Source organism: Callospermophilus lateralis, chromosome 7 (assembly GCF_048772815.1).
Source record: "Callospermophilus lateralis isolate mCalLat2 chromosome 7, mCalLat2.hap1, whole genome shotgun sequence".
In the NCBI taxonomy this organism is placed as follows: domain Eukaryota; kingdom Metazoa; phylum Chordata; class Mammalia; order Rodentia; family Sciuridae; genus Callospermophilus; species Callospermophilus lateralis.
In genome coordinates, this window is record NC_135311.1 from 86,966,455 (window position 1) to 87,094,074 (window position 127,620).

Here is a 127,620-nt window from a genome sequence, read left to right on the forward strand (position 1 = left end):
AGTGACTCCTCATTCTGAGTTTGTCATTTTTGTGATTAGACTAGGATTGTGAGCTTTTCAAAAGACTGCTGCTAAAGTGAAGTCCCTTTTCACTAGCCTACATCAGGGGTGCATGCATAATATCTGTGATCCATTTAGTGTATAGTAAGGTTTATGTTCATTTATGTTTCCTTACAGATGACCTAATTTATCCAAGACATTTTTACAATGCCTTTCACAAAAAATCAATTGAATTTAAATGATATATGTATACACATATTTATCTACATTATGAATATATATAAAATACTTTTTTTATTATTTAAGACATTTCCTGATCTGTTTTGGTTTAGTCCATTTTGTGCAGCTGCAACAATAACTTAGGCTGGGTCCCAGCATCTGATGCTTAGTAGCATCTTCACATAGTGGAAGGTGGAAAGGCTATTTTCAAAAAAAAAAAAAAAAAAAAGGCGGGGGTGAGGGGGGCAGGCAGCAAATAAGGGGAACTAATTCCACTTGGAGAGAAAGCCCCTCATGGCTTCAACACTCATATATTCCATCACATTAGCCATTATATTATCTCTTTTTTAAAAAAAAATTCTAGTAAATAACTGAAAAGGATTGAAAGGGGATCTTTAGTTGTGGATGGACACAATACCTGTATTTTAATTTATCCAATTTTATGCGGTGCTGAGGATCATACCCAGGGCCTTATAGGTACTAGCCAAGAGCTCTACCGCTGAGCCACAACCTCAGCCCCAAAGGGAATTAATCTCAAAGCAAATAAAGCCCTGCATCTGAATGGAGGTTTTAACAGGGTGCTGCCCTACTTTTGGAAAAAGATCAGAGCCTCCTGGCAAAGGGGGCCAGAGATTTAAGAGTTATAAAGCCACTGCAAATATAAGTAGAAGATCTGGCAATGAGAACCTCTAAAGAAATAAGGTAGAACTGCCCAGAACCATGTCTAGCAGTAAAACTATGAAGGAGATCCATAAAGCCAAAGGAAGACTACATACCTGTGAAAGTATATAATTATAGTTTTGCCTTTAAAGACTGAGTTTGCACGCACAACAATAGAATTCTTCGTAAGGAGTACCTTCTCCACTGTGAGTGCCTTGAGCTAGAAAAGCAGAAAATTTTCAAGCTTAAAATGTAGGATATAACACTAATCCTGCGGATGAATCTGAAAAGAGGATCCCTAGAATCAAACCACAGGATGGTGCTCATCACTGACTAATGAGTCATTAGAGGAATAGGGAATATCCATCCACAGGGAACCAGGCTAAAAGCAGTCGTGGAAAACAACAGGTACCAATAGCTAGCTGCAAAGTATTGGCAGTTTGAATCCAGACAAACTGTCAAGTAGAGCAGTAATCCTCAGAACAATGGAATGTAGCATCACACTAATGTAACTATGGTGCTGAGTTTCCAGTAAGAAATTATTGGACATGTAAATAAGGCAATTATAGTACAGGATTCTTAAAGTGCAAGCAGCTGTTTGATTTAGCAAAGACTTCAGCATTACACCTTTATTTTGTTGAGGTGGTAATTGTGTTGGTTGATGATTGAAAGATCTACTTTGCATTTCTGAGATAAATTTCACTCAATCATGAAAACCGTACATAATTGTTTCATGTGAAGAGATTCATATAAGATCTTGCCTCCGTGGCAGATAATTCTGAGAAAATAAGACTGATACCAGTGTTCTTTGTGTATAAATGAAGAGATTCACACTAAACTGTTGATGTAGAGACTTTTTTTTATGTGATTTCTTGTATCCCTAATAACAGACTAGGTCTGACAGACTAGTTGCTCAATGAGTGTTCCTAGAATGAATGAGAAAAATATATTTAAACAGTTGACTTCATGGAAACAATTTCAAATACTTCCCATCATAATGAAGGACCTGATTACGCGGAACTAATTATTAATCTTGTGGGGTTTGTTTGGGTATTGAAGATCAAAACAGGATATACATATGCTAAGCAAGCACTACCACTAAGCTACACCCTCAGTCCCATTATTTTTTATTTGTATCCCTATTTGAAGTTCAGCAGAAGTGAACATCACTAAATATTGATATAAATACATATAAAAACTAGTAAGATACAGGGGTACAATTTGTCTATTAAAATATTTCTAGGGCAGAATTTAGAATGTGAGTTTTGCTTTAAAACTTAAAAATATTTGAATACGTGGTCTTTATTTAATCCTCCACAAGTTTATTGATTTATCAAAGTTGCAAATTTGTAATCTTAATGGGAAACAAAGCAACTACAGTTACGTAATAAATAGATATCTAGGAAAGAAATCAGGTTTCCTAAGAAAGCATGCAGTAGTTACCCAGAAATTATCAAGATAGCATACTGCTTGTTATTAACTTTTAGATCACTAGGGGGTGATGTTGTTTCAGACCAAGGCCTGGAAATTATTTCTGTAATAACTTGAGCTAAAAGTGCCAACAAGAATTCAACTACAGTTTCCTTTGTATGACTCCTCAAAGTCTCTAGTTTACAGGGTGAATAGCAGCAAATCAAATAACAGACTGTGATGAAACAAAATGGTGAATTAAAGAGGTGTTACACAAAATGAAACAACACATTTAATGTATTGGTGTCAAGGTGACTAAAAAGGTTAATTTTAATATTTGTTAATATATCACCTGATGCTTGTTATTCTTAAGAAGTCCAACTTATTACTGCATACAGTGTAATAGAAGATCATTTTAAATAATTATTCATAAATTAAAAAGTAACCTAATGTAATGACATTAGGCTTACTTTCTTTGCTATGTAATTAATATTTCTTAATTATAACATTATACTAGAATTTTATTGCTGAAAAATTACTGTTCCTTCCTAGTAGTTTTCATTGTAAGCATGACATTAAAAGTGCAGGAACTTTTTTTTTTTAGAGATACAAATTTAATATTTATTTTTTATTTATTGGCAGACACAACATCTTTGTTTGTATGTGGTACTGAGGATCAAACCGGGGCCACACGCATGCCAGGCAAGCGCGCTACCGCTTGAGCCACATCCCCAGCCCAATGCAGGAACTTTTAAGATGATAGAAAAACAAAATTAGTATTGTGATTTATGCAGATAGATCAAATGTACTTTAAATTACATTCTGGCCTTTTTTTCTTTAAACATCATACAACACTATAATGATTTTTTTCCCCAAGCACTTACAGAATCAAAACATCAGAAAGAAAGACATATTTTCAACTCTGTACCCACTTGCACCCAACAGAACATCATCTAAACTAGGGCCAAGAAATTTGACCTCGCTTTGAAATTGACTGGGTTCTGAAAAAATTTTGATTCACTCTGAATATGATTAAGTATTATTTTTTTAAGTATGAGGAAAACTGAAATTTGTAAATTGTTTTTAAAAAATCTTCATTTTCTGCACAATGTGAAGAGGTGGAGAAGCCACACCTCCAGAGATTTGTGAAAAACTGGTTTTCATTAATTTTCATCTGCTGAGAGCAGTTATGGTATCAGTAAAGAGACTGCTCTCAGGAGAATGGACCGGAAATAGCTGAGTAATTTGGGGCACATACTTTTAATAACTTCATGGAGCTTCAGTTACCTCACCTAAAAAGAAGAGTAATAATAGTAGCAATAGTGCTTTGGAAGATCTAAGATAAAAGTGGTTTTGAAACATTGTGAAAAAAAATTAATACTGGCCTACGAAAATGTTAGTAGGCAATTATCCTATTTTCACAGGAAAAGTTTCTATGTGGATTAAGGCGTTTATCAGCTAAATGCAGTTTCTAGTGCTATTAGAGAAATAGCAAGGGGTGGAGAAGGATTGTTGAACGCTTTGTAAGGAAATGCTGCTTCCTTGCCCACCTCCTTGCTTCCTCCAGCTGGCGGAGTTTATTTCACTCTTTCAGATATGTAAGTGGCCATCATTTGCTTCTAGCAACTTTTGCCTTAGCTGACTTCCTTTTAGGGGAGGGGAAGAAGGGACAGAATAGTAGTTAGGATTTCTTCGTCTTTAAATGGGATTGAGTGTTTCCCGGTGTCTAGTCCCTTGACTCTCCAGACATTGTATTAACTTTGCAGTTTAAGTGGCGCCCCAGGAGCAGGACAGCATGGCCTTTTCATGACCATTCTAGGCTCCCGAGTAAGAAAACATTGGGCAAGCAAAGCTATATGAAGGATTGTGGTTGCGTACATTGCTTAAGGATGAGTGATTTACACTTGGAGGGTTTATAAAAGTGCTTCGGGAGAAGGTCCCAGTTTGAGCGTCTGTGCCTAGAGAAGGACGACAGGTGCTCACGTTGGTTTTCAGCGGCTCTCCTGAGAAGCCCAGTGAGACATATAAACAGCTCTCCACCCTCAGACACTCCCCAGCGGGAGAACTGGAGGAAGCGCTGTGGCCGGCAAAACGGCAAGTGGTCCTGCCAGAAGCTGGGAGGTCAGGAGAGAAGTCCGCCTGGAAGTTTTCCCAGCGCAGCGGGCCGGAAAAGCCAGCCGACTACGGAGAGAAGCGCTCAGTTGCCTCTCCGCCCTCCTCCCACCTTGTTTCAACCTTACACCCACGGCGCCCCGCCCCCTCGGACTTAAAAGAGGGGCTGGGCACCCGGCCTCGCCTGGGAGCCTGAGGCTTTCCCGAGCGTACCACGCGCTTTCCTAGCCTGAAAGATCCGGCGGCGCTACTGCAGCGGCGGGAGTAGCGGAGCGAGGCGGAGGCTGCGCCCCGCACCATGGAGGGCAGTCCAGTCCCACTTTGGGTCGCCACTGGCCTTGGTCACTGCCCGAGACCCCTCTGCCAGCTCTCTCTGCTGCTTTCCGGGCGCCATCCACTCCTTACCTCAAAGCCAACATGAAGGAACCCCGGGGCGACGGCGGGGGTGCCCCCTTCTGCACCCGCCTCAACAATTCCTACCCCGGTATGTGGGCGCACGAGCGCTCGGCGGAGGCGCGGGGCAACCTCACCCGGCCCCCAGGGTCCAGCGAGGACTGCGGATCAGTGTCCGTGGCCTTCCCAATTACGATGCTGATTACCGGCTTCGTGGGCAACGCGCTAGCCATGCTGCTTGTGTCTCGCAGCTACCGGCGCCGGGAGAGCAAACGCAAGAAGTCCTTCCTGTTGTGCATCGGCTGGCTAGCGCTCACCGACCTGGTCGGGCAGCTGCTAACCAGCCCGGTGGTCATTGTCGTGTACCTCTCCAAGCAGCGTTGGGAGCAGCATGACCCGTCGGGGCGGCTGTGTACCTTCTTCGGTCTGACTATGACTGTTTTTGGGCTGTCCTCGCTCTTCATTGCCAGCGCCATGGCCGTCGAGCGGGCACTGGCCATTCGGGCGCCACACTGGTATGCGAGCCACATGAAGACACGCGCTACCCGTGCGGTGCTGTTCTGTGTGTGGTTGTCAGTGCTGGCCTTTGCCCTGTTGCCTGTGTTGGGTGTAGGCCAGTACACTGTCCAGTGGCCCGGGACGTGGTGTTTCATCAGCACCGGGCGAGGGGGCAACGGGACTAACTCTTCGAACAACTGGGGCAACGTTTTCTTCGCCTCCACGTTCGCCTTCCTGGGGCTCTTAGCTCTGGCGGTCACCTTCGCCTGTAACCTGGCCACCATTAAGGCCCTGGTGTCCCGCTGCCGGGCCAAAGCCGCGGCATCGCAGTCCAGTGCCCAGTGGGGCCGGATCACAACTGAGACGGCCATCCAACTTATGGGGATCATGTGCGTGCTGTCAGTCTGCTGGTCGCCGCTTTTGGTAGGTAGTTCCAGGGTGTGGGACGGTCAGGTCGGGCTGGAAATGGAGACTTCTAAAAGTGACAGCACCTGTAGGTTGTGTTTGTAACCCCAGAGCATTGAGAATGCCTCTTCTCCTGAGCTATCCTGGTTTCTACTTCACAGTTGAGCTTTCTCACTTGTTGAGCGCCTTCCTAGCGCCAGGCGTCTCCTTAGGCACTGGTTAGGCACAGTGGCAGATCGCTGCTTGTGTTCTAACCCGGAGAGTGTACTGGATACTCAGGTATCATTTCAATGCATGTACACAGGTAGAAGTTTGTGCATTAGGACAATGGTAATGAAAACCGTAGCCCGATATCGTGTGCTTTCTATTTCAAATACCTCTTGTACTTACGGTGATTTTCAGCCTGCAAAAGTACCCTACTTGCCACCCCAGACAGGCACCGCCCTCTTGCAGCTTCTGAGCTGATGCACACCCTCGCTGCACAGCCTATGCTGACTTTACTTTTAGATTGATTCTGACTGGAGGCAGGAGAGTAAAGGATACATCTTTTTTTGTTTTTTTTTTTTAATCCCTGACCTCTCTTTAAAAAAGTTTTTTTTTTTTTTTTTTTTTTTTTTTTAGTTGTTGGTGGACCTTTATTTCATTTCTTTATATGTGGTGCTGAGAGTCAAACCCAGTGCTTCACACATGTTAGGTAAGCATTCTACCACTGATTCACAACGTCAGCCCCTAAGGGACGCATCTTGATGCAGCGATTTGCCCTCTAGGAAGAGCTTGAGCCAGTCATTCTTGGGACCCAGCAGCCCAATAACTCCCCCTGGCTAGCGTTTGCTAGTTCTTCTAACAAGCTGTGGAACAGGAGGAATCCTGGGAATAGGAGATAAAGTTTTCTCCACTCCCCAGCTCCTCACATCAGCAAATCTTCCAACTACTTAGGAGCAAGCAATGCTTCCCCATGCTCCCTACCTCCCACTCTTACACCTTGTTGTTGAGGCTTTCAAAAAAAAAAAAAAAAAAAAAAAAATCTGCAACACATTTAGCTAAAACTTCAACCGAGTGCTGTTTACTAATGGATGAAGAATGGATGCTTAGGATTCAAGCAGATGTTGAAGAAAGAGCAATCTGAGTATGATCACAGAGTTATAACTGATCATATAATGGACCTGTAAATTTATATACAACTTAGAAAAACCTCTAAGGCATATGGATGTGGATTTCAGATCTATCTCATAGTTTTTTTTAACTATGGTAAAATGATATTTTAATGCATAATGTAAAATTAACTGTTTTTAAGTGTAGAGTTGGATAATATTAAAGACATTGATGTTGTGCATCATATATAATTTTAAACTTCTTGTCTTTTAAAATAGAAAAGCAGTTCTTCCTTCTACTCTCTCCCACATTGACAAAGCAGACATTGGAGAATTCCTGTGTGTAACTGGTGTGGGACATCTGAACACAAGCCTTGGCTTCAAATAGTGACATAGTGACAAGAAGAGTTATGTTGGGATTTAACTTCCCACGAGTCACTCTATGGTACACTTCTGCATTCCAGCAGCTAGAACTCAGGCTGATGTCATCACCCTGACTTATCAAAACCAGCACCAATTTTAGACATTATTTGCTTCTATGGTTGAGGAATGGAGTATGTAGGTGACCAAACAAGAGGGAAAAAGAGTTATACCAAAGGAAAAAAAAAAAAAAAAGAAAAGAACAACAACAAAAAAAAACTTTACTGTTTATAAGATAACTGTCAAGGCAAACAGAATGTCTGAATTTTTCACAGCTCTCATTTGAGTACTAGTCTATGAGTTTTCTGTATTGCACAATTTATAACCTAGAAAAAATGCAGTTAAATCACATAAATAAAATGTATGCCATGCAGTTAATCAAATTTGTAAATTTTTTTTTAAAGAGAGAGAATTTTGTAATATTTATTTTTTAGTTTTCAGTGGACAAAACATCTTTATTTTATTTTTATGTGGTGCTGAAGATCGAACCCAGCGCCCCAAGCATGCCAGGCAAGCGCACAACCGCTTGAGCCACATCCCCAGCCCTTGTTTACTTTTAAGAGGAAGAAAAACTAGTGTTTTTTATTTGGAGACTTTGGTTTGAACAGAATGAATATGGTAGCCTCAGGAAGAATAAAACAATTTTGAAAACTGTAACAGCATAATCAAACTCACCCTCTGGAGAAAGACTATATTTAAAACTAGTTTTATTTAACTTCAATTAATATCTCCATTCAGCTAATATTTATTGAGTTGTGGCATTTTATCAAACACTTTATTTTTCATAAAAAATTAAACTTGAACTTAATGTGATCATACCAAAGAAGAGAAATTCAGTTTCAAAATAGGTACTTTCTAAAAGAAATGGTTCCATCTTCTGTTTTGTGTACCACTGAAAATAAATCTCTACATATCTGCAGAAAGATCTACAATACAAAGTTGGAATTGTTTCAAAGAAAGAAATTGGCATAACTGCTTTCTTAATAGGTTTGGGAATTACAAGAATGAAAATACTAGAACCCAGTGAATAGAATTTTCAGTATGTTAGTGTTAAAGTGAGAAATCATTTTTAGATTTTTTCCAACTATGGGTAAAATATAAATTTCTAAGTAGCTTTTATTGGATTGGCCATAGGACATATAATCTAGCTATCCAGACTCCTTACTTGTTAAGACCTTGAATATATCTTACATTGGAAGACTACCACGTCTGTAATAATACTCAACTATCACTGCTGCAAAACTTAGTAGAGCAGTGATGCCATAGTAAGAAAATGTTCCAACTGCTACAAGCACCTACTACATAAATATTCATTCTTTTTCCTAGAAACTTTGCAAAATGCAATGTGAGATGTGAATCAGCCCATGAACTCAGAAATGCAATCTATTTGACTTATTGTTTTATTTTTCACGAGCCATGCCCACCAAATTGTCCAGTTATTTGACATAATAACCAAGATTCCAAGAGCAGGAAACAGAATGTTGTTCAAAGGAAGCCATGAGTACATTTTGTCTTTTATATCCTGGCACCTCCAAACAGGTAGAATGTGGCTAATACTGTACCTGTCTTATAAATATAAAGCTAGCTATTAGCCAATCCAAGAAGAAAAGGTAATAGAAAATATAAAACTATCAACTGTAAACAGGAAGATGGGAAGAAAAAAAAATTCCTCATCTTCACCTTTGTTCTTTTTTTTTTTTTGAGAGAGAGAGAGAAAGAGAACTTTTTTAATACTTATTTTTTAGTTTTTGGCAGACACAACATCTTTGTTTGTATGTGGTGCTGAAGATAGAACCTGGGCCGCACGCATGGCAGGCGAGCGCGCTACCGCTTGAGCTACATCCCCAGCCCTTTCCTTTAATCTTGAACCATCAAATTCCCCGCTCACTATCCACAAATTCGATCAGGATACTTCAATTGGAGAAGATATATTACAATGTGGTTGTGATATTTTTTAAATTAAGGAATGACTGATATATTTTAAGTGACATTTTCCTTTAATCTGCTGTATGTGGTAGATAGATATGCTAGATTATTTTACAAAACGAATGCATTTTATGGCATATAAAATATTTCTCAATTTCTAATCATCTTTGCCTAAAAATTTCTACCATAGTTAGGATGTTGCTTCAGGAAAAATGATTATGCATATTAATCTGCTCTATAGGAATAGTTCTCTATAGTTTGTTTTTATGAAAATTAAGATTTTTCATTATTATTTACATTTTTGAGTTCACAACAATATACTGTGGAGGGGCTACTGAATATCCTTTTTTTTTTTCCTTACTTTTTGGGGATTGAACCAGCAATGATAGGGTACCATGCATGATAGACAAGCATTCTATCACTGAACTGCACCTCTGGCCCTGAGTAGACTTCCTAAAAACTGCTCAAAGAGTTATAATTTGTTCAGAGGAGTAGAATTTCCATATTTATGAATGAAACAATTAAGAACAATGATGCAAGATAGGGTATGATTCATGCTTTTCACTTTAAGAAAAAAAGTCTATCTAAATTGGTCAGAGTAGGCATTCTGGAAGAAGTGGATGGTATAACACGACTTCATGGCTGACCCAAGGGTGCTCAGGTACCCAGCCAATGAGAACAGAGTGTTCACACTGAAAATGCTATTAGATGCTATTAGAAATATTTGAAAAGGGGCTGGGACTGTAGATCAATGGCAGAACGCTTCCATAGCATGTGTGAGGCACTGGGATCGATCCTTAGCACCATAAGAAAATAAATAATTATTAAAAAAATAAAGAACTAGATCTTATTAAAGAAAATAAATACTAGAAAAGGTCAATTGATTTTAGGAGTGAATTTATTCAATTGACATCTGCTGAGGCATCTACTAAATCCTCTGAGCTGTGCTAAAAGTCCTCATATACGTTACCTCATTTAATTAAATCCTGTAAGATTGTCACTATCATGTACATCATTCAGATGAAGAGCTTAAGCATAGGATATTAGAGAAAGATTTATAATTCGAGTCATCTGACTCTGAATCTCAGGTTTTGTTGTTGTTTGTTTAACTTAAAGTCCATGGATTCAAGTCTTAAACACAGCACAGAGCAACTTATGTATCCTTTTATCTGGAAAGCACAGAGGTAGTGCTATTAGAGGTTTGAGGTCTTTTTCTATGTAAGATATACTGAAGTTCTTTTATTTTGGATAATTATGGTTCAGTGAACCAAAATGGGCAATTCAGAAGGGAGACTGTTTTGTTGTTATTGTGTAAGAAAGGGGGCCCCTAAATAACAGCAGCTTTTGGACACATAGGATGATGGTGGATTATCTAAATGATATATCCAGAATCAATCCAATATAACTTGAAGATTAGTGAGATAAATCAGGGCTATAAAAATGCAAATTTTTAATTTTGGGTTTATCAAAGAGAGCCAAGAATTAAACTTTCATCTTAAGCTTTCATCTTTGAAGAAATTCAGATGCTCTTGAGTTGTAGCATAATCATGACTCATTGGCCTGTAATTTTGAAAAAGCTGTAAAGGTCAATAACTCAATTATAAGTTTCTGTAAGTTCAGTTTTCTGGGAATGACACCCAGGAATATACACTACAAGCATTTGTAACAGACTATGATCATTCTGGGGCACAAAGGGGTAATAGGTGAAGGAGGCCAAGTGCTTTACTTCAGTTTTTGGTTTTGGTTCTGTGTTGTTGGGAAGCAGTATGGGGAAGTCCTCCCCAAACGCTTTACATTTGTGTAGCACTTTTATAATCCACCCCTATTCCACATTATCTCCCAACTCTGAGATCTGCAGAGATGTAACACCAACTTCTGCCTCCCCTATTTTCTGCAATGCCTCATCATGGAGATAAGTAGTAAATTTGTACTTTGATTCCCACCAGCTATGCTTCTTAAGGATTATTAGATGTCCCCTGAGTCCCCCTTTTCTCCAGAAAATTCCTACTTTTGTACATTAAAGGTGATGACCAAATAAATCTTTCTTGGGGGTTTTCCTTGTCCCCTAAGTATGTGAGGATATATTATATTAAACATAATAATTCATTTGTATAAAGACATGACAGATGGACAGATGGACAATGTGTGACTTTGTCCATGACAGGGACACACACACACAGAAGTAACACTGCAGAGTGGAAATTCTCTGTGGCTTCATGTAGACCCCTATCAGGCCCCTATTTTACTTAGAATAATTTTTTCTATTTTTCCACTAGTCACTTTACCTCTCAACTGTGCAGCAATAGCTGCCATGCAACCACCCCTCTTGGATTGGCCCACATCTCCAGTTAAAAGACACTTTTTAAAAGAAATCTTTCTTGACCTCTTTGAGCTTGGTTGCACGTCCCAGCCTCTGATCCCATAGTATCTTGCTTTTTGCTGACACAGTCTGAGTCACACTCCGTTGGACATGTTGGTCAATTGACTTTCTGTTCTCTTAGATCTCTTGAGGGTAGGTACAGTGTCTGTCTTGCATATTGCTCCTTTCCTAGGAACTATCATAATTGCCTGCCATGTAAGGTATGCCCTATTTGTGCTTATTGACTGAATACCTGAGCACTGGAATCATAAGACAGATTATAGTCCCAATTAAAACAGCAATTAGGTATGTGATCTTACACAATCTTCTGGTGAAGTATTTTCTTTTTCCTGTAAAATAAGAATAAAAACACCTATCATCCCATTTCACAGGACTGTAATGAAAAACAACATAAATATATGTGAAAATAATTGGGAGATGTCGCATGCTATGAAGATGTCTAATTGCTAAGACCTTTTAGCAAGCTGGGAATATTCTTCCATATTAGGAATACCACTATGATGTTTTACTGGATAACTGCATTGACATTCAGTGCTCAGATTATCTTTCCTCAAAAACACCAGAGAAAAGAGACGAGTAGTTATATTTCAGAGACAAAGAAAATGTGGTGGAGAATGTAACTTTTCAAAAAGAAAAAGTAAGAAATGATAAATCACATGTACATAAACTTTATAAGGTATAACTCCTTCTCCCCACTCTCTGCCATCATGTCTCATGTGCATTCTCCCAGTCCTGGAAGCCGTTCCTCTTTTCAGCTGCCAGTTAACTTCCTAAATCTAAAACAGGCTGGATCCCAGCTCCCTTACCATGAAACCTGCAGAACAGCCACTGTCTTGTGCTCTGAGGACCTCCATCAGGTGTGGAATTCTCTCCTGCTCCGAGCTGTCAGAGGGGGAGACTCTGTCTTCTGCAGCAAGTTGTCCCCTTCCCCTGAACAATCATTCCCCTGTGTTGGGAGGAACTGGCCTCACCTGCTCCCACGTCCAGTTGCAGTAGCTTTTTCTAGTCATGTTCTCTTCCTGTGGCTCTTTCGGAGCACAGACCTGTCCTCAATTAACTGTGCAAGTTGAACTTATTGTGCACTAGCTGTTGTTGTAGGTGGAGTCATTCAGCAGACTTCTTAATGGTGGAGGCTGGGCCTCAGTTATCTTCATCTCTTCACCAGTAATCAGAAATGTTGGGCTGAGGGGAACCTCTGCCAACTACTCACAGCCCAGAATTGAATTTCCATGAGCCTTAAAGCAGACCAAAGTATGAGAATCAAAGAGCCTCACACAGGTTGACTAAATCCTAACAACACATTACTATTATTTGCAGCCTACAAATACACAAAGGCTATTTTCCCATTCAGCCACCAGCCCAGATATTCACATGGAGGATGTTTCAATGGTTCACAACTTAATTCTATTCGAAAAAAAGAAAATTAGCTACCAGTTTAGGTAAAAGTCATGTAACAAAAATACAAGATAAATCTTATGTCAGATAGTATTATGATTGTTTTGAGTCTTGGTAATTGCAAAATAAAAGGTTATGTTGGAGCTGGAAGCTTTTATTTTAAGCAATATTGATAAATTAAATAAAGTGTAATTATTCAGATATACCTTTCACCAAGTCTTTGAGAACTCTAGAAAGATTTGATTTGTTTATCTTTTTGTCCCTCTTTCTGAATAATTAATAAATGTCATTCTCTATGGTTGAGAATATGCTTCTGTTGGTGTGACTCATGAAAATTTGGAAAAAAGTATGTTGTTAATGTTGAAAATAATGAAAGAGGGCTTGTGAAAGATAAGCCAGCTGCATTTTGGTAAATTCTCAAGACAGTAAAGTGGAGTTTTAATTTCTATCTTGATATATGAAATTTCCCTAATAACTTCCTGCTGCCAAACTCCTTATCTGGTTCAAAGCTTCTTGCAGACGACACATATCCCACTTCCCCAAGTAGAAGATGCTTCCACGGCCAGCTCCCAAGCCAGAGCACAGATCAGTGGCCCTAACTTTTGACCCTCCTCTGTTTCCTGAGAGGTTACTGAAGAGTCAGGTGAGGACCACATTCTCTTAGAGAGAATAAGACACTAGATGGCAAGGGACTGTGTCTGGCCTTGCCTACATCACATGTGGAAGCCACTTTATCTTGCTAGTGTTCCTTTTTCTCATCAGTAAGATGAAACGATTACTGACTCTAACCTTCCCTTCAGTTCTGACTTCCTATGGCTCTAAATAGTTAAAATGGCCCCCTATTATAGATAATGCATTAGATGCATGGGAGGAAACACCTCTCTTTTATACAGTTATTCTATAAATATTTATTGAGTATTTGTTATGTTCGATCACCCTGATGATACAGTAGTGATCAGGGTCTTAGGACTTCTTGTGGTTATAAGGATTAAGCAGTTGCATAGCTAGAGGGATGCTATTTATAGTTTATTCTATGTGAATGACACTCCTTGGAGTTGAGCAGTGTGTGTCTATGCAGCTATCTCTGTCCCCTTGATGGTAAACCATACATAATATCTTCCTTCGTTAAGCTTTTAATCTACTAAGGTAGATAGATAGAATCACTTAATAAGCAAATATAACTAATCTCATGGGTCTTATTTTGGTTGCTCTTACTGCTAACTGGTGTCACTGCTGCTAATGAATCTATTATGGGCTAAAGACTGTGTTGGTCTTCAACTGCCTCAATGACCTGGTAACACATGGGCCTGCCCAAGCTGAAGCCAGTGTGTGCTTGAACATCATCATTAGAGAGCTCACTAGTTCTCACCCACAATGCCAGCCATAATGCTCAGCTATAATTCTAGAGCACAGACCTTGTGCTAGAGAACCCAGAAGGCTACAGGACAGGGCTCAGGCCACATGCTAGTTCACACCTGGCCCTCCATCTTGGTCCCTGAGACTCTTGGTTGGATTCACATCGAACCTTGACAAGTTTGCCTTTCCCATTCGATGAATTTTTTTTAAAGGTTGTCCATGTGTTTTTCTTCTAGTGAATGTGGACAAAGTCACCCTGCTCCAACTTTTTTGCCTTCACACCTTGGGAGAACAGGTTAAGTTCCTTGTTATTTTCTTTTGCAGAAAGAGTGCCCTAAACACCATCTCCCACTTCCCAAGTGACAGAAGGTTCTGCCCAGGTGTGTTGGGTGGGTTTTCCTTTTATTACACCATGTAGATTTCCACTATTTAAATCTGATCACTCTTCATTTACCAAAGTAAGTGGTTCTTCCTTCTGTAACATCTGCTCCCATGTGATTTGCTTTGCTCACTTAGAAAAGTGTACATAGCTTCTGTCTTGCATGTGTATATCCAAGGAGCATGTTAAAAAGGCAAGAAGAAAGTGCATTTTAGGTGTGGGGGCTTAGGAGGCATCCTGAGAAAATGTCATGTACTGATGAATCTTAAAAGGTGAAATTTCAAGGAAGGAAGCAGTATGTGAAACCCTCAATGTAGGAAAGAACTGGAGGGAGGCTTTGGAGGAACTGAAAGAAAGCCAGACGGATGGATTTGAGTAAATCAAGGAAGAATACCTCCAATGTAAGGCTGGGGAGATAGGCAGGGCCGGATAATGCAGAACCTTTTCATTTGAGTTGGGAAGTCTGGATTTTTATGTCAAGTACCATTGAAAGCAACCAAAAGTTTTGAGTTAGGTAGTGATTTCACCTGCTTTAAATGTTAAAAAGAGCCCTCAGTTTGCTTTATGAGTTAGAGAAATAGGATATTCAGAGCCCTTGAGTCTGAAGACAGAGGTAAAGAAATGTCAATCAGAGGAAAAACTTTTTCCTAAAAGTGTTGCTTTAAAAGAGAGGAGGGAAGTAGCTTGGCATAGAACTGGTGGGGGAGGGCAGCAGTGGGTCTGTATGGAGCGCAGAGCAAAATCAGACCAAGTGGTTGTGGGAATGGTAAACCAGTCTGTTGTGGTTGAAGTGCTTTTGGGAATGTCGAGAAATACCAGGACTCCAGTGGGGATGGAAGGGTGAAGGAGGGAGGAGCCCATTGGTAGATTGCCTTGAAGATTAGGAAGAAGAATTTATCTTTCATCTTGAGCCAGTTGTATTGCTTTTCTGTACTTAAGTTACATATTTGTTAAATAAGAGAGTTCACATTATAAAGTTTCTGAATTCATAAAGTCACTTAGTAATCCATTTTTTTTTAATCTCTTTCTAGAGTGTTCTTAGTAAAAGTCAAACTTGGTTTGAACACCTTTACTTACAGGAAATTTGTTGCTTTTCATGGGATCTTATGAAACTTGCTAAAGTCAAGTATTGTGCCAGATTATTTCCTCAGATTCGATCTTCCTAATTTCCTACAGTAATCCTACATAGTAGGCATTATTATCTCCAATTGATATACAATAAAAAAAATCAAAGCTGAAAGAGGCTGAGTGATTTATTCAAGGTAATAAAGCTAGTTAGTGATCAAGCTGGGATGTAGAGGCTGGCTCTTTCCTCAGGATAGCCCAATTCTTCTTGATTTGTTCTTTGCACTAGAAAAAAAATCATCTCCCTTATGGATCGAGCCAGAATCTGTCTTCCCTTTTGTTACCACCCTTCAGTGCTAACACTGTTCCTTGGCTTTATAGAACAATACTAATGGATTTTTATTTATTTTATTGTTTTTTATTACAAAGAGGCCACATTTTTTAAATCCACAATTCAACCTCTGTGTGCATCCAGCATTGTACACATCACCAATGGATTGATTAGCAATTATATTAACAATGCAAATTTGTGGGTATTTACATAAAACTACTGCTCTGGGTTTTAATGCATTTTGAGCCAGGCGCTCTAATAAATACAGCTAATACCAGGGAGCTCAGATACTGTCATTCATGAGAACCAGCTTTCAGAAGAAAGCCTATATATCATCTCATAAAATTATTAATATGTCAAGCCCAAGAAAATAACTGAATGACAAAAGAAACATTTCAAAAGAAAATTTGATGATAAAAATGTTAGATATTAGGTTTAAAAATGTTAACAACTGGACTTCGGGACTTGAAAGTATATCCATATTAGGAATCTTAAGAAAAGATGCCTATATTCTGCTTCATTATTACTACTGCATTCCAAAAAAAGATTTTGGTTTGTAAAAATGCCTTCCATGCTAGTAAGAATCATTGTTTCATAGTTCTAAAACAACAAGATGGCAATTCACATAAGTTGGCTTTAAGATCAGAATCTTTCCCACTCAAAATAAGATAAAACTAATATGATCTGCATTGAATTATAAAGTAATATCTTTCAAAATGTTGACCATATCAAGAAGCCAGGCCACTGTATACCTTTGCTGACGGCCTGGGAGTGCCAAGCATACCTGTCATCCTGAAGGAAGGGAGGTGAGAGTGGAGTCAGGCTCTCCCGGAGCTTACAGGAGATGACAAAAGCCTTCAGGCTTCCTCAGAGTTTTGCTTCCTCAGGTGTAGAATTGAGGGGGTGGGTTAGTTGGCTTTTAAGAAACTTTCTCTCTGATATTGAGTATCAGTGAAGTGTTTTTTATCCTCCTATCACTTACCTCCAGTTATTCCACTCCTTGGTCTACAACCAAAGAACTTAAAAACAGTATACTATAGTGACACAGCCATAGCCATGTTTACAGCAGCTCAACTCACAATAGCTAAGATATGGAAACAACCATGGTGGTCCTTCGATGGATGAATGGATAAAGAAAATGTGGTATATATACACAATGGAATATTACTCAGCCATAAAGAAGAGTGCAATTACGGTATTTGCTGGCAAATGAATGGAAATGGAGACTATCATGCTAAGTTAAATAAGCCCATCTCCCCAAACCAAAGGCCGAATGTTCTCTCTGATTTCTGCATGCCAACCCAAAACAAGGGAGTTTGGGGAGGGGAATCATAGAAATAGACTGGACTAGACAGTAGAATTAATTGGTCATAACTTTCCTAGCCTTGTATTTGTATACACGACCAGGGTAGCTCCACATCTTGTAGGACAACAAGAGATAATAGAATAAGTTATATTTTATGTATGTATATTCTGCCAAAATACATTCTACTGTCATTATAACTAAGAATTTTAAAAAGGAAGAAAAAAAAAGACACTTTCAACTAAAAGAATTCACATCAGCTTGAGAGCCTGGTTTTGAGAAGACTTTTAGGGTGGTGAGACAAATGGGTTTTTTTAAAAAAAAAGGTGGGTGAAGAATTTCTCTCCTTTAGATACCATCCTGAGAATTATTTTGCACTGAAGTTCAAGGAAATCTTTGCCTGGGTCTTTCGCTTATGGCTGGCACTGTAAAAGGGTAAGCAAATGAGGCATTCAACAGTGAACTTTTGAATAAAAATGTAAAAAGACCGTGACAATTTTCTGCATAAAAGCAATGCACTCCCATGTTATTCCCAGCAGTCAGGAATCTGCGCCTCTGGATTTCAAGAGCTATGAATCTAGTTGTAAAAAATGAGATGGGGATCCACACGTGAGGCCTTCGATTGATTTCTCCTGAGGGCATACCTGTTCATCTGTTTTCTGAAGGTGACTTTAATGGCACTAGTTCTAAGAGAAAGTATGCAAGAGAGTTAATAAGGATCCTCCCTTTCCAAAATAGAAAAGTGATTCAAAGAAAGTAAAGGCTTCTCATGTTCTGTCCTCTACAAAGAATATTAAAATTCATTCTTCTACAATCTAACATACTGGCTTTTTTCAAAATGCATCACTTTCTTTTCCTACCAAGGTTACACCTTAAGCACATGACAGGCATGTGATTTCTTCATTAAACCCTCTGGCCCCACCACTTTTCTGGAGCTCGTATCCAGAAGAGTCCTGGAGTTTTAGCAATGTACCTTTCTCTACAGACACAAGTTCCTTTGATGTTTGGTTTTGGCCTTCAACATTTCTGTATCTAAAATTGTTAGCTATGATTTCTTTCTGATGAACACCCTCTCTCCATCTTGGAAAAACTTCATTGGAATCTCCTTTTGTCTTTGCATATTCTAGAGTATGAGAAAGGCCATCACCACCCAGTGTCCTGGTGGAGACAGCAACTCTCTTACGTTATGCTTTGCGCTTATCTTTAGGAAGTTGTTTTATCCTGTTAAATGCTGAAGGTGGCAGGGTAAGGGCAGTCCAGATGGACTGTGGCTTTCTCTTGCTCACAGCCCAGACTAATAGAGCCGACATCTTTACTGCCCCCATGCCCTGGTGCTGAGACGAAGCTCAGCCTCAGCATCAGTGAGTCCAGCAGAACTAAATTTATTTGGAGACATCTTTTTACTCTTTGAATTGTATGATACTATTGTTTTGTATTTACTGTTGAGGAATTCTGCCAAGTTTATGAGCCAGAAAATAACTTGAAATTACCTTGATCATGGCAGAAGCAGAAAGCATGTTCTGTTGTTTCATTGACCAGACATTTATCGACACAGAGCAATTGTGTATCCCTTATCCTCAAGGAAAGTGTTTTCTATATGGTGACTCCCTGGAGAAACATGAGGTTGTGACTCTAAAGAGTAATGGTATTTTCCATGGTCACTTTTCAATAAAGGAACAAAGCTGAGAACCATTTGGAATTCATTTGTCTGTTCAGGCATTCAAAGATTGTTTATTGAATAGATCGTATGTGCCAGGAACATTTCTAGGCACCAGAAATACATTAGTGAATTAGACTATTTCTATGTTCTTGGGAAATTTGCATTCTAGTACAATAAACAAATAAATAAACATGAAGTCAGATTTTGGTAAATGCTGTTAAGGAAACAGAGCAGCCTGATATGATAGATAAAGGCTGGGGAACTTTATAGATTGAATTGTCAGGAGAACTTTGAGAGGTCACATTTAAGCTGAGAACTGAATGAAAGACATAGGTATGCTCCATTTAGAAGCATCTAGGAGGGAACAAAGCAGAGGGAACACATTGCCTCTTGGTGTGTTCAAGAGATAGAGAGAAGGTCAGTGTGATGAAAGTGTGTGTATGTGGCGGTGGGGGGGGGGGTGCTGTACGTTGATGTCAGAGACAATGTTGGGACCCAGTGGTATAAGGCCATCCTGAGGAGTTCTGGTATTATGTAGTGAGAGCCATTGGTTGGTTCAAACCAGTGGAATGACATTATTAGATTTATATTTTTAAAAGACCCTTCTGGTAGCTGTGTAGATACTGAATTACAGCAAGTCAGGTGTGTGGGCGCAGGGAGACCAGTTAGAAGGCTGTTGAAGGTGAGAGACCATGGCAGCTGGGATTGGCATGGAGGAGTGGACTTCTTCACAATTTTGCAGATAGAGTTTACCAAACATTCTGTAGTTTCTCTAATCCACATTCCATGACTTTGAAATAGGAAGAGACCCGTCTTCCTCCCTGAGCCTCTGGTGGTGGATGACCAGCAGTCCACAAATGGCTCTACATTTGGCTCCTGGGAAGGAAGTGACAATTCATAGCAGAGTCAGGATGTAAGTTTCATCACATAGCTGCTGTTTTTCTCTGAGACATGGATCAGGACAGTCACGCTGAGACATAAAAGTTAGCCAGTTTTGCTTATAAAGTAATAAAATGTCATAAGAAGCATGATCCTCTGAAAAAGAGGCAGACTTCACTAACTTACAGTCCCAGTCTCAGAAGAAACTGTTTATCCTGGTTGTTATTAAACCAGCTCTTATTGTGGTTGACCTTTTCTTCTGAACTGGTTGCAATTCCCAAATTAATATTCCCTACATTTAAAATTAATATTATTTGACTGTAAACACAGAAACCTAATGCAAACTAGCTGAAAGCAAAAAAGAAAAAAAAATGAGAGAGGAGCAGTTGCTTGATTCATGTAAATTACATGAGGGGGAGTGGCTTATGGAAGGCTGAAGCCAGGAGTTCCTTGGCCTCTAAGCTTGGCTCCTTGCCATGTGTCAGAATCCCCAATCCAGGCCGTGGCTTCTAGAGAACCAGTTTAAGAAAACTTTTCATCTTCTTGGCTAAGTCCTGTGTTCTTTTTCCAAAACTTTAAAATTGACAGGTTTATATTTACAGTTTGCATGTGGGATTTTAATTTTTCTTTATAGCAATATAATATTTCAGTGTATATATCAAATTGAATAACTGTTTAAACACTAGAGATATTTCTTTTCTATTCTTGTTTTGTTAACAGAAGAAACAGCTATAGATGACAAAAAGTTTCAGTACCCTGCTTCATCTTCAAAAAGTACTCTGAGTTTTCCTAAGCTACAATTAGAGATTCAGGCTCAGAGAATTTTCCAGAAATGAGTTGAGATTGCAATGAGAGGTTTGTAGTGGATCAGAGGTGGCTGTAAAAGGCTGTAAAGGCTCACAAACACTCCATGAGCACCACAGTAAGGTGACTAGAGAAGAAAAAGCAAGTTCTTTCTGGATTTTTCCATAAAGGGTGAGTTGTAGTCTGGGTTTGATGTTAATCTGGCAACTGACTTTCTCTTTATAAATTAGTGGCTGTGCTAACAGCCAACGTGCTGGGTGGTAGATTTTTAAATTTATTTAATGGTAGTAATTTCCTCCAAGAATAGAATAAGGATCTACCTGGGTCCCAAAGAAGATTAATATTAGCTTTTATTCCTTAAAAGACATTAGGAAACAAATTGAAATTCTTTCCTCCAGCATACATTTTTAAGTTATACATCAGCATCAGGAAGTTTGGAAATATCTTCCCACTGCAGAGCTCTAGTCTCCTCCATAGACTGGTTCTGGGTAGCAAACAGCAGAATCTGTTATGGTTTAAATGTGGTGTCCCCCAAAAGCTCATGTGTGAGAATGCCAGAGGGTTCACAGGGGGAGTGATTAGGTTGTGAGAGCCTTAAACTAATCAGTGAATTGATTCCTGATGGGATTAATTGACTAGCAACTGGAGGCAGGTGGGGTGTGGTTACAGGAGGTGGGCATTGGGGGGCGTGGCTTTGGGGTATATATTTGTATCTGGCAAGTGGAGACCTCTCTCTCTCTGCTTTCTGATGATCACATGAGCTGTTTTCCTCTGCCACACTCTCCCGCCTTGATGTCCTGCCTCACCTCAAGCCCTCAGGAATGGAGATGTCCTACTATGGACTAAGACCTCTGAAACCGTGAGCCCTCAAATGAATCTCTTCTCCTCTACAGTTGTACTGGTCAGTCAGTCACAGCAGCAAAAGAGCTGATTAAAATACTGACTCCAAGCACAAGCAAAGGGCATGTGCTGGGAGGATATTAGGGACTCACAGAATCAACAGAAAGTTGGTAGCAGGGTTTGGAAGACAGGCAATGCCTGGATGTTCTGGTTGCTGAGCTTCAGGTCACACAGCTGAGGTCCTGCTTCAGAAGGCTTGCTGCATGCTGCTGTGATGGGTCCAGTGTCTGAAGCTCCTTTCTTCTTTGTGTTAGTCTCTTAAGATTAAAACCTTGGTGCAAAGCTGGCTCTCTAGTCAGGGCTCTTTGCCCCCTAGCTATATCAGCAGAAGGACCAGGTACCTCCAGCTTCTGGGTTTGGAAAAGGAAGGTAATAGCGGGAAGTATGAGCTGTGATTTCTCTCCCACCCAGAATACAGAGAAAAAGGACTCTTCGCAATTGGAATATCAATGATAGAAGGCAGGGGTTAATTTTTACCTTCTAATTCATTCTCAGAAGCATTAGGATGGTAATGTGGTTTTGTAACTCTGTGTGTGTGTGTGTGTGAGTGAGCATGTGTGTATGTATATATGTGTGCAGGCGCACATTGCACAACTTCCTGCTACATATCTATTGGGGAGATGGAGTGATAGAATGGCAGTGAGACTGTTAGAGAGGAAACAGAACAGAGCCACATAGAATAAAAAGATTTTATTTACTGAGTGCCTACTATGTGCAGGTATTTAAGAATCATCTTTTAATATATTATCTAATCTACAAAAATTTATAAGATTGGTATTTTTCATTCCCAATTTTTTCCAGCTGTGCACATAAAGATTTAGATCATTCAACTTTTCTTGATCAGACTCCTTATTATTGGTAGACCCTAGGCTTCTGTACACTTTAGTGCTACATTTCCATTGCTTCCTTCTTCTTTACTAACTTCCTGAAGCATTTTTTTATAATTACTTCATTGTGAATGTTTTACAGGGAAGAACAGGTTGATTGAGAATTGTAAAAGAGAATTCAAACAAAAAATGTACAAGGCAGCTAATCACAGTGATTAAAGATTTCCTATAGAATATCCATTGATTCATTACTTGGTTTGGGGAGCCTGACTTGCTAATGAACATGTTCTGAAAATCCCTACAGAAAGCTACAAGAAATGCATTTGTCCAATAGTAACCTGTTAAAGGATCCCATTGAACCATGAGACCTGCAGTGTCGAGGGTGCTTTTTGTAAGGGAATAGCATTGATTTCATCCAATTCTGTGTGTCTTTCAGGCTTGAAACACTCACATAGCAATGAAGTTTTAGTAGGCAAACATTTTTTAGCTGGTAAAAGTCGCAAATATTATTCTTTTCACTAAACTATTTATAAAACAAAACTGTTTATTGAGTTCTCTTTGCTTAGTGGGAAAGTGTTTGACTACGGTCAAAATTAGAAAATTTGTTTTGACAGCCCTTAAACTTGCAGCATGATACGGTGCAATTGGGATTCTTGCAGACCTGCTTTTATCTTTTTCTTATAGTTATGGAGAAGACAGAGCCTGAGAGGACCTCAGTGTGACCACGGTGCCTCTAACATGCACTCTAGGCATGATAACATCTAGCACATGCTTACCCCACATTAAAATGGTTTGGATTCCCTAGTTTAATCCTCAAAATCTTGGATTTGGCCACACTCACCAGTCTAGCTTCATTTCCCATTCCTCTCCGAGTACTCTTGCCTTCAGTCATAAAACTCAATTCTCAGTTCCTAGAATGGTTCACACAATTTCACAGTTTAAAGTATAAACTCATTACCTTTCAAAATTCTCCAAAGTGTCCACTGTTATGGGAGGAGGCAGTGAGGTAGTGGTTTACGTTTTTTTGTTTGTTTGTTTTTGGGCGGGGGTACTGGGGATGGAACCTAGGGGTGCTATGCCACTGAGCACAACTCTAACCTTTTTTTTTTCTTTTAACTTTTATTTTGAGACAGGATCTTGTGATTGTTGAGGTTGGCCTCACACTTGTGATTCTCCTGACTCAGCTTCCTGAGTCTCTGGGATTGCAGGTATGCCCATGTATGCCTGGCTTTGGAGACTGATTTCAATGGCCCTCTTCTTTACTCCACAGTACCTGCACATACCTTTTTCACTTAGATGTACACAGTTATGTTTACATTTATGACCTTGATGATTGCCCATGGTTAGCAAAGGCTTACTTTATAAGGCACAGGCAGATGCAGTTCACAGACACAATCCCACTTGTTTTGTCAATGAGACTTGAGGAGACACTATGACTTCGTTGGTTTTGTCATGTTAAGTAACTTTCCCAGGTCAACAACACCAACACAAAGCAGAGTCAGCCTTCAAATCCAGATTTGTTTGATCCAATTGCCTATGCAGTTATCTACTTAGCTATAGCCTGTCTCTTATTAATATCCTTCTGTTTATTCGATTCATTGTAAATTATAAAATGCTTAAGACAGAAATCTTGCTTTATTTGTCAGCAAGTCTGTGTGGCCCATAGCAGCCAGTCAACAGATGATTGTGGGATGAAGGAAGAAAGGAAGTTGGAATATAGTTAAGAGGAGACCAGATTTAGAATCAGAAATTGTATAAATCCTAACTTCAACATTTTACATTCATTATGTTATTAACCTTCACATCAGTCTTGGCAACATAGGCGGTATTAGTCCTTTTTAATTTAATTTTATTTTTATATTTGGTGAGTAAACTACATATTTTAAGACCCACAGCTAATAGATGGTATTACAAACCAAGCCCCAACTTTTTTTTCACCCTCAAACCCCTATTCCAAGTTGTATCAAATAAATAATGGATCCTATTAATACAGCAAAATTTGTGAACATTTTAAAGACTATTTCACTTTTTTCTTTATTCATCAACTTTATTATTCCCACTTCGTTATTAGTAATAAAAATCTTAGGAAGATCAAAAATACTTTTAGGACAGACAAAGATGGGAGAAACAACATTGTTTTTGTAACAGAAGAGAAACGTTCATTAGAAGCAATGAATGGGAGCAATAGAAAACAGCTGTTTTGAGGCCTGGTGTCCAAAGAAAACAAAAATGAATAGGAGGTTTGGAGAGTCACCCCAGGGGAAGAACAATTAAACAAGGAGGGATTTTAGCAACAATAGGGAAACGGGGTAAAAATAACAAAGGGGAAAACAATGCTTCAAAAGATGCGGGAGAGTTTAACAACACTCATGTTGTCTCCAGAGTTAGAGATGGTATAATGCAGTAGTTTGAGAATAAAAGCCTAACATCCACAGCCAGTCTTCACAGTTAGTTCAAAACTTGAGCATTGACTTGAAGGAGCAAGGTTGGCCCCATCCTCTCTTTTGAAGTTCGGTACTGGCCTCCATCCTGTGGCTGTTCCCTAAGGTGGCTGGAGAGTTGCTAGTACAGGCTTCCTACGTAACCTCTAGCAGGAGAGAAAAGCTGTGATTTTCTATGTCTGTCTGCTATAAAAAGAGGAAACTTTTCCCCAGATCTCCCCTTTGGATCTCATTGTTTAATATGGAACACATGATTATCCCTGACCCAGGCCCATTACAGAAACACACAGGCTCTGATGAAAATAGATGTGCTGATGAGAAGGGGAATGGGATGTTGGGTAGGCAACCAATAGGGATACCACAGGATACCACAGTGATGATATCTATGTTGTTTAATTGAGATAATATATGTGGGAAGTCTCAAAAAATAAAAAGCATTAAACGTGCACGGTCTGATATAGCAGCCATATGTGGGTGATAGACAACTGAAAAAGGATTGTTCCAAAATGATATCTACAGTCAGTGTAAAATACACACCAGAGTTTGAAGACGAAATACGAATATGTGGAATGGAAAATCTGACTGGTACTTTTCATATTGATTACATGTTGCAGTTAATATTTCATAAATACTAGATAAACTAAAGTACATTATTAAGGTCAATTATACATGTTTCTTTTTACCTTTTGAAAAATGCTGCTACTAGATAACTCAGAGTATACATGTGGCTCACACTTGGGTCTCAAATATATTTCTCAAATCTATTTCTATTATCACTACATTAAACCACTGATTAAAACAAAAACCACCAATTTTCCACTTTTGTTTTTAGCTGAGTGATTTATTTTAATAAATAACTTAAGAAAAACAGATTAAAACAGAGCTATTCTGGTCAAATGGGGTGAGGTGCTAGATATTTCCTGGTCCCATCCATCAGCCCCCAATCTCTCAAAACCATTGTTGGAAATTTCTACATGGAATTGTGTATTAAAATGAATTCACCCAAAGCATTTTCTCTATGATAATGGCATGAATAATTTTATGATTACCTATTTAAGATCTTCCCTAGGAGGGGTGTGGTGGTGCATGTCTGTGATCCCAGTGGCGTGGGAGACTGAGACAAGGGGGATCACAAACACGGCCAGCCTCAGCAACTTGGCAGGGCCTTAAGAAACTTAGTGAGAAAAAAGAAAAGGGAGCAAAATATAGATATAACAAATGAAAAAAAAAAAAGAAAAAGAAACTTAGTGAGACCCTTGTCTCAAAATAAAAAAAATAAAAAGGGATAGGTATATAGCTCAGTGGTAAATTCCCAGTGGGTTAAATTCCCAGGACTCCCTCTCCCACCAAAAAAACCTTCCCTAGGAAGCTAAATGGTGCAATAAAAATTGCTTTCATGGAGCTCATACATTAAAGAGGGAGAGAACAAATGGAGTCAGGTGATATGATTTGCTTAGCTTGAACACAAGCTCTGATTCTCAGAGGATTTAGGACTTTGTATTACAGGGAAAATAATTTTCTTCCTCATGTTTGTTCCTTCTTCTTGCTATTATTTACTTTGTTGCTGGACCAAATGGTATCAATCCAAATAAATCAATGGATGAAACAAAAGCAGCCTAAGGGGGTAAATATAGAAGATGAACAGTTTAAAAATTTTCATTTTCCTGCATTAACTATAATGAGAATTTAATCTTCTTCAAACTCCCCTCAAACCTGATATAAAATTGAGGTGCTGACCATAATTTAAGTGATAGTTTAAAATCTGACTTCCTGAAAAAGTAGGATATTTCCACAAAAGTAGTTTGAAAAATGAAGAATGTAATAATCACGTGACACTGGATGGTGGTCACCCACCAACTCTGAGGTCAATAAAAGGATTTTGAAGATGTATTACAGTGCTGCTACATACATCTTCCTGGGTGGCAGGGTGAAAAGGAGACACTTTCCACTGTCGTGGACATAGCAAGTTATCATACTGTTATGTCATATCTACCCTCTTCCTAATTTGAATTCAAAGACTTAAGAGGTGACACTGAAGAGATTCTGCAGAAACACATTCTTGGAAATTTCTATATGGAATAAATGAATTCTCTCAAAGCATTTTCCCTATGATAATGGCATGACTTTCATTATACTCAATATCTGAATAAGTGAAATAGTTTGGCACTGTGGCACATACCTCTAATCCCAACATCTTGGGAGGATGAAGCAGGAGAATTGTGAGTTCAAAGCCAGCCTCAGCAACTTAACGGGGCTTTAAGCAACTCAGCAAGACCCTGCCTGAACACAATTTAAAAAGGGGGGCTAAGGATCTGGCTCAGTGGTTAAGCACCCCTGGCACCAAAAACCAAACAACAACAAAAAACACTGAATAAAACATTAGGTAATAACCTGCATAGTTCTTGCTATAAGTCAGGGACTGTTATTGACAATTTTCATTATGGCTTGGACCTGTGAAGTGAGGGGGTTGCAAAATCAATGTCTTTAGCACTGCTACCTAGTGTCCTCTAAAGGAGAGAGAAATCACAGAATATTTCTAACATCAAAGAAAAAGTTGCAGTGGTGCATGCCTGTTATCTCAAATACTTGGGAGGTCAAAGGCAGGAGGATGACGAGTTTAAGGACAGCCTCAAAATTTAGCAAGACCTTGTCTCAAAATTAAGTAAGAAAGGCTGGGGATGTAGTTCAGTGTACAGCACCCCTGAGTTTAATCCCAGGTACCCCCGCACACACACAAAAAAAGGAAAGAAAGAAAAAGGAAAAGTGCTGTTATATATTGTGACACTTTTATACTTTTTTTCTGCTCTAGTTGTGGATCTGGCATTGCATGATTACTCAGCCCATATTTACAATCAACAGAGAGTTGACTATAAAGAAAGCTGGGGAATTTCATGAAGATATTGCAGTGAAAACAAGAGAATAATTTAATACAATGTTAGGAGTTCCAGATGCCAGTAATACTTGGAAGCCTAACAATGGCAGAAATTTTGCAAGTAAATTGAACTGTTATTGATGTGTACTGTGGTTTGAATGATGCTTCCAAAAGACATATTGAAATTTAGTTTGCCACTGTAGCAGTACTAAAAGGAAAGAACTCATGAACGGGTAGTGCTGTTAAATTGGCATTCATTATTATGGGGAAATTCCTGATAAAATAGGTGAGTTTGGCCCAGTTTCCTCTCTGTCCCACATGTGCTCACTTGCCTTTCTGCCATGTTTTGACACAGTGTGAAAGCTCCCAGAAGTGCTAGTACAAGGTTCTTGAACTTGCCAGCCTCCAAAACCAAAAGCCAATAAACTTCTATTGTTTATAGATTACCCAGTCTGTGGTATTTTGTTATAGCTGCAGAAAAGAGACTCAAACATATGTTATCCCTTAGACTCTGATGAGTACTTTAAATATTTATTATAAGATATGAACTCATTTATGGACAAGAATTCTGTAAGCAAGGGGTACTAAAATCATGTTTGACACTGTTATAGCAATAAAAGGACTTTGACACTATGTATTCAAAATTTGAGACCAAGTATCCTTATTAAAGACTATGCTGATACACATAATATGTTTTCTTCCTTGGGCTATATTTTTGAAAAAAAAATTTATTAAATACGCAATAGGAATCTTCCTTTCTTTTTTTAAAAAAATTTTAATATTTATTATTTTTTAGTTGTAGTTGAACACATTATCTTTATTTCATTCTTATGTGGTGCTGAGGATCAAACCCAGGGCCTCAAACGTGCTAGGTGAGTGCTCTGCCGCTGAGCTACAACCCCTGCCCCTCTTCCTTTCTTATAGATTTTATATGTTTCATTTTAAACAGCAGCTTTGAAAGAACAAACAAGGCTTGTTGGAGCAAAGCCCGGTTATTGAGGAACAGCTCTGCATATTTATAGAGCCAAGGGTGGTTTGACAGTTGGCATAGGGTGCTCTTTGATTGGAGGGTAAGAATCAGGTGAGCCAGCATGGCTAGTCTGATTGGTGGGTAAGGATCAGGTGAGCCAGCAGGGCTCACCATTGGACAGCTCTTCTTGGGGGATGGGGAAGTTAGTCTTTGGAGCCGGTGGACTCCCAACAAACTTGTCCTTTGGATTCTTTAGCACAATTTATCAGCTTCAGGGTTACTACTATAGCTATTATCTGAACACTCGAACATTTCACTTAAAATTATGATTGACAAGAAGATGTGTCTGAGTCCATCAGTACCTAGATTGAAGTTGTCATCCTGAAGGGAAAGAGGGGAGAAAGGAGGCAGGGATGAAGGGAGGGAGGGAAGAAGGAAGGAAGGAAGGCAAATAGGCAGGCAGGCAGGCCTGGAGTCTTGATTAGGGATGAATGTTGGGGGATTTTTTCTGTGAAATTCTGGAATCTGTTGTTCCCAAATATGTAGGATATACTGTACCCTTACTATCATCCATTCACTTGCTCATGAAAATATATTGATTAGTCTACAATGTATTATGTTCTAGGTTAGGTCCTTGCCATGATGTACCAAAATGAAAGAAATGGGTCCCTACTATGATAGAAATATTCATGTAATGAGAGTGACAATTAAATCAAACAATAATTTAAAAAAACCTTCAAAGGGAAATTAAAGAATTAAGATTTGCTTTTGGTAAGGAACCTACTACACACCTGCTTATTCAAGTCCACACAAAACATAAGTCAGAATTAGTCAAGAGAAGAAGGGGGAATGAGAGTTTTAAGATCCCAGGATCAATAGTTCTAAAGTTTCAAGAAAGAACTGGCACTTTTGAAGAACTGAATGAAGTCTGGATGTGCAGGTGAGGGATGGTGAGAATTAGGACAGGAGCCTTGGCGTTAAGGGTTTGGGCTAGTATTATACTGGAGGACCAAAAAGGGGTGACTCATGTCCCATCCTAGAGGGCTATGACTGACACCCCTGTACTAAAAGACATTTTAACCAGAGAAAAATATGTTTGATCATTGTTTTACCTAACATCAGAGCCTTCAAATTGAACACCCAAAGATCTGGGGTGAACCATCTGTTTTTATGTTTAGGTCTGGTGGAGTAGGTAGGGGTAGTGTGTAGAAATGTGAATGGACAAAAAGGGTGTGAAACATTTGTTTCTCCTTTTCTTTTTGATTAACTTTCATTTTTTTAGTTGTCAATGGACCTTTATTTTATTTATTTGCGGTACTGAGGATCGAACCCAGTGCCACACACGTGCTAGGCAAGTGCTCTACCACTGAGCCATCACTCAGCCTCTTGTTTCTCCTTTTAATCCTGAACATATCCTGGCTACTAGTCTTCAAAATACAATTTTTACATGGCAGCATTGAATGCGGATACAAAATGCATACAGTGAATTTCTACAATTCTAATAGGTCCCATTATTTACCATTTAGGCTTTTTTTCTTATTTTTATGCTGAGGTGAATATCCCTCAATACAAAACTAATTAACATCTCTGATTCTTCCTTTAAGCGTTCAACTGCTTTCATTATCACTAATACTGTAGTTCTCTGGGAGGATAACAGAATTGAATATTTTGGGTTTAAATGAAACTGTTTTGGGGGAGAAAAAAATTATTTTCAATTTTAACATTTTCAAAGATTAATTATTGTTAAACCTTGATAGTAAAATATATATAAAATATTAGACTTTCTTTTGACACCTACCGTATAAGGATTAGAAACATAATAGATATAGATTTTCCTACTCATGCATCACAAAGCTAATCTACCATCTATACTCCAAAGAATGAATATTTTTATGGTGTAGATTTTGCCTTCCCCTTTTTGACCAGAATTTTAATACTTGTTTACTGACATTTTTTGGTTGTTCTAATAAGAAGATAAACATTTATCTGGATATAACATATATGTAAGCTATACTGAGCCAAATCACCCAGAATTTATGGTTCATACTAATTGAGAGGCATATTATGTTACAAATAATGCTGCATCCAGCTGCTGGGTTCTTTACAATTTTGAGGTCCTCTGTGTGTTGATGGAATAAATATTCTGCATTACAAAGATTTTTAAAGTGTGAATTTAAGATGTGTTTTCTTTCCTTTCTTTCTTTTTTTTTTGGCAAAACTTCATATCAGGTTGAAAAGTTAGGAGAGCACACATACAAATAACACATCCATTTTCTTCTATACTCCCCTGAGCATCCAGTGTTCTTCTTTGTCAAAGCACTTTCTTGTAGAAGCATATGCAATAATGCAATAGTGCCCTGGGGGGTGGGAAGAGGTATGCTATGTACATTGAAGGTGCTCATTATTCTTATCTTACTTTAATTTTTGCAACTGCACTACCAGATGGAGAAGATATGCAGTAAGCAGGTATTAATCATGCTGGAGAGGAGGGAAAAAATTAAGATCAAAAGTTAGGCAAATGGCCTCTGAACCAGAAGCAGAACAGAGTCAGATTTCTGAAAGACCTTTGACTCTTGCTTAGTGTGTTCTCCTAAGTCTGCCACTTCTAAGGAATCTCCCCCAAAGCTTCATGAATTTGATCCCTTGTTCTCATACATGATCTACTTTCTAACTTTCTAATTTTCCTCTCTCCTCTATGTATTCCTAACCAAAAGTCACATTTGGAGGTTTCCTGAAGAGGAATTTTCTCTTTCATAAAAAGGGACACCTGTTTTCTTTTAGGTTTCTTTATTTTTTCCTAATTAAATTCTTACTTATTCTCAAGCCTTGCTTCAGAATTCATTAGAAAAAAAAAAATTTAACCATATGAGTCCTTGCAGAGGCCATCCAGTCTGCCCTCACTAGTGAATTTAATAAGCCTGGAGAGTAAATGACTTTCCTGAATTCATAAATGGTGGCAGAGCCAGCAATAGAATTCAGCTGTTCTGATTTCTAATCCATTGTTGTCTTAAAAACCTTTAGAAAATTATATATAGTAAAGATGAAATGACACAACGGACTAGTAGTTTTTAAAATGTTTATGAGTTGTTTGTTTGCAAATTGCTCAGATTAGATAAGGCAAGGAAAGCTTCTGAGAGGACAGAGTCTGGGAGGCAGAGAGGACAACTGGAGAAACAGGGTTGCAACTGGAAAGACTGCAATGGTTTATTAATCCATGGTGAAGTTTCTTCCCAGGAAAATCCTTCAAAAGATGCAATTAAGTGGTATGAAGGGCCCAGACTGGTTTCTGTGTATTATAATGCAACACATTTATCAAACGATAGGGGGGAATTTCCAGTAGAGCAGGTTATTCTCTGAAGGCCTAACAACAGAGAATTATGGAAAACAAAACATCATAGATAAAAAATGGGCTGTTAGGAAATTTCTCTTAAAGACTTACGTGAGGAATAAACTGGAAATGTGTAAACATCCCATAATAGAGCCTGAGGGAAGGTAACCAATTTCATTTCCTCCCCCACAAATTAGTTGTTATGGATTTACTCATTTATCATCTTCACTAACAATGCATGGCCCACAACCCAAGGCTCTACTGAAGTACCAAAGATTTTTAAATGTGTCATTATAAATCCCACTTCAATCAAATCAAATCAAATCCAAATGTGGAAAATTAAAAAAAAACTCTCCCCAGTTAATTGCTTCACACATTTAAGAGAATTTTGTCCTGGGAAGGGACAACTAACTCACTTTTTTTTCCTTTAGGATGGAGCAATATTATTGCACTTGACAGTAGGTAGGGGTGGAAAATTGGGAGCTCAGAATTGTGTTTCTGAATGCCTCCAGTATGTAAAGAGCTCTCATTCCAACTGAGAACAGGAAGGGAAGAGGCTAGAGAACTTGGGAAGTCCGGTGGAGACTGGAGAGGATGCTGGCAGAACATTGGCACCTCTGTTCAGACAGGACTGGTCTCACTGCTCCTCCAAGGGATCGCTTGTTAGACGAGGCTGTTCTGAAGGAGCCTCTGAGATGAGATTGTTGAATATTTAGTTTTTTCTTTGTATCTTCTCCCTGTGGAAGGAGAATTACACTCATAAGAAGTAATATTATTATTTTAATTCCACCAGAAATCTACATATTCATATCAACAGTTTTTCTCTCAAAGTCTGAACAGTCTAAAAAATATTTGCAAACACATATAACACATTAAGTTATCTCATTAAGTATAGGGAGGTCAGCAGATAGATGACAATTTGCACTTACGTTCAAAATTAGATGAGAATTTGGAGCCCTAGTTGCATCTCTGCTGCCATTTGGAAATGGCCGTATCATGCTCACTGCTTCTAATTCCAATTATCTTCATATTGCACGTCTCATGATTTCTGGGAAAAGCTAGAGTGTCTCTACTCATGTGCCAGCTCTTGCTTACAGAACTTGGTTTCCTAATTTCATAATCATTGCATTGTCGATAATAAATTACAGGAAATTACAGTGTACTAAACGATGTAAGGCAGATGAAACCTATGTTAGCCTTCGAAAAATAATTTTAAATTATTAGCCTCATAAAAAAATTAATTTTAAAATACTAAAGAAGGGCTGTGTAAGATGACTGAAATCACATTGTAATAAGTAATTTTGTGAATTTTTTCCTGATCATAAAATGTTAAAGAAATTTAATACTTTATTTCATAGAAGAAAAATTTAAAAACTCACAATTTAAGTGAGTTTTTATATAATTTTAGATGAGGCCTAGAATGCTTCCTGGAAGATGGTAAGTGGTCAGATATATTTGACTATTGGATGAAGTAAGGCAAAAGCTAGGCAAAACTTTTGAAATTGTTATGAAACAAAGAAAAAAAGATTAATGAATGAATGCTTTTTGCAATAAAGACAACTGAGTTGAAAAGTAGTAACTTTGTACTTTTTAGTTAAATGCAGTGAAATCTCACTAAATGACACTGGAATAAGAAGCATTGATTTTTGCATCTTGCAAATTGAGAAATTAAGATAATGAAGATGGGTGTTGGATGAGAAATTTGCTTTTAATTTTTTTTTATATATTTTTAAATAAAGTTTCCTAAGAAAGTGAAGAATGTAAACAGAATTGTTAGGATGTTTTATTTGGGAGAGAGAACAAATCATTTGCAAGATTATTCCCTCTCATTCCCCTTGATATTTATTGAAGCACAGCACATGGGTGTATCAGTTTTCTACTGCTACTGCTAAAATTGTTACTGTTTTGGTAGCTTAGAATCCCCAGTAGTTTCTCTTACAGTTCTATAGGTCAGAAGTCTGGCATGGTGTTGGGCTCACACGCCTGAATTACATTCCAGAGACTTTAACGGAACACTTTCCTTGCTTTTTCCAGTTTCTAGAGGAGTTCACTTGTACGCCTTCACTCCTGGCTCCCCATCTTCATCTTCAAAACTAGCAGCATTGCATCCCTCTGACTATTCTGTGGTCATATCTCCTTCTGACCACAGCTGGCAAAAATTCTTCCATTTTAACGACCCATGTGATTACATGGAGCCAACTCAGAAAACCCAGGATAATGTCTCATCTCATGGTCTTTATCCTTCTTCATACCTGCAGAGTCTTTTCTACCATGTGCAGTACTATCTTCTAGGTTCCAGAAACTGAAAAATGAATATCTCTGGAGGAGAAGGTACATTACTTTGCTTGCTTTTCCAACTACAGTAAGTAGTAGTACTCAGTCCACAGGAGTATGAGTCAACATCAGAAGATATTAATGGAAATATATTTAAGTAAATACAATATACAGTAGTGAATATTAATTAACAGAAGGAATAATTATTCACCTTCTTTAAGGAAAAGATTTCCTTAGATCACATAAAATGTTTTCATGTATATGAAATTTTAAGTTAACCTATTGACTTTTGTTTAGTAATAAATTATTCTTCAATAATTCCATTCCTTTCCAAAATCTATTTGACACAATGTAATTGTAATAACAATAAAAATTTTCATACATCATACTATGGTATAAACTGTTCTTTCACCTAAATTCTTATGTAAACTCTTACATGAATCAGTTGTCCTTTATTAAGCTTTACGTTTATGTTAGAGATATATGTGTTTACAGTTTCTTACAAATATAGCCAATGCTTCTTTAAACATTAATTTTTTTATATTTATTCTTAAGTTTTAGGTGGACACAATATCTTCATTTTACGTTTATGTGGTGCTGAGGATCGAACCCAGTGCCTTGTGCATACTAGGCAAGCACTCTACACTGAGCCACAATCCAAGCCCCAGACATTTTTTTAGCTGTGTAACTAATTTTTGCTTGGAAAAACTCCCATAAGTGAAATCACAGTGTCAAAATATATGGTTGCCCACTGGTTGCCCACTGGGTTCCCCTCTTGTTTTTAGAACGATAATTTTGTCAGGTATTGTGGTAATCTGGCTATCTGAAAAGATAGGTTGAATTAGTAGCTTCAACATCTTTAAATACCAGAGTTAAATTTCTGTTTTGTGGACATTGGGAGGATATTGACATTTTTATAGTTGGAGAGGATTTGGTCAGAGCTAGGGTTAAGAAGCTGAATCTGATGGGTTGATATCTATATGCACTGTCTTTCTGCTTAGACTGCTATAAAAGAACACCATAGACTGGATGGCTTAAACAACACTTATTCCTCCTAGTACTGAGTCTGGAAAGTTCGCCATCAAGGGGCTGGTTGATTTGATTTCAGCCCTTTTTATGGCTTGCAGAGAGCTATCTTCTGACTGTCCTCACATGGCAGAGGGAGAGTGATCTGATCTCTCTCCATCTTCTTCTGAGGACCCTGATTCCATCATGGGGGCTGCACCTTCAAGACCTCATCTGAACCTGGTTATCTCCTCACAGCCCCACCTGCTAACACCATCACACTGGGGATAAGACTCCAACGTGTGGATTCTGGTGGAACAAGCACTCCTTCCATCGCATGCACCATCTAGGTGTCTGTCACTGCTCTAATTCAAATGAGAGGAGTCCTAACTAAGATAAGAATATCACAAAAGGCATCACAGAAGATGAGACATTGAAAAATTCAATGATGATTCTGAAGTGTGGAGCCTGGGATGAAAGAAAGGAAGTGCCATTGTTGGGAGTGTAGGGTTGGGGGTGTTTTAATGCTCAGGAATCCATTTGGGATATGCAGGCAAAACATCTACAGAACTGTGAGGCTTAGGAGAGAAATTGGGTCTCCTACGAAAACACTATAAGCTACAAATGCAAGCCATGTATTTAATTTTAAGCTTTCTATAGAGACATTTAAAAAGTAAACAAATTACGTTAATTTCAATAATATATATTTTATTTAACATAATAAGTACAAAGTTGTATCATTTACCAAATCATCAATGTTGCTAGTTCCAACTTCTTACTGTGCTCTAGCCATATTGTAAGTGCTCCGTAACTGAGTAGGTGTAGAAAGATAAATTTAGGAAATAGTTATAAAAAAGACAGCTCCTTTCCATGCTTGTGAACATGGATGCATGTTGGGGCTGTGCCTGCCCTGAGACTATCATGAGCAGCGCTGTTAGGAACAGTCCTATACACAACTTCTGGAGCAGAGAGGTGGGACAGTACAGGCGGAGGAGTGGCATTGCTGACAGGTCTCCAGCTTGTTTTCTAAGTGGCTGCTCCAGTTTACATGCCTACTATTAGTGTGTCAGGGTGCTCCTTGCTCCACACCCTCACTAACATTTAATATGGTAGCCTTTCTTCTTCATTGAGGTCAATTGAGTGGGTATAGAATGACTTATTTTCTCAAAATTTGCATTTTTCTGAAGATTAATGAGTTTGAACATATTATATACATTTTTTTCTCTTGTGAAAATGAAAAATATTCATTCATAAGTATTATTGTAAATATAATTTATATTTAAATAAATAAATTTGTCATGTAATGTTATATTCACACATGTATCACATAATATATTCCTTCAAGTATAAACATTTATTCATTCACAGATATTTATTGAGCACCTACTGTGCATTGAATATTGGTCTAAGCACTAGGAATATACTAGTGCGGGAAAAACTAGTCCTAAATCCCTGCCATGAGTTTAGTCTCATATGTGGAGGGAGACCAAAAACAAAATTGTAAAATACCACATGTCATATGTACTAGTGAACTTATATTTGAGTTTGGCTCAGCCTTTCACATCATTGAATCTTGGCTTCTACAATTATAAGAAAGTAGGACTAGCACCTATTTTATAGTATTAATTAAATGCATATGAAAAAAAAATTTTTTTTTTTTGGTACTGGGGATTGTACTCAACCACTGAACCACATCTCCAGCCCTATTTCTTGTATTTTATTTAGAGACAGGGTCTCACTGAGTTGCTTAGTGCCTTGCAGTTGCTGAGGCTGGCTTTGAACTTGTGATTCTCCTGTCTCAGCCTCCCAAGCCACTGGGATTACTGACCTGTGCCACCATGCCCGGCTAACATACAAAGAATTTGACATGGTCCCTGGCAAATTAGATGTAGAAAATGTTAATTAATAATATTGATAACATGATTATTATTTTCCCTTTCCTTCTGCTTTTTGTCAGTGACTTGTTTTTAGTTAAAACTACTGACATTTAAGTCAAAATGCATTTTGATTATTATGGAAACATTGGCTCCCATTTGGGTGTCAGTCAAGAAAAAAACAACCAGTAGGTGTTTCCTGCAGCAAGACAGATGAATTTGGTTAATTCCAAGATGTGTTATTTCCAAGCTTCTTAATTCTAAGGACCGAGCATAAGAACATATTTAAACATATTAAAATATATTTTCCATTTTAAAAAGCTGCATTGTGTCAAATATCAAAAAAATGTGGGAAAATCCTTAGGAGCGTCTTGTATAACTCAGGGCTGTATCCTGAGATTGGAAATGTTCCCTGGTTTAATCATTTCCATTTACCAACCAACTTATTGAAAACCCAATATGTGAAAACAATAGCACTTTGAGTTACAAGGGAGGTGCAAACTTGGAGAGAGTATTAGTAGTTTACATAAGAAAACCTGATTAATAGTTAGGTTAAAGTTTACAAGCCTCCTTCTCATCCCAACCCCAAATCAAGATGACCTGAAGGGTGATATCCAGCCAAGTTGACTTTTAAGCATCAGAGATGCTAAATATCTAGGTCTGTTAGGAAAGTTTTGTTTCTGAAGATAATTTCATTGTTATGCAGATGTTTCAGGGGCAGAAAAATATCACATTGTTTTACTGCTTATCTAGTAGTATCAACTTGTAAAATCAAACATCTTAGGGCTAATTTTCATACCAAGAAAGTATTTTGAATGATTTTGTTGTTGTTGTTGTTGTTGTAGTTTTTTGGCAGTGCTAAGGATGAACCAACTAAGATTTTTGTACAATTTTCTATCTCAAAATTATCTCTTACTCATTTCAAACACTTAAATATTTTAATCCACATTTATTTTGCTTAGTATGTATTGTTTTACTTCAAATAACAACAAGCCGAAAACTGAACGTCTCAAGCCAAAAAAAAAAAAGAAATTTATTGTCAGGAAAATTGTTCTAGATATGTAAATAAGTAAGAGAGATTTCTGGGTGTTCTAGTTGTGAAATGTTGGGTTTTGTTTCCTGTAGAGTTTCATAAGCTTTTTCTGTAAAGGAACAGATAATAAATATTATGTGCCTAGAAAAAATAGAAAGCCCAATATGTGCTGCGTACTGTGTAGAGGAGATGGGTATGACCTTACTAATCTTTGGAACAATTATCTGTTCTTTTTTCTTAGATAATGATGTTGAATATGATCTTCAGTGAGACATCTGTTGAGCACTGCAAAACGCAGACAGAAAAGCAGAAAGAATGCAACTTCTTCTTAATAGCTGTTCGCCTGGCTTCACTGAACCAGATCTTGGATCCCTGGGTTTATCTGCTGCTAAGAAAGATCCTTCTTCGAAAGTTTTGCCAGGTAGCAAATGCTGTCTCCAGCTGCTCTAGTGATGGACAGAAAGGGCAACCCATCTCATTATCTAACGAAATAATTCAGACAGGAGCATGAAAGAGAACACTTAACCAACTTGCATGTTCACAGCTTTTGACAACAAGTAGCCCTAAACTTTGTGAATTAGGCATCTCTGGCATGCCACTGTTTATGCATTGAAGTGGAATTTTCATATAAAGCTAAATGGTCTGAGAAGCATAGATAATTCCTTGTGTGCCAAAAGCACTGAAGCATAAACAAAGGAAAATATATTAATAACAGTCTAGTGTGTTTTTTGGATCTCTGCCATTTGTAGCTGAATATGTGATTATTTATGTGATGAAAACACTTATTATAAATTATCTTGGTCTATTGGAGGGGCTAAGAATGGTTAATATCCAGTATACTGAGCACATGGAGGACAGAAACCCATATATCACTGAAAACAAGGAGTAGCAACTTGTTCTTTTTTCAAGTACATTTGGTCTTCTGTGTTCTCTTTCATTGTCTCTGTCACTTTTCCTCTGTCACTTTTTCCTTATGTTAAAAAATTTAAGTTGAAAAAAAATGTATGATGTATCTAATATTCATTAGTATTGATGTTATTTAAATATTGTTCAATATATCAAATTAGGTCCTAACCTTACAAAGTTTAAGTGTTGGTAGGTTGATATATAATTTTACTTCTTATCTGAATAAGAGCCAAACCTTCTTATTTCAAGTATCGTAGAGTTTGCGGCTACCCCAAATTGCTAAAGGTTCTTTCTTTTGAAAACATTTTACATTCCTACAACTCTGGAGATGATTCATGAAAGTGATCCATGAGAGTCAGTGAAGTGATTTTTCAAAATGCTATTTATATAGGACTGATTTGAACACTACATATTAGTACATTTCCCTTGACTTTTCCACCAGAAGAATTCTCAAGTCTTTTGGATCTTTAAATACCAAGTTGGATTGTAAAACAAGCAAATATTTAGAAAGCTCAAAAAAGACTTTCCATAGTTTGGCTATTTGAATGAGAAAACTGATATTGACTTCTCACAACAAACTCTCTGTCCCCTGTCTTCAAAGTAGCTCTATCTAAATATGCATTAATATTTGTTACTTTTCTCTACAGTCCTCTCACATACAAACTATGAAAGCTAGGCTTAACATCTTTGTGGCATAAATAAATTACTAAATTAAGTTTGGGGAATTGCACTTTAAAAAAAATTTCCTCGATAGCAACAATCCTGTAATTTAAGACTTCACAAGATACTTTTCACATTCTTTGATATTTTCATTTTATAAACTCATTAACATTTTCTTGTAAGATTTTAATTTCTAGTTCATTGCTTTCTAGTTCTTCAATGTTTGAGATTTATTTATATTTCTTAAAGAAATGGCATTTTTCTTTGTGTTTAAGTAGGCATTTGGGAAATTATTAATTTTAACATGTATGATGTATACCAGCTTAGGTCAATCAAGAACAATCACTTTAAGTCACCATGTCAAATTGAGTCAGAAGACAAAAATCTGCTGAAAGTGCTCATATAATTCAGGATGGTTTCAGTAATCAAGATTTTCTTAAAAAGATGGGGAAAACCTATTCTATACCCCGTTATAAAAATTTTTATATGTCACAGAATTACATTATTCCATTGGTTACTACACAAGGTATAGGACAAAACCACCTACTTTTTTCTCTGGGTGGGGGGGAATCCAAGGAACTTAATGGACTGTACAATAAAAAAAACTTTTCCTGGTGGGTGGTCCTCTGACCCTCAGTGATAATCAGATAGTAGATTTGAATGGCATGAGCCTGTTTTGATTATAGCATCTGGAAAATCAAAGTTGTCAAATAAATGCTTGTTCAGTGAATGAATGAAAGTCTCCCCAAACTGCATGCTCCTTGGTGAGGCACATGCCATAATGTTGACATGCTTCATACCATTGCAGTCCAGAAAGCTGATAAATTGGAAGATTCCTGCTAATTTAATTACGGGGATACAAATTTATCTTCCAAAGTGTAGTACCCTGTTGTTTTACAACAAAGTGCTTTATTTGTATTAATAATTTAGGAGTCATATTTCCAAATGATAATGGAGATTACTGTCAAAAAAATATCAATTTTCATTAAACCACAAAACACAGAAAGAAAAAAGAGCCTGAAACTTATTTTCAACACTAAATAAATTTCTGCCCAGGAGATACATGGTAGAAATGGATAAATGGCCATTTATAAACAAGCTTGAAAAGGAATAAATTATATGAATAGCATGTGAGTTTTGTTATGTAGACAGCCATTTGTTAGTCCAGGGAAACCTAAACAGAAATAAAAATCCCAAATGATTTCAGTCTTTGAGGATTGATTTCAGAATGTTGTACAAAGGTTCTAGGGTCGTTAGAAAGTGGACATCTATGGTTACTGCAGAGAGTCATATCTGTTTCTAAGTGCAAGTTGATTATCCTTTAAGTTTATTCTCAGATACTTTGTTTATCTGTGCATATATTGAAGTAGGACAGAAGAGGCTGGATACCTGAAGAATTTTTAGGAAGCAGGTTTCTTGACTGCAGGATTCAGATTTGTGGCTCTAGAGTTTTTCCTTTGAACAAAGATTTCAGAAAATTTCTTTGAACTTTATACCCATGGGGGTGGGGGCACAGGTTTCACAAGATTTTACCAAGAAAACAGAGATAATATCTTTTTGTAGGACAAGCTTGCAGACTAACTCTGTCACACCTTTTGTGTGTAAACCTGGTATTTACAAGAAAGAGGAAACTACGGACCACAGTAACCTCTACGGACATCCTGCTGATCTGACAGGAGGAAAAGCTTAATTGTGGCAAGGGTCTTTTGGGTTTGTGGGGGGTGGGGGTACCCAATCTGCTAAAATATCTGAACAGGAAAAAAATGCATAAATTATGACAATTTCTAAACTTCAGAGTGTTGGTTAAAAAAAGCAATTAGAGACACAGAAAACCACAAGGAAAGAAGCAAGTGAATGGAATGTAAAAATATATGTAATGTCCACAGTGTATACAATTTTTTCAAATAGTAAATAGGTACACTGTGCTCTGTCATAGAAAAGAATGAAGGCATTTTTTTTCAAATAAGAACAGTTAATTTTTAAACAAAAAAAAAAACAAAGGCAAAAGTCTTAAAAATAGTGTTCAGTTGAAGAAACAAAATGTATTATTTTAATATATACCGAATTTACCTAATGCTGTATACCAAGATATTCTAAGTAAATGCAAGTGTTTAGTCAGACCAGATTTAAACTACACTGAGATGAAAGGTACACATATATGTCTCCTTAATGCAACTTTTTTTTCCATAAAAGATTACTTGACAGAAACCAATTGTGCAACCTCATGTAAGTTAACTATGAAAGATCCTCTGGCCATGCTGACATTGAATAACAAAAAGTATGACAGGCAGTATTCTGAGAACTGTGGTCACTTCTTGTCGCTATTCCAATGTTAGAAATTTCAAGTAGATTAGGTCTTTTATTTATTTAATGTTTTTCATACATTTTGTTGGTGCTTGACTCCAAATTAGTGATCCACTTTTGATCTTCAGCATGTCACAATCATTTTATACTTCTTTTGGATTAAGATCAAATTAGAGACAGAAAAAAAATTTGTTCTTTGAAACTTTTGGCTTGTATGTTGCCTACTTATTTTCACAAGTCAGTCCCAAAAGCTTCTTGAAATATACAAGATGCTGAGATAAGTGACATAATGAGACTGCAGATGATTTATTAATATAAAGACATTAAAATCTTAATTAGAATAACTTCAAAAATTCTGTTTTAATTAAATAAAAACTTTATGCCGTAGGCCATGACATATTTTTTCACAGATTCTTATTTATTGCTTGTTTGGTGTTTTTATATGTTTCAAAATCTATTAAAATTGAGGTGTAAATAAATATACAAAATATTGCAGTTGTGGCCAAGTCCATACGAATGTTTTTTCTTCTTGCAATAATATGCTGAGAAGAGGTAAAATACGTCTGTGATGTTTCATGATGTGGTAGACATGGAAGAGTGATTTATGAAAGTTAAGTCAGTCTAAATTCATATAACACATTTGGTAAGTAGTTGAGATCAGTTTAGCATTACAAGGAAACTAACAGATGGAGACTACAGATGAAACATGAATCAGAGAATTAGGGAAATATTTTATTTGATGTATTCTGTCTTATAATTCCTATGATGAAGAGTCCATTACACACCATGACATTATGATAACACAAGCAGAGTAACTTATGAGCCTCTAGAAATACAATTCCATCAGATATGCAACATATTCATTTATAAGTCACACGGTTATTTTATTGGGGATGAAAATTATTTCCAGAAGCTTTGCATCAGTGAGTTTCACATAATAAGCAATCCAAATACCTATTGGATTACATATTTCTTCTTTAGGAGCTGGTCTGTTTCTCCCTACTCCTCTTTCCTCTAACCTGTCTACCTATTTTCTTGTAGAGAGAAAGTAACAGATAGGTTTACAACTGGAGAAGCCAGGATTGTATTCAGGGGAGAGAGAGTGGCTTCACATTTCTAATGTGCCAGTGCCCTAGAATGTGAAAAGATCTGAGTCTGATGTGATGGGGAAACTTTATTATGGGAACAAAGAGAGGAAGGGAAGAAAGATCACCAGGAACAAATTATTCTTTCCCTTTTTTTGAGGGCACTTTGGAGTTGACCTCCTATATAAAGTAATTTTCAAATGTGCAAGTCTAAATTTTATTGTCACCATCTCTAGAATTGGAATATTTTGACATTGGTATAAATCAGTTATTAATTATTTGATATTAGTATCAAACAGTATAACTAATACTAATTAATTAGTATCAATTAGTATAAATCAGGTACCCAGCTGAAGTCTAGCCAATCATCCACTAATAGTCATTTGAAAATAGTTTCCTTATATAATTTTTAGTTTCTGGAGAAAGCAAAGCTGTATTAGTAAACAAAGAAAAATGCATATAACTTTCTGATACTCTTCAATATTCTACTTTTGGAAGGATATATATATATATATATAGGTAAGCAAAGGAGATGGGATAGAGAACTTAAGGATAAGGGAGAAAACCTGTTCACTTCCAGCCCGTTAAAATATTTTGTCCTTTTAGGCCAGCCTACAGAAGCAAAGAGAGGAATGGAATTCATTTATCTTTGCACCTTTGCTCACTGATAGGACAAAGCTAGGAAGGGCCACGGCTCTTTTCTGTAAAAGAAAATGACAAGTTCACTCGGGTAGTCTTGAATAAAGGGAGGAAATTATTTACCTACTCTCTCTTATCAAATGTTTCTGTACAAATGGCATGAGACTGTCTAAGATGACTAAAAATAGGCTTTGATTATATTGATCTGTTCACAACAAACAGATATAGTTCCATTTACATAGTGCACCTAGGGAAGTTCCATCACGGGAACTTGAACCCCTACTTGAAGATCAGTATAGAAGAATGTGGATCTCCACGCCCCCTCCTCAGCATCCCATCCCTACATAACTTGGCTAAGTGGGAAGGTATGTTCTGTCACCTCTATGTAAAGACTTTGTGCAGTTATCTTCAGTACATTTAAAAATATATTCCAGTGTGTTTTAATGGCTGATCTTTAATATTGTGTAGATGAAGAATAAAAGAGACTATGAAAAGTACATTAGAATTTTATGGCATTTAAGTCATAGATAGACTGTGTATTTAATAAATGTATGTTATTTATGTTGTGTTTGTCAATGGAAAATAAAGTTGAATGTTCTAAAATGTCCCTGTCTTTTTTTCCTGATGCCAACCCATGTCAGGAATATTTAACTTACAATTGTATTAAGTATTTTGTCAAAAATCCTGTTTGGCATGTTTTGTCAAATAAAAACACAATATAATGCAACAGCCCAATGCTGTATGGCACAATTAGATCATTTTGTTTTATTTTCCATAATCATGCACAGAAAAAAAGTATCATTAATTTGTTAGAATCAAAGAGGGATTCTTTTCCCATTTTCAACATGATACTTCTTCAGGTTATAATTCCAAGATTATTATCTTTGACACAAAAGCATATCACAAATTATTCTGAATTAGTTATTTCTCTTTCTTCTGGATTCTGATGTAGTCTACAGGCAGCCAAGTTAAGAATTGTGCCTATTCATAATCAGATCCTTCAACCAACAATACCTAGGTACTGGTAAGAGCTGAGTCCTTGTAGAGAGGAGTGCTGGGCTGTCCCACTACCCTGCTCTGCATGTTATTCAGGCCACTCTTCCTTCAGTGAAGGGAAAAAAAAAATCTCTGTTGTATGTAGACTGCACAGTCAAGTTCATTAGAAGTGGCACATTGAGCTTGCTGTCCTTCCCATTAAGAAAAGTCATCTGGGAATGTTGGTGCCTGATTCCTCTCTCAGGAGGCTTCTAAGACCTGGGACTGGATCTCTACCATCTTTGTTGTATAGCATTTCAGGTAGAAATCATTACAGCTGCTGTTGGTATGGCTGCCCAGAAATGTGCACTTCTGTGATAGAGTGCCAACACTGCCACGGGGTGAGACTTTCCCCACTTTCATGTCCTCAAAGGACATGGGGTCAAAGATCCTTCATGTCCTTGTGCTTTGATTATAGTCTTGAATAAATCCTGTCTGGATGTTGGATACAGAGAATCCAAGCCATTTCCCAGGCTTGTTCTTCCCTTCAACATATGCTGTCGTGTACTTATAATTCTGTTCTGTTATAATTCTGTTATAATTCAAGTTCTGGAAGGTGCTAAGACAGAAGGATTAATGAAAACCCCCAACTTTCAACACCTTTATAATCTACTTGGGGAATAGGAAATAAGCATATGGCACCATGAGAGCCCTTGGGGCACATGATGCTGAAATGAGAAAGAGTCTCCTGGAGAAGATGACATGTAATTGACGTTTCAGAGAAAGAAGAAGCTGTTAACCCAGGAGGAAGGAACTTTTCAGGATATTTTTACTTTACTCTGTTCAAAGCTTTACAATTGACATAGGCTTCAAGTGGGCTGAGTTCTAGTGCCACTGGAGAATGTGGGTAGATCCTACACATCCTCGGTTGTTTAATGACAGTCTTGGTCTCTACCCTCTAGGTTCTAGTAATGTGTCCCTCGTTGTTCCATTAAAAATAGCCCCAGACATTGCCAAAGTTGCCATGGGAAGCATGGGACCCCAGATGGAACCTCTGCTTTGGCAACGGCCGTGGCCACTAAATTGACACTATGTAGTAGTTGCAGGACAAGGCCTTGGTCCTGACAGGCGGCGTTGTGCTTCCTGGAGTAGATGCTCTAGAATACACATTTATGTCTGACTGCACAAAAATGTGGTGCGACCACTACAACAATGCCTGGATCACCACAGGCCCTGATCAGCTTCCATAATCACATAAACCCGTTCACAGATGAGGAGGTACAATTTCTCAGAAAGTATCATCTTTCTATTGATGCCTCCAATCCCTTTTCTGTTTTCGATAAGAGGCCCTAGGGTTATGTGTCTCTCAGAGGGAAATCTGAAAGGAGTCCTTTTCTCCCGGAACTTTCAAACACTCTTGTTATAATTCTCTGTGACTCGGGACACATTTCCAGACAGGTGGCTTCGTAGGAGAGAACGGGCTCTGCACATCAGTCTGTGTGGCAGAGCTGTAGAAGCCTCACTTCCTCTGAAAGACGATTTTTATAAAAGGGCTGTGAAATCTTGGGCAAATGTCTCTTGGTAAGGTCGGACCTCTCTCGCCTTCGTCTGTGATTCCTCAGATACAGAGTCACTAGCATGCATTTTGATAACAGAGTTCAAGTCATGATCTCTATAACTGACACTACTTAAACCTCTTATTTATATAAAATGGGAAGATGGACTTGCTTACCAAATCTGACCAAAAATAATTAAATTAGAATAAGATTACTCATTAATTAACTATAATTTTTTGAGGCTGACAAAGACTGTGAATAATCTGTGTTAATAGACTGATGTGATTTTTAAAAGAAGACTGAATATGATATACAAGATCATTTGAATCTGACTTTGAAAAGGACAATGGAAAAAAATTCATTCTGAAATCATAACCTGCTGAGGCCTTTTAAAGTTTAATTTAATTAGAAAGTACTCAAGTGTGCTATAGCTCATGGTTTCCTTATCACTTGGGAATCAGAGGCCCCTCTAAGACCCAGAGGAAAGATCTGGCTCCCCTCCCCATCAAAAGCACAGAGGATTCTGTAAAATGTCAGAAGTCATGCAACTCCCTCCCCAAAAGTCTGTTAATAGACCTCTTAGGAATTTATGGACACATATTAAGAAATCTTGCTGTGACAGAGACTTTATGATTAAGGACCCAAGTGAGTTTCCAGGTTTGTTTAGAAAACCTAAAACTATAACTCAAACCAATATAATTAGTTCTGTGTGAATACCCGAATTCCCTGATATCTCACTATACAACCATAATGTAAAGCAGTATAATTGAGATAGAGTTATTATTAGACACTGCAATTATTTTAAAAATTATCATATGAGGATAAGAAACAATAAAATCCAAAAGAGGAGAAATATGTGACTCTCATCATAAAATAAGTTAAAAAGTGAAAGAACAATTTTTTAAAAAATAAATTACAAATTATTCAATGACATTTGCCTTCAGCTAAGAGGTTGTTTTAGTATTTTCTCATGCTGGTTCAGCAGGAATGATTTAAAATGTCATTTTTCAAAATTCAATTAAAATATCACCCCCCACCAAAAAACACAATCTATACACAAACAAGATATTTGGTTAGAATATAACTTCATTTTTCTATGGTCTGTATGTAGACTTATTTATTTATACATTCAAACTGTGCATTTCTATTTAGAATGAAAACAGCAAGAATTACCTTATTGACTGAATATTTGTGTAAAAATGCAAGGCATGCACTCACTAGACCTTCTTACAAATGTAAAATTAATAATGCTTTAAGGAAATCCTTAAAGCTATTAGTAGAATGCCGAACTGTTGTTTACAGTTTGTACATCTCTGGAGGGAAAAGTATGGAGCAATTAATGACATTTATCTTTGTATTTCTATTGCTTTATTGAGGAAGATTGGAAATGAGATTTTAGAGCATCAAAGTATTTGTCAATTAGAAAGAGCTCTCTAATACCAGAATATCTTGCATTCTGGATGTGTGTCCATGAACTGGTCAGCTGTGGAAGTATCTGCATAACATAGCAAGTTGATTTTTATGGGTCAGTGGTTTAGAGTTTTCTTAGAAGATCCATGAAAGGCCATTATTAGAGAAAAGTAATGGCTCTTGGTTGTCCTGTTTTCAGTAATTCTTGTTCATTTAATTTTTTTTTCTTTAACATCTTTACTAAGCATTTGGGTACACAATTAACTTTTACTTAAAAATATTTGGAGAAATAATCTTGATATATATATGCCAAGGGAAATCAGGGCCTTAAATGTTGTACAGACCTAATTAAATATGAACAACCCTTATTATCCTAAATTTTCTCATACCATGGACATTTTGAATATACCTGCTATAATCCATTCAGAAAATTAATAATTCAAAGCTAAAATGATTTACTTATTTTATCACTACTAAAAAAACTGTGAACTCAAAGTATTTTTCAAATAAAGTCATTTCACAAAAATGCTATTTTTGTGTCATAATTAAAAACAAAAGCTTCCCCACTAAAAAAAAGTGCCTAGGTACAACTCTGATTTTTTACTCACAGGTTATTTTCCCTTGACAATTCAGTAAGCTTCTTCAAACTGGAATTTTCTCATCAGCACAATTTAGTCTTCATATGTTGATTTTCTGTTTTGCTAGGTTTAGCTCTGTGTCCATCTTCTCATTACATTAAGAACACAATTTTTCTTCATTCTTTTACCTCTCTTTTAGCTGGTACCCTGTTGCCTAGATTCCATCTCTTTGTATTTGGTAAATTATTCACTCATTTTTGCAACATTTGTTTTGAAAATGGGCTTCTTATTAGGAAAATGTAAGGAGCCAAATCTTGGGAATGGAAGGAGAATGATTTCAAGCAAGCATGAACAGTAATAAGACCAGTTTTAAAAACAGAGTTAGACATCATTTTATGGGGCACCTTTATTCATGTATGTTACCAAATTCTTATGCCAATGCCACAAGGTAGATCCTGTTATCAGTACTTTCCAGGTGAACAGACTAAGGTTCATAGACTGATTCCTCACCAAGTCCACAGAGTTACTGAGAAGTGAAGTGGGGGTTCATGCCTTATTTTCAGTTAAATATCATCATGTAATCACTGAGCAAATAATTATTCTGTGATTATTTTTTTGAAGCTTCAAGTTTATCTCTGACAGCTACTCTAAAACCCACTAAAGGAAAGGCTTTCACTCTATTATTGCTATCTGGTCAGTTTCAAAAGTCATTCACTCTATTATTGATGCCTTGGGCAGTCATGAAGAGTCAGCTTTTCCAGCAGTACTGATTAGATTCAGCAAACAAGATTCTCAGCAAAAATTTGAATGTCCATATGCTCAATCTGGGCACATGTGCACTCCTGCAAACATTCAGACCCTTCCATTTAGATACAAGACCACTTTTGCAATGGGGCAAATGAATAATGGCTTCCTGGCAGCAGATGTCTGAACAGAGAAGCTGCATTTCCACTTCCTGCCTGGCCTGCGGGTTTTGTGGAAGCTAAAAGCTTATTATGATTCAGTTTATTAAAGATGGCATCTCTTCTAGCCCTTTTTTGTTTGTTTTCATTTTTTTTGTTCACCTTGCCTCTCCTGATGGTAACTTGGGAGCAGGCTTGCTGAGAGGCTGAAAAGCATTTACTTCTGCTTTCTAATTACAAAGGGACTCTGAGGAGAATTTGTAAAACTTAGCACAGAAGAAAGGACAGCAGGCCCTTTGTCAGCAGCGGAATCATCTTGTTTATGGTCTCCCTCGGCTTAATTTTGAAATTTGCTCTAGCTTCTTCCTGCAAAATGCAATTTCAGAGTGGAGCATATTTTGTCTTTGAGAAAGGACTCCTGCCCCCTGTTTTAAGTCTTCCTTATTGCTAACGGGTAAAATAGATTTGATTCATTTAGTGTTTTTTCTCTTCAATGGACTGCTCTCTGGTTTCCACAGTCAGACAGATTAGAACAGTGTAGAACATTTTGCTCAAAGCAATGCAATCTTTAGATCTTTAAAACTCAAATTCTATTGTCATTGCTAAATGAATTCCAAGGGCAACCCATGCAAGCTTTGTTCACTTGAAAAATCAGTGCATATGGGCGTTTATCTTTGTTTTGTTTTTCTTTTGAACATTACCTTTTGACAATTTTAATATAAATATTCAACAGTCTCAGACAGCTCAGGACTCAGTTGCCATTTATTCAGAATGGATTCAACCCAATTACCTAAAAATCTTTATTTAAAAAGTTTTTATTAGCCTAGAATTAATTAAAATACATTAAATGAGCCATTGCTTAGGGCAAATGATTGAGTGATATTCCCTGCTGGCTGCCAACTTCTATATAATTTGCATTAAATGTGGAGCCTGGAAATTTTTTCATAATGGTTCATTATTAATAATAACATTTTAAATAAATAACAGTAACTTTTGAGTACCATTTCATAAGAGCAGGTTTTAATATGACAAGGGGTTCAGAAAAAAATTAAAATAACAATCAATTGATTACATTGCTTGAGTTTTTTTAATGGGAAATACTGTCCATTTCACTGAATGAAGAGTGGTCCACTCAACCTTAGGAATTATTCTCATTTGCCAAACACAGCCATTTGGAAGCAGAGGAGGAATGTCCTTGTAGAGACGTAAGAGTCAATGAGAATGCCAATGAAATTACTAGAATTTGGTTTTGGATGTAAAGTCTCATGGTCAGATCACCTTAGGGGTGTGAGAGTATGTGTTATGGAGTCATATCTGGGACTTGGGGTTAATAGCTGTAGAACTATTCATTAAGATTTTTTGTGTCTTTATATAAAGGATTGGAAATTTTGCGTTTACCTTACAGGGTATCTCTGAGGAATAAATATGTAATATATGTAAATCTTTCAGAAGAGTTGTGGGTATAATAAATATGGAGGGGACATTGTTGTTGTTGCATTAGCAGTGGTAATTAGTAGCTATAAAAGCAGTAGTAATTAATCAATGAATCCATAAACCATATTGGTAATGTAGAAAAAGACATCCTGAAACCCTTGCTCATTCCTTAGTGTTATTTTGGGATACCTAAACATACGGTATTGTGTTTGAGAGTATGGAATCTAAAATCAGACTAATTTTTGGTGGCACATCCTAGTTAACTTATTAATCAGCTGACCTTAATCAAGTTAACTTAATCTTTTCCAAACTTTGGTTTATTTAGCTACCAATGAAGATAATAATCATTTCATCAAAGAACACATTTATTTTAAGCATTAGATGAAATAATTTTTGCAAATACTTACCCAGTTCCTGGCACATATTAAACATTCGATAAATGGTAATTATTATGTTACCACAAATTATTAATATTGATTTCAAGCTCAGCATTCTTAAGTTGGCTCAGTTTCCAACTAAGGTTGAATATATGCATAAGCTTAGAAATTTTATCCAACCTTCTCAAGGCTTAGGATAAGATAAGGATATAGAGCAACTCCATAGAAAGCAGAAGAAATAATAGGAGATACCAACATAAATAAATTTATTGAAGTTTTTTAACCTTTGTGTTATGGTTTAGATATGAGATATCTCCCAAAAGCTCATATGTGAGAAATGCAAAATTATTTAGAGGTAAAATGATTGGGTTATGAGAGCCTAACTTAATCAGTGCCTTAATCCACTTGAATGGATTAAGTGAGTAGTAACTGTAACCAGATAGGGTGTGGCTGGAAGAGATAAGTGACTGAGGGCATGTCTTTGGGATTAATATTTTGTTTCTGGTAAGTGGAGCTGTCTCTTTGCTTCTTAGTGCCATCTCTTCAGCCTCTTTCCTCCTCCATTCCCTTCCCTGAGGTGGAACCATGATGTTCTGCCTCACCTTGGGCCCAGAGCAACAGAGTTGGCTGTCTGTGAACTGAGACCTTTGAAACTGAGAACCCTGAATAAACTTTTCCTCCTCTAAAGTTGTTCTTGTCAGGTCTTTTGGTCACAGCACTGAAATAGCTGAAAGAAACACTTTGTGAGATAAGGAAATGTTTCCAGTAGCACAAAGGGTATTTGAAAAATCCCTGTACTAATTTCCTTCAGTCGAACTCAGACCAAAAAAACAAATAATGGAGAAAGAGGTGAATCTCAGGATGATACTTCTCTTCTACAAAGAAACAAATATGAACTGGTCAAATTGACTTATGTATTCTTTATCAAATATAAACTAGTAAAACATGTCTACAGCATTAAATCCACCTCAGTTTCCTAATCTGTAAAGGACTATTGGATCAATAATTTCTAGTTGATAAGGTTACTGTAAACATTTGAATAGTTAATTTATATAAACCATTTAATATACATGCCAGGTTCTTCATGCAGTACTTAGCCATCAAGATCACGATTGTCATCATCATCATGTCATGTTCAAAATGTCATAGAATTACCAAAATCCAGGCAGAACAATAATTTATTTCAAGGTACACAAAGTCATTTATTTATTCCTAGCTGTGAATTCATTAGTAAACAGAATAGTAGAGAATTTTTGAATTTATGAGCCCCTAACATGTGGGTATAGATTCTAAGAAGACAAAAGTTTATCATTTACAGATTTCAGATTTCAGACTCTCTGATTCTTCAAAGTAAAATCTCAGTTTCCATTAATGACTTGTATGATTTAAATGTTTTTCACAAAATGAATGGGTTTACATTGTCTCTTCATTGTAGTTAAAATACTTGTTTATGTGTAAAAGTCAAAAAATGGAAAAAAAGCACAAAGACCAGAGAAAACTTCCCTGTATGACATTACTCAAAGTTAACCATTGTTATTGATTTGATTAATATCCTTTCAAATATTTGTCTCTGCAAGTTTCTCCTCAAACCTTACTACACCTAAAAGCTCTGGTGAATTCTTTAACATGTTTGAAGGAGTGTCACATAGAATAGGGTCTTATTCTATTTTCCTGAAGGTTAGAGTAAAACTTATGGGAAGAAGCTACAGAGAGAAAGAGTTTGACTTTATTTTAAGAAGAGCTGAAGCAATGTGGCCCAAGATGGAAGGAGCTGTCTTAGGGAGTAATGGGTTTCCTGTCATGGCAAATGTTCAGGCAACTGCTGGGAAACTGCTACAGAGTTTACAGAAGAAAGTGGGAATACACAGCTACTTTAAGGCTTTTTCCAATTTGGGAATTCTATGCATCAAACTTGTCATTATATGGTCACAAAGTCTGAAGTGGTGTCAGAGAAAAAGATTTTGTTGGAATTTAGCTGTTGAGCTTAGTGCCCTGTCTCAAACCTCTTTTTATTATGTTGTACGTGATGTAAATGAATTCTGGATGGGCATAGCCTCAAAGCTAGTCTTCTAATGTTTCCATGTTTATCTTACTGACTTGAAATTTGTTTGAAAACTTTACTCATAAAAACAACAAAGACGTTATTTAGAAAAATATTCACAACAATAATTTTCCAGTAGTTAAGTCAAAACACCTGACAATCACTAATATCTGTTACAACTGGACTATCTGATCATCTTCACTGAATGTGAAAGGTTGCCAAAAATGAATTTGGCCAAACTCAGCTTATCTACTCTGATCCGGTTTTTTTTTTTTTTTTAACAATGTAAAACACACATTTTAAAATAATAAGCCCATGTCATTACCATTCACTAAATTTTTGTATAATACTACCAAGTCTATTTAGTGTTTTTTTTTTGTAAGTTTCATAAATAAGAGGAAAAAGAAATAAATTTCCAAATTAGAAACAAATGATTCAGTAGATCTTCAGGGAAGCTTTAAAGTTTGAAATAACCGTAAGGAATCAATACCTTTACATATACATAGAGGGATTTTGGACTTTTTCAAAAAATCAATACTTGTGTGATTTGTAAAACCATTCCATTCCAGAGGATGGGAGAAAATAGGTTAAGTCAAGCCCCAAGGAAATATACCACTTGTCTATTCAACACAACTCTCAACAGGCTCAGAAACAGCTGTGTTCTTACACAAAGCCAGGTGCTGACATCCTTGTTGAGGTTTCTGGCATCGCTATTGCTCCCCGAACACATCATCTTAAAGTGTCACTGCTGCCTAAGAGCTCAGAACAGCATCCATAACAAGGCAGTGGGGAGCTGCATGGGGAGGGTTTGGATTTAAAGACATAAATTTGAAGCTTGGTTCTTAATTTACAAGCTACATGGATGGACAGATTTTAAACTGTTTCAGCCTGTGTTTACTTTTCTATGAGTTGGAAATAATACTTCACAACTTGGTGAAAGGAAATGGGACAAAATATAGGCAAAGCAGAGTAGTTAGCCATTCAGAGCCAGAGGTAACGCTAAGCAACACTAATCCTCTTCGCAGAAATACATTTATGTAACTTCAGGAGTAATATCAGTTGTAATTGTGATATAAAAATCCGGCTATTCTAATAATGGAAGCAGTAGGGACAGCGTGGCCTTTGGCTGCACAATCTAAATTCACTAAGCCTGATCCCACATCCATGCACCCTGACCACTCAGAAACAGAGCAGTGAAGACAGATGCTGACAAGGATGAAACCCACTTCCCTTCCAAGAACCCAGAGCCCTTTTAATAGAAACTAACTCTGACCACCTCCTTTTGACATGAAAGGCTGAAAACAGCAGTATGGCTCCAAAGTTTTCATCATTTACTACTTGAAAACTCCTCTGCTTCTTGTCTTGAGCAGTATCACTAGTCTGCAGTTTCCCTAACAAATCCAGCTACCATTCTCTCAGTCTTTCATTCATTCACCCACCCAGTTTGTACTCAGCTTCTACCAGATGCCTATTACTACGCTGGGCCTCAGCACAGTTACACATTGCCCTTGAGGTGCAAAGCATGCAAGTACCACATTCAAAGACTGGAAAGCCCCAAAACACACTTAAGCAGCATAAAAGCCTCTCCTGGAGCCCTTCAGAAGCTACTGAGCTTTCTTCTACTCTTGCTCCTTAGCTACTCCTCAAGTTTATGAATGGGCAACAGCAAAAGGAGTCATGGCCAGATAACTGCCCAAAATGTGGATTTCTGCCCAAGGCCAGTTCACTTTCAAGTACTTCATGGATTTCTCAGAAAATGAGTATAGGATGGAAGTCTCTTAGCTCTTTAATATCCTCCATCTTCATTGCAAAGACATACTCAGAGCCCTGTGCGCACAGACATTTTATATCCTAACAGGAGGCCCAGCAGTCTTTCTTATTCTCTCTGAGGGCTTTCCCTTTACCAGGGATGTCATCTGTGATGCATTTTGATATTTTCTTTTGGAGGGGGAGGGTGAATAACAAAGGTGGAACAATGATGCTAAAGAACAAATTAATTAAAGATGAGAATGTCCCACTACACAGGACAGATTCTTAAGGGAGTATTTACCCTTGGAGAAAAGTATCTTCAAGATCTAATATTCGTGTTCTGGATTAGAGGAGGGAGAAATTTAACATTGAGTGATCTAAGGTGTACTTTTTTAAAGGTAAGAAGAAAAATAAGGTTAATGGACTTTATTTTCAAGAATCTGATGGAATTAAATTCAAAGAGTTCTGGTCAGGTTCGTGTCATGGTCACTTCCACTGCAGGTTTCAGACGTGTTTTTGCTATAGTAATCAAGCCAGCGTTGATGGTCATTCATCAGGTGATATAGTCATGCTGCTGTGTGAGAGGGTCTTAGCATAGGATGAGCCTTTAAATTATTCTTTCCTTGCTTGTTTGAGTCCTAAAGGAAATGAAATGAGATGATAAGACACGTTTCCTTGCTCACTCAGGAGCTGCCTGTTTTCCTACTAGCACTGGGTTGTTTCCACAAAAAGAAGGGTGTACCTCTTCTCTTAAAAAAGACTCTCCAGAAATCTCATTACTTCTGTTGATACTGTGACCATAATTTTGTCATGATGTCCACATTTAACTGGGAGAAATTTGGAAAAGCAGTTTTAGTTGGTACCTAGCTAATAATCGGGGCTCTGTTAATTCCTTACTTATTGTACATATACTGAATTATTTTTTAAAATGTGTTTCCTCTTTATGAGTTATTTTATGGCAGAGAACCTATCAAGGTACTGCCTGAGGTTCCTACTTATTACATTATTATGAACAAGAAACGCTAAATACTAGACAGTTTGCTGTATTGTTTTGTATTTAAAATTAAGCAACGGGCTTTTTAACTTCTTTTAGGCAAGATCCAGTTTCCAAATGGCCATATATTAACTAATGGAACTTTAGTCACTTTTATTTTGATGTTCTCGCCACTAGAGAAATGGGAATGCATTGAGAATTTAGACTCATCATAACCAGTAAAATACACATAACTTAATCTATATAGTGAGTACTTTGTAATCAGATATAGTTTATAACATTTTTATTGGTCTGAGTTGAGATTTTTTAATTTCTAGGACGTTGTCTTTTTAAAAAATTATTTATTTATTCTAATTTGTTATACACCATGGCAGAATGCAATTCATTTCATATTACACACATACAGCACCATTTTTCAAGTCACTGATTGTACACAAAGTATTTTCACACCATTCGTGTCTTCATACATGTACTTAGGGTAATGTTGTCTAACTCATTCCACCATCATTCCTACCCCCAAGCCACCTCCCTTCCCCTCCCTCCTCTTTGACCTATCTAAAGTTCCTCCATTCCTCCCATGCTCCCCCACCCATAGCCATTATGAGTCAGCATCCTCATATCAAAGAAAACATTTGGTGTTTTGGGATTGGCTTACTTCACTTAGCATTATATTCTCCAACTCCATCCATTTACCTGCAAATGCCATGATTTTATTCTCTTTTATTGCTGAGTAATATTCCATTGTGTATATATGCCACTTTTTTTAAATCCATTTATCTATTGAAGGGCATCTAGTTTGATTCCATAGTTTAGCTATTGTGAATTGTGCTGCTATAAATATTGATGTGCCTGTGTTCCTGTAGTGTGCTGTTTTTAAGTTCTTAGGGTATAGGCTGAGGAGAGGGATAGCTGGGTCAAACGGTGGTTCCATTCCCAATTTTCCAAGAAATCTCCATACTGCTTTCCATATTGGCTGCACCAATTTGCAGTCCCACCAGCAATGTATGAGTGTGCCTTTTTCTCCACATCCTCATCAACACTTCTATTGTTGTTTGTATTCCTGACAGCTGCCATTCTGACTGGAGTGAGATGAAATCTTAGAGTAATAATTTCTCTAATTGCTAGAGATGTTGAACATTTTTTCATATGTTTGTTGATTATATCATCTTCTGAGAAGTGTCTGTTCAGTTCCTTAGCCCATTTATTGGTTGGGTTATTTGTTTGCTTGGTGTTAAGGTTTTTAAGTGCTTTATGTATCCTAGAGATTTGTGTTCTATCTGGTGTACTTGTTGTAAAGATTTGCTCCCATTCTGTAGGCACTCTATTCATCCCACTGATTGTTTCTTTTGCTGAGAAGAAGCTTTTTAGTTTGAGTCCATCCCATTTATTGATTCTTAATTTTAATTCTTGTGCTATACGAGTCTTATTAAGGAAGTTGGGGCCTAATTCGATATGATGGAGATTTGGGCCTATTTTTTCTTCATTAGGAGCAAAGTCTCTAGTTTAATTCCTAGTAGGATGTTGTCTTATACATAAAAGATAAGTAATCATGGGTTGCGGTTGTGGCTCAGTGCTAGGCTAGAGCACTCGCTTAGCATGTGTGAGATGCTGGGTTCCATCCTCAGCACCACATAAAAATAAATAAAATAAAGGTATTGTGTCCAACTACAACTATAAAAATATTTTTTTTAAAAAAAAAAGACAAGTAATCAATGACTACTAAATTGAATTGACCTCTACTACTAAGGTAAGTTGAATTTAATTGCCTGATATTTGGAAGAACTTTGGTAGCCTCTGCTAGTATCCAATTAACATTCTCATGACAGGGTTATACTGGCTCTGATTTAATTTGATTCTATTGGATGCTTGTGTGTTGTTGCTATGCATGGCAGGGACCACAGGGAATCACCTCTTAGCGAAGTGTTTTGCCACAGACACTGATCACACCTGCAGCTTCAGGGACCAGGACATTCTCCAGAGTACTCAGATGCACAGAGATTAATCAAATCAGCTCTGACCTAGAGAATAAGGATGCATGTATCATGGAATCCATTACTCAGTGCAATTACCATATTGATGATGGTTTTTAATCGCATTTAATCCTTCTCAACTATTGATGTGGTAATATACTATAAGAGTGCATTTGATTATTCTCTTTTTATCTGGGCTATGAAAACTATGTATACAATTGCAATGAGACCTTCGATTGGCTTTCTTCGATTACAAGTTTTACAGCAGAACATATCTTCTACCTTTTGTCAGACCTAAATTTGCCTTTTGACCTATAGCCCCAGTTTGTTTGGAACTAGGATGGCCTTTTTATTAGTTCTCTTGGGCAGTATTTTGGTTTCCTTCCTGATGATCTTTATATAATGCATCAAATAGGACAAGAAAAGGCTCTTATTCACTGGTTTACAAAAGTGGATCATGTATTATAATATTTAGCTTCACTGACTGCTGTTTAGCTCTGAGAGTCTATATCTTTGTTAATAGCTAGGATGAAATTGCATAGACTAAAACCCAGGCTGTAGTAGAAGTACAATAAATACTAATTGGAAAATGAATACAATTTTATGTATTCAAAATTTTTCTATAGAGAACCAAACATCTTCATAAATCCCTGTTGTCAGCTGCCAGGGCCCAGGAGGGAGGAGAATAGCAGGGTGGGTTCTTAGATTTTTTCAGTTTGGGTTAACTCAGAGTCTTTGAGGTAAGTGACCTTATTCTTGGTGGTTTCTCCAGCTCTCTAATCCCTACCAAGATGCATCTGTGTGAGGGAGAAGCTTTCATACCCTCCTGACGATGGCAGTGGAGGGAGGCAACTTGGCTCCTCTGTGGCTTCCCAAGGTTGGCTTTGTCTTGTCTGGTTGCTGGACAGCTGCTGGTGAAAGCAGTGGACTGCTTCCTTACGTGGTTTGAGCCCTGCGGCCTTGCCTTACAGCCTTGGCCCCGCTATCTTCTCTTGGTCATAGAAGACGCCCAGGCTCAGCCACTTCCTTCTAGATACTCTGGGCTCTTCCCACCACAAGCACTGCTCTCTCTGCCAGAGCGGCACACTGGCCCTGACCACAGTAGCTTTGCAGCAGTCTCTCTGGTGTTCGGCTTTCCAGTCCCTTCTTTGAGCCCCAGGGAGAGTCCAGCGACACTGGGGGAGATGCAGGCAATCATCACTGGCCTTCCCACTCATGTCCATGCAGGGGTGCCAGGGCTCCCGGTGAGGCTTGTCCTCAGTGGCCCATGGCCATTCCTTCTTTTGAGAGCTTAAGAGGGCTTCCTCTTCTTCCCCTGACTCCTGGGGTTTGATGCTGAGGCAGTTGTGATGGAGAACTAGGGACATCATCTCCCACTTCCCTTCTGATATTGTGGCCTCCTCCTAGCATTAGAAGGACTTTTGTCTGCAAATCACTTTCCAGCAATGGTCTTCTCTTTCTGTACCAGTGGGAGTTCACGTTCCCATTTTCTGGGCACTGCAACATAGGAGGGCTTCTAGGAAGGAGAGGAAAGGTGAGAGACAGTATTGATACCAGTACCAGAAAAGATATTAGGAGGAATTCAGAGATTTGGAGAATATTGTTATTCACCGAAATATCTTTATGATTTTTCTGAACTGTACAACTTCCTTCTTAGCCATCTTTTAAAAAATACACACACACACACACACACAAAAAAAAAAAAAAAATGGAGGGCTTGGGATATAGCTCAGTGGTGGAGTGCTTGCCAAGCATGCATGAGGCCCTGGGTTTAATCCCCAGCCCTGCAAGACAGACAGACAAACAAACAAACAAACAAAAACCCATATTTTTATTTTTTTTCCTTCCTTTAAGCTGATAATTTGCTGAGTTCCCAGGCTATGGTTATTGTTTTATTGGTCCAGTATTTCGAACAGTTAAAGTAATTTTGTTATTTAAATCAATAGCTTTGTTATAGTTTCTAATTTAAATCAATTAACATCATAGCAGACAACTATCATAGCTAAGCCACACAGTACTGCATATGTAGTAAGAACAATTTCCAGTACTCAACCCAATGATTACGTGCACTAATAAGCCTCTGCCCAGCTTAGTTTTTCACAAGACAATAATAAATCCAAGGGTCTAGGATCTTTCAGGAACCAGCCACAGGTGACAGTCTCCCTCCTGGGTTATGGTTGCATCTTCTTGGTTTGGAGCCCAGAAGGTCCAACAGAGAAACAAATCAACCAAATTCAATGAATGGAGGAGTAGCAAATATGGAGCTGGTCTCTAGAGTATTGTACTGCTAGTATCAACAATTTTTCTTCCTTTTGCCTGGTTCACCTTTACAGAGCTGGAGAGCACATAAAAGATAAGGCAGGATGTGAATGTCACCAGGTGTGCATGGTTATCACCTGAGCTTAAAGAAAAAAATTTTCCTTTCTGCTTATAAAGTACATTCTAAATCCAGCCAGCAAATAGTAACTCATGCCACTCTGTGTCAAATCATGATGGGTTCCTTGGATTTATGGATTTATTTCTTTTGGATTTATTCCTTTTCAATTTATTCTGATTTGAAAGAGCTAGAAGAAAAGATCAGACATTCTTTTATTCACCAAATACTTACCAAGTTCATACTTTGTGCCAGGCACTGTGATGTGTGGACACAGAGCAGAAACAGGATAGAAATGAAGGCTGCCTCCAAGGAACCTACAATTAAGTGATACTGATATTCAGTAAGTGACTCTGGTTGGATCCACATATGCCCCAATTCTAGCCGTATGAAGTTCTATTTCTGTAAGACCAAATCAAAGCACATTCTGGCTGACTCCAGGAGATGCAGTCCCCACTGAATCCTCATGATTCCTGGAAGTTCTTGATGTCCACCTGTCACTTGGTGGGTTTCTCTTCGGCCCACCGCTCTGCACTGCCACAGGTCCTGCAGCCTCTCTATGGTCTGTTTTTCTAGGTATTGTCCTCTCTCCAGGGCGTCACCCCCAGCCTGCCTGTCTCTTCTTTCTGCAAGTCTCTGGAGACTCACTGAAGTGCACCAACTATTTATTTATTTATATATATTATTTATTTATTGTCTACTTTAAAAAATATTTTACTTTCAGTTGACAAATAACAATTGTATACATCATGTATTTATGAGGTACAATATGATATTTCCGTACATGCTTAATTGGTGGAATGGTTAAATCAAGCTGAGTAACAAATCCACCACCTCTTGTCAGATTCTTTACTGAAAATTCCACTCAGGCAAGTGTGAATGGGGAGAGAGGAAGTGGGAAAAAAAAGACTGAGTGGACTTTAAAACCAGAGATAACTGTTCCTTATGTTTATTGACTTTTCCCTTTCATGGATGTCCACAAATGGAAAATATCTTACCTCTGCTAATATGGAGAGGGAGGGAGGCGAAATTAACTTGGAGAAGTGAAGAGGAGGTTTTTGTGCCATGGGATTTTGATCTTTGTTTGAAGGATATTATAGGAAAACAACAAGCAATTTTGTGGAAGATTTGTGAGGGAATGTTTATATATGTGTGTGTGTGTGTGTGTAATAATCAGATTTTCTTTAAAAAAAAAAGCTATGTTGAGAATGGCTTAGTTGACAACATCAGGAGCATATGCTGAATGAACTGGAGCAATGGTATGTACTGATGTTTTCCCAACCAAAAGTAGATATGTCAAATATCAGAAATTCCTTCCCTAGGCGCTGGGATAAAGGAATACTACAGTTCAATTTACAAATAATGCTCCCAAAGTGGGAGGTGGTAGAGGCAAGATTGAGGTAATTCTTCCAACAGGCATGTGTGATTATACTCACTGTTGTAAATATACCTGGTAAAATATTTTTATGGGAGAAAAGTTCCAGGCAGTACACAGAAACCTAATGAAGCTCAAGCTTCAAAGCCTTTTGCTTGCACAAAACTTTCCTAGGTCCTGGACTAAGTTTATATTCATTTTATTAAAGAGAGTTACATATTTTTCAGGTCCCACAAAATTTGGAGCCATCTCTATCTTGCATGGATGAAAGTGGGATTTGAATTAACCCTTGCAAGAAAAATTTAGCCTGTGCATATGCCAAAAGGGATAGGATCTGGTTGTGAATGAGGATAACTGTGGGGATAGTGTGTGGGTGCATTGCAGGGCAGTAGGCTGAGTCACTGGTGAGAACCAGGATTACTGAAGTAAGGATTATCTAAGATGCTTGCATTGTTTAGTTATTTAGTTTCTTTGGGATATAAGAAAAAGACCAGCACTTAAGTTAGCTGAAGTAGGATTTTAATGTAATGGAACATTATAGCTTTGGGTATGTAAGCTGGAGTTAGAGGGCCAAACAGAAACCCATGAATCAATAACTGTTAAACTGATTTTCATGTCCACCCTCCACAATTATTATACTTATTTTCTCCCTGTTCAATTGTGTTTCCATTACCAATTGCCTATTCTTTCTCTCTACTGTCAATATAATTTCCTAACTTCATAATCGGTTCCATCATGGCTCTAGTCCTGATGCTATCTTCCTCATTTTTCTGACATTTCCAAATTCAGATCTCAAGAGAGGAAATCTCTGCCTTGTCAACTCATTATTCCTTGACTGGCAAGGTCATGAGTCAGTGGCTAACCTCTATCTTGTGTTTCCATACCTTGTCCAGTCAGGTAAGAATTCCCTATACAGAATCTTTGTAGAAAATCTGGAAACCTGTGATTCTCCCTTCAGCAAAGGTTGCAGACTGGGGAATTTTCCTTTGCAATACCTGTAGGGGGCTAGCATACTAAATATCATATCCAATGTAGTGGAAATGATATTTAGTATGCTAGTGTAGTCCCTCAGTGCATCTATAGACAAAGCAGATGAAAATCTCTGCCATTGTAGGGCTTAGTGATGAGCATTATTATTTTTTCTTTGTCCAAGTTGCATGTTTATTTATACCAATAGGTTACATTAAGTCATTAGTACCATAACTACTTTGTTGTTTAGAATATCAGTAAAGTTCCTTATGTTGCAGTTACATTTTACAGTTACAATATGCAATGTTAGGAGCTTTGTTCAGTTCTTAAGACAGTATTTATAGCAAATACTTTCTGAGCACTCACTTTGTGATTCTGTTCTCACCACTTCACATACATTAACCCTCTTAGATTCTACCAACAATCTTAAGGAGAATTTGCTACTGTTATCCCTATTTTACTGAGGAGGAAACTAAAGCCCAGCAAATTCAAGTAGCTTGCTGAATGTCTCACAGCTAATCACTAGAGGAGCCAGGATTCTATGTAGACGTATGTTCTAAAGTCTATTGTCTTCCATACCATGTGGCCAAACACAGGATTTTATGAAGGATGGGTAACACCAGAGGCTAGATGTGAAAAGTCACTTTCTAATAGAAGTTGTGTCCAGGCAGAAGGTAAAAAATAAAGGAGATAAATTGGAAATTGGTGATAAATTAGAAAATGAATATTAAAACTAATATCCAAATGAAATATTACATGTACCCTTCTGATGAAGATTAACTAGTTGAAAAGGAAATGAAAACATTTTTAGCAGTAGAAACATGATGAACTATCTGGAAGTATAGTATCTAAAGATTTTGTCGGATGCTGTGGAGAAACTGATATATTCTTCTTTACAGAGAAGCAACATACAGTCCAAATTTCCCACAAAAGACTGGTTAGACTATAAGGATATTTAAAAACTCTTACCTTTCATTTACAAAGTATGGGTCAGAATTTAAAAGGGAAAATTTCATACCTCTTCCTTTGTAGCATGAAATCAGATTATATCTGGGACGAGATCCATCTTCAGTGTTGACATTTAGGTTTATTGGAGTCTTGTGAGGAGCCCAGAATGAGAGCAGATGTACCAGGCAATGTCACAGAGAGAGGTGTAGTCAGTATTCCTCACGATACTGAGGCTTGAGCTTTGGAAGTCCAGGAAGCCACTCATACAAGGGGGTTGTTTAATCTTTGACACTTCTCCATGAATTAGGATTTTGACAACCAACCACCATTTGTAATCCTCAAAAATTGTAATCCTCAAAGTCTTGGTTTGGATAGTAGTCCTGCTTCTCCAGTTGCTATACCACCCTACCCAATCTTAGTCCAAAAGTGAAACGTCTGTTGTCGCCATCTGTGTTTGCCCACTCGTCTTGACTCTTCCTCATTCAAAACTCTTTCTTCAGCCTTCCATCTCCTTCTCCCAATTATTATTTTTTATATCCTATACCCTCTTATGAAACCTCCAATCTGCTAAATTTCTTTCCCTTTTCTCTGAATTTTTAAAACATCTTCAATCTGTATTATTATGAGGAAACTAATATAACTGTACTTCAGGTCTATTCTGTTTAGAATAAATATATCTTAGTGTTTTGGAAGGGAAAAGAGACAGAATCCCCTTTAAGGGATTAAGATTCAAACAGAAGTCCTGGATGTCATAGTCTACTAACTATAAAGTCCTTTTGGAGGTGAGGTGAAGCTCTGAGCCCCACAGTAAATGGAGTCAGTTGAGGAGAAGGCTGTCAAATGAGAGAAATTTTTGTAGTTGGAGCTTCTCTGAGTCTGCTCAGAGCCATGAGGAGGATCATGAGAAGGAGAGGCTCTGCCCTCCACTCTGTCTCCCTAGGCATTGTGAATTCCGAGAAGAGTGATAAGAAAGGAAGGAAACTTTGGAGAATAACGAGGGGAAACCGTTTCTTCTTGTTAGTGTGATATAGTAGGACCCGGAGTAGAAATGAAACCTCACTCCAGAGAGACCAGAAGTCAATACTGGCAGTAGATAACATAACAGCTGTACCCATTTCCTTAGAATGTTGATGTGGTTACACATCTATCTTTGTACCCTCTAGTGGATAATTAGTTAACTCATATTTTGTAAAGAAACCAATATTTTTACTCAAACCTAGATCTAGATTTGAGCAAGTTGCTAAACTACACTGAGTTTTAATTTTTTCATTGATTAAATGGAAATAATGTCTACCCACTTGTAGGAAAGGTATGTAAAAACATTTAAACATTGTTCACTCAAACACCCCATAGTAATTATGTTGCCCTGTGACAGCCCTCTTGTAATCCCTCAGTGCATCAATAGATAAAGCAGATGAAAATCTCTGCCATTGTAGGGCTTAGTGATGAGCATTACTGACCAAGTCACACATTACAGTTTCACTCTGAGGAATTATCCCTTTCTCTCTCTCCATTTCTCCCCCTGCCCCGGCCCCCTACCAAAAAGCATTTGATGAAAACTTAAACTCTAGGGTGTTTTCAAATGGACCAAATCTGCAAACATTTTCTTGGAACAGAAATGCGGAGGCTTGCTATCAGACACAATTTTGCTGCAAACTAGTTCTGTAACTATAAAACAGATTTGGCCTTATAGCCTCATCTGTAAATGAGAGAGCTGGATGGCATCATCTCCAAGGCTCCTTTTAGCTTTAAAGTGTGCAGTTTTGTTTACTCCCACAAGGGTTCCCACCCTCTTGGTGGTAGCTGGCCCAGTGCCTAAGAAGGGCTTAGCAGCTCTCAGGATATGCCCTGCAAATTCCAACAAATTAGATGAAGACAATCTTCACCACACTGTTCTTTAGAGTGTGATTATATGCCATTTTCTATCATTTCTTATTATTTCAATTGTTTCCCTACTAGAGTAGACATTTTTCAAAGCACAAATCCTGAATTACATATTGTTAACTGAGATTGGGAGAACTCACTTGTTATTAGAAACCTGGATTTGCATTTCAACATTCTCCAATTATCAGAATTATTCCTCCTTGAATAGATCGAATTTTGTCCCTATTGCTTTACATGTTTTACTTATTAACTGACCAGTTAATTTCTGTTTTTATCTCATCAAAATATAAAAATTAGTTCACCCCTCATTAGAATGATTTGCTCATTCCAGATTAATGGGGTCTCATTATGGTAATGTAAAAAGGGGGACAAGTCTGCAAATAAGAGGGCTTAATTTATTGTACAAATCTATCCTGCCTGAGTACAATACCAGGGATGATGGCAAATACCAAGTGACTTGTTTGTGCCTCTGTTGCCTTGTATGTCCAATACCGACGATAATTATTAAATGAGTTAATATTGGTGAAGTGTTTAGAGCTTCCTGACAAGGGGAAAGCACTGTATACTTCTGGTTGATTGTTTAGGATGGAGTTGAGAGGAGAAAACAGAAGCATCGGATACATTGCTTAGAGAAACTGGTGGTCAAGGGAAGTGAGAAAGTGGGCTGCACTGACGGGAAGGGGGAGAGGCAAGCAGTCAAGCACAGGTGTCTGTGTGTATTTTGTTTCCCAAGATAAGAGAAGCCTTTCCATGTTTGAAAGTGGATGGAAAGGAGCCAGGGGACAGGAAGTCAGAAGAGGAAGGGGATAGCTACCGGAGCAGGATGATCTGTAACAAGAACATAGGTAATTGAAGCTATAAGAGGGAATTCTAGAGTAGTTTTCTCTGTGTTCTTCAAAACATCAAGCTCATCTTTACAACATGTCATGCGTGGACATTCACCAGCATAGACTGCCATAGCCCCAGTCACTTACAATCAGGCAGTGAATGGGAATAAATTAGTGAGCTGAAGCGAGTGGGCAGAGGGAACTCTCTAGTGACATGCTGTAAAGGAGCTACAGCCTGTGGTGCAGATAGATCATTCTGGAAAGAATCTTGCAGACAGACTAGCACAATGCTGAGCACATAGAGACAGTGTCTCTGTGAACCCAGGCACCAGGCCTCCTCAGCCAAACCACCAACAGCCACAAGGTACACAATCCATTCACAGAAGACGACCAAAAACTGGACTGTGTTTGGGTGTCTGCGAATAACCACTCACATCAATCCTTTTTCCATAAATGCCACAGGAAAATAACTTGGTCTAAGAAACTTTCTACACACACACACACACACACACACACACACACACACACACTTTCAGTGTCTTACTGAATTCTTTAAAAATATTCTGTAATGTGCCTTAAAAAATAACACTGTTTTAACTGAAATCCTTAGGCTTTAATATCCAGAGAGAGGACCAGCTTTGCTAGCAACTTGAATACCATACACATTTGGCAATTTGCAAGAATTCAGCAAAACTACAAGCTTACCTGAAACATGAGCAAAAGGACTTATTTCAGGCAGGAAGACCTAGTGCAGCATAAGGTCAATCCTCATATTGACAAGACCTAAGGTGTCTGAGAAAGACCCATCAGTAGATGAGTCTACATTTCCAGAAAAGGCCCATATTTTGCTGGGGATGAAAGTCAGTGTGTTAAATGGAGTTGAGCATTAAATGGAATTAAAAGCAAAAGAGTTCAGTATCACCTAACATATGGAAGTTTTCAAATAAATGTTTCTACTTTTCTCCCTTCCACACAAAGATTCACTTTTTAAATATTGCTTCTCCACCTAGATTAAAAGCTTTGCCTCTAGTGAAGGAACTTACAGCAATCCCTAGTGTGAGAGAGAAGATTATTTTCAGCAGGTCATACTTTCCAGAGTTCCCCAATCCATGCACATTGTCAGCTCCCTCCAGTACCAGTTTAGCATAACTGCCAAACACTGCATCCCACACAACTGGATTCCCTCCTGTACCCCTTAGGCTCCATAGGCAGCTGAATGCCCAACCTAGTCTCTGCCTGCTTCACTGCTAGCTGCTTACTCGGTGACCTTCAGAGGCTGACCCTGGCCACAGCAGGTTTTATTTCCCCCTCTAAATCAGCAGTGACTGATAGATGTGGGAGCAGAAACTACTGACCCCTTATCAAGAGATGGGACAAATCTTTCATGCTCTGGAGCTCCCCTTAGGATCAATTTGAGACTAGATTCACCTGAAATTTCAAAGCTTCTTGGCTTCTTCTTTCTTTTTTCCTTTCTTCTTTATCCTACTTTTTTGCTCCCTTATTGGTTTCTCCTGAGGGTAAATCCTTAATAATTAACTTACATAGAAGTCCCTGATGCAGGGTCTGCTTCTAGGAGCACTCAACACAAAACAGCCCTTCCTAATGACTCATTCATTCATGCAGAAATGTTCCCTGTCTAGGCTTTCCTCGGTGCAGTGAAGAAGAGTAACACATAGGTAGATGAAATATAACCATAAATGTTCTCAAGGTATTATGTGGGACATAAGTGACTACATATTTTAGAGTAGAGGAAAACAAAGTTATGAGCGCATGCCATCTCCCCTGTCAAAGTGGCTTATACCTAGTAGATCCTCATGAGTGCTAAAATATTTGGTCAGTCCTTGACCGCATGCTGTTAGCCCTTGAGGAAGAGTCAATCGTATGCCTACAGTTTTATTTTATTCGATACTTACTGGACTTCATGAACCAGAGTATGAGAAACAAATGTATAGGCTAACAAGTACAATATGATACGTACACCTTGAGTAATGTACAAAATGCTGTGAAATATGAAAGAAGGAAGAATACCTTTTTAAGAAAATTGAAGGATATGCCTTATAAGTAGAATTAATTCTGGAGAGAGGTGGAGAGAAGCATTTTAGAAAGAGGGAATAGTACACTCCACAGCAGTTAGGGATGAAAAAACACTGGCTGGTCTTTGGAAGAGAGAACAATGGTTTAGGAATTGAAGCACAGTTTGCATGCAAATTAGAGGCAGAAGATCAATCTGGATAATCTGGAAGTGGAGGCTGGAGCCACTAGGTGGTGGACCTGAGGTAATTCAGGGCTTTATCCTACAGCAATGTATTTGAAGTTGACTGATATTTGTCTTAGGGACGATAGGAAGACATGTTAAAGACATGTTAAAGAGAAGAAAAACTGGGGTTGGAAAGAGTAACTAGAAGTATATCATTAGGTTAAATCAGATATAAAATTCTCAATATAGAAACATTTTTTAAAAATAAGGCTTTATTTTTTAGAGCAGTTCACAGCAGAATTGAACAGAAGGTACAGACATTTCCCATATACACCCTGCCCTCATACACACATAGCCTCCCCCATTATGGACATCACCCCCCAGAGTGGTGCATTCTTTAAAATCAATCAACCTGCATTGACACAGCATCATACACAGCTCATAGTTCACACTAGGTACACTTTTGGTGCTGTGTAATGCTATGGGCTTGGACAAATATCTAAGACACATATTCACCCTTAGAGTATCCGACATAATTGTTTCACCCTGTAGAGCATAGGTCTTTTAGGGGCAGTTATTTGACCTATCGAAAATGATAATTTCATATGGTTCAAACTGATAGTCTAGCCAGGAATGAGGGCGAGAATCTAAACACCAGAAAAAAGGAGTGAAATAAAGAAGCTCTATAAGAAAGAAAATCGACAGCCTGAAATGAGTGATCCCCAAGTGGCAGAGGCAGAGGAAGCTGAGGAAGGCACAGGTGACAGCAAAGCAAAGGTCTCTATTGAGAACGACTGGGTGAAGAGAGGCCCTGAGGGGAAGTGAGAACCCATAGGAGGAGCACCTCGAACAGTTGCAATAGGGACCGTGCCTGCTTCAGAACCGGTGGTACTTTACCAATTACCTGGCCGCCCTCATCCTTTATGCTTTCTCTGCTATTTGACACGAGACAGGCCATGATATACAAATTCCTAAGGTTGTAGCTAGTACTGAAGTCTAGCTAACAAGTAATGTGAGTTCAAGAGTTTACTTAGTTAACACAGGTCTCTAAACAAGAACCCAGGAGCAAGACAGCTGGAGAAAACTGGTGGTCCTTGAAGGCAGGAACCTGTCCTAACAGGTTGTTTTTTAGCATATGTTTTTTTTTGTTTTTTGTTTTCCCCATCAGAGTGCAAAAGGGGCTTTGATGGTCTTACAGAATAACTAGGAAAACCTGATATTTTTCTTCCCCCAAGTCTGACTATTCTTCCAGAGTCATAATAGTTCAGTGAAAATTGCTGAACTTTTTCTATTGGACAAAATGTGAATTTGGGGGGGGCTGCAAAAAAGACATGTCATTTCAGGATGTTTTAAGCACGGCCTTCCTAAAGTAGAAATCATCCGTTTGTTGAACACAGTCAAGAATTGGAAAACTACATGTTCAAGTGGAGAACTTATACAATGTTATGCCAGCTAGAGTAAGTATGCAAAGGCGAGCTTTAACACATGTTTGAAAGAAAAAATCCTCTAGCAAAAAAAAAAAAAAAAAAAAAGACTGATCTAGAAAACATTGAGTTTCATTTCTTTCTGGTTTTGCTCGTAACAGTTTCTTGTAAGAATTTCATTTCATTCTGCTTTTTCTTGTAAGAGTATTACTGGAAAATGTTTAAAAATAGTTTTCAACTATGACAAAATATTTTCTTAGAATTTTTCCATTACATTCAAGGAATTTAGACTATAACTAGGAGAATGCCACTGAGGGATGGGCTTCAGGACCCGTTTTGCAGCATTATTCATTCATGCCACAAATATTTACTGACTCTGACCTATGTGCTAGGTGAGTGGTAGCTGTTGGAGATACAATGGTGCACAAAATCAGACAGACTTCCTGCCTTCATGAAGCTTATAGCCTAGATATACTGACAAATATTAAACAATCAATCACAAAATAGCTATTTGTTTCAAACTACACAGAGTTCCTAAAAAGGAACATAGGGATGGTTACATGGGGGGGTGGCGGGCAGACCTAGTCAACAGGATGTCCTCTGAGGAGGTGATTTTTCAAGTTGAGACCTGTGAGATGAGTAGGAGTCAGTCAGATGATGAAGGAATAAAAGATCACTCCAGGCAGGAGAAATTGCCAGTGCAAAGGAGTATAGACCTGTGCATAATGTTCAAAGATGGCTGGTGTGGCTTGATTGCCCAAGAACAAAAGGGCAAAAAGTTTTGAAACAAGGATACAGTTTCAGCCAAACAGATCAAACAGGGCCTGTGAGTTAAGGTTCTGGTCTTTACCCCAAGAGCAGTAGGAAGTCATAAAAAATAATAAGCTGGAGAGTGCTGGAATTAGATTTGCCTTCATCAAATCATTTCAAGTCAAAGACTTTTTAGTCGGCATTTAATGAACACTGAGATAGCAGATCTTGAGGTTTAGATTTAGAAGTTTATGTCATAGGATAGGAAGAATGAAAAGCGTCCATCAAAGCACAGAGTTGAGAATGAGATGGTCTTGGGGAGATAACAGTGAAGACATCTTTATTTACTAGATCATAACCAATGTGAGTTGATATGTGGGTTTTGGTTTTCTTTAGAATGTTCAAGGAAGTATCATCTGACAAAAGGAGTCATGATCAATAATTCTGTCCCTGAAACCTTCTGTCTGTTCACAGATAAGGTATCACACAAACAACTACGCATCCAGCTCCACCTCCTTACCCCACCAGTGCTCCTCAACCTTGATGTGGAGCGACCACTTGGAAAGGTGAGAGTTAGAAGCTGCCTAGGTTTACACTGTAGCCGTCTGTCATCTTTCTGCTCTGCTTTGAGTTCATGCTTTGAAGGCAGAGTATCTCTAAGAATCAAAGTACAAATGTAAGCATACATATGTGATTAAAGAGTACCAGATTCCTTAGAAGAGCTATTGTTGCTTTTACCTCTACTTAAATTTCCTCCAAGACCTTTATGTGATGGGCTCCAGTCTGTCTTATAACAAACCAATTCCACCATGAAAAAGCCTGCATGTCACTAATTTTCCATAATAAGGACACTCTCCGGGAGTATTTTAAGGTTAAGCTACTCTTTTAATTAGACATCAGAATCCAGCGTGTTCACCATATGGCTAGCACACTCTCTGTCACCCTTCTGATTAGATTTATTTTGTATGAAATGTGCATGTCAGTGGATGTACACTCCAGAGAGCAGAACACAATGCCAACTGGGATACATGATTAGCTATATTAAAATTTGATTATTAGTTTTCTCCCTTGAACACCTTTTTTTCTATATTTCTGTTAGGGACTACAGGAGCCATAGGATTAACTGAAAAAGTCCTTTGGCTATTACAGCATTATGTGATCTATTTTTTTTTTAAGAAATAATGTAAATGAAAATGTTAAATTATTTTTTTTCAAAGACCGCATACTTGACTTATCAAATAATTTGACCTTTTTGTTTTAATGGAAAGAAAATATGCTCACATTATTTCATTTTTTGGTTATTGTCAGGTATGCTAACTCCTTTACTCGTACAGTGGTTATTATGAGTGTGGACACTTTAGCAGCTTAATTGCCTTGCCTGTTTGTCCTCCCATGATCAGAGCAAGAGAGAGATAGTCACTTCTGTTTTTCAGGGGAAGAATTGAATGTGTTTTTCCATGGAGATAGGTAGCTAGGCCTACATGGTGAGAATAAGCTGGCTGATTCTGGGAAACAGGTTGAAAATCACGAGGCCAATACAAATTTTCGCTCAACTGACCTTTAGAATCCTGCACCCTTTTTTTTTTTTTAAATATCTGTGAGATATGAACACATGTACCTAGCACTGTTTTTGCTATCAAGGCAGATTCCCCTGGGGTGGGGAGTGCAGGGAAAAGAAGGAAGCCTGGTTCCCATCTCGTTCTTCTTTTTTTTTTTTTTTGCGGGGAGGTAGGTTCACTTTAATGCTGCCTTTAATTTTCCAAAGTCAACCTTATTGTACTTTCCCTGCATTATGAAAAATAAGCCAGGTTCTATTATGGAAACTTTGGAAAATGAAAATAATTAGAAAGAAAGGATGCTTACTAAATGCTATTTCCACTACTCAAGCAAAATCTATCTATATTAGTATATTTTTTGTGTTCTTTTTTTCCCCTGTACTTTTCTTGATTTGTTCTATATGATTATGACATTATATATGCACTTTTGAATCTTGTTCTTATTTCGTTTAATATAAATATTTCTTTGACTATTTGCGAATTCTTTGTAAAGCTACTTTAAAATTTATTTGGGTCTATCAAGAGTGTACTATAGTTTCCTTAACCATAATCTGTGGTCACATTTGGCACCATCAAAATAGTACTGCATTGGCAGAGGTCAAATGCAGAGGTGTAGTTAGTATTTCCGATTTTTGTTTTTGCCATAAGAAGACTTTAAAGAATAAAATGTAATTAGAAAGAAAGGAAGCTTTACTAAGTGCTATTTCCACTACTCAGATACATGTTATCAGACTGCTTTCCAAAATAATTATCAGAGGTTTAAAATTTCATAAGCAATGTATCAGAGTTTCTGCTTTGCTTCACTCTAACCAGCACTTTATATTATCTTAAAATATAAATATCAAGCCAGGCACGGTGGCACATGCCTGTAATCCTAGCAGCTTGGGAAGTTGAGACAGGAAGTTGGTGAGTTCAAAGCCAGCCTCAACCAGGGCGAGGCACTAAGCAACTCAGTGAGACCTTGTCTCTAAATGAAATACAAAATGGGGGTGGGCATGTGGCTCAGTGATGGAATGCCCCTGAGTTCAATCCCCAATAAAATAAATAAATAAATAAACAAAAAACAAACAAACAAATAACACACTTTGTGGGATTAATGAGAGAAACATCATATTTACTTTGCCCTCTTCCTTATTTCTTTTTAGATGATAGTTTTATACTTGTTGGGGCTTGTTTTATGACAAGTTTATTTGTCATTTGATATACTCATATAATTGCTTTTGTTTATAAAATGCACATAATTATTTCAAATAAGAATGTTTTAGCTGCATAAGGCATATGTATTACTTACTCATATCTTGCTCCTTATACCATATACAAAATTTTAAATATTATCCTTATCAGAGTTTATTGCATCTTTCTCTCTATATTCTAACAGATAATGAAAGAACAGAGCTGGACTTCTAGCACAATTCCTGCTTCCCTGAGTCTGTGCATTTCTTTCCACCCATGAAGAATATTATGGTTTTTGGACTGTATCTTTATTTTTTCTCATTTTTATATTTCAGTGTTTTTTTTTCTTATCAGTAATACACATGGAGAGCAGTTTTATTGTTATAACCAATGCCTCCAAATGTTAAATTTATTTCTTGGAAGATTCTGAGCAAGCTTGAAGAAACTGAGTAGGATTCTACAGAGGACGATTTATGGAAAAGATAAGCAAAAGAATGACTCACATTTCAGGAGCTTCCTCCAACTTCAAACATTTATCTGAATTTTAACTAAGGTGGACAGCTGTTCATTTTATAATGATTTTGATTTTGCAATATGAATTTGAAAAATCAGTGTATATTTTGACAGTGAAAAGTCAACACATGGAGAGCAAGAATTCTATTAAGAGGACATGAACTTAATGAGACAGAAAACAAGCCTAGTGAGGGCAGGAGGGTCTCTGTGGAGATGTAGTATCCCTCTGGGCTTAGTTTAGAAATAAACATTCTTCAGTTTAAATTCTGGTTATAGGTCATTAAGTAATTCAGGATTGCTTAATTGCTATTTCTTTGCTTTTAAAGACAAAGGATTGATGCAGCTAAGGACATCCTTGATGTGTCATAAACAATTAGGAGGCTATCAGGTTATTCAGTTAGAGCAATAAAAAATAAATTCATTCATAGCCTTCTAGTTAGATCTTCATTTTTATCTTACTTTTGAATCAAACTATCAATTTGAGATTTCTTATAGTTTCTTCTCAGGCAGCCTACAAAGAGGCAAAATTAATAAATGACAGTTATTCTGCATCAAGTTTTGTTACTTTTTTGTGAAATAAAAGGATCTTCTTTGTATTGCAATAAAAAATTCCGTGGACTTTTAAAAAATATGTTGAGTCATTTAATAGCTTTCAACTGACATGCCTTCACCTGCTTTTAAATCCAATCAATGTGTCTTCCTTGCTGTCCCCCCATTTCTGCCTCTGCTCCCCCGACCCTGTTCACTGAGTGCATCACAGGTTTACCATGTTTTCACCTCTGAGGACATCAGAGTAATTTTTCTCAAAAAGCTGAACCAGTTATGAATTAGCTATAAACTACATATTTTCTTTCAAGCCTACATTTGAAATCGTTTTAACTAGCACCAATCTTACGCTGTACATAATTCTTTAGGTTTAAGTTCAATGGATTTTATGAAACACATAGATTTTGCCTCCAATTATCTGTGTTCCTTGTGTTAGACATCTGTCACTGTGACAAAATACCTCAGAAAACTTGCTAAAAGGAAATAAAATTTAATTTTGTCTTATGGTTTCAGTCTATGGTCACTTGTACCCATACTTTCATCTGTGCCATGGCAGAACATCATGGTGGGGAGCAGGTGATATAGCGAAGCTGGTCATCTTATGATATCCAGGAAGCAAAGAGAAAGAGACAGAGAGGAAGAGACCAGAATCCTAATATGCATTTCAAGGGCATGCCCCTATGACCTAACTTCCTCCCATTTGTTTCCATTCCCTAAAGATTCCACCACCTTTCAAAAGTACACAGGCTGGTGACACACCTTTAGCCTATGGTACTTTGGGGATGTGTGTAAGATCCAAACTATAACACTACTGTTTACTTATATTTCCCCATGGATCATCTGTGTCATTATCTTGCTGTCATGTATTTATTACTTTATTATTACAAAAGATGACCATTTATAGAGGGTTTGCCTATGTCTCATTGTTCATATAATAAGAAATTAGATTCAAGCTCCAGTTTTATTGATTCCAGGGGTATTGCTCTTCCTGCAGCACAGTGGGATATAATATTTGCTAAGTGCTATTCTTCTTAAGAATCACATAAAGTAGCAGCAGCAGCTGCAGCAGCTGCTAAATCAGATAAAAAATATCAGAAGAGGGCTGAGCAGGCAAAAAACCTGTGATAAAGAATCAGGGAAAGAAGGCTGTTGGTGTTAAGCAGAAGAAGCCTGTGGGGGAAAAGGCTGCACCTGCCAAGAAACCAACAGCTGAAAAGAAACCTGTTGCAGAAGAGAAAAAAATAAGTCTGCTGCAAAAACTCTTAAAAATCTGTTTGATTACATAAGTTCAAGTAATTTTGGACAGTTTATTTTGAATAAAGAGCTGACTAAAGATGCAGTGAATAAAAAAAGACAAAGTGATGCAGCAGTAAAAGGATGGGTTTTGGAATCAAACTTGGATTTAAATATGGCTATGTCACTCATAAACTCTATGACCCTGAGAAAGTTAATCTCATTGAGTTTCAATCAACTAATCTATAAAAGGAAGATGATGCTACTTACCTGTAGGGTTATTGTGATAATGTATATAAGGTACATGTAACACACGTACTTACTCAGTTAAATATTTGCAAGAATGAATTTTTAATTCAGACTTATCTCCAACTATTTAATGAGCTCACAGTTTCAACAATGGACTGGCTTCATGACTGGTGGATGTAAATGTCATGGACAGAATCCACCTCAAAATCCTGTGTACTATTCCTATTTATAATGTCCCATAATTATTTTGGCTAGTGCAAAACCTACCTACCTTCCACATGTTCAAATCTTACCTTGCTCTTAGGCCTTGGGTAATTTAAGTACTTCGTTCTCTGTCACCTCTATCCCCAACTCTACATGGTACTAATTTGATGATATTGCATTTTTCTTTAAATATTCCATTTCCCTTGACAAAATTCTAGTTCATGGTGGATTAGAGACCCTTTTCTTATATTTTCTTCATAAATATCTTAGCACTAGTATAGTGTCTGACTCCTAGAAAGATGCTATTTCCTTAGTAAATTATTAGCAAAGGTAATATTTATATACAAGATAAACAACCTAAAATTCAAACGAATATGATAGAAAGCACTTTGTTTCCATAATATTGCTGAAATTGGGAAATTTTTGATTTAGAAATGTCACATCATAGGGGCTGGGGATGTGGCTCAAGTGGTAGCACGTTCGCCTGGCATGTGTGAGGCAATGGGTTCGATCCTCAGCACCACATAAAAATAAAGATATTGTGTCCACCTAAAAAAATCAAAAAATAAATATTAAAATATTTTTTAAAATTTTTAAAAAGTCACATCATGGTAATGATGAATAATTACATTCAGTTTAATATAATAGTGTTTATTAAAGCTATTTGTGTAAAGAAGTACGTAATGAAATAATTGGAAAACAATGATTGGCAAAGATAGTTCAAAATCTGATGTACAGAAAAATATATGTCAGTATAAAATACTTCTGGTACATTTTTAAGTTGATTTTAGTTTTTAGAGCAGTTTATGTTCAAAGAAGAATTAAATTTAAATTAAAAGGATATTTTTATTTGTAATGCATAGAAACATATCCACTGCACAGTAAGTTCACCTAAAATAAAAGATTCTGTCATATATGTACTCCAATATTCTGGATCATGTTTTAGCAGCACACTTACTAAAAAGTGCCTTCACCTTCATTTCCATTCTTTAGTAAACACAGAATCTCATCATTATATAATGAGATTATAATGAGGCTAGAACTAATAGTCTATAAGATGAGTTCCATAGGAACTCTACCCCAAAATGTCACATATAGAGAAAGGTGGCTGACACCCAGTTTTAATGTTATTACAGTAATTAGTGTAACACTCCATGGAATATACATACGAAACCTGGAACACTGTTATGCTTGTAAGTGGGCTATGGAGACATGGTTCCCGACTGTACACATATAATACCTTCTGTGTATGTTTAGACCTAAGACTTGGCACTGGAAGAAATGAGCTCCAGACTCCAACCTCTATCCTACAACAACTCTGGTGCTTTCATTCAGCACTAATGCAAACCAATGTGGAAGAAAACAAAGAGCCCAGTTGTGCTGCTCCCAAGTGAGATGGGGCAGGCTAATGTGCAAGATAGGCCAAGTCCTGCCCAGATCTCAGAACTGGGCCAGGTAAGAAAACAGGCAGTGTTAGGGTCAGGAGCTCAGGCTCTTACCAGAAGCTATCATTATCCAAATTCTCACAAAACGGAGGAAAGTAGAGTGATTTGTCTTTTTGTTTTGTTTTGTTTATTCTAATTTGTTATATATGACAGCAGAATGTATTACAATTCATATTACACATATATAGCACAATGTTTCATGTCTCTGGTTGTACATAAAGTAGAGTTACACCATTTGTGTCTTCATACATATACTTAGGGTAATGATGTCCATCTGGTTCCACCATCTTTCCTACCCCAATGCTCCCTCCCTCCCCTCCCACACCTTTGCCCTATCTAGTGTTTGTCTAATCTTCCAATGCTCACCCCCAACCCCATCATGAATCAATATACTTATATCAAAGAAGACATTTGGTATTTGTTTTTTTGGCCCAAATCTCTATCATGTCAGATTAGACCCCGACTTCCTTAATAAGACTCCTATAGCACAAGAAATAAAATTAAGACTCAATAAATGGGATGGATTCAAACGAAAAAGCCTCTTCTTAGCAAAAGAAACAGTGAGGTGAATAGAGAGCAAATTTTTACCACATACACATCAGATAGAGCACTAATCTCTAGGATATATAAAGAACTCATAAATCTTAACACCAAAAAAATAAAACAAAACAAACAAATAACCCAATCAATAAATGGGCCAACAAACTGAACAGAGAGATTTGTCTTTTTTTATTGATTTTATTTTTTTAATACACGATAGTGGAATGCATTACAATTCTTATTACATATATAGAGTACAATTTTTCATATCTTTGCATATAGAGTATGTTCACACCAATTCATGCCTTTATACATGTGCTTTGGGTTTTTTTTTTTTGCATTACAGTTCTTATTACACATATATACCACAATTTTTCATATATCTGTTTATATATAAAGTATGTTGACACCCAATTCGAGTCTTCATACATGTACTTTGGATAATGATGTCCATGACATTCCACTGCCCTTTCTAATCCCCTGCCCCCTCCCTTTCCTTCCCACCCCTCTTCTAATCCTCCCATGCTCCCCCTCCCTACCTCACTATGAGGTGATTTGTCTTTTATATGTACATGCAGGTATGTGTCTTATAGTTATTTATCATGGTCTGCAAAACATATGAAAATTCAGATTTGAATTGATCTACCTTTTTATTATCTACAAGGAAAACTTTTTAAAAATCAAGTAAATGATGAGAAAAAGTTATTAAAAGTTAATATAAATTACTTAACAGAACAAAAATTTTTCAACAACCTCAGTAGTTAGAAATATATTTAAAAAACCTGTGCTAGGATAATTGCCATTTGTAGTATCTTAAGAGTCTGTATATATTTTATACTTGTTCATTATACTTTTACTTAACAATGATTAAAATGTTTAATTGCTGTTTTAAAAATCTGTGCTTCTACTTTTCATTAATCCAGGTTTTACTGGATTAAAACTAACTTCAAAGTATCTCTAGGCTCATGCTATAAGTAACAGTGTTTCTCTGTTTCATTCATGTTTTAAGGCTTTATCTTCATTTTCTGAATTTTTTTTATTCCAAAATAACTTATATGATATATATGTAAATATATACATATGTTAACATCATAAAATTGTCTCTACACACATATATTTAATTGTTTTTGTATTGTTTAAAAAATAGTAATTTTTTGCTTCTTGTGGGCAGGATCTGTTCCTTAAACATCTACCTATAAGGTGTAGCACAGTCAGGTCTAAGCACACAGAAATTGCTCAGTGAGGAATGATGGGTAGTCTACATGGCATGACTGAAACACATTCGAGCTATGCTTAAGACAACTAGATGATGAGTTAAGACAACTAGATGAGAATGACATTTATTTGACAGTTGATTTCTGTTTGCTTTTCCTCTTTGACATTGTGGTATTTGGTCAGTCTTCAAAATTTAGAAAGCACAATGAAGCCATTTTTAGACTTCTTGAATGAAAACACACAAACTCATATACACACATATACGTGGAATTGCTGTTAGGAAAATGAGATTTAAATCTGTATCTTGGTGCAGAGGCTTGCACCTGTAGTCCCATCTACTTTGGAAGCTGAGGCAGGAGGATTGCTTGAGTCTGGGAGTTCAAGGACAGCCAGGACAACATGGTAGGACCCAGTTCTGAAATAAATACATAAACAAATAAGCTTACATATCAATTAACTTTTCTTTTAGGCAGCTGTGCTATTTCTTACGTTGGCATAGAAGCTAATTTTAACTCTATACCTATAGGCAAATGAAGGTATTGCAGAAGATATATAGCCTATGGAATAAAATGACATTATTTATATATACAACTTTTTGCTTCCTTGAAAAAAGTATAGTGTTCTCTTTTCAATCAGAAATAAGTATACCAGAACCTTAGTAAATAAATAATTATAGTCTTTGTTGATTCCTGATTATAGTTGTAGTCAAACATTTTTATTGATTTGATTTATAACTTAAACGCTAAATCCCTTTAAATGCCTTAGAGTTATAAAAGAAATGAGAACTAAGTAGTATGCACTAAAATGCTATGGCCAAAGAATGGCAGAAGAAAATATTTGCTGAAAATTCCAATATACCAGATAAAACTAAACAAAGATTTTTAATGAAAATTAAAGGCTAAAACATCAAGAGATGATAAAATTTGTTGTGTGATTGGATAAAGTATGGTTTGATAATATGTGCTCCATAAATACTTGCTCAGTTTTTTTTTCTTTTGGTTTTTGTTTTGTTTTGTGTGTGTGTGTGTGTGTGTGTGTGTGGTACCAGGGATTGAACCCAGAGGTGCTTAACTACTGAGCCACCTCCCTAGCCCTCTTAATTTTTTATTATTTTTTATTCTAAGACAGGGTCTTGCCAAGTTGCTTAAGGCCTTGCAAAGTTGCTGAAGCTGGCTATAAACTTGCCGTCCTCCCGCCACTGGCTCCCAAGCTGCTGGGATTATGGGCGAGCACCTGGTCTGACTGTTATTTTTGGTAGCAGCTACTGCTGCTCTAATAGTAAAGGCTAAGAAATAGGTTTTCAGACAAAATTAGGTAAATGTCATACTAAGAAGATATGAAGGGAATGGGGGAAAAGCATTCTTTAAAAGACTGAAAAAAAAGAGGAAAAAATGGAGTTAAACTTGTTTCTATATATCTGCATATATTTAGTACTAAAAGTTTCTCTCAATCCTGGCTTTCCTTCTTTTCTGTCATGGTCTAAACCTCAGCTTCCATCATTTCCCATCTGAATTACTTCAATAATGGGCATCCTGCTTTTGATTTTGGGATCTCAGATCATTTTCCGCAACTGCTGCTAGAGTAAAATTATGTTAATAAAATGAAAATCTTTGTTATTCCCTTAGCACCTTTCATATTTTTCCATGACCTTTAGGAACAAAATTAAAACAACTTAACCCATCCACTGAGCTTTCTACATTCGTGTCTTGGCCTTGCCTCTGATCTTCTTTCCCACTGTCATCTTGTTTTCTAGCAATGCTGAATTGCAGTCTCCTGCTGCTGTGCTCTGCTCCATACTCCTCACTGCATGACTAACCCTGACCTGGCTCTAGCTCAAGGACCATTTCCTCCAAGAAACCTTCTCTTTTGCTAAAGCATTGTTGAGTTTATAACTTGTTGGTGGAGACTACATTTGTATTTTTCTTCTCTGTATCTGATGTGAATCTAGTTCATTATGTTACATATGGAACACCAATTTTCCTAGCACCTGTTATTAAATAGGCTGTTTTCTCCAAGTTATGTTTTTGGCACCTTGTCAAGAATCAAGTCACTGTAGGTATGCGGGTTTGTCTCTGTGTTTTATTCTACTCCACTGACCTATATTTCTGTTTTAATATAAATATAATGCTGTTTTGTCACAATGATTTTGTAGTATATTTTGAAATCAGATATTGTGATGCCTCTTTCTCTTTTTGTTTGGAATTGCTTTGGCTATTCTGGGCCTTTTGATCTTCCATATGAATTTTAGGATTGTTTTTTCCAGTTATGTGAAAAATGTCTTTGACATTTTGAAGCGTATTGTATTGAGTCTGTAGACCACTTCTGGTAATTTGGCCATTTTAGCAATGTTGATTATGTCTATAAATGAATTTGGGAAGTATCCATCTTTCACTGTCTTCTTCAGTTTCTTTATTCATAAATTTAATTGTAGAGGTCTTTCACCTCTTTGGTTAGGTTTATTCCTAGGCAAATTTTTAAGCTATTCTGAGTACAATTGTTTTCCTGATTTCCTTCTTAGCAGAGTCATTATTGGTGTATAGGAAAGCTTTTGATTTTTGTACATTGATTTTTGTGTCCTCCTACTTTGCTGAATTTATTATCTCTAGAAGTCTTCTTGTAGAACCTTTAGGGTTTTATAAATGTAGAATCACATCATCTGCAAATAGTGATAATTTGACTTTTCTTTCCTATTTGTATCCATTTTTTTTCTTTCTCTTGCATAATAGCTCTGGCTAGAATTTCAAGTACTGTATTGAATAGGAGTGGTGACAGTGGAAATCCTTGTCTTGTTTCTGATTTTAGAGAAAATGCTTTCAATTTTTCCCTATTCAGTATGATGTTAACTTTATATTTGCTGTAGACAGTCTTTATCCTGTTGAGATAAGTTTCTCCTATTCCTAGTTTTTCTTTAGGGTCTGTTGTTATTATAAGGGGGTGTAGAATTTGTCAAAGGTTCTTTTTGCAACTTTTGAGATTATTGTTTGATTTTTTATCCTTGGTTTTATTTTTGTGGTGTACCACAATTACTGATTTGGGTATGTTAAACCATCCTTGCATGACTGGAATGTCAAATCTTTTTAATGTGTTGTTAGATTTGGTTTACTAGTGCTTTACTAAGGATTTTTCTAAATTATACTCATCAAGGATATTGGTCTGTAATTTTTGTTCCTACATGTGTTCTTATCAGGTTGGGTATCAGGGAAATACTGACTTCATAGAATAAGTTTGGAAGCATTTCCTTTCTTTATATTTAATATATTTATTTCCTCTCTTTATATTTAATTTGGGGAGCGTTGGCATAAGTTCTTCAAGATCTGGCAAAATTATTCTTAAGATAAACTTTCAAAAAAGCATAATGATCAGTTAACTATTTCATTCTCTAGTGAAGATCTCATCCTGAGTTCTGAATCAAAGACATATTCCTTTGGTTTCAAATTTCAACTATTGGCACGAATTCATCTTGGTGTCTGAGAGGTCTCTTGGCAATCACACAGAAGATTGTTCAATGTTTGTTTCTAATCCGTATATTGCTAATCTGATCCTGACATTTATGTTGTGCCAGTAAAAATCCACTAACTATAAATTATGTACCCTACCCCCACTTTTTCAAAGGAAAAATAGTGGTTGGAAAGAAATGTACTAATGTTCTAGGAAGTGATGCAACTGTTTTTGGAAAAATAATGAAACATTAAGCATATTTCTGAAGTTCTTTTTGTACCAACACTCCTTGCTATGTTTTGCAAGTCACAGTGTCTTTGCCCAACACCCAGCTGATGTTAATCTAGTACAAAGCTGAACAAATAGTTTTCTTGAAATAGTTCTCTAAGGTGGCCTAATCATAAATGCGTACAATTACTTAGAATATTTCTCTATATACTGACAATTGTAGGAAACAGGGGATATGTGGATATGATCCATTCACCAACATTCACCCTGTCCTATAAAAAATTTAAACTTTATTAATTATTCAAGACTATGTAAGAAACTAACCCTCACCCTTAGTGGAGGTAGCTGCCCAAGCCTCTTTTCTCCAAACCTCTTCTCTCCAGTGAATGTGGAAGTAAGTACTTAAGATACCATAAAGAGCAAAAGTCTAATGAAGACCCAACGGCTAGATGGGGTGTTGGGAATTCTTTTTGTCTCTGGTTTACATTAAATGTCTGGTCAATTGTCTGAAAAACAAATGTATAATTGTGCATAATGATGAGAAGAGTATCCCAAAATATATTTCTGTAAAAAAAAACCCCACCCTTGAATAAAGGATAAAAACAAAGAGAACAGAAAATATTTCAACCAAGAAGTTCTTCTTTGGGAACTAATCATCAATTTGTAGTTATATGTTCAGAAATGTTAGTGAAATTATATTTATTATATCTCTACTTGGTAAAAGACAAGGATGAATATCTCCAAATGCTTTCCATCTCTGCTAACAGAAGAACATCAGGTCATTCAGAGAAAATAACATGTGTCCATCTGATTTTAGTATTGTTTTCCTTGGTAAGGATTTTTATCCCTTCCTCCCTCCTTCTCTGTCTCTTTCTCTCTCTCCTCTTCTTTTTTTTAAAAAATATTTACTTTTTTTGCTGTAGATGGACACAACACAATGCATTTTATTTTTATGTGGTGCTGAGGATCGAACCCGGGTCCCGCCCATGCTAGGCAAGTGCTCTACCGCTGAGCCACAATCCCAGCCCCTCTCCACTTCTTTCTTCAATCCTCCTTTCCTATCTTCTTCATCTTCTTCCTTCTTCCTTTTCCTTTCCTCTTTCTTTCTTTCTCCCTCTTTCTCTCTCTCTGTCTCTTTCTTCAAGTACTTATTAAGTTAATGAAGTCCGCTTGATTATATATTACTTAGAAATAGGAATCAGCTCTAAGAGAACCTATATGAAGCAAAGGGAAAAAAAGAAAAAAAAAACACTTTTTTTTACATTTACAATGGATAGATGCTTTATATTCACTATTTCATATGAATTGCCAATTTTCTGTGAGATTGTTACTATAAACTTCTATTTCAGAGATGAGGAAGTTGAAGCAAATATCTAAAGTGGACCTCATTTAACTGACATTTCCAATGTTATAGATTTATACGGTGGAGTTAGAACTCAAATACAGTTTTGCTTGACTACAAATCCTGTGTTTTCACTGTAATTTTCAAGATATTTCCAAAGTTTAAAGCTTGCTGAATTTTAATAGTCTTAATGCTATCTGTTGTATCCTATCTTAATCTTATCTATGGTACCATGTTAGAAAATGTTTCATGCCAGGCATGGTGGTGCATGCCTGTAACCAGCTCAGGAGCATCACAAGTTCAAAGCCAGCCTCAGCAAAAGCCAGATGCTTAGCAACTCAGTGAGACCCTGACTCTTAAATGAAATACAAAATAGGGCTGGGGATGTGGCTCAGTGGCCTAGTGTTAAATCCTTGCTCACCACCCCTAAAAAAAGAAAACATTTCTTTAAAAATGATGAGATTTTTTTAAAAAAATAGCACCTTTCTTTATTTACTTTTCCTCTATGTAGGAAAGCATGAAATTTCTCTGAAACTGTGCTATTCTTGGCCAGAATATACAACTATACAAGACAACTCATCTTAATATCATTTTAAAGAGCATATTTGTAGTACCTTCTTTTACCCTTGTTTTAGTCAGCTTTTTTACTGCTGTGACTAAAAGACTTAACCAGAACAATTGCAGAGGAGGAAAAGTTTATTTGGGGGCACATGATTTCAGAGGTCTCAATCCATAGATAGCAGGCTCCATTCCTTGGGGCTCAAGGTAAGGCAGAACATCGTGGCAGAAGAGTGTGGCAGAGGGAAGCAGCTCACATGATGATTAGGAAGCAGAGAGAGGGGCTCCACTTGCCACATACAAAATATATACTACAGAGGCACATCCCCAATGCCCTACCTCCTCCAGCCACACTCTACCAGCCTTCAATTACCACTCAGTTAATCCCCATCAGGGATTAATTCACGGATTGGATTAAAGCCCTTCTGATCCAATCATTTCTTTTGTTGTCTCACACATGAGCTTTTGGGAGACACCTCACATCCAAACCATAGCAATCCTCAACTATGTTTATTCTTTTTCTTTGTTTTAGTTATTTGATAATAATAGAATTTCATATTCCCAACTATATAACTAAAAATAAATATAGGTATTGTTTAACAGCACTCTACTGTAAAAAGAAAAGTCTAAAGTGCTTTTCTAGACACAGAGAAAACCATGATAGTGAAAGGAAGAAAAGATATCAGACTGGAAATCAGAAGTACTGGTTTTGTACATAAACTCCACTTACTACCTATGTGAATTTGGGTGAGTGATTTAAAAGCTTTAAGATTCAGTTCCAACTTCTGCAACTAAGGTCTTGCTGTCCTTTTGCAGTATTGCTGGGGGGAGTGGTGTGAGGATACAAGTTAAAACCCTCTGACAGTTTTGTTCAAGAGTGAGGCCACCACACCCAGTTCTGGAAAACCCTGCCAAACTATCACAGTACTCTTTGCAGCAGACTTGGGCAGCCTAACAAAGGAAACCTTATAAAATCTTTTCTGAAAGAAAAGCAGGTCTACCCAGCTTAAGGGTTCTATAATCTTTGTGGATGAGAAAATGATGGCTCAGAGGGCCAGTGAGGTACAAAGACAGTGTTAAAACCAGGTCCCATTGAATGATAATCTCCTCATTTTCTACCAGCTGTATCATCTTTCCTATTTTCTTGATTTGGAAATAAATTTGAAATTTTTCTTAGCTTATAAAGAAATGGGGTTTATTTAGGCTCATGGTTCTGCTGGGGGCCACATCTGATGATGGCCTCCTTGCTGGCAGAGTCCCAAAGTAGCCGAGACATCACATGGCAGGGGACAGGACAAAGATTCTTTTGCACTTATGGATCTGTTGGGGCTCAGGCAGGGAGAAATCAGCTGCATATCATTCTTATCCAAAAGTCAAACTAAAAGTAACTTTGATCATCACTAGAATCTGCAGCAGGGAAAGGAATCACACAGCAACTCAAATACTTCCAGAGCAAGTATGCCACGCTGACTTGAAGTACATTGTAAAGATGTTCAAACCTATCATGCATGGAAAAAGAAGAGAAATGGGTGTGGGTCAGAAGTAAAGATAGAATACAAATGAAGAAAATAACAGCAGAAATGCTGAATTTAAAAAGATCAGGTTTCTGAGCCTGGGATTGTAGCTCAGTGGTAGAGCACTCGCCTAGTACCTGGGAAGCACTGGGTTCCATCCTCAGCACCACATAAAAATAAATAAACAAAATAAAGGTATTGTGTCCAACTACAACTAAAAAAAATAATAATAATAATTAAGAAAAAAAGAGCAGAGTTTCTTCTAGTTCAGCTTGGGTCTCCAAGTCCTGCTTATCTTAACTCTTTTCCCACAGGTTGACTGACTTGGCAGGGTAGGAGTTTATCAGCAACCAGGCTATTTTAAATATGAGAAGATATGGGCACATTTTTTGCAAAGCTGAAAAAACAGGCTGGTCACTTGAACTACCCCACTTAACTTAAGGTCGGTGCAGCACATGACTGAGAATTGCCAACACTCCTGCTCTAATCAATAGAAAATTTTCCACATGCAAGGCCAATAATAGAGCACATTTCTGGAAGGAATACAAGAGGATTTTGTCATTTGTGCAGAAGAAATGTACCTTGAGTGTTTGTCAAATATGGTACCGTTTTCAGTGAAATAATGTTATGGATTTGTGAACTGAAAATCTGTAAGTTGTTCAAGATAATATAGCATATTCTAATTCAAAATCATTAGATGGGCAAAAACTTCCACTTTCAGGATTAGTTTGGGGGGTATGTACAGGGGATTGAACTCTGGGGCACTCAATCACTAAGCTGCATTCCCAACCTTGTATTTTATTAGAGGCAGGGTCTCACTGAGTTTCTTAGCACCTCAGTTTTGCTGAGGCTGGCTTTGAATTCACGATTCTCCTGCCTCAGCCTCTTGAGCTGCTGGGACTGCAGGCATGATTCACTGTAACCGGACACTTTTAGGACTTTATAAGACCTATGTTGACCCTAATTAATAAAGATAGGTATTATGTTGCAGTAGAAAAAGGCTTGAGGAAGGTAGGTGTCATAACTGCCTCCTGAAGTTAGTGTAAGAGCTTTAGTTCATATCCTAATCTTTCAGGCAATTTTTCATTTGTTATATGAAGATGTTGTTAAGTAAATGTGACAAGTACTATTGACTGCACTTCCAAAAAGTATCTTAGTACTGTTTATTTCTCTTCATCTCTAATACTCATAAGTCATGCAAAACACATATTTCAGTTAGCTCACTATTAATATTCTAATAGTACTAGTTCTTAGAAATATGTCTGTTGATTACTCAGCAGACATAGGGATCTTTTCCATCCCAGGCCCTTTGCATGTGCTATCCAACTCTTTTCCTTACATGCTACAACTCTGTTTCTGTCTTTGCTTAATAACTTAAAAGCTTTCTCAAAACAGTCTTTCCTGATCATCCCATTTGTGGAATGTTCCTCCTGTTATTTACTATCTCAGGTCATTCATTTCCTTCATCAGGCCTATTCTAATATGTGATTTGTTCTTGTTTATATGTTTGCCTTGTTGTTTTCTGTACTAGAATATGGGTTTTGCAAAGTCAGAGACTTGATTTGTCTTGTCTACCTTAGTATCTACCAGTCATAGTTCCTGGAACATTGAAGGTATTGAAGAAATATCTGTGTAATGAGTAATGGAGTTGCTGTCAAAAGTGAGTCATTTAAATGCATCTTTATGTATACAAATGGTGCTCAGTAAATTTTAATATTCTTTCCCAGTGCTGCACAATCAATCTCCACCTCTTCTAGTTCATACATTCCCCTGCTGAAGGTTAGATTCGCAGGTTTACATCTCAAGAAAACATCCTAGAAATCTAAACCAAAAGGCAAAAGTAATGAAGTTAAGGAACAGAAGTGATTGCTTCTGATGTTGACATATTTATCTTTTAATACATCTATCAGTTTGTGAATTACATATTTATATCCTTACGTGACCTTCCTATATCAAATTTGGATATCTAAAATCAGCTAGCAAGTATTTGTTTCTCATTATCTCTTTCCATAGTTTATTCTATATAAGTTTGTCTTTAACAATCTTGTTGCAAAATTATTTGAATATTTTACTGCGATTTTCCCTTACAATTTAAAAATGACTAGAAAATGAAGACATAAAAAAGCAGAAACTAGAGATAAAAAGTCAGGGAAAGAAAAACTACATTTAAGACAAAGGTAAAAATAATTGGCTAACAGTTCAAAATTAAACTGATTAGTAATGTCTTCATTTAGAAAAGAAACTTACACATTTAAAAAATTGCATGAGATGCTAGAATTTACTATCAAATGTTATGTCTAAAAGGTAAGACATAATTATAGAATTTAAGTCAGTTTTAACTCTCCATGGAACAACATACCACTCTAAAATATCTTCTCTCTTCTTCATTTGGCTTCCTTATGTTTTTAGTTTAATTTTGATTGAAAGTAGAGGATTGTAAGTAGAGCAATGGAAAAACCTACTTCATCACCCTAATTATGAACAACTTTGACCCAGAGAAGTGAAGGAATTAGTCCTACAGTTCTAATCCATTCTTTCTGATGGGTTGCTTAAATCACTTGTCTGCAGATAGAGGAACAAATGTTGATTTCAAAGAAATCTCTCATAGATCTGAACAAAATTTCATTCATAAATAAAGTCCACCTTAGAGTAGGAAATATAAATTAATGGACAGCCAACAAGTATAGATATATAAAAAAAAGACCTTCATAGAATTTTCTACTTTGTGTTCCTCTTTGTTAGTTAACCCTTCCATAGGCAATAAACGGGCTTTGTACTTCAATCTGTTTCTCTTTTAAGATCAAAGAAGTCTATCCTTGGGGACCTACACCCTGTAACTTTTACAACACTATGAATCAGGGCCAGAAAAATTTTGGACTCTTCTGCATGCCTGCCCTTGTTTCTTAACTCTGCCAGTCTGTGCTTGAATTTGCCTCTGGACTTTGGCACATTAACTCTTTAGATTTGGAGTGACCTACAGTTGCTGGAGTTGGCCACATTTTTATGGTTGCTCTAGATATATAGTAGGAACTTTGGAATTGTGACCATGTTCTCAGTATCTAATCACTAGCACTTTTACCTGTTTGCCTTCACTATCCACCATCCTAAATGCATTATTACCCTTGTTGAACTTGCCAGATTTCAAGATCTCACCAGCCACATGTGACTAGTACTCGCAATACCAGACAACATAGGAAGTTGTGATGAACGGTGTTACTCTGAAGTATCCAGACTATGTCAACAGTGTCTCTCTCTACAGATGTCAACCTGTCCAAATTTCAAGCTGCCCAGATTGAAATGTCAATGTCTACAACACTCTTTAGAGCAAGTTGTTATGGTTTGGATATCAGGTATCCCACAGAAGCTCCTATTAATGTAGAAAGCCAGAGTAAAATGATTAGATTATGGGAGCTACAACCTGATCAGTCCATCCTAGTTTGAATGGACCTACGACATGGGAACTGTAAGCAGATGGGGCATGGCTAAAGGAGATGGGTCAATGGGGGTGTGCCTTTTGGGTGTGTCTTCTCTGTGGCTCTTCCCTTACCCTACTTGGCTTCCTGACCCCTTCATGAGTTGAGCACCTTTCCTCTGCTGGGCCTTTGGTGGAAAGGCCCATGTGCTGCCTCATCTTGGGCACCAAATCAATGGAGCCAGTCATCTATGCACTGAGATCTCTGATACCATGAGCCAAAACAAACTCCCCCCACCCCCAAGTTGTTCTTGTCAGGTATTTTGGTTACAGTGACGAAAAGCTGACTGAACACAAGTCTTGGGATGAATGTCCTTGACATTTTTTTTTTCAGTTAATGATGCATATCATTGGTTTCCAAACTCTTTCACAGGGCTTACAAAATACATCGTGACCTTTATCATTTGCCCAACTTCAGTTTTCCTTTTTCCCTGGAGCTGTCTTTTCTGACTACATGTCTGGACTCTGATTGTAAGCTTGCTATTCTTTTTGTCTGAAATCACCTTCCATCTCCTCCTAATGTCTCAAGTGTTCTCTGGTGTCTTGGGATATAATAAGAGACTGTGCTTAATCCCTTTAGACTCAACTTACAGATGTGTGGCTTACTAAATGCTCCTTAACTATTTATATCATTCAACATCCTAAAGTAATTTAGGGCATTGGAACATGACAAACTGTATTTTTACACAGAAAAATTATGAAATACCAATCTTCTTAAGGAAAGAGACCTTAAATCTCAGGACTTAGACTTTTCCAAGTGTTTTGTAAGAAATAAATATTTTGTATTTCTATCTATAGATGTGTGTGTGGTTGTGTGCTCACGCGCATGTGTAATTCTCCCACACTAAAACCTGTCCTCTAAACTATTTGAACCTCTTCCAACATTAAATTCTAAAGCCGTATTTTAGTTCTAGACAGTGCCTTTGAGAAACATTCTGTAGTTCAACCTCTCTTTTTCTTTATTTTATGTAACTAGAGGGAACATTTGAGGAGGAAACCCACCCACAGCCAGAGTAGGATTTTCAGGAGCCGCGCAGGTCACTGGTCCTTCCTTGAACGTGGCGCCATCCCTGACTCCTCTAGGTTAATAGCATTTTACAAAAACTAGATTTGGTTTTAGCAGAGAGTGCCAAAGAGTTGGGGCACCCTCTGTTAAGGAGAGATAGAAGAAACTAAAATGATAACTTAGGTGGATGTATCTGAAGGGATTTCAACACCTCTCCTGGACACAGTGTTCACTAGGTTTATGGATCTCCAGATGTGAGAAGGAGACACTTAGAAAATTGTGCAGAAAGTATACTTATTTTTTAACCAAACAAAATACAAAAGGCTCTTTCTGAGATTTTTTTTACTCAAGACTTGAAACTTGAACCTAAGACATATGCTATCAATTGATAGGAAATAAAAAGAAAATTGACATTTTGTAATATATCAATAGTTGCGATCTCATCCTGAAAATGCAGTTGCTATGACAATGATCTCACCAGTTCTGTTTAACATATCCCAATTTGACCAAGATCAGAAAAATCACCTTAATTTTTAGGCAATTATACCAAAAAGTCATAATCATTAAGCCAAGGATATAGGCCCAACTGAGAAATTATTACAATCCAGAGTAAATGCCACTTACCATGTTTCTTTCTCAGTTCTGACAAAGTCTGCTTCAGTGAGATATACTTATCTGTTTTTCTATAATTAAAAAATCTTGTACAAAGAATGAAATACATGAAATGATAATCAAATATACTTGGTAAACTAATGCCATGTGAATTTACACAGTCTCGGTGATTAGATTATGCCTCTCTACTTTAAACATCACAAAAATGACTTCAAATTGGTATGCAGTCTTTATCAAGTTACTGGCAACATGTAAAGCTTAAAGTTTCATGTTAAATTTTCCGGAGTGTGTTGGTTTTGTATGGCAGCAGTTATTGGATGCCCCAGGCACTAGAGTGTGGTTCATTCTCCTTTTAAGGCATTATGGGAAAACTCTTCTTTTCCTTTGCACTCACTGAGCCTCCAGTCATGATGAAATCCTTGATAGTGCTCTTGGGCACTTATACTATGTTTTGATTATGAAGGGCAATTTTTTTAAACATTTTGTTTTTCAGATTCCCAAGCACAATCATGCATGTCATCAAAACAAAACACACTCGACCACTGAGCCACATCTGGGGTTGTGGCTCAGTGGTAGAGTGCTCACCCTGGGTTTGATACTGAGCATCACATAAAAATAAAATAAATAAAATAAAGGTATTATGTCCAGCTACAACTAAAAAAATATTAAAAACAAAACAAACCATAGCATGTATAATTTTAAATGTTTTAGAGTATGTATACCAAGACAACCAAGTACATGAAGTGCAATGGTTTTTCTAAAATATATTATGCTGCTTATTTTAGTTGCAAGTATTCAACATTATGCTTTAGCCAATTTATAATCCACCAACTTTGTGGAATCTTAGCAAAGTAACCTGAAGCTCAACAAATTCTATAACAAAACGAGAGTCAGAGTTTGTTCATTGTTTGATGCAAAGATTAGCATAAAGAGTTTTTCTAGATATATGGATCTCTCTTTTTCTTTCAAAAGCAGAAAGGGTATTTGTTGAATAGATAATTCAGTTTAAACATGGCACTGTACATATCCACATATGTATCACGTTCAATTCAAACAATGACTCTGTGAATAAGAATGTGATCCCCCTTTTACCAATGAAGAAACTAAGCTACTGAGAAAATACTGACTTTCCTAAGAAATGATCACTGCGGTTGAGATTGAAACCAAGGCCTAGGATCCCGGTGTTTGTCCTTTTTCTAATTTACATTCTCCTTTAGGTCACTGAAACCTTCTTTAATAGTTATACTGGAAATTATATAAATCAGCTTGCTCAAGGACATGCCGGGGCAAACAACCAGTGAAAATAAAGGGGAAATAAGACCTGTGACCACACATACCTGATTCCTGGAGCAAAACAGTCAGGACCCCAGCCAAATGATTTGGAAGTGACATCTGAGTCACAGTCACATTGGAAATGAGAATGCCAAGTGAAAAAGAAAGATGGCAGAAATCTAGGTGTGCAAACAATGCCAATCAGGTGGACTGTTGGAAATCATTTTGCTCTGGTGGAATTACAAAATATACCTGATTTACAATCACAAATTAATTCCAGCCTTCACAGACTGGCTCACTCTCTAACTATTAATATGTAAGATGTTCTGTGTGGATTATCTGAAATAAGCCTCTCCACATTCAAGCAGAAATCCTAATGATTATTTGCCATAATTTAGCACTGCAGTTTAAGTAATGGTAAGCAATATGCACTTTGTATGTAGGTAGCCAAACTGCCTGGATCTGACTTCTGACTCTTACTGCTTCTGTTACCTTCTATCTATACTTAACTCTGTCTGTGAGCCATTTGCTTATTTGTAAACTGGGAGTGATAATAGTGCTCATTTCTCAAGTTGAGCAATTAAAGAATTTCAAACAGTGCTTGGCTCAGGAAAATTGCTAGGCAAGTGTGTATTAATAAAGAAAAAAACTGAGCACCTATACATTCATAAAGGAAACAAATGGTAGAATCTGGGACTTAAATCCAGAGGGCATGAGACCAGAGCCAATGCTCCTAGCCCAGATTATACAGAGTGTGAATTTCCAATGGGTACATATCCGGCTTTGCAGATGAGAGGGCTTTGCAGATGAGAGAACTCCGGCATTTCATCTGCTAAAGATCAGGCACTTCATCGGCTAAGGGACCAGAAAAAGTAGATGACAACATTATCCAGAGATTCTTCTCCCAGATTGGCCACCATCACTATGGAAATCATGACATAACAGAAATTTATGTCAGAATCTGCTTTTCATAAGACCCTTTCCAGTGTTTGCTGCACAGTTGAACTCTTTAACTTTGCATTACTGAATCTACCTGCATCTTAATTGAATAATAGCTAGCGTTTTCTAGCTTTTGATGAATTAACAATTATGAACTAGTATGAGGTTTTTAGGTCGAAATTTTAATGCATCCTATTAAGTTGGTCTATACTTCTGCACAACAAGGAGAATGTTTTACACATGGATCATAAAGTGGGATTTTCAAAGAGCCAGTACACGTTTTCTTGGTGTACTTCCACAAACTAAGTATTTCAAATGATAAAGAGAGCTTTTGTGCTGTTGTTCAGAATTGCTATTTTATGAATTTTTTTTTAATTTGATATAAAGCAAACTTAGCCCTTCATATATTTGCTCAGTATTGCCAGTATGTGATAATGCACATTTTTGTTAAGAAACAGTTTTACAATGCTAAATCAAGTCATATTGGGTAGTACAAAACCTGTGATCTGGTTCTTTGGTATGCATCCCAATTCAGTCTATTAGCGTCACTTTCTTTGGATTTCATATGCATAGACACACTCCTGGTTGGCAAAGACATAATCTGAATTTAGGAGCAGGTATTTTGCAGTAAAGGCAAAATCCCACAGTTCTAAAGGACAGCAAACATCTATCATGTGTTGCTTTTTGCAAAACTGCTAAGGTTCAAGGACAATACCACATTTGAAGGACTTCAAAGAATATTGTGGTGCATTATCTTGAATCAGCTTTTTTAGTTACTGTCACCAGTTTCTCTAAGTTAGAAGGGGCCGTATTTGGTTTGTTTATCAGCTCAGAAAATGTAACAATTACTTCATGGTGTGATGCAATAGATATAATAGCATGGAAACTAGACAAAAATTTTGAAATCAAGCCCTTGTGAACATTACCAGTCACTAGCTAATTAAGGGACTTCATTCAAGTTATTTAAGGTCTTTTACTTATGGGTTCTTGATTGGCAAAAAATTGAGTTAAATGTGAAAATTTAATTAGATAAAGTTAGTAAAGCACTTTATCCCGATAATAAAGTATACTTGTAAGTATTGTTAAGTACTAAAACCAAAAGCAACTGGTTTTAAAGTTAATATTTCTATGCTATCTTCATTATTATGAAGATTTTAATATTTATCATTATGTTATGCACAGAGTTAGTTGTTTTATATACGTTATCTCCAGGAAATGATGATTAGATACATATCTCTCACAGTACTGCTCTAAATTGATGGATAAGAGAGTCAGGAGATAGGAAGACCTATTGGAGGCTGTTGTGCTAGTTTAGATGGGAAGTTCTCATTACAATGGAAATAATAAAATTGAGAAGGAAAAATTTCTGAGGATTTAGTATTTGGGTTGAAAATGTTGTAACTTGTTTACTAGTTTTCAAAATTTATTTATTTGTTTCCACATTCTATAAATCTTTAATGGGAGTGACAATCTATTCGTCTGCTTCCTGAATCCCTGATGATATGTTTGCAAATTTGTAAGAAATGGATAAGTGTTCTTTAATTTTTTCTCCACAACTTGCAGAATACCAGTGAGTAAAAATTTTTCCTTTTGGCAAAGAATACCCAGAACTCAAAAATCCCTTACATCTACTCTCTCTGTCCAAAAAAAAAAAAATCCAAAAATGGCACAAGAGTCATTTGTACTTTCTATTCACTATCAGCATATATTCCTTCAGCATTTACTATATTTCAGATATATTGCTAGGCATTGTATTTAGTGCTAAGTGTGCATAATTCAACTTTGCCAATTCAAAGACATTCAAAGAAATGCTATGCATGTTTACTTGAACTTTTGGGTTGCAAATAACAACAAAACAGTAATTCAATAATTCAAATGAGTTTTAAAAATAAAATTTATTTTTAATTTAAATCAAACTGATCTGTTAGCTGACACATAAAACATAAAAATTTACATATCAACAGGGTACCACTTGTTGTGTTAATAGGTGTCTACATTGTGCAATGTTTAAATGAGGTTAAAACATCTATTATGATATACAATGTTTAAATGAGGTTAAAACATCTATTATGAAATAACCTAAACATTCAGGACTTCGGGAGTGGACAAAGCTTAATACTCAAAGGATGCATGAAGAATCTAGGTGCTTCTGTCCTTTGCTTTGCCTTCTTCTGAATTGGTTTCATTCTTATGAAGATACTCTTTTGGTAGCAAGGTAGGGAACAATGGCTTCGGTGCATCTTTGCTATTGAAGCAATTTCATCGGGAAAAAAATAAAAAGTTCAAATCCTTACAATCTCTCAGTCGTTCCAGGAAATACTGCTGATGTAGGTGTTGTTTCAGTTTGGCACATAAATCCCTTCCTGAACTAATTGCTGTGCCCTGGTGTTGGTCTTAATGAATCTCATGGACTAAAGTGCATTCAAAAAAGATGATGAAGTGTTATTACCAGAATCAAAGGAGAATGAATTTAGTGATCAAAAATGCAGACGTCAACTATACATACCCAATTGATTCAAGCTAGGTCTCTTTTTTATTGTAATTACCAGGAATCATTTTAAACTAGCTTAAACTGAACTGAGGTTTGTTATGAGAATCTCATGGAACCCATGAGCAGAGATTCAATAGGATTCAAAGGAACTGAAATGAGGAAATAAAAATTAATCGATGTTATAGTTTCCTCTCTTTCTCTCTCTCTCTCATCACATATCAACATTGGTTTTTGTTTTCATTGCACTTCTTCAGTATTTGGATATGTCTCTTTCTTTAGTCAAATACCTTTGCTTCTCATTGCATTAAAATTTCCCACAATTCCTGAGTTTATATTGCCTCTGTTTCAAACATTCAAAAAAGATTGAAATGAGCTTCTCTTACTCTCTATTTAGGATCTGTGGAATTAATCCTTATTATTCAAACTTGGATCTAATGCCCACTCTCATTCAACAAAGTGTGTGATAGAGACTGGTATAAATCACCCCTAGTATGGAGGGGAGTCTGAACCAGCATACTGCGCACATCATTCCTACTGTTCTTGGAAAACACAGGCTGTTGTAACAGACAAAATACCAGAAACTGTCCCCTGTATCCACCCAACCCACTCTACTGAAAGATCTTTCTCTTGCTATAAAGCTCATATTTATCATGGAAAATTTAATAAATATGCAAAAGAAAAGAAGCTACAACTTTAAGTGTTTTTCACAAGATATAAAAAATGTCAAGGCTGAGACTCTAAAAATAAAATTCTGCATCAAAATTAGGGCTGCATGTTTGACACCCAGGCCAGATATGTGAGAAATGTAGGCAAAAAGAGGAAACAACAACCAGTCATTTACTTGCTAATAAGCCATAAGTTGTGGAGAAGAAACTAATCCATTCTAAAGAACATTTATTGATTTTTTTTTTTTTTACAAATTTGCAAACATATTATCAGGAGTTAAAGAAGTAGATGAATAGACAGACTCCCTTCTCTCAAAGATTCACAGATTAACTGGGGAGACAAACAAGTAAATCAATGATTGAAAAATAGCTATGATAAATGAGAAGTCGGACATGTTCAGGATATTGCTGAATTTCAGATTAGAAACGATCCTGCCTCAAGGGGCATTTTAATTTAATAGGGTTGCTTTAATAAAATATCACAGACTAGGTGGCTTCATAGAAATGTGTGTTCTCACAGTTGTGGAGCCTAAAAGTCTAATGTTGAAATGTCAGCAGTTTGGGGTTCTGTGGCCTTTTTTCTTGGCTTGCTAATGGACAGCTTCTCACTGTGTCCTGTGCTTGTGCATCCTGGGTGCATGTCTCTGTGTGCCCCATTTTTCTTTCCTTATAAGAACAGCAGTCAAATTAGATTAAGTCCTACCCTAAAACATTCATTTAAGCTCAATTACTTCTTTTAAGACCCCATTTCCAACTACAATCACATTCCAAGGTAGCACACTATTTGTGGCAGGGCTCGGCCGGTGGGGGGGGGGGCACTATTCAGCCTATAACAGGGGTTGGAAGAAACTTTCCAGAACAGTGATCTTGAAGGGTCAGGCAGGAGAGGGCATTACCCTGCAGATACAACAGACAAGAAGGTATAAAAGCAATAATGAGCATGACTGAACTACAGAAATAGTGAACATGACTAAATCACTATGGAATTTTATGTAGCTCAGCGTGGTGGAACTTAGGATACATATGAGCATTAGAAATTGGTAAAAGACGGAGTTAGAAATGTAATTAAAGATTAAATTATAAATGGTTTTGTGTTAGGGTGGGCTAAACTATGGCAAAAATATGCCATAATATGTAATGTAATAGCTTAGATACAACAAAAGTTTATTTCTCTCTCAAAGAACAGTGAGGGTGGGTTACAGGTCCAATAGAAGCTCTTCCACAGAGTGATTCAGGGATCACACTCCTTTTCTCTTAAGGCTCTCATCTTTGTGGTCAGGGCTGCGTTACCATGTCTTGTACTTTCATTTTAAGGTCTGAACAGCAAGCCACAAAGCTGACTCCTGCTGCTCTGCCACTGGTGAGAACTAGTCATCTGACCTCCTGGTTGTGAGTCATAGGGATCATATAGTATCATAAGGGAGGTAGGTTGGGTGGCGCCTTCCTGGCTACAGTTACATTTTTACAGAAATATAGAAGAGTACTACATACACAGAAAAGTTTTCATCACAGTCTTATAAGTCATACTAAGGAATTTGGGTTTTTATACTGAAGATGAAAGCATGACTTTGTCCTTTAAGTGGGAATAGCAAGATTAAATTTTAATTTCAGAATGTATTTTTGGTAACATCATATGGAAAGGAATTATGGGACAAAATTAGAATCTAAGATGTAATATTGAGGTTGTCTTGATAATTCCAGCAAGTGGTTCTGAATGAAGGTAACACTAGCAAGAAAACAGAAGAAGGACCAGATTCCAGTGATATTTTGGAAATAGACTCTTCATGACTCCTGACTGATTTCTTGTGAGGAAGAGGAAAATTCTAGTAACTCACTATTTCTTTCTTGAAAGGATGATGAGAGTTTGGTAACATTGAAGAGGAGATTGTTGTAGGCGAAAAGGCTCAGTTTGAAACAGTGAGTCTGAGACATCTGTGGGATCCAAATGACCGTTTTCAGTGAGTTGTTGTATATATGAATCACATTTTCAGGGGAGAATATGTGGCTGAAAAACAGAAAAAATTTTATGGTTATTTACAATAGTGGTAAAAGGTAATTGAAATAACATGTAGATGAGGTCCTCCATAGTCATCATATACTTATGTAATAGAATAAAAATGTTGATTTGCAAATTCCATTCTAAGTGTAAACAAAAGGGTCTTAGCAAAAAAAGAAGAGTTTAAATAACATCAAATTATGAAATCAAATGTTTTATCTATTTTACAAGTATGTAATAGCAAAAGAAAACTCTCTTCAAAGATAAGAGATTCAAATTCTATTAAGATGAATCATTATCAGTAAGGAGGGTTTTCTGAACTTGACAAGTATCTGTGTGCGGGTTCTGTGGTTATCCATGTAGAGTCATTGAAGCACATGCTTAAGCACTAACCCTGGGCTCTCACAAGTGGCTATCATGTATGTTGCTTGATCACACGAGGGGACCCGTAATTCCTCCATCCATCTTCCTGGAAAATAGCCAACTTTCTCTCTGGAATCCCAACATCACTTACATTTACATTTTCATCAACCCCACACATGGAAGGACAGGCTCAAGTTAAGTACTACTAAAGATAACCACATGATTACTGAGTGGAAACGAGAATGAAAGACCCCAGTGAAAAATCCTAAAAAAGTGTTGAGAAAAATGCCAAACAACTAAGTAATATCCAGATGTTAGAAAATGTTTGAAGCTTTTTTTTAGATAATGTTACTAAATTCAGGAAATGAAAATGTAGACTGTTTTTAAAATAACCTTACTATGGAGTACTTCTCCAAGTACTTGCTCAATGAGGACTATTGTGGTAATTTTTAAAAATCATCATAATTTTAGTAAGAATCACTTATGAAATGCATTTGAGTTAATTGTGCTGGAAAACCCTATAGTGATGTGATTTTTGCTCTGTCTAGTATGGTGCTAAAGCTCAAGTGTAATATTTGAGTACTGATTCTTGGGTACTGATTTGATTTATTAACTTTTTCATCTTCTTCTGAGCTCTGGTTTCTTTTTTTTTTTTAGTATCATAAAGGGTTTTAAATAAGATTTTTGTTAATATGCACTACGATCTCCCCCGCTCACACTCTTTATCTTCTTTTTAGACAAGAAGGGTATAAACAGCATTTCAAAATAGACATTTAAACTCTAGACTATAGAGTCTTTCATTTACAGAATTTGTGCTTGGCTCCAAAATGCCATATTTCAATTTGGGATGGATGATTTCTAAAAGGCAGTCTCAGCTATATCCACATGATTAGGATCCTCCTCTTACTGCTTTGATATTCCCCAGGAATTTAACTTGATCCCCTTTCCATAGAATGCTGTTTGTGGGTTTCGTGGCTTAAATTCACATCTGCATAGTGATGATTACCAAGTCTCTCCTGTTCAGACTTCCCATCTGCATATCCAATAGTTGGCTAGTTAACACATTCAACTTAATCCCAATCAATCTGCTTCCCCAAATCTGCTCCCTCCAGAGGGCTCTAATGCCCTGGCTACCTTCTTGGGTAGCATCCCAGATGAATTCCCATCTTTCCTGTCACTATACCTGCACATGTTCCAATTTTGCCCTTTTATATTCTTAACTGTGTCCCATTGCAGCTCAATTAGTTCAAACTGCCTTTTCTAATGGCCTCCTCTAGTGCTTTCTTGTTACCCAGTCTTGCTTCCTATATTCCCCTCACTGATTTAGATACCTCCACTAATAGACATTCACTCTGCAGCCAAAGCAACCTCTCCGCCACATCAATTCTTTACCCTACAACCAGAAAGATTTTCAAAGTATAAATATAGTCTTGATATTTTATTGATTAAAAGGTGTTAAGTTCCTCACTTCTCCTGTAATAAATTCTAAAGTTATTAGCACCACATATATGATCCTGAATTATCAAGCCCCTTCATAAATCTGATGTACCAGGACCTTTTCTGTAGCTTTTAGGGCTTGTTTAAAGTTGTTCTGCCTCCATGACTGCCCCCAACTCCCATTACTTTATCTAATGCTGTCTTGCAGGTCTTAGCTTTGAATTCATTTTCTGGTGAATCTTTTCCTAATCAATTGATCTTGGATTTTGTATTTTTCCTTGTATTTGTTTAGCACTTTGAAGCCTCAATATTCCACACAACATACCAGTTTATTAATCTCTCACTCTTCAGGGAGTTCTTACAGTTCTCCTTACATGTGGGAGTATCTCATTTTTCAGCCATGACTATTGTATCTAGCCAAGACTCTGAGATAAAGTAGGCACTCAGTTATTACTGACTGATTGAATGAATGAATGCTAATTAGATCCTCCATACACAGAGTTGACAGGTATTTAAGACTGATCATTGGCCACAAATGTCATCTTAACCAGAAGGGATTCTTGTATCATCTTGTAATTCATAACTAAAATTTTATGATTATAAAATTATTCATTTTGCTGAAAAACAAAAGAATATGCACATACATTGAGAAACACACACACACACACACACACCTCTGGAAGGAGGGGATAAAACTGGTTAAATTCTTTAAATTATTTGTTTAAAATTGATATGAAAGAATAAATATCTGGATTTCTTTAAAAAATGGGTTTCTTCTGATACCACTTTTTTCCTACGAATATCATCACTTTTAAATGTATTGGGAAATGATGGATTTTAAATAGAGTTCAGGGACAGGTGACAGAGGTATCAATGTATTACTATTTCATTGCTGCATAACAAACTCCCATAAATTCGGCCTCGTAAAACGACACCCATCTATCATTTCACATGTTTGTTGTTTCAAGTCCAGACTGATGTCACTGGCTCTTTGCTCAGGGCCTCACAAAACTGACCTCAAGGTGTCAAATGGTTACATTTCATCTGGAGTTCAAGGTCTTTTCACAACTCATTTCTGTTACTGGCAGAATTCAGTTCCTCGTGATTACAGGATGAAGCATCATTTCTTTGCAGGCTGTTAGGTGCGGCCTCCATCTCCTCCTTAAGGCTACCTGCACTCCTTCTCACATGATCCCCTGCACCTTCAAGCCAACTGTACTGCATTGCCTTTATCCAACTTCAAATTTCTCTGACTTCTCTTATCAAACATAAAAAATTCTCTGCTTTTAAGACTAATATTAGATGAAGCCATGTGGATAATTATCTTAAGACCCAATATACTAATGTGATCTAATCAGATTCATGGAGAATTGTGGCAAGAAATATTGAAGGTGTTTTAGAAATTCTGCCCACCACATTCCATGTCTTGGAATTGTGATATAAATACTATGTCAATCAAATTTAAGAGACAAATGAAAGGACAGACAGAAAAAAAAAAAAAATCCTCACCATGCACCTTTTGGACAAAGATATGGTAGTCTTTTGGGGGGGGTTGTGAATGAAAATTATATTCCTTTTGTTTTATAGCAGAATGCCAACTCCCAAAGGTCTATCTGACATCTAAATGTTTTAACAAATCTCCTCTTAATCAACCCAACTAAAAGCTCATATTTCAGGCAGTCTCCACAGACCTCAATGATGGCCCGACTGATGCTTCCCAATTGTTATAAGAATGCTATTGATGAATAATAACTAAAAAAGACAGGGTAAACATGTTATGACCAATAACATTTCCAAACTAAGGCTACATTCTAAAATGAACTTCAACCATTGCCTCATCTGTCAAAGAGGGTGGCCAGGAAATCTTGATTAGTAAGAGATATAAGTGATGCTCATGAACCTATGTGAAAGAAATACTGTTTTGCAAACTAGTAATGTCATTCACAACATAATAGAGTGTTTACCAATATGGATGAGTGGTAGAAAGGAGGAATGGGGGAGTTCTTGTTGGGAGAAGTGTCACCAATGTGCAGGGTGTCTAGAAACTATTCCATAGAAGTATTTCCTAAGGGGGTTCTCTTCTTAAAAAAAAATAGGTTTGCTTTTTATCAAATATAGGTATATCATTCATTTTCTATTTTGCCTTAGCTATCAACATTTCAAAATTTACAGAAGTACTATAAATTCTTCACTGTAAGATTTTTATCCTTTTTTCTTCTATCTAGTCATTGATATCTTTTATTATTTCCATTGTATGTCTGTTTGCATGAAATACATGTATTCCTTTAAACAATTAGAAATTCTTTGTGGAATTAGAAAGGCATAGCGTGCTAGGGTATGTAGCTGAAATATGCAAAGTGAGGAATTTAGTATGCTAACTGCAGCCAACAGATGAATTAAAAATTAAAGCCAGCAAAAGGTAATAAAAACATCTGGGAAGCCCATGAGTGAAATAGACTTGAGGAAGAGAAACCTATGTTCAGAGAAGGAAATACTTTGACTTAGTGTGTTTGGGATGCTATAAAAGTATACCATAAGTGGATGGTTTTGCCACCCTAAGATACCATCTCACTCCAGTAAGATTGGCAGCCATTAGGAAGTCAAATAACAACAAGTGCTGGCGAGGATGTGGGGAAAAGGGTACACTTGTACATTGCTGGTGGGACTGCAAATTGGTGCGGCCAATTTGGAAAGCAGTATGGAGATTCCTGGGAAAGCTGGGAATGGAACCACCATTTGACCCAGCCATTGCCCTTCTCGGACTATTCCCTGAAGACCTTAAAAGAGCGTACTACAGAGATACTGCCACATCGATGTTCATAGCAGCACAATTCACAATTGCTAGACTGTGGAACCAATCCAGATGCCCTTCAATAGATGAATGGATAAAAAAAATGTGGCATTTGTACATCATGGAGTATTACGCAGCACTAAAAAATGACAAAATCATGGAATTTGCAGGGAAATGGATGGCATTAGAGCAGATTATGCTAAGTGAAGCTAGCCAATCCCTAAAAAACAAATGCCAAATGTCTTCTTTGATATAAGGAGAGCAACTAAGAACAGAGCGGGGAGAAAGAGCAGGAAGAAAAGATTAACATTAAACAGAGACATGAGGTGGGAGGGAAAGGGAGAGAAAAGGGAAATTGCATGGAAATGGAGGGAGACCCTCAATGTTATACAAAATTACATATAAGAGGTTGTGAGGGGAAGGGGAAAATAAACAAGGAGGGAAATGAATTACAGTAGATGGGGTAGAGAGAGAAGATGGGAGGGGAGGGGAGGGGAGGGGGGATAGTAGAGGATAGGAAAGGTAGCAGAACACAACAGTTACTAAAAGGGCATTATGTAAAAATGTGGATGTGTAACCGATGTGATTCTGCAATCTGTATTTGGGGTAAAAATGGGAGTTCATAATCCACTTGAATCTAATGTATGAAATATGATATGTCAAGAGATTTGTAATATTTTGAACAACCAATAAAAAAATTGTAAAAAAAAAAGTGGATGGTTTTGAAACAATAGAAATTTATTTGTCACAGTTATGAAAGTTGAGAAGATTAAGATCAAGTTACAAGTAGATTCAAATCTAGTAAGTACCTTATTTCAAATTCATAGATGGCTGTCTTTTTTGCTGAATCTTCACCTAGCAGAAGAGCAAGGTTGTTCTCTGGGGAATTTATTATATGGGCACTGATTCCATTAATCTGGGATCCACCCTCATGGCCTAATTACTTCCTAAAGACTCCACCTCTGAATATAATTACATTGGGGATTAGGTTTCAATATAAGAAACCTCACCATGTAAAACACTTGTACTACTTCAGGGAAAGACTTGGTAATTCTTCCCAATCCTTGAATTTGTACTCATGAGTTTTATAGCATGAGCTTTAGTGCATGGCTTAACTAAGAGAAAGCAGAGCAATTCTATTTTCAAAAAATATTCCCTAGAGATGTTGAACATTTTTCATATATTTGTTGATTGATTATATTCATCTTAGAGGTGTCTGTTTAGTTCCTTGGCCCTTTTTTGCTTTTTTTTTTTCTTGGTGTTTAGCTTTTTGAGTTCTTTATATACCCTAGAGATTTGTGCTCAGTCTGATGTGGGAGTGATAAAAATTTGCTCCCAAGATGTAGGCTCTCTATTCACCTCACTGTTTCTTTTGCTGAGAAGAAGCTTTTTAGTTTGAATTCATCCCATTTATTGATTATTGATCTTAATTCTTGCTCTACAGGAGTCTTATTAGGAAGTTGGGGCCTAATCTAACATGATGGAGATTAGGGCCTACTTTTTCTTCTAATAGGCGCAGTGTCTCTAGTTTCATTCCTAGGTCCTTGATCCACTTTGACTTGAGTTTTGTGCATGGTGAGAGATAGAGGTTTAATTTCATTTTGTTGCATATGGATTTCCAGTTTTTCCAGCACCATTTATTGAATTGTCTATCTCTTCTCCAGTGTACATTTTTGGCACCTTTGTCTAATATAAGATAATTGTAATTATATGGATCAGTCTCTGTGTCCTCTATTATGTACCATTGGTCTACCAGTCTATTTTGGTGCCAAATGTTCAACATCTCTAGGAACTAGAAAAATGCAAGTCAAAACTACTCTAAGATTTCATCTCATTCTAGTCAGAATGGCAGCTATTAAGAATACAAAGAGGGCTGGGGTTGTGGCTCAGTGGTAGAGTGCTCCCCTAGCATGCATGAGGCACTGGGTTTGATCCTTAGCCCCACATAAAAACAAAGATATTGTGTCCATCTAAAACTGTAGTAATAATAATAATAATAGTAATAATAATAATAATAATATACAAAGAACAATGAGTGTTGGCAAGGATATGGGGTAAAAGGCACACTCATACATTGCTGGTGGGACTACAAATTGGTGCAGCCAAAATCAGTATGGAGAATCCTTGGAAAACTGGGAATGGAACCACCATTTGACCCAGCTATCCCTCTCCTGGTCTATACCCAAAGGACTTAAAAATAGCATATTACAGGGACATAGCCACATTAATGTTTAAAGTAGCACAATTCACAATAGCTAAACTGTGGAACCAACATAGATGCCGTTTAGTAGATGATTTAATAAAGAAAATGTTATATATATATATATATATATATATATATATATATATATACACACACACACACACACACACAATGAAATATTACTCAGCAATAAAAGAGAATAAAATCATGGCATTTGCAGGTAAATGGATGGAGTTGGAGAAGATAGTGCTAAGTGAAGTTAGCCAATCCCCCAAAACCAAATGTCAAATGTTTTCTCTGATATAAGGAGGCTGATTCATTCTGGGGTTTAGAGGGGAAACATGGGAGAATTAGATGAACTCTAGATAGGGCAAAGGGGTGGGAGAGAAAGGGAGGGGGCATGGGGGGTAAGAAAAGATGGTGGAATGCATGGACATCATTACCCTAAGTACATGTATGAAGACACAAATTGTGTGAATATACTTTACATACAATAAGAGATATGAAAAATTGTCCTCTATATGTATATGTATAATATGAATTGTAATGCATTCTGCTGTCATATATAACAAATTAGAATAAAAAACAAATTAAAAAAAGAATATTCCTTTCTGAATACTATTTGAAAACATGTGCACATCTTATAAGTTTTAAAATTGCATTTTACTTTATATATTGGAATATATTCATGTAGAGAATGTTCTTTATTAGTGCTTAATTTTAAAAAGTCTATACATGAACACCAGGAGATTTGAGAAAACTTGAAATTATTTGTAGATTTGTGTTTGAATTTTTGTGAGAAGAGAGTTGTTAAATTATGTCATATTCTCAAAGAGGTCTATGAATACCTGTCCCATTCATAAAAATAAAAAGTGAATTACTGTGGAGCTAGACTAATGTTAAAGTAAACACCTTCTCCCACCTTTAACTGTTTCATTTGATTATTAAAATAAGTAGTGCTAATAGACTGAATGTTTGTTTCCCCCCGAAATACATATGTTGCTTTGTTTTTCCATGGTTCTAAATAAGCTCCTAGAAAATGTCACTGTTCCATACATTTCCCCTCAAATATCTCTTCTACTAATAACAAAGTGATCCTGGGCAGGTTGCTGAATCTCGTTTTTATTTTCATATGGAAAAATAGATATAACAACACCTTTTGATTGTTGCCAAGAATAAATCAATACTATAAAGAAATTGCCTGCAATAATAACTGAGCATACTTGGATGGCAGTCAATAATTTCTTTTTCTTTCCTTGTACCAAATAGAAAGCAGGTGGAGAATCTCACTTAGGAAGTATGGAAAAATTGAAGAAAAGAAGAAAAACAGAAATTCTTCCTCCAGTTACGTCCTTTATCAGAGTCTGGGAAAACAGCATTAGTGTTTTCCCAAGAATAGAAAAAAATGTGCAATGATTCATAAAAACTAATGCTTCTGTAAGAGAAGTCCTCCTTCCTCCAACTCCTCCTCCTCTATCTCCTCCATCTCTTTTTTCATGTTTCAAGATGCATTAGGTGTGTTCTAGAGTAAAGTGGGGGTCTGGGATAACTTGGTCTTTAGTTGTCTGAGATAGAATGGCCCATATGCCACTGTCCTAAACACATGAGCAACGAGAGACTCAAGCATGGCCATTACACATAGCACCTTTATTCATCATACTCTACTGCTTGACAAATGTATTATGTGGGAGGAGACACATGATTTATAATTATTTTATTACTATTTATAATAATGCTAACTTAAGTTGTTAGAGTTGGGGACATTTAAATATATTTCCTAGTGGTACACCAAATAAGCAATGTTCATGAAATAGTTTATTGAGAATGTTACATGCTCTCATAAAAACACTTGAGTTATGGGCATCTTTTTGACACTGCATAAAAACTACACCAGCTTATACCAATTCCAATTCCAAATTTCCAAATGCCCCAAATGATTTTCACTTGCTATTTCTCACTCACCCCAAACTCACCATGGTTATGATCATCAGTTTCTATCTTACTCTCTAAGACAAATTAAAATCTCTAATCCTAAACTCTTTGCATCTTTAAAAGAAACCAACCCTATTGGGGCCGGAGAAGACTTATTCAAGTGTACAAAATAGGAAAAATATATCTTGGGCAGGAACTACTTCCTCTTGTAAATGATTCTATTCTATTCTATTCCTTGCTTTTGTCCCTTTATCTCCATCCTCTTCTCCTAAGACCTTGCTGTTAGTGGTTGTCAATTATTACTTTTCATAAATTCTAATGGATACAGTATTTATTATACCAGGGAACAAATGACAGAAAAATTAAAGGAATGATTCTGCAGTGGTAGAATTTTATGGACAATGATAATCATAAATTAGATATTTTTAGGAGGTGAGAGAATTTCTTGACACCTTTCAAATAATGCAGCTCTCACTAAAAACAAGCAGGACATTACACTCAAGAATATCTAAAATATAAATTAGTTCTCTTCTGTTTTGCTACATTTGCAGTGCCAATTTCCTAAAATCCTAATTTCCAACCAAGAAACCTACAAAGACTTTTCCATTTTCAGGTCATTGCAGTTGAAATTTCTCTATCACATCCACTATCGGATCCTGTCTTCTCAATCGTTTTTCTTCCACCAGGCTAAATATCCAGAATTTCAACATTTTGAATTCTAGAGTTATATTAGAGTATTAAATTTCCAGTATAGAAATACTATTTAGGGTTAATATTTGATATTTGTTAGACTGTTTGATTAAGCAGTGAATTCATGAGTGAATCATTAAGAAATGAAGCACTGCCTTCTTTGCTCCCTGCATTCCACCACTCTCACTCCCACCTCCACACACTTGGTAACACTACTCCTTACACTTGGCATGTACACTTCCATCTCTATAGTATGGTCATAGTGTATACCAGACTGTATACCACAGTGTATACAAGACTACCTGGTCTTGTCAAAACACAGATTGCTTGGTCTCTTCCAAGCCTGGAGCCCAAGAGTCGTTAATGATGCTGGTCCAAGAACCACACTGAGGACACACCTGGAACTCAGATTTTCTAGAGTTCTAAGACCTACCTTGCTTCCTCACTTTTTTGTGTGTTCTTTGAATGATTTAAATCCATATACATTTCTACTATTTCTAAATCCTTCTGTTTAGTTTTTAATGTTTCTAGAAACTTGTTGCATATTGGTTTGTTCTCCAAAACCTTGAGCCTCTCACCTCCTAGTTCTAATCATGCAGAATTCACCCTGTTCCTGGAAAAGACCATACATTGTTAGGATATCACACCATTCCTTTTCCCACCTTTCTCTCCATTCTTTCAACCTGATAAAATCTAAGCCCTAGTTCTACTGTCTCTTCTTCTATAAAGTCTTTGGATTTTTTTGGAAGTCATTGCCCTCATTTGCTGCAGTCTGGCTGGGCACAAAATCACGAGCCACTCAAGCAGGAACCAACTTTATTTCTGAAATTCCCGCCAATGTCACGCACGCTCCCGGGGAAATATGCAGAACCACACACGCGGCGCTCTCCCCGGACCCACTCCACCAACAGGTAAATTCCTCCTCCGGAAATCCCTACTATGGTACTTCCCCAACCAATGGGAACTCTCTGGGAGTCCCACTAGAGCTCCAAAGTAGCAGGCAGAGGCGGACAGCAGGGGTCTAATATTCAATTGAATGCAGATCTTAACATAATCATATCATCTCAATGGCTTGCTGGGGTCACCTTTCAACCAAAAATGCCATGCATCATTCCTACTTGGCTATGGCTCTCAGCACTCATTCCCATCTCTTTGCTCCCATGGGTCATTGTACTTACCAACAACACTGAAATTATCTCTGTGTGTATATTCTGAATGCTTAAAAGATAGGAAGTAGGACATATTTATATTTGTGTCCTTAGGAACAACATGATACCTCAACAAAATATTTTAAAATGTACCAATTATTTTCAAAAATATTGTGTTAGGTTTAAACAAAACAAACACAAAAGCATAGCAAAACAATACTGATAAGAAAGGAATGCACTGTAGATAAAACTTAGTAATGCACAATATTGAAAATCAATTCTGTTCAACAAGGTGGACTCTCCCATTAAGGCCCAACTCCAGGTTCTATATATGATATAGGCTCAAATACACAAACTAGCATATTTATTGCTATTCTGTTTATAAAAACAGAAAGAGTAGACAAAAGATAGGAGAAATATCTCTCCTTAGTCTAAATAAGACCAAATGAGTGAAAATTAGAGGAGGAAATGAAGGAATTCTTAAGATTTATTTGTATATTATAAATATATATTGGGGGGAAAAGCATGTCATGTAAAGTAAGCCATATCTTAAAACAGTTCCCATGACCTCTTATGTCTGCCTTGAATCTTTTCCTCAAGTCTGTGTGATCTTAGGATCAAGGCATTTTGTTGGACTCACTGCGGACTTAGTTTCTCCTTTAATCTCTAAAATGCAAACTACATGGAATCTCATGGATATTTTGCACAGATGGCTATGATTAGGCTGTTGATCAAAATGTATCTCAAAGAGCCAATGAGAGAGAGTTTAGAGTTCTCAGGTTGGAAGAGGTCAGTTTGAGGAAGTAATCATTTGGACAGCTGACATTATGGCTTGTAATAAACTTGACCAACTATTTTCTTGTGGAAATTTTATTGTTTCTGTTGTTATGGCTGCTTCTGACAGGAAAGGTCTGGAGAGTGTTTTAGAAAGCATGCTTTTCATAATTCAAATGGTAAATCATCTTATGTAACTATCACATTTATTTATATCTTCACATTGATGTAGGCAAAATCTCTGAAAAGTAATGTTGCTTGGGGCCTGTATTCACATACCCATAGGGATGCCTAATCTTCCTTACACTCGTTTCATGAGCATTTTTATACTTTATTAGTTTTAAAGCTAAGTTGAGGATGAGCAGGTTAATTTGATGATATGGAAATTATGCAGGAAGAAACTGAGTTTCCCAAGCAGAGTTGATGTGAAACCACAGAGTCAGAAGGTGAAGAAGATTAAAAGAAGCTCAGCTTTGCCAAACTACATTTCCTTGATGAAAGTAGCTGAATTCCTAAAGAGGAGCCAATCATTTTGAGATATGTGTTTTATTTATGTAGCAACATCTTGATAATAATATACATTACTCATGTGGATGCTCAGACACACTGGACTGTGAAAGAAAAAAGGGTGGAATTCAATAGGCTAATTTTTCTAGTTCACTTTGGTCAAAGTTTTGGCTGGAGTTTGTCAAAATCGTTTTCCTAGTAAATAGTTTAGTGTATGGTCTAATGTAGCCTCCTTTCCAGGTAACTAAGAGTTTGGTTATCTAATATTTATCTGGCCTTCTGATAAACAAGAGTGAATAAAATTACATTTTTAAGTTATAGTGACATGTAAGGGTCACTCTCTCAGGAGACATTATATAGTTCCTAAAAGAAGCTAATAAAGACTTTTGCACCCCTGATCTTCAGTCAAATAGGAATTGCACCCTGTGATAAGACAGAATAGTTAAACAATAGTGGGTAAAGTGTTGAACATTTCTGAGACTCAGTTTTCTCATCTGTAGAAAGCAGCTAATGGTACTTCATTTACAATACTGTCAAGAGAAATAAATAAGAATATACATGAAGAAATGGTCATGAGGCTGGAAGTTTTCTTGTGAGATAAACAAGATCTTTGAAGATCATGTTCTGTTTAATAGTATCTATAAAATTCTTCCACATGACCATTGACTTCAACATTGAGTGATACTTCCACCTTTCAATCAACTAACCTGAAAAATGCTGTCATGTTTATTTCCAATAGCTGAAAATATTGTCCACCATTGGGAGAGTATGGTAGTAAATAAAAAAACTAAAGCTTTCCTAACTTCTGAGTTAAAAATTTCCCAAACTGCTAGCTCGTCTGAATTTTTTATTTTCAAAGAATGTTAAGTATCGGAAGTAAAATTGTTGAGTGAGTCTAGTTATTAAGTCTAGGTGATTTCACTCCCAGTGTTTGCTAAAGGATCTTCTTGTTTCTAATAGAGGAATAAAGAACCTTTAGAACAAGTAGTTGTGCTCTCTCTTCTTGCTCCCAGCACCTGTTTATTGGGCTCCTGCTGCATGCTAAGCCTGGGCACACAAAAGTGAATTTCAAATTATCTCTGCCCTGCAAAAACATTGCATTGTTGAAGGATCTCTCTTTGGGGAAAATACTGCAAATAAGTACAAATATTAAGGAAAACCTCTTTCTTTCCAAACTAAAACAAGGAAAAAATAATAGAAGACAACATGATCTTTTTTGTTATTGTTGTTTTTTGATAGGATAGAAGTAATTAAATAAAATCAGGAAAATTGATGATAATAGCCACAAATAAAAAGTAAACAAAGCACTATAAGCTCTCAGAAAAGACAAGAGTGAATTTCTATTTTAGATGAATCCACAAGATGTTTCAGAGTTAAGAAAACTCTTGTGGATCATGAGGGATGATAGGACTAGTTCATCCACTCTTCCACCAAATTCTAGTGACCCATTGCCTAAAGCAGGCACTGTGGCAAGCATCAGAGATACAATTTGCAGTTCTGCCCTTCATGAGCCTATAATATAACCATAGGAGACAGACATGTAAGCAAATAACAATAAACTAGATTTATAATATTAAGTATATGATATATGAATATACTATAGCTATTGAGCATGACCCCAACTCTGTCTTAGGTCTATATTTGTGTCTATGTATATGTGCATATGAGAGGAAAATCTGTTTTTCCCAGAGGAAGCATTTGAGCCAAGTCTTTAAAAAAGTAGGACTTCATCAAACTGGGGACTGGGGCATAGGAGCTTTCCAGGTAAAGGAGGAAGGAAACCAAACTTCCTTAGGAAACTGTAAAGCAAGTGTCTAAATGCAGTGGTATGGTGTAAAGATCTGGGAGTGAGAGTTGAAGCATCAGTTATGGATTAGATATGAAACAGAAGCAGCTAAAACTTGGATAAGGCCAGGGTCATCAAAGGCTTTGTACAATGCCACAGGGAAGTAATGAGGTGGCTGGTGGATAGCTCAGTGGCTGAGGCCTGAAGTAGGCGAGGCTGGACCTTCACTCTTTAGTCTGCTTTGTCTATGACCCAGATTTAACACCCCCACATTTCTTAAGTGCAGCACACCCAAATGCAAAGAACTGTTGGCTTCTTCTTGGGTTATAAATGTTATAATTTAGATGTGAAAATCAACATACATCAAATAGGGCAATACAAGTGGAGGTATTTTTTAAATGGGTTAAAGTCTGTTATATTGTTTGAAAAATAGTCAACCCTGAGTTAGAGTTATACATATAGTTCTTAGAACATTAGAATATTTGCCCAAATTTCACTTATTTATTTAATTCACGTACCTCCCCCACTGACAGAGGTATCCAAGCAGATGCCTTTTCTCCTTCTATTCTTCTTAAGTTTTTAAGGACCAAATAAAGGGATAGAGATAAACTTGCAACTTGAAAGTGTTATTTATTTCTCCTTCAGTTACCAGTAACCAGCGCTAGAGATAAGAGTTCTTCCTTGGGACTTCTCGGAATTTGATGGGGGAATTATTTTTCACTTGCTTTCCAGCTTACCACTGTGATATAAACACTGCTTAGAGAGACCTAGTGTAAAATGAAATAATGTCCTTTTATACAGAGTGCTGTGTGTCACAAAGTATTTGATTAACTGGGGGTGGCCAAACACCAAGTTAATTATTTGGCCAATATTTTATTAGGTTTTTCAGTTATTACTCATTTTAATTTGAGTTTATTTTCCTGTTCTCACCTCTACACATCTGATGTTTTACAACAAGGTACTTAAATTGTAAGGTCTACTGCAAAAGTCAGAACAAGGATCAAGTGGTGTTTTCTCAAAAAACTATACCTAAGTTTGATCTTTTAAAGATTTGTAGATAACAAAAAGAAAAAAGAAAAGAAAGGGAAAAAAAGAACTTCTTAGAAAGAGCTACTAGTTACACTTAAATTCATTAAATTTCTTTTAAATTAATTTTTATAAGCCTACATTGAGATGTGACAGCAGAATGATAGATTTTATAGTTTAAACGTAAATGGGGGAGATAATTTTAAGGATGGATGTCACATGAAAAGTGAGGAACCAAAACATAGCTGTGTCTGTTAGTCTTTACTACTACTTTTATTTCATAACTTTAGGTTAGTCATTAAAAATGCCAAAGGGGTTATGTTTTTCACAAAAGAATTAAGTTTTTTTTTCAAATATACAAGGCCAGTTTTCATAGCTCTAATTTGCATGTCCCCTAAGAAGTGGACATCTACTGGGGGACTTTCTCAGTTCAAAGCAACCAGTAAGAATTTTACATGAATTAAATCTTGGAATTGGATTCACTAGCTCCTAATTTTTGAGTGTATGTGTTAAAAACAAAACAAAACCCCTCAGTATTTGTAAATTCCTAGGATGAAATAACAGGCTATTGAAGTGATGTGAATATTTTAGTCAGACTTTTTGTCACTGTGATCAAAAAATACCCATTAAGAACAACTAAGAGGAGGAAAAGTTTATTTGGGACTCATGATTTCTGCAGTCTCAGTCCATAGATGGCCTGATCTATGATGATTTCACTGCTGGGCCCAAAGTGAGGCAGCACATGATGGGGGAAGGGCCTTGGGGCTCATGGTTCCTGAGGTCTCAGGCCATACATGGTCAACTCCACTGCTCCAGGCCCAAGGTGAAGCAACACACCATTGGGGAAGGGCACAGCTGAGGAAAACTGCTTAGCTCATGGTGTGGTCAGGAAGGAGAGACAGAAAAAAAAGAGGAATGGACCACAAAGAAGATGTACCCGTCTAGGGAACACCCCCAGGACCCCTCTCCTCTAGCCATATTTCACCTGCCTATAGTTATCACTCAGCAAATCCATTCAAACTAGGATGAGCTGATTAGATTACTGTTCTCACAATTTAAGAATTTTTATCTCTGAATATTCCTGAATTAGCATAGGGACACCTTATATTCAAACCATAACATTCCACCACTGGCCCCCAAGAAAAACTCATGTACATTTCATAATATAAAATGCATTTAGTTTATCTCCAAGAATCCCATAGTCCTAATAGCTTTAGCACTGCCTGAAAGTCCAAGTCCAAAGTCTCCTCTGAGACTCAAGGCAAGCACTTGACATGAGACCCTGTGAAAATCAAAAGCAAGTTGCATATATTCAATATACAATGGCATAGAATAAACATTCCCATTCCAAAAGAAAGGAATGGGAATGTAGAAAGAAGGGATGGTGCCAAAGTAACACTGAAACCTAGTCAGGCAAACAGGTTCTGTAAATCTGACTGTAAATCAGTACTGCATCCAAGACTCAAGACTGTTAGATGTGCTCTCCAAAGGACCTCAGCTGCAACACCCCTTTGACCTTGCCTGTTGCAATGTACATGTATCTGCTCTGTTAGCCTGGCTATCTCCAAAGCCAGCAGTTTTCCTGGCAAACAGTCCCTATTACTGGCATCTCTCAATCTCTGAGATCTCTATTCCAGCTTTGGCTTTACATTTGCAACTTCACACATCACAATACCTGATACTCCTAGAATTAAGGCTACAGTGGCCTCTGTATGTCTACATAGATCAGCATGGTGAAACAACTTCCTAGGCCCCCTTGTGCTAGCAGGGTATTCCCATGGTATCTTTTCAAAAGGATTTTGCCTTCTAAATAATGGAGCCTGAAATGGGTGTGATTTTGCAAATTCCTGAGATGCCTTCAAGGCATCTTTCCTACTGTATCTGTGCAAAGTACTTAGGATCTCTTTAGTGGCTATAATCTTTTCAACAAGAAAAAAAAAAAAAGATTATAGTCCCGGTTTTACATGCGCTGTTTTGCTCAAGTTACAAGTTTTAAAAATCCTTTATCTCTGTTTTCTGTTTCTGTTTCTCAGAGTAAACCTAGATAAAAGCTTCCAGCAAAATCCATGCCACTGACGAAATGCTGTGCTACTTTGATATTTCCTATGTCAGATTAATTAGTCTATCACCTTAAATTTAGTCTCACACAAAGCTTTAGGACATGAGCAAATATAGTCAAATTCTTTGCCAGATTATAACACAACTGACCTCTCATCCAATTCCTAATAGAGTTCTCATTTTCTTCTGAAATCTCAAGAGCACAGTTCACATTCCTATTGGTATTCTGGTCTTCTGATTTACCACCAGAATCACTCATTAAACTCTTCTTAGAACATTCTGAAGATTTTCCAGATTGCATATCTAAACTAATCCCTCCTGCAAACTATCTCTAAAGACTTCTGAACCACATGGTCAGGTTAGTCATAGCAACGACCTCAATTCTTGGTACCAATTTCTGTTTAAGTCAGTTTTTGTTGTTGTTGATGTTTTAAAAAAAATTGTTTGACCTAAGTACCCAGCAAGGATAACTTAGAGGAAGAAAAGTTTATTTGTAGTTCATGGTCCTGAGGTCTCAGACCATACATGGTCAACTCCATTGCTCTAGGCCCAAGGTGAAGCAACAAATCACTGGGGAATGGTGCAGCTGAGGAAAATTGTTCAGCTCATGGTGATGTTAAAGAGGAGATAGAGAGAGTGAAAGGGGCCATACAGAATAGGCACCTTTCCTGAGCATATCCCCACCCTTCCAAGCCATCCCTCCAACCACACTGTCCCTACCTGCACTTACTACTCAGTAAACCCATTCAAACTAGAGTGGACTGATTACATTACAGCTCTCATAATTGAATGATTTTTATCTCTGAATACTAAAGCATTAACAGGAGATTTGGGGAACCCTTCATGTCTAGACCATAACAGTAAATTTCTGGAATTTTCTATTGAGTAGCTATTTTTAAATCACAATTATTAGTAGTGCATATTAATTTTACAAATCTGAACAATCCAAAAACATACAAAGAAAAATCTAAATTTCTTGCTTCCAATCCTTCTTCCCTGAGAATAGCAAGTGTCTTGAGCATATTTCTCTTCACCATTTAAACATCATACTATATTAACAAAGTTTGATGTTTTTAACTTGATCAACATTAGTTATAATTTAAAATTGCTATAAAAGCAATGGTTTTCAATCTATTTTTCTTTGTTTTTTTTACAACAGAACATTTCTTTTTTACCAAATTAAATCTCTCATTAAAATTATGATACTTTGAACTCATGTATAACGTCATAAAAAAATTATATACTTCCATGCTTAAAAATTGGTCTCAACTTAAATATTATTTTCCCTGAAGTCATTTTTATTTCATAAACTAGATATATAATTATTTTTGAATGAATTTTGATTTAATAATATAAGTTCCTTGACACAGAGAAAGATACTATCACTCTATGAATAGAAATTTATAACCCAGTGCCTAGGACATAAGGCAATATATTAAATCATTATAAATAAGGAAGATGAATGAGTTTTTTATTATTAAGAAAATTTGCTTCTTAATTAATTTTTGGAAGTATGGTCTTTAAATACTGTAAGAGCAAGAACTTACATATTGCCTGATGGAAACACACTGCTTAATAGCTATAGAATGAAGAATGGTGTCTCACTAACCATTCCAAGTAGCTCTAGCACACTCTAGAGCACAATTTGAAAAACATTTGATTAGTGGATAGGGCCACACAAAGGAGCTCAGGCTTCTGGTCTACAGGTTTGGGTTTTGCACAGCCTCCCTGTATTCCAGCGAGAGTTTCTATTTCACTTGGCTTAACTGGCAACCCTTGATACCATTGATCACTTGGCTTCTCCACCTTTTTCTGTTCTCTTCAACACTCCTGAGAGTTTCTCCTCTGTGTCTTTCATGGTGGATAACCTATAGAAATCCAGTAAAGTTCTCTTTTACTTTATACTTGACACACTATTTTTAAAACAATCTCATCTATTTCTGTAGTCTTAGTTCCTTGTGTTTTAATGACATCTGGGTCTTTATTTCCAGAGATCACCATTCTCCTGAACTCCAGAAAGTATTTCTAAATACTCTTGTTCAACCTCATTTTTATGTTATATGGATGCTCCAACACTGAGATATATAATCCTATTCTATTATTATAATCCATAATTATTATTCTTTTAGTGTACTTTATACTTAGGTTAATAGTATATATTCATTGTTCCATCTAGAAAACTATCTTAAATGATTATCACTTCCTTTACATATCACTAAATCCCACTAGTTCTAACTCTTAAATAGCTGACATCATAGAATCTGTGCCTCTAGCTACTGTTTTGGGTCAGAAACTTAAGCTCTCTCACATAGATTGATCTTCCTGTACAATGTTGAGTAAGGCATTTCCTTTTAAAACAGAAATATGAGATTTCATTTCCCTATCAGAAAAAAATTCCATTGTTTGACTTGGTGGTCTTTATGTAGCCCCAGAGAGGCTTCTTTCTTCAAGAAGAAGATGCTACAACTTCTACTACATTTACCTTTTTAATGTAATATTTTATATTTACTCAAGAACATAGCATATATAAGATATGCATGTTATAAAGTATAATAATAAAATTAATGCCTATGAACTCACTGTAGATCAACATTCTAGAATATCCCAGAATTAGCCCATTTACCTTTGCTTTTACCTGTTTTCTCCTCCTGTTTCCACTGACCCATTCCCACTCAAGGTGAATTTTATTTTTCATAATGTTATACTATATATGTATTATATTGTTCAGGCTGCTCTTAAACTATAAAGTGGTATTATTCTGTATATGGTTTTTGTAACTTGATTTTTAACTTAGTATGATGCTTTAAAAATTCATTTTTATTGTTGTATGAAGCTGCAGTTCATTCATTTTCAGCATACAATAATATTCCATTGTGTGAATATATCAAAAGTTACTTATGAGTCAGCATGGTGGTGCATACCTGTAATCCCAGTGATTTGGGAGGCTGAGGCAGGAGGATCATGAGTTCAAAGCCAGCTTCAGCAACAGTGAGGTGCTAAGCAACTCAGTAAGACCCTGTCTCTAAATATAAAACAAAACAGGGCTGGGGATGTGACTCAGTGGTTGAGTGCTCCTGAGTTCAATCCCAGGTTTTCCAAAAAAAAAAAAAAAAAAAAAAATCCATTTATCCTCTCTTGTTGATGGACATTTGGATTTTTATTAAGTTTAACTATTGAGGACAGTTTTACTATAGAAAGTATTATATTTTCTCTTGATACATGTGTACAAGTTTCAAGAATATGCTTAGCAGTGGAACTTTTGTATCATAGAACAAGCAAATGCTCAGAGCATAATATATTATCAGCTATACATGCATATACTTTAAAATGTATTGAAGATTTATTAAGAGTGAGTATTCAAAACACTTTTTACTCAATTGGAGTGTGTGGTTTATAAAATAAAACATCACTCCCAGGCCTGGCTATAAATTTCCCTCTTTCATTACCATTTTTCCTAAGCAGGCCTCTTAGGCTCCTGCTTCTACAAGCTTCTAATGCATATATCATATCACTATGATAGTATTTGCCAGGTTGAATGATTGTTTACTTGATGTCAGTATCCTCACCTCACTTAGTAGTCAAAAGCAGAATTGTAGCCTCATTTATTTTTGTATCTCTAACACTAGTCTGATAGTAACATGTAATAAATACAAATTAAATATTTATTGAATTAGTGAATAAATATAAATAGGAGTAATACCATATTATTATGTAGCTGAAAAGATTTTTTTAAAAAAGTAAGAAAAGAAAACCTTGCTTTCTTAGGGAGGGTGGGCTTTTTAACAATTCAAAGTATTACTATTGTGTGATAGTGTTTAATAAACGGTGTTCCAGAAATTGGTTATAAAAATACATATTTTAGTTTACATTTAATCAAAAAACCCAAAATGAAATTTATTCTTTATCTTTACCTTAGATGCCCTTGCTCCATAAGCAAAGGAATGGAAAATTTCTCTTCAAACTCCAACTTGTATTCTCCTCATTAATATACAGAAAAGATTACTTTTGAACAGAAGGATAATTTGACTATGAGTTAGACCAAGATTTATCTTGGTCCTGTCTTTGGCTAAGCATTTTGTACAAATCACTCGATTTTTTTTTTTTATAATCTATACAATAATTAAAAGGAGCTATTGATTTTTTATTTTTTTTAGGTATTGCTTTTTAATTGCTATTTAGTTATGGCTTTTCAGACACTGATAAGTACCTTACATGAATTATCTCACTTAGTCATCTACAAATATTATTTCCATTTATAGAAATAGCAAATTATAATAAATAAATAAAAATTTAAAAAAATAGGAAAATGAACATCAAAGAAATCCCACTACTTGTTTAAGGTCCTACAGGCACAAGCTACAAGTCACTTTTCACTTTCCTCTAGAACCTGGTTTTTAATCATCACACTGTTCTGCTTTGCCCTTGCTTTTTTTCAGGAAATTTGAAAGGATCAAATGAAATAAACTGTCTGAGAACATTCTATAATCTTTAATGCTTTACTCATTAAACAAGTGTTTATTTAGCAATTAGCTCATGCCCTATAGTTAGTCACTGAAGAAGAAGAAAAAGAAAAAAGAGGAATAAGATGGAAACAGCATCTGGAAGATCTTGAAGTCTAGTTGAGGAAACATTAATATCTGTAAATGACAGAAATGAAATGGGGACCATTTGGTCACTAGTGTAGGGGACAAGGAAAACTTTGGAGATGTCCTGATCTTTAACACCCTAAAAGATGAGCAGGAGTTTTCTAGGTAGAGCTGTGTTAAAGAACATACAAAGAAGTAGAGGAAACAAGAGAAAAGATGTGGGAGGGAAACGTGATATGTGGGAAGTTGGCCACTGATAAACACACAAGATGTGGAGCACCATGTTGCAGAACATAAAACCTAAAAGAAGAGTAGGTTGGAACCAGATTATAAGGAAGTTTGGGGTTTGGATTTTTTTTGTTGTTGTTGGGCTAATGGATACCACAGGCAAGTGCTATGATGTTGACAAAGAGTAGCAGTAATTATGTTCATAATAGTAATAATGAAAATATATTCTGAGCACTCAATATGTGCCAATAACTACATGAGTGCTTGACTTAATCTTCACAGTTTCCCCATGGGGTAGGGACGGTTTCTGCTCCATACCACATGCTCTAAACTGCATCTCTGCATTGCCATGGTGGAACTTGCTCTCAAGCAGCAACACCGTCAGTTCAGGGGTGGTGATCTTACTGGGAGGGTAAGGGGCTAGGAGTTCAGCTATTTTGTTTTATTTCTGAATTTGAATTTATACAGCAATCACATTTTTTCTTCTTGATTTATTTGGTATAGATTGAAAGGAGCCTAGTGGAGTGAAGTTAAAGTTTTCCCTTACAAAGCTTTCTCAGGGTGCCACCCTCAGGGAACAGTATTGAAAAGAGGATAGACTGAAAGGATGCTAGGAGGGGAGTATCCTGTTGGAGTTTCTAGCCTTGTCATCCCCTTCTTTCTCCATACTTGGAAACTAGATGCACTGAGTCCTATGCTTAAGAATCCTTTATTACAGATGTGTGGTGTTCCTCAGGAACTTCTTCTAGGGGTTTCTACCTCAAATATTTATTTGAATGTGGAAGAAACAGAAATTTAAACAATTTTCTTTGCTTGGAGATACACCTTGGTGCTTTTCTGGATATATGGCTATCACTGTTATTAGACTGTAAGATCCTTGAAGTTGAGGACTTTTCTTTTTTAATGCTGGTACTTAGAGTGATACTTAAAATAGAACAAACTAGTAAAATCTTGCTTCTTTTGCTCAGTTTTTAAAGAATTGAGCAACTATAATATTTGTTTTCAATTTAAATGAATAAGTGGTGTGAATACTAATAAAAAAGCAAATAAAAACTTTAATAATAACAGTTAATGTAACTAAACATTACCAGCTTTCTGAGTAATTTTACCTGTCACCGGTTTATTTGTGTAAGCTTAGCATTTTATGGACTATACATAAAGTCAATAATATGCAAAAATTGTCAGTATTTTTATTTCTTAAAATTTCATCAGTCAGACCCAATAATATATAAAAAGTAAAGCACATCATGACTAAGAGGAAAGTCCATTGCATTGAGCTCATTCATTAAAAGAATAGAATGTCATGATATAAACATTGATGTGGCTGCATCATTGTAGTATGCTGATTTTGAGTCCTTTGGGTATAAAATGAGGAGTGGTTTAGCTGGGTCAAATGGTGGTTCCATTCCAAGTTTTCTGAGGAACTTCCATACTGCTTTCTATAGTGATTGCACCAATTTGCCGTCGCACCAGCAATGTATGAGTGTATTTTCCCCCTACATCCTCGCCAACATTTATTGTTGCTTGTATTCTTGATAATTGCCATTCTGGCTGGAGTGAGATGAAATCTCAGTATAATTTTGATTTGCATTTCTCTAATTGCTAGGGATGTTGAACATTTTTTATATATTTGTTGACTGGTTGCATTTCTTCTTCTGTGAAGTGTTTGTTCAGATTCTTTTTCCATTTATTGATTGGGTTATTATTATTTTTTTAGTGTTAAGTTTTTTGAGTTCTTTATGCATCCTGGAGATTAAAGCTCTATCTGAGGTGCATGTGGTAAAGAATTTCTCTCACTCTGTATGTAGGCTCTTTCTTCATGTTATTGTTTCCATTGCTCTGAAGAAGCTTTTTGGTTTGACTCTATCCCATTTATTGATTTTTGATTCTACTTCTTATGCTTTAGGGGTGTTGTTAAGTAAGTCAGTTCCTAAGCTGAGATGGTAGAAATTTGGGCCTACTTTTTCTTTTGGTAGGTGGAGGGTCTCTGTTCTAATGTCTAAATCTTTGATCCACTTTGCATTGACTTTTGTGCAGGGTGAGAGATAGAGGTTTAATTTCATTTGGCTACGTATGGATTTTAAGTTTTCCAGCACCAATTGTTGAAGAGGCTGTCTTTTCTCCAGTGCATGTTTTTTGGCAACTTTGTCTAGGATGAGATAACTGTGTGGGATTGTATTTATGTGGGATTGTCTCTGTGTCTTCTATTCCATACTATTGGTCTACATGTCTGTTTTGATGCCAATACCATGCCATTTTTGTTACTATGGCTCTGTGGTATAATTTAGGTCTGGTATTGTGTTGCCTCCTGTTTCATTATTCTTGCTAAGGATTGCTTTAGCTAGTCTGGGTCTCTTATTTTTCCAAATAAATTTCATGATTGCTTTTTCTAGTTCTATGAAGAATGCCATTGGGATTTTAATAGGAATTGCAATAAATCTGTATAGTGCTTTTGGTAGTATGGCCATTTTGATAATGTTAATTCTGTTAACCAAGAGCATGGGAGATCTTTCCATCTTCTATAGTCTCTATAATTTCTTTCTTTAGTGTTCTATAGGTTTCATTGAAGAGGTCTTTCACCTCTTTTCTTAGATTTATTCCCAAATATTTTAATTTTATTTTTCATGTGACTATTGTGAACAGTGCAGTTGAACTAATTTCTCTTTCAGTATATTTATCACTGATACATAGGAACACATTTGATTATGGTTGTCAATTTTATATCCTGCTACTTTGCTGAATTCATTTATTAATTCTAGAAGTCTCCTAGTGGAATGTTTTGGATCTTCTAAATAGAATTATGTCAATGGCAAAGAGTGATAGTTTGAGTTCTTCTTCTTCATATCCCTTTAATTTCTATCTTCTGTCTAATTGTTCTGGCTAGAGTTTCAAGGATGATGTTGAATAAAAGTGGTGAAAGAGGACATCCTTATCATGTTCCAATTCTTAGAGGGAATGCTTTCAATTTTTCTTCATTTAGACTTATATTGTCCTTGGATTTAGCATATATAGATTTTACAATGTTGAGATATGTTCCTACTATCCCTTGATTTTCTAGTGTTTTGAACATGAAGGGGTGCTGTATTTTGTCAATTGCTTTTTCTGCATCAATTGAGATAATCATATGATTCTTGTCTTTAAGTCTATTGATGTGATAAATTACATTGATTGATTTCTGTATCTGGGACCAACTTTGCATCCCTGGGATGAACCCCACTTGATCATGGTGCACTATCTTTTTAATATGTTTTGTATGTTTTGCCACAATTCTATTGAGAATTTTTGTATCTGTATTCATCAGGGATATTGGTCTGAAGTTTTCTTTCCTTGATGTGTCTTTGTCTGATTTTGGTATCAGGGTAATACTAGCTTCCTATAATGAGTTTGGAAGGATTCCCTCTTTTTCTATTTCATGGACTAATTTGAGAAGTATTGATGTTAACTTTTCTTTGAAGTTCTTATAAAATTCAGCTGAGAATCTGCCTTGTCCTGGGCTTTTCTTAATTGGTAGGTTTTTGATAGCATGTTCTATTTCAGTGCTTTAAAATGACAGTTTAAATCACATATGTCCTCCTGATTCGGTTTGGGTAAGTCATATGTCTCTAGAAACTTGTCAATGTCCTCAAGATTTTTTATTTTATTAGAGTATAAATTTCCAAAATAATTTCTAATTATATTCTGTATTTCAGTAGTATCTGTCTTGATATTTCCCTTTTCATCATGGATTTTAATAATTTGAGTTTTCTCTCTCTTTCTCTTTGTTAGTGTGGCTAAGGGTTCCTTAATTATATTTATTTTTTCAAAGAACTTTTTGTTTTGTCAATTTTTTGAATTTTGTTTCAATTTCATTGATTTCAGCTCTAATTTTAATTATTTCCTATTTTCGCTGCTTTTGGTGTTGATTTGTTCTTCTTTTTCTAGAGCTTTGAGATGTAATGTTAGGTCATTTATTCATTGACATTCTATTCTCTTAATGAATGAGCTCAATGCAATGAACGTTCCTCTTAGCACTGCTTTAGTAGTGTCCCAGACATGTTGACATATTGTATTGATATTCTCATTTACCTCTAAGTATTTTTTATTTCATTCCTGATTTCTGTTACTGTCCGTCATCATTCAATAGTGTCTTATTTAGTCTTCAGGTCTTAAAGTAGCTTCTATATTTAAATTTATCACTGATTTCTAATTTCATTCCATTATGATCTGACGGAATGCAGGCTATTATCTCAATTTTTTTTTTGTATTTGCTAAGAGTTGCTTTGTGAAATAAGATATGGTCTGTTTTAGAAAAGGATCCATGTGCTGCTAAGAAGAAACTATATTTGCTCATTAATGGATGAAATATTCTCTATATGTCTGTTAACTCTAAATTATTGATTGTATTATTTAGTTCTATAGTTTCTTTGTTTATTTTTTTATTTGGAGGATCTATCCAGCAGTGAGAGAAGTATGTTAAAGTCACCCAGTATTATTGTGTTGTGGTCTATTTAGTCTTGAAATTGAGAAGAGTTTGTTGGATGTACATAGATGGTCCATTGTTTGGGGCATAAATATTTATGATTGTTCTGTCTTGTTGATGTAAAATCCCCTTAAGCAGTATGCAATGTTCTTCTTTGTCCCTTCTGATGGCTTGAAGTCCACTTGATCTGATATGAGGAATGGAAACCCTTGCTTGTTTATGAGATTCATGGGAGTGATATGGTTTTTTTTTCCCCCATCCTTTTATCTTTGGTCTGTGGATCTCTTTGCCTATGTGAGATGAGTCTCTTGGAGACAACATATTGTTAGATCTTGTTTTTTTGACCCAATCTGCCAATCTATGCCTTTTGATTGATGAGTTTAGGCCATTAATATTCAAGGTTATTATTGGGATATGATTTGTATTCCCAGTCATTTTGGTTTATTTCTAGTTTTTAATTTGAATTAGTTTCTCCTTTGATTGACTATTCCTTTATTATTGTTCCTCCCTTTGGAGTATAAATTTCCAAAATAATTTCTGATTATATTTTGTATTTCAGTGGTGTCTGTCTTGATATTTTTGCATTTCATCTTCACAGAATATTTTGTTGAGAATATTCTGTAGTGCAGGCTTTCTAGTTGTGAATTCTTTTAACTTTTGTTTGTCATGGACGGTTTTTATTTCATCTTCAAATGTGAAGCTTAATTTGGTTTGTATCGCTGCACCTTCACCTATTCCAATAAATCTTAAATTTGGTCTTTTCATGTTACTTCATAGATCTTGGAAGTTCTGTTCAAGGTTTCTTAACATCTTCTTTGTGTGTTCAACTTTATTTTCAAGATTGTATATTTTGTCTTCATTGCCTGAGTTTCTGTCTTTCAGGTGATCTAGTCTGTTGGTGATGCTTTCCATTGAATTTTTAATTTGGTGTTTTGATTCCTTCATTTTGAGGATTTATACTTGATTTCCAATTCTTTCCTTTATTGGGGTGATCTTTTATCTCCTGAATTTTATCTCTGATTTAACTCCTTTCATCATCCTTGACGTCATGGATCAGTTTAACTATGTACATTCTAGAATCCGTCTCTGACATTTCTTTCTCACGGTGTCATTAGATTCTATTGTTGGCACATCTTGGTTTATTTGGAGCAATATGTTCCCTTGTTTTTTCATACTGTTTATGTGTCTACCCATCTGGCAGTGTGGATCTGAGGCAGTCCAATTTCTACCCTGTAGATTTATAGTGTCCCTAAAGGTTTCCAGTACCTAACCTTTAGTGGGGAGATAAATAATAGCAGCAATCAATGCAAACAATATATAGCCTTCAACCAAATATTCCCTAATACAATGTCAACAGTTTTGTTGCAGTAAACAGAAATGATGTGTTTAGTTATTACCTACAATGAAAACAATAAGTTTGCAAAAGTATTTACAGTTTCAGGTGGTGGGCAAAGAGAGAATAGGAGAGTTTAGGCTGTAATGTTTATAAGGAAGGAGGAGAGAAGATACAAGTAAAAAAAATTGAGTGAAAGAGGTAATAACAGGTTGATGGTAGGAGGAGCAAAAAGAGAAAAAGAATCAAAGAAAAAGAATCAAATCAAAACTGAAATATACTATTCAGACATCCCAGTCCTCAATAAACTGATGCATGAAAAATAGTTGGTTCCAAAAATGGTAGAAATGTGAGAAAAAAGGGAAATAAAAGGCAAGGGGGAAAAAAAGATGTGGATGAAAACTTGAACAGTTGTTTCCATTGGAGTTCAAAAGGTTCTCTTCTTCCCTTCCCAGCAGTTAGGTGGGTGTCAGCACAGGTGTCACCTGTTCTGCACAGTGCAGATCAATGCTAGCGCTGGAACCTGCTGGCAGATGCAGGCACCTGCAGGTGGTAACAAAGCTGCATGCTGGACTGGACGGGTGCAGGAGCTAAGCAGTATGTGGTGCAAGTTGGGGCTTGGCCTAAGTCAGGAGTCCAGCTGCTATGGGCAGGGTGGATCAAGGCCCAGTTCTGGAATCTGCGGGCACCCTGACCTGCAGATGGGCTCTGAGACCTTAGGGCAGTCAGGAAGCTGTTTGCTGGCTAGGCAGTCCAGTGGCTAAGCAGTATGTTTGCTGGCCTGGGCAGTCCAGGGACTAAGCAGTACGTGGTGCAAGTTGGGGCCTGACCCCCACGGGAGGCGGGCTGCTGCTCTGAGTGGAGGCAGATCGAGGTAGGGTGCTGGAACCTGCAAACGGGAGCTGGGTGGGAACTGAGGGTGGGAGCTGGTACCTGCCGGCTGGCCAGGAAGCTGAGAGGGATGGGCCGGCTCTGGGGCCAGGGAGGGATTAGGAGACTGGGAACTGGGGAGCCGGAGGGCCCCATTGAGTGCAGGACGGATGCCTGACCTGGCAGGACTTGAAAGGGGGCTCACGGATTGGGGGAGGTGGGAGAGGTCTGCAACTAGGACCAGGGAGTGCTGGCCTGGGCGGTCCCAGGAACCCAGTGGGTGCCAGATCAGCTTGTTTGTCGAGCTGAGAGCAAAATGCCCTCATACCCTCTTCCAAACTTCTGACTCCTATAGGCTGTAACCAGTCCCATCAGTCCCCAGAGCCTCTGGGCTCATGGAACTGGGAAGAACCAGACTCTCAGGATCTCGCCTGTTCTCTAACCTGTTTCCTGGGTCAACAAGCTCAGACATGCCCATGCAGACCTAGCTGCAAACACGGATTTGGGTTTCAGCTTCCATAGGCTCTGCCCCGCTGGAGTCCCAAGATGGCTCTTGGATCACTGACAATTGATAAATTCTGGTGGAAAGTTTTTTTTTTTTTTTTAATATTCAATTAATAAGTTAAATAGTCTCTTGTTCCGTTGGGGCAGGCTGCTCCTCTAGAATCAGGGATTTTCACTCTA

General features: G+C 36.8%; 1 protein-coding gene across 2 annotated transcripts; it reads left to right on the forward strand.

The window, feature by feature from the left end:
* Window positions 1-4,540: 4,540 nt before the first annotated feature.
* Ptger3 (prostaglandin E receptor 3) lies at window positions 4,541-74,777 on the forward strand. Of its 2 annotated transcripts, XM_076863720.2 has the most exons (4): window positions 4,545-5,715; window positions 38,452-38,631; window positions 71,013-71,104; window positions 73,473-74,777. In XM_076863720.2, the coding sequence occupies exons 1-4, from the start codon at window positions 4,819-4,821 to the stop codon at window positions 73,474-73,476; spliced, it is 1,173 nt and encodes a 390-aa protein (XP_076719835.1). In that variant the 5' UTR covers window positions 4,545-4,818; the 3' UTR covers window positions 73,477-74,777. The 2 variants fall into 2 exon arrangements, with proteins under 2 accessions (XP_076719836.1, XP_076719835.1); XM_076863721.2 differs by lacking the exons at window positions 71,013-71,104; window positions 73,473-74,777 and adding an exon at window positions 41,340-44,407 and having other exon boundaries at window positions 4,541-5,715.
* Window positions 74,778-127,620: the final 52,843 nt, after the last annotated feature.

What these genes read in the sequence shown, in the direction of transcription:
- Ptger3 (XM_076863720.2), top strand. Translation starts at nt 4,819, where the DNA reads ATGAAGGAACCCCGGGGCGACGGCGGGGGTGCCCCCTTCTGCACCCGC. An exon ending in TCTGCTGGTCGCCGCTTTTG is followed by an intron (nt 5,716 to 38,451) that starts GTAGGTAGTTCC and finishes CTTTTTTCTTAG; the next exon opens with ATAATGATGTTGAATATGAT. An exon ending in TTCTTCGAAAGTTTTGCCAG is followed by an intron (nt 38,632 to 71,012) that starts GTAGCAAATGCT and finishes GTCTGTTCACAG; the next exon opens with ATAAGGTATCACACAAACAA.